General features: G+C 44.0%; 2 protein-coding genes, 1 non-coding gene and 1 pseudogene across 11 annotated transcripts; 3 read left to right on the forward strand and 1 right to left on the reverse strand.

The window, feature by feature from the left end:
• The first annotated feature begins 268 nt into the window (after positions 1 to 268).
• On the forward strand, positions 269 to 6507 carry LOC132657686 (T-box transcription factor T-like; annotated as a pseudogene).
• Positions 6508 to 12053: 5546 nt separating this feature from the next.
• On the forward strand, positions 12054 to 12486 carry LOC101112155 (cytochrome c oxidase subunit 7A2, mitochondrial-like). The gene has a single exon (XM_042231369.2). It carries the CDS (start codon positions 12071 to 12073, stop codon positions 12320 to 12322), a length of 252 nt encoding a protein of 83 aa, XP_042087303.1. The 5' UTR covers positions 12054 to 12070; the 3' UTR covers positions 12323 to 12486.
• A 10208-nt stretch (positions 12487 to 22694) lies between these two features.
• On the forward strand, positions 22695 to 103773 carry GARRE1 (granule associated Rac and RHOG effector 1). 9 transcript variants are annotated; one of them, XM_060398483.1, is made up of 16 exons: positions 22695 to 22751; positions 39309 to 39363; positions 51602 to 51755; positions 52201 to 53478; positions 76561 to 76770; positions 80742 to 80882; positions 81098 to 81193; positions 81296 to 81457; positions 83794 to 83952; positions 86639 to 86736; positions 90689 to 90814; positions 91941 to 92974; positions 97217 to 97382; positions 98099 to 98236; positions 100627 to 100705; positions 101197 to 103773. In XM_060398483.1, exons 4-16 carry the CDS (start codon positions 52984 to 52986, stop codon positions 101503 to 101505), a joined length of 3213 nt encoding a protein of 1070 aa, XP_060254466.1. In that variant the 5' UTR covers positions 22695 to 22751; positions 39309 to 39363; positions 51602 to 51755; positions 52201 to 52983; the 3' UTR covers positions 101506 to 103773. The 9 variants fall into 9 exon arrangements, with proteins under 9 accessions (XP_060254466.1, XP_042087891.1, XP_060254465.1 ...); XM_060398486.1 differs by lacking the exon at positions 22695 to 22751 and adding an exon at positions 29361 to 29406; XM_042231957.1 differs by lacking the exons at positions 39309 to 39363; positions 51602 to 51755 and adding an exon at positions 29108 to 29172.
• Positions 61715 to 61787, reverse strand: TRNAG-UCC (transfer RNA glycine (anticodon UCC)). Its single transcript has one exon. It is a non-coding gene; the product is annotated as a tRNA-Gly (tRNA).
• Positions 103774 to 107585: the final 3812 nt, after the last annotated feature.

Consider the following 107585-nt stretch of genomic DNA (forward strand, 5'->3'; position numbering starts at 1 on the left):
CAGAAAAGCCTCACCCTGGGAAAACCACCTTTGTGATCCTGCTAGCTAAGGTCACTTCTTTTTTGGCTGGAGGGTTGGGGGAGTGCTTATCTATATGGAGTTATTCCCATATTCACTTATCTAGCACAGATCTTTTCTAAGTCTGGATCTGACCCCCCCCCCCTTTTTTTTTTTTGGTTGGCTGTACCACTTGCAGAATCTTAGTTCCCCAACCAAGGATTGAACCCAGGGTCACCACAGTAAAAGTGCTGAGTCCTAACCACTGGACCACCAGGGACATCCCTGAGTCTCATTTCCTGATTTTGTTATTAAAGGTTTTATAGTAGCCTCTCATGGAGAAGGCAATGGCACCCCACTCCAGCACTCTTGCCTGGAAAATCCCATGGACGGAGGAGCCTAGAAGAAGGCTGCAGTCCATGGGGTCGCTGAGGGTCGGATACGACTGAGCGACTTCACTTTCACTTTTCACTTTCATGCATTGGAGAAGGAAATGGCAACCCACTCCAGTGTTCTTGCCTGGAGAATCCCAGGGACGGGGGAGCCTGGTGGGCTGCCGTCTATGGGGTCGCACAGAGTTGGACACGACTGAAGTGACTTAGTAGTAGTAGTAGCCTCTCGAATATAATGTTCCCCAAACTAAAGCGATGGATTTTTTTCCTTTTTTCCTTTTTGGCTGGCCACTCAGCTTTTGGGGTAGTAGTTCCCTGAGCCTTCAGCACTGACACCGCTGAGTCTTGACCACTGGACCACAGGAAATTCCCATCCCTCTACTTTTCTCCCAGAGTTCTTGGTCTAGTAGGCAGCAATACCATCTGCTAACCCGACTGTGCTGTGAATGTGAAAGTCACCTTCAACACTCCATTTCCTTCAGTTTCACACCAGCTTCCTGCCTGTTAGCAAGTTCTATCAATTCTACTTCTTAAATACATCTAATGTCTCTTATTTTTTAAATGTTTTATGTTGATAAGAGATATGTGTAGACATGTGTTTTAATTTAAATGCCTCAGAAGGCTTATAATGAAAGCCCTCAGTCATACTGTCATCCCTTCCCACCTAGTCTTTTGGTTTGTTTTACTGGTTTTCTGCGGAAAACAGAAAGCTATTCAACAAATCTTTACCAAGCCTTTATATGCAAGAGGTACAGTTCATTGGCAGGGTAAGCAACAGTGAACAAAATAAAATCAGCCCTTCTTGGAGCTTGTGTTCTGGGAGGAGACAGACAAATAATTAAATTTGTAGTCTGTTAAGAAGATGCTTAAGGGAAAGTTTCCTGGTGGTCTAGTGGTTAGGACTCAGCATGCTTTCACTTCGGGGGCCCAGCTTCAATCCTTGGCCAATGACCAGAATCCTGAAAACCACATGGCATGACCAAAAAGATGCTGGAACTCTATGGAGAAAAAAACCACGAAGGGAGGACAACATAGGGTGTATAGGTGTGAGGGGGGATTGCTGCTTCAATTTAAAATAGGTTAGGGAACCTGACATTTGATAAATGACTCAAGAAGCTGATTGGATGTTCAAGCAGAGGAGATGTTATCTACAAAGACCTTGAAGCAGGAGTGAACCTATTATGGCTGGAGTAGAGTGAGGGAGGGGCCTCCCTGGTAGCTCAGCTGGTAAAGAATCCTCCTGTATTGCAGGAGATCCCGGTTCAATTCCTGGGTCGGGAAGATCCCCTGGAGAAGGGATAGGTTATCCACTCCAGTATTCATGGGCTTCCCTGGTGACTCAGATGGTAAAGAATCCTCCTGCAATGCAGGAGGCCTGGGTTTGATCCCTGGGTTGGGAAGATCCCATGGAGGAGGGCATGGCAACCCACTCCAGTATTCTTGCCTGGAGAATCCCCATGGACAGAGGAGCCCGGCGGGCTACAGTCCATGGGGTGGAAAAGAGTTGGACAGGATTGAGTGACTACACACATCCCAGCACAGAGTAAGGGAGGAGAAGCTTTTGGGTTATGAGGTTAGAGTCAGTGGAGTCTTGATAGGGAAGGGATAGTGGAGTCCACTCTAATCATTGACGTTTGTTCCCAGATGGGAAGCAATTGTAGGGTTTTGAAGAGAAAGAAGAGTGACAATCTGACTTACATTTTAAAAGAATTGGGAAATTCCCTGGAGGTCCAATGGTTAGGAGTCAGCACTTTCGGTGCTGGGGGCCTGGGTTCCTTGGGCAACTAAGATCCCACAAGCCATGTGTTGTGGCCAAAAAAATAAAAAGCACTTCTACTACAATGGTCAGTGAATCTCGTCCATGTGTATGTCTTTGGATTTTAAATAAATAAATTAAAAAAAAATAAAAATATCTGACTGCTATGTTGAGAATAAATTAGTAGGAAGGCCAGTTAGGAAACCAGCACAGTAACCCAGAGTGGTTCTCCCTGCCCTCTGACAGTTGGAACATGTGGCCTAGATTTCCAGTGGCAGAGATCTGTAGTTTGGGGACCTGTTTGGTCTCCTCAATGGACTGTTCCTCTGGTGGAGGCTTCACAATATTGCTTCTATCTTTTTTTATATATTATGGATTTTTTTTTGTTATGGTTTTGTTATGGTTTTTTATGTGGCATCTTAGCTCCCCAACCAGGGATCAAACCCACACCCCCTGCATTGGAAGGCGAAGTCTTAACCCATGGACCACCAGGAAAGCCCCCGGCTGAGGCTTTAATGTATGCATTCAAACAGTTCAAAAATAACTTAAACAGAGTTCCAACTGCAATCTGCTTCCTTTTTCTCAGTGTCACCCAGATCTTCAAGTTGCCCTCTTCACTTGCAACCAGGTTGTTTCCAAGTTTTGCTAGTCCAAACAGTGTTGGAATGAGTCATTTAACAAATAGGTGAATGTATCTGTAAGATTAATAACTGAGCTTCTGGATAATGGGAAACATGACTTCATAATTCTAATATTCCCGTGTTCTTTTCGATAGAAATTATAGCAGTTTACATTCAGCTGGTTTTTCAGGATGTGTATTACCTTATATGGGCTTCCCTTGTGGCTCAGCTGGTAAAGAATCTGCCTGCAATGTGGGAGACCTGGGTTCAATCCCTGGGTTGGGAAGATTCCCTGGAGAAAGGCTACCCACTCCTGTATTCTGGCCTGGAGAATTCCATGGACTGTATAGTTCATGGGGTTGCAAAAAGTCGGACACGACTGAGTCACTTTCACTTTCACTTTGACCACACGGACCTTTGTCCCTAACCTTCTTCCCCACCCCTTCCCTTGCCACCGCCCCTCCTCCTCCCCGGATCTCTCTCCTCGCCATCCACCCAGGTCTGGGACCCGGGAGGCCCCTCTTGTTGAAAGAGCGGCCGCCTACTGAGGTGAAGGTGGCTCTCCTCTTGAGTAGCCAAGTCAGGGCTTGGGGGGCGGTGGGGAGGGGCCAGGTAAGAGGATGAGCTCCCCCACACCGAGAGCGGGGAAGAGCCTGCAGTACCCCGCGGACCGTCTGCTGAGCTGTAGAGAGCGAGTAGCAGGCAGGCAGCGAGAAGGCAGCCCCAGGGAGCACGAGCTGTGCCTGGGCCTAGAGGAGAGCTAGCTGGGGCTGCGCTTCAAGGACCTCACCAACGAGATGACGGTGACCACGAGCGGCAGCAGGATGTTCCCAGTACTGAAGGTGAACGTGTCCCGCCTGGACCCCAATGCCGTGTACTCCTTCCTGCTGGACTTCCAACCGCTTGAAGTACCTGAACCAAGAGTGGGTACCAGGGGGCAAGCCTGAGCCGCAGACGCCCAGCTGAGTCTACATCCACCCTGACTTGCCCAACTTCGGAGCACACCGGTTGAAGGTGCCTGTCTCCTTCAGCAAAGTCAAGCTCACCGACAAGCTCAATGGAGGGGACTAGACCGTGTTAAACACCGCTTCCCAGGAGACCCAGTTCATGGCAGTGAGCACTTACCAAAATGAGGAGCTAGCAGCTCTTAAAATTTAATACAGTCCATTTGCAAAAGCTTTCCTTGATACAAAGGAAAGACGCGATCACAAAGATACGATGGAAAAACCTGGAGCCAGCAGCCATCTGAATGCTGGCTGATTTCTGGAACCAGCACCCTGTGTCACCTGCCACCCCCACCCTTAGTTCAGCGCCCTCCTCTCACAGGCTTCCATGCACGGCTGTGAAAGGTACCTGGCCCTGAGGAACCACCATCCAGGAGACCCCTACCCCAGCCCTTATGCAGCAGAACAATTCTCGAACCCTTTCTGACAATTCATCTGCATGTCCATACTCCAACCCATGACAACTGTCCAGCCTTGGAATGCCTGCCCACACCAGCATGCTCCCCATGGGCCCCAAGGCTGGTCCTCCTATGGGCTCCAGCCAGTACGCCAGACTGTGGTCTGTGAACAACGGCATGGTCACCCTGGGCGCCCAGGTGGCAGGAGTACCCAGTGGCCCCGGCACCCTCCTCCTCGGGGTCCCCACGAAGGGGCTGCCACAGCCAAAGACATTGCCGACAGCCGGTAGGATCCCCCAGCCCGCCTCCTGGCCTTGTGGATGCCCGTGTTGCCTCCGTCGATGTGAACCAGAGCCTGTGTCTTAAAGGACGCAATGACTCTGCTGTGGCAGCAAGTGTTCATTTGGTTGGCAGTCTCACGGGGCGAGGGAAGGAAACGAGGCCTGTTAACCCTCCCTTTAAATAAGAGGAAGCGACATCTTCTGCTATTTACCTTACTTCATCCTCGGTGGCTGCAGTGCTGTCCTGGGTCCTTTACGTGCTGAGGTGAATTCTGGTGTGAAAGCGATGCAGGTGGCCTCACTCACCAGGATTCACAGTAGCAGTGACTTGCTAGCATCCAGAAACTCTGTTTTGCTTACAACACATAGATGACTCTGGCTTATCAAAATCTGTAAACTCCCCTGGTCATACTCCAATGAGATAAGAAAAACACACTTTTAATTCTCTTCCCTGTGGCTTTTGAGTAGTTTTCAGATTCCTTTTGTGGCAGGGATCATAGTCGGAGTTCAGCTGTGAGAGAATTAAATCATAGTTGGGGACAGCAGATTGTAGTTGAAATGACAGTGTCCAGCCCTGTCCACTAGAATGTGTTTAATTTGACCATATGTAGCTAATCTTTTGTATTGTTAAACCTACGACTGTTCGTATTTTGCTTTTGACAAACTAGCCAATCAGCAGAAAGCATCTTCTATAAAATAAAACCAATGCAAAAAAAAAAAAAAAAAGGTTAAATGGATTATCCTTTTTTCTGAATTTCCATCAGTTTCTTAGGATCATCTATATTATATTATTTTTAAATTGTGCTTAGTTTTATTTTCGGCTGTGCCAGGTCCTGCTTCCTATGCAGGCTTTTCTCTAGTTTCGGAGAGCAGGGGCTGGTCTTCATGGCGGTGCACGGGCTTCTCTTGTGCCAGGGCACAGGCTGCAGGCTGCACAGGCTTCAGTACTTGCAACGTGTAGGCTCGGTAGTGGAGAATTCCCAGTGGCTCAGTAGTTGTGGTGCGTGGACTAAGTTGCTCCGTGGGATGTGGGATCTTCCTGGATCAGGAATCACCCATGTCTTCTGCCTTGGCAGGCAGATTCTTTACCACTGAGCCACCAGGGAAGCCCAGACCATCTACAGTTTAATTTGCTTCATGCTTTTCAACTTTTAGATTGTTTTTCCTTTACCTTTTTCACATTTAATATATACAGAAGGATATGTGACCCACAATGTGAACAAATGAACCTGTCACTTAACCCCCAAATTAGAGCACTACCAACAACCTGCGTGTATATATTACCACTCCCCTACTCCATTTCTCTCTCTGTGTATGTCTGTGTGTGTGTTAGTCATTCACTCTAGTCTGAGTCTTTGCAACACATGGATTGTAGCCTGCCAAACTCCTCTGTCCATGGAATTCTCCAGTCAAGAGTACTGGAGTGGGCTGCCAATCCCTTCTCCAGGAGATCTTCCCAACCCAGGGATGGAACCTGGTCCCTACACTGAAGGAAGATTCTTTACCATCTGAAGCACCAGGAAAGCTCTTCCATTCACTTCTGCCTCATCCAAAAAGAAATTGCTATCCTGAAATTTGTATTTTATCGTAGTTTTGGTTTTGTTTACAGTATTTTTCCATATAATTTCTGATTGGCTCTTGCACATTTGGTGTATATTCTCTGTTACTTGGAATCTATTCCATTTTTTCTTGAGCTCACCAATTTTCTTTTTTTTTTTTTTTTGTCCTCATTTCTTTTATTTTTATTTTATTTTTTTTTTAGTTTTTTACTTTTTAAATTTTAATATCTTTAATTCTTACATGCGTTCCCAAACATGAACCCCCCTCCCACCTCCCTCCCCATAACATCTCTCTGGGTCATCCCCATGCACCAGCCCCAAGCATGCTGCATCCTGCGTCAGACATAGACTGGCGAAGCTCACCAATTTTCAAATCTCATTTAGACCATTGTTTCCTTGGATCATTATTTATCCTACAGTTTTTTTTCCTGGAGTTTCTGAATGCTCTATTTGGCTTATGTTTGTTGCCTTTATCACATAATAAAGTTTTCCCAAACCCTTAACCTTGAATTATCATTTGATTTAGCTTACGAAGGCTCCTTTTTTCCCTATAGCCCATCATCCTATAATCTTTTGCCATCCTGTTAAAATTCCAACATGTTGCTTTTTAGATCTTCAGGAAAGTTAGGATCCTAGGATTCCTCTTCATTGCTCTCCTGGGTTAAAGTCACAGATTCTAGGATGTCATGTTTTACATTTTCTTGTTTGCTAGAATTCCTACTTTAGGGAGCTTTCTTTAAAAGTATACAGGGCCAGATAGTAAGATCTCTGTCACAACTTCTTCTTTTTTTACTTAACAACCTTTTAAAATATAAAAATCATTCTCAGCTCAATTGCTGACTGTTCATCTAACATGCAGTGGTGCTAAGTCTGATGCCAATTTGATGTGTTTTTTCCATGATAGGTGATGTGTTTTTTCCTCTTTGGGGGTTGGGGAGGTGGTGCAGGGCACAGTTTGTGGGGGTACCCCAACCAGAGATTGAATCCAGGTCACAGCAGTGAAAGCACTGAATCCTAACCACTAGACCACCAGGGAATTCCCATGTAGACCCTTTTGACTTAAAGATTTGTATCTTTCCTTTAGCTCTTTCTCTTACTACTTCTTAGATAATATCTTTGATGCCACCCACTCTGTTCTTTCACTAAATCTCCTTCTTACTCAAAAGTAAAAACTGTCAAGTCAAACTTTTGTGTTTCTTAGGTATTTTTACCAGGATTGTTAATCTTGGTAGTACACTTCCTGTAGTAGACTTTATCCGAATATCTCAGAATTCTTTCTTACTTCTCACTGGAAGGAAGCAGAAGAGTTGCCTTGGAGCTCTGGGTGTCACCAGGATTTGTCATGTGACAAATACTCTAAGGTGTATCTTTATCGTGAAAGTTGGATCATAAAGAAGGCTGAGCACTGTAGAATTGATGCTTTCGAACTGTGGTGCTGGAGAAGACTCTTGAGAGTCCCTTGGACAGCAAGGACATTAAACCAGTCAGTCCTAAAGGAAATCAACCCTGAATATTCATTGGAAGGTCTGATGCTGAAGCTGAAGCTCCAATACTTTGGATGCGAAGAACCAACTCATTGGAAAAGGCCCTGATTCTGGAAAAGATTGAAGGCAGGAGAAGGGGCAATAGAGGATGAGATGGTTGGATGGCATCATTGATTCAATGGACATGAGTTTGAGCAAATTCCAGGGGACAGTGAAGGACAGGGAAGCCTGGCGTGCTGTAGTCCATGGAGTTCCAAAGAGTCGGACACAACTGAGCGGCTGAACAGCAATGAACAACAAAAAATATTCCTGGGTGCATCTTTATTGTTGAGGTCTCTGAATTCCCAAGGGCTTCATTCAGAGGTGCCAGTGTTTCCAGATCCACAAATACTCTGTATCTACAGAAAAGAATCTTCCTTTTATTGTTTGTCTTTCCTAGGAGTGTGTTGGCTAATTGTAGGTCACTTTAAAAGCATTAAGAAACAAAATTGTTCACTGCTTGTTGTACAGACACACCTTAGGTTAGTTTTCCTGTTTTCAAGCCCCCTTCTCATGCTTGCCCTCTGTCTTACCCGCTGCTTCAGAGTCTGAAGCATTTCAGAGTTTCAGGCAAGCAGCTCCTCCTGCACAGTAGCAACCCTGGGTATGGTGTCAGCAATCTTTTGTTCCTCCCTGGGTCACCGTACTTCTTCCATCTGCTCTAATCAGTCCAGAAATTTGTTGAAACATACCTCACAGATTTCTCCCTGCCCCACTGTATTTATATTCTAAATATCATTTTAGTCATTTACTGACTATTTAGTGTAGTCTTAAAGGTTGCTGTTGTTCAGTCGATAAGTCATATCCGACTCTCTGTGACCCCATGGACTACAACATGCCAGGCTTCCCTATCCTTCACCATCTCCTGGAGTCTGTTCAAACTCATGTCCATTGAGTTGGTAATGCCATCCAACTACCTCATCCTCTGTTGCCCGCTTCTTCTCTTGCCCTCAATCTTTCCCAGCATCAGTCTTTTCCAGTGAGTCAGTTCTTTGCAGCAGGTGGCCAAAGCTTCAGCATCAGTCTTTCCAATGAATATGCAGAGTTGGTTTCCTTTAGCATAGACTGGTTTGATGTCCTTGCTGTCAAAGGGACTCTCAAGAGTCTTCTCCAGCACCACAATTCAAAAGCATCAGTTGTAGTCTTAGAGGAAAGAGAAGGTAAACATTTGTAGTTGGTAACTCTGTTTGCCTTTACTTTAGTGTGAAACACTGTCAACTCTTGCCTGTACGACTTTAATAACCTCTTCACTGGCCACCCTCCAACCATACTGTACTCCTGCCATTCATTTTCTATGCAGTAAGCAGGATGAACTTTTGGGAATATAAGTCTGATTGCCAGATTATATCACATGTCTTAGAGAAGGCATCTAATATGGAGGCCTCAAGAGACTGTCCTACTGGAAATCGTATCACTGCAGCTGCGGTCTGTAATGGATGTGATCATGGTGTCAAACAGCCAGACCCATGCTACTCGCAAGAGCCAGCTCATGAGCAGGGCTTCTGTCTCCCCAAGGTCTCAGTCCTGGTCTAGACCTCTGAGTCACAGATCTAAAAATAAGTTTCGGGGCTGAGAGCTAGTAGGGCAGGAGCACACCTCTGGTTCTGTGGCTAGCTGGTGTTTGGCAGGAGTGAGTCCACGTCCAGCAGTGCTACAGCTCCAAACAGCCTGGAGATCTGGCTCAGCACTGGGAAGGACTAGGCGTTGGAGCTGCTCAAAACCTGGCCCTGGGTTTATCTGTAGCTGTGTATGATCAGAATCTCAGGGCTGTCCTCTGCAAGTATCTAAAGGGCTTCCTGACAGAGCAAGAAATGCCAACCTTGTCCAAATTTTCTATAACCACTCCTGGGTATATTCCTGGGTCAGATGCCTCTCAATGTCTGATTGCCAGGATTGTCTTTTTTTTGTTGGGTTTTTTTTTTTAATGTTTTTTTTTTTTTTTTTTTGCTGTATTGTGCAGTATGCAGATCTTAGTTCCCCATGCCTAAGGGGATCAAACCCTTGCCTCCTGCAGTGAAAGCATGGATTCTTAACCACTGGACCACCAGGAAAGTCCCATCCCAGACAGTCAATGGGTTTGCTCTGCAGCTTTCATCATCCCAGGCTGTGACTTAATCCTCAAAACATACCTCATGTCTGGGCCAGCTTACTTTTTCTTTCCAGCAGCTCCTTGGTTTAAATCTGGAAATCCTGGAGTCTTCAGACTTCCACTGAGCTGAGACAGACCACTGTCCTGGTGTCTATTCCTAGTACTGACCGAAGATAGCTGCTTTTTCTTTTCCCAGAAATAGAAAGGAGCTGTCAGACATGCTCATTTTTGCATTATTCCAATTAAAACTTACCTTGTTCACACTTAACTTAAGAGGCAAGGAAGTATAGAACCAAGTGTTAGTGAGTGCAAGTAATGTCTGTAACAGCCAGCTACAGATGACTTGGCAATGCTGAGCCCACAGAGATCATTGGTGGAAAGGCTGACAGTATCCCAAAATTGCTGGCATGAGTCCCTGTTTACCTAATGGAACAGGCTGACATCTTTTCACAAGTTATCCTCTCTATACCCCTGTGAACAAATGGGGTGTGCTCACAGTCTTCTGCTTTTCAAAATGGAAGAGGAAATTTTAAAAGCTCAAAATATTGGAAATAGTTGGGAACTTCTTAGTTTAATAAAAGATACAAAAAATGTACACCATCGGGGATTTCCTCGGTGGTCCAGTGGCTGAGACTCCAAGCTCCAAGTGCAGGGGCCCTGCATTCAATCCCTGGTCAGGAAACTAGATCCTGCATGCTGCAACAAGATTCCACACACCGCAATGGAGATCAAAGATCCTTCGTACTGCAACTCAGACTCAGAGCAACCAAATAAAATATAAATATATATTTTTTAATGTACACCAGCATTGCATATAATAGTGGAACAGTGAACACTCCTCCTGTGATTGGTATCCATTACCATCACTTATATTCAGCATTGCATTGGCTGTCCTAGCTAGAATGAAAAAAGAAAGGTATTCATATAAAGATTGGGGGAAAGAGAAGATAATTATTTTTAACACGACACAGTGAGATATGTATAAAATCCAAACCTATCTACAAACTGCTCCCATAAGTGAATTATCAGCATCTATAAAAATCACTTGTTTCTATGTAATTGGAAAATGAAAATTTAAAATATTATCATTTATAATAGTACTAAAAAGCCAAATGTCTAGCATTCTAATGAAAGATGTGCAATACCTCTACACAGGAAACTACAAAACATTTCTGAGAAAAAATAAGGGCATGTTTTCAGAACCTTGGAGTGGGCGAAGAGGACATAAAAAGTGATAACCACAAAAGAGAAACTGGACTTCATTAAGACTAAAAACTTGTTTTATCAAAAGATATCAAGAGAGTGAAAATGAAAGTCACAGCTCAGGAGAAGATACTTGCTTTATGTAATATTAGTCCATCTGCCAATGCAGGAGACACAGGTTCTATCCCTGGTCCAGGAAGACCCCAAGTGCTGTGGAGCAACTAAGCAGGTCAACCACAATTACTGAGCCTGTGCTCCAGAGCCCGAGGGCCGCAACTGCTGAAGCCCCAGTGCCCTAGAGTCTGTGCCCAGCCAGAGAAGCCACAACCAGAGAGCAGCCCCACCCACTACACCAAAAAGAAGAGCGAGCAGCGCTGAAGAGCCAGCATAGCCACAAAAATAAAATTTGGGAAAAAAAAAAACAACCCACAATGAGGGACTGGCCTGGTGGTCCAGTGGTTAGGACTCAGCGCTTTCACTGCTGGGGCCTGGGTTTAATCCCTGGTTGAGGAACTAAGATCTTGGAAGCTGTACAGCCCGCCAAAATAAAAATAAAAGCACAATGAGATGCCACTCAAACCACCACAAGAGTGACTTAAACATTTATATATATAAATAGATATATATGTATATTTAATTTATTTTTGGTTGTACTGGGTCTTCATTGCTGCTTCATTGCTGCTAGGGCTTTCTCGAGTTTCAGTGAGCTGGGGCTACCCTTTTGTTGCTTTTGTTGCAGTGCACAAGCTCACTGTGGTGGCTTCTCTTGTTGTGGAGCACAGGCTCTAGGCACGAGACCTCTGTAGTTGCGATTCAAGGGCTCAATAATTGTGGTGCACAGACTTAGTTGCTCTACAGCATATGGAACCTTCCCAGACCAGAGATTGAACCTGTGTCCCCTGCATTGGCAGGCAGATTCTTATCCACTCTATCACCAAGGAAGTCCGACATAAACTTTTTTTAAAAGATGTAATGTCAAGTGTTGGTGAGGACATGGAGAAACTGGGACTTTCACGCTTTAGCAGTAGAAGGGTAAATCAGTGCAACCATTTTGAAAAGCAAAGGAGCAAGATCTGTTAAAACTAAATATGAAAAAATTAAAAGCTAAATTTGTATATTGATGACCAGCAGTTTCACTGTTGGGTATATTCCCCATAGAAATGATTGGCTTGAGTTCTGGTTCCAGCTTGGGGCGTTCTGGTTGTTGGTGGTCAGTTGCTGCGGTTGGTGGGCAGTAACTGAGCCAAGATGCTGCGGAATCTTCTGGCTCTCCGTCAGATTGCTAAGAGGACCATAAGTACTGCTTCACGCAGGCAGTTTGAAAATAAGGTTCCAGAGAAACAAAAGCTGTTTCAAGAGGATAATGGAATTCCAGTGCATCTGAAGGGTGGGGTAGCTGATGCCCTCCTGTATAGAGCCACCATGATTCTTACAGTTGGTGGAACGGCATATGCCATGTATGAACTGGCTGTGGCTTCGTTTCCCAAGAAGCAGGATTGACTTCAGTTTATCCTCCCAGCAGTCAGTTGGTTCAATTCCATTCAGCTCTCTGTGGACCAGTAATCTGATACATAACTGAGTTCTTTGGGGATCAATATTTATTGACTTGTATTAGCTGCCACCAATAAAGCAGTCTTTACCATGAAAAAAAAAAGAAAAAGAAATGATTGGCTTATGTCCACCAAAAGACTTGTCAGAATGTCATAGTATAAGCCATAATAGCCAAAACCTGGAAATAAATGTCTAGCAACAGTAGAATGAACAAATAATGGTATATAATGGAATACAGTGAAAAAAATAAGAACTTGATTTATGCAACATAAATCTCACAGATGATTTGAGTGAAAGAAACCAAATACAGAAGAATATATACTGTACAGTTACATACATCTATATAAAGCTCATAAAAAAGCAAAACTAACTTATGATGATGGAGTTTAGCAGTTACTTTTGGAGGAGGTAGGGCTTGCTAATGTATTTATATCTTGGCTGGAGTGATGGGTACAGAACATAATTGAAAATTTGAACCGTGCTCTTAAGATTTGTATACTTTATATAAATTAAATATCATTATAAACACTAAACTTCCCTAGTGGTCCAGTGGCTAAGACTCTGCACTCCCAATGCAGGGTACCTGGGTTCAATCCCTGATCAGAGAACTAGATTCCACATGCCACAACTAAGACCCAGCACAGCCAAATAAATAATTTTTTTAAATGCTATATGGAAGGAGGCCTTAGATTCTTTCTATTGCTCTGCCCTCTGAGTGCCTTGCTGACTCCCTCTGCCTCTGCCCTCACCACCCCAGTGCTATGGAAACGCAAATTTTTACAACTCTCCAGTGACTTCTTGTTTCTCTTAAGAAAGTGTTCCATCCTTCCCAGGCTGTCTTTCATGATCTAGTCCCTGGAGAACTACCCTTAGCTTTCCCTTAGTGCCAGATTCCAAAATGAGCCAAATTCCAAAGGCCTTTGCAGTTCCTTTCACCTGGAGGTCTCTTTCCCAACTAATTGCGTCTCATTCTTCAAATGTCAGTTTGAATATTACATTTTCAGGGATGCCTTCCAGGTCCTTCCAGAATGTGTTAAGGTCTCCTTGACCACTTTTCTTCACCACAACGTGTCCTCACTGTGCTTGCAGATTTATTTTTATCTTCATCTTCATCATTTTTGCTTGTGGGGAAGGATCGCTTTTGTCTTATTCGCCACTCCATCCCCAGTACCTGGCACTGTGCCTGGCCTGTGGTAGGTGCTTAGAAACTTGTTGAATAAAGGAGCAAGTTACTTCACGAATGCCCGCCATTTGCTGTATGCAGTGCCAAGTGCTGCAGCTACAGTTGAATATGAGATGAATATCACCTAAGCTCACAGTTCAGGAGGGGCAAAACATAACTGCTTTGGGAGGTAAATACTATGACTGGGAAAACAGAGAGTTTTGGATTTCAGAGAAGGCTTCTTAGAGGCTTCCTTGAGGTCATGCTTTCAAACAGCTTAAAGAGCCCCACAACTAGCTGCCTGTTCTGGGAGGGGACCAAGCTTGGGACAGATTCTGGACACATGGTTGTCTTGGATCTGCCTATACCTAGGCTCCCCAGGTGGTGCTAGTGGTAAAGAAGCTGCCTGCCAATGCAGGTTAGTTGTAACAGATGTAGGTTCGATCCCTGGGTCAGAAAGACCCCCTGGAGGAGGGCATAGCAACCCACTCCACTATTCATACCTGGAAAATCCCATGGACAGAGGGGCCTGGTGGGCTAAGTCCGTGGTGTCACACAGAGCTGGACATGACTGATGCAACCTAGCAAGCATGCACGTGCCTGAGCAGAAGTGGAAACCTCTCAACTTTGCTCATTTGATGAGATCACAGAATTTTTGAGAAGTAATCCCATTTCTTCTTACCGATCTAATAGACTTTATGTGAGATAAAGTTTTACTTTCAGGGTTTCTCCATATGTGTTTAAAGCGAACTGGCTCCCTTTCAATAAGTCCAATCTCTTTTTCTGGATGGGTAGGAAGGCTGCACGGTTCAGTTTATGGAATCTAAGTTCCCCAACCAGAAATCAAACCCTGGCCCCAGCAGTGAAACAGCGAAGTCCCTAACCATCAGGGAATTCCCTCAATGATTCTTATAAGTAAGTCAAAGGTGGCTTTTAGTTTTATCAGCTTCTTCTGAGAGCCTCATTGTAATCTCAGAACTGGATAGAGCTGCCCAGACTCATATGTTGCAGTGTCGAGCGAGCAGAGTTCATTATTTTGCACTGTAATAGCAATGTTTCACAGTAGTAGTGAAATCACTGTAGGTTAAGAGCCAAATTTTAGCTTATAAACTCAGTCTTTTCTCAAATATTTCTAGTAACTTGGCTTCAAAACGGTATTTGGTTCTGCCCAGTTTTGCCCCTAAATGGAAAGCATGAATATTTGGCAGCTGTGTGGGTTAAGGTTAAGGTTAGGCACAACACTGCCGAGCAGTGAGAAAACCAAGAAAACTGGAGCTCGGGGCCCTCAGCCCATCTCCCTGTGGAGTGAGTAGGGGAAAAGCCCTTTGGCTGTTCAGTGCTCACACACGCTGCTCCCTGACCTAGCTGAATAGCTGTGCTCCACATCCCACACGGGAGGCATCCAGCTGTCTGATCATGGGAGTCTGGTGCTTACGGTCCTACCATCCAGCACCTACATCAAACTTGAGTCCATCTCTTGGGTGAGACCCAGTCTCTGTGACCAGTGCCCAAGGTTGCACAAGTCACCACTGACACCAGAAACTCAGCCAGTGGCAGCTTTACTGTCCCTGCTTGCTAGAAATTGAAGACCCAATTGACATGCCCTAAATGAACTGTAACTAGAGGGTGTGTGTGCTTGCTAAGCTGATTCAGCCATGTCCGACTCTTTGCGACCCCATGGACTATAGCCAGCCAGTCTCCTCTGTCCATGAGATTCTCCAGGCAGGAATACTGGAGTGGGTTGCCATGCCCTCCTCCAGGGGATCTTCTCGACTTAGGGATCGAACCTGCGTGTCTTATGTCTCCTGCATTGACAGGCGTGTTCTTTATCACTAACACCACCTGGGAAGCTGCAACTAGAGGGCAACCACATGTAAAAAACATCGGAATGGAGACCTAAACAAGTTCAGAGTTGTTGGGTTGGAAGACTTTGGCATTACATGTTGAAGAAATGAGGGGACTTCCCTGGTGGGCTAATGGCTAAGTCTCCACCCTCCCAACGTAGGGGCCTGGGTTTGATTCCTGGTCAAGGAACTAGATCCCATATGCCATGACTAAAAGTTGGCATGACTAAAGGTCCTGCGTGCTGCAACTAAGAGCCAGCAAAGCCAAACAGATAAATAAATAGAAATAAATACTGAAAAAAGAAAGAAAGAAATGCAGCAAACAACCTCCCTGAGCACCCTGAGGTGCTCCTTCCCATTGAGCCCGGAGGGAGCAGACAGCTTGCAGGGTGGGAGCCAGTAAGTTACTCCCAAGCATCAGGACCGTTGCCAAGGACAGCCATTCTAGTGGCCACAGTGCTCTTTTTGTTTTGATTAATAAATCCTCTCTTGTTTCAGTGACAATGAGTTGTGGTTATTACATCTTGATGAAAAGGAGAGTCCACCCGCACTCAGGACAGCGGACAGAGTTCTGGTTTCTTCAACCACAACTTCAACATCTGGGGGACTCAGGACCCTCAGTCTTGGCCCCCTTGTAGATTTACAAATTTGGCCCCCTTGTAGATTTACACGGAGAAGGCAATGCAACCCTGCTCCAGTACTCTTGCCTGGAAAATCCCATGGACGAAGCAGCCTGGTAGGCTGCAGTCCATGGGGTCGCTAAGAGTCGGATACGACTGAGCGACTTCACCTTCACTTCTCACTTTCATGCATTGGAGAAGGCAATGGCAACCCACTCCAGTGTTCTTGCCTGGAGAATCCCAGGGACGGGGGAGCCTGGTGGGCTACGGGGGGTCACACAGAGTCGGACACGACTGAAGCGACTTAGCAGCAGCAGCAGCAGCAGCAGTGGATTTACAAACCACATGTATGAGGGAATTCTCACACATATAATTGTTCGGAACTCCCAAATTTTCAACTTTGAACTCATCACAAGGCCACAGAATCAACTCTGCAAACGACCCTCCTGCGGTTCTTGAGAGCACATCTTTCCTTTTTTAATTATATTTGTTTATTGTTAATTGATTGATGATTGCTTTACAGTATTGGTTTAATTTTTGCCATACATCAACATGCATGAGCTATAGGTGTACATATGTGCCCTCCCACTTGAATCTCCCTCCCACCTCCTCTGGGTTGTTACAGATCCCCGGTTTGAGTTCCCTGAGCCTTACAGCAAATTCCTGCTGGCTGTCTGCTTTACATATGGTAGAGTATATGCTTCCATGCTGCTGAGAGCACATCTTTCTGGATCAAGACCACAGCGTGGATCTTCTGAGTTAGGGTGGTGCCCATCGGCAGGTCCACGTACCAGAACCTGAGGAGAGACAGACCTTGGCTGTCAGCATCGAATGGACTGGAGCTGCCCCCGGTTTTCAGGATAACCTGACCTCAAGGCTGTACAGACCTTCTGTCTCCACCAGCATCTTGCCTGGTTCCCTCTTTGGCACATCTTTTCTTCCTTTCCTTGTTCTAAGTCCTTGGACCCCTGGCAGTCTATGAGTTCTGGAAAATAGCCATTGCCATTGTGCAGACCTTCACAGCTGATGACTGTGGTGGGCACAGCCTCTAGGGTGGCCCCTAGGGCATTTAGCAGCTACCCCTCCCTCACCCCACACACATCCAGCCCCCGCGGCTTCACCAAGCCCAGGAGAGCCCTCAAGGAGTCCCCCAGCAGCTCCTCCTGCCTATGTAGTACCAGGCATCCTCTCCTGGCTGCAGGGGGAAGGGACTGGACTTCTGGGGTCCAGCCCCACCCATCAGGGATCTCCTAGGCTCCTGGCCAGCCCCAGACCCTCAGAATGATCAAAGGCAGCCTGGGATCTGAGAGTTGGGGGTGAGACAAGATGGCTAAACCTGGCAAGGGCCTCTTGGCCACAGCCCAGTCATTTCCAGCCAGCAGGGCTGGGGGGAGGGGGCAGGGGGGATGGAGAAAGAACAGCAGGATGTTCAAATGATTACAGGGGAAAGGGAGGGGTGTGGAGTGACTTCCTCAGGGAGACAATCTGGAGACTGGGGGAGAAGTTTCCCTTTTGGCACATGACCCATGAAGCCCTCAGCCCCTTTCCTGCCTGGTCCACACCACCCAACAGACTGGGGCTGGCCTCGCCCCAGCCACTCTCTCTGTGCCCAGCAGTCAGCCAGTTGCTCTGTGCCCAGAACGTCTGGCCAACCTTCTTCAGACTGGCTCCCAAATCCCATGGATTCTTGGATGCCAATACCATTCCTGGGGCTCACAGCCCATCTTGCAACTTTCACATTCTGCCCAAGGGAGACCAACAAGGTGAAGGAGGAAAATTACTCTCCAAACTCAAGCCCACAGCCCCTGCCCACTGTGCTCCCCTCCCCTACCCAACCATTGCCACCAAGAACACTTGGCCATGAAAACTCCTTCTCTGCAGGATCTTCTTTCAGACATGCCCACTAAAACCAACATGTAAGAGCCCAGCCTGGAAGCTCTGGCTTCGACTGCACAAACAGCACACAAACCAACAGTAATAACTTTGACTGCTTAAGAAAATCAGTTCTCTAATCCCTTCTGAGCCCCTTTCTGTGGGATGCTCCTATTCTGCAGCTCTTCTGATGTTAGGAATGTGGAACCCTCAGGGAAGCTAGACTGAGCAAATCAGCTTTGTTTTTCTCAACAAGAGGAGGCATCTCAGGTCAAGGCCAAGGTGCATCTCTGGCCCATCTCACTGACGCAGGGCTCTTCAGCCATTTGAGGGGCTCCTGACATCCTGTTCTGCTCTCTCCTCCCAGAGAACAACCTCTGAAGCTCTCTTCCCTTCCACGGGGTCTGGCTCCAACTCTACCTCTAAATCAATATACAGGAGGGCGAGTGGATTCAGGGAGAGGTCTTGTTTCCTGGCCTGGGCCTTTTGGACTTCCTGAGTGACAAACTCAGGTGTCTGTCTGGTGGTCTCTGAGGCACCCATCCCCCTGTGCATGCTGAAGCTCTAACCATAGACCTCTCTGCAGAGCTGGAGGATCACAGCTTTGGTCCCCGAGGATGTGGGGGCTCCAGGAGGGTCCAGCCTCCACCTCTAGACTTGTGGGCTCCATCCTCTTTTCTTGGCACTCTGCTGCAAGGGAGCTTGGAATAAAGAGGTGACATGAAGTGACTCTTGAGAGTCCCTTGGGTAGCAAGGAGATCAAACCTGTCAGTCCTCCAGGAAATTGACCCTGAATGTTCATTGGAAGGATGGATGCTGAAGCTGAAGCTCCGGTACTTTGGCCACCTGAAGCGAAAGCCGACTCGCTGGAAAAAACCTGGATGCTGGGAAAGGTTGAAGGCAAAACAAGAAGCGGGTGGCAGAGGATGAGATGGTTAGCATTATAGCATTACTGACTCAAGGCACATGAATATGAGCAAACTCCAGGAGACAGTGAAGGACAGAGGAGCCTGGCATGCTGCAGTCCACGAGGTCGCAAAAAGTGGGACCTAGTAACTGAACGATAACAACAATGAAGTGATAAATGTCTCAGACCTGTGTGGTGGGTCCATGGGTGTTTTTTCCCTTTCTCTCTATATCTGTGTGTGTTGGATGAATGAAAATAAGTGTCATACCCTCTAGGAGGTACGTATGATAGATAGGTGTGCTCACAAAGCAGACTTGATATTTCCACAATACAAAATGTCTTCAGGTAAGCCTGGGAGATCCAAGATAGCCTGATGCTCAGAGCACCCCAGAGGCCACCAAAGGATCCCCACGATTGGTAGTGTCCACACTAAATCCCAACAAGAAGTGCAGGCATGGCTGAATGGGTCTCTGGAAACTCCTGGCCCAGGACTGAAGTCTAGAGAAAGGCACAGATGGTGCCAGGCATGAGTGGTTTCCAGGATGTTACTCTGGGACTGCGAGTGAAGTGAGAAACAGTGGTTGGGTGTGTGGGTTAGAGCTTACTGGAGGAACCCCTTTAAAGCCCCATCCAGTGTTTACCAGGTGCCTTTAGGCATAACCACTGGAGGCTTTGGGGGTCTGTAATAGAAGTTAGGAGAAAATGGGAGCTAGGAGAACATTCAAACAAGAATTGGGCTTATCCTGAGACTGCAGGGGCCATATTTGGCTCACTCAGAAGCCAAGCACCACTGGGACTTCCCCGACGGTCCCCTGGTTCAGATCCCTCGCTTCCACTGCAGGCACCATCATCTCTGATTCCTTTTCCAGCCTACATAGGTGTGGTGACACCAGCACCCAGGGACACTTCCTCCAACTTCGCTGTCCTCTTCCACATCACATCCCCTCTCCTGTAGCTTGAGTTCCATAGCCCATTATGTCAGTAACACTGGCTCCTCTCTCTGTTATTCAAGACCCAGGTGAATCCTTGTTCGTCTTCTTCACTTTTACCTGAAAACTGCTGGGACAAGTCACTTAAATAGGAAAGAAGGTTCTGTCCACCTGAAATAGACCTTCAGTACAGTTTAGAAATTCTACCATATATTTCCTTTCTGCTTTCAGACCTTTGTCACTCTCCTCATACGTCTGTCCCTAGGCTCCCCTCACTCTTTACTGCAGACTGAGGTAAGCCCATGGGCAAGCATTTTAGAACCCTTCCAGCCTTTTCAGAACCTCACAAGATGAGTCACATCATCTTTCTACTGTATACTCAGCCTCTTTCTGTCAACCAGATTTTTCTCTCTGACACTGAAACATGCTTAAGTTTCTCCACCTTAAAAAAAACAAACCATGGATTTCCTTGGTGGTCCAGTGGTAAAGAATCCATCTGCCAGTGCAGGGGACACAGGTTTGATCCCTGGTCTGGGAAAATTCCACATGCCATGGGGCAGCTAGCCCGTGGTTCACAGCTACTAAAGCCCACGCATCCTAGAGCCTGCACTTTGCAAGAGAAGCCACCACAATGAGAAACCCATACATCACAACTAGAGTGGCCCCAGCTCACCACCACAAGAGAAAGCTACATGCAGTGATGAAGGCCCAGCACAGCCATAGATAAATATATTTTCTCAAACTACACTCACCTTTAGCTGCATTAGCCCCCTAAGCCCCACTGACATCTCCAGCTCTCACCTAAGCTCCAGAGTTCCACCTCAATTGCCTACTTGGTGTGTCCTCTTCCACATGAAATCATGTTCACAAGGGCACTCATGACCTTTTACCTCTCTTCCTCACTTTCAAATGTGGTCTTCAGGAGCTTCCCTGCACTGAGTGTCACCACTCCAGTGGCTTATCCCAGAGACCCAGAAGAGCTTTAGGATTCCCTCCTCTTTCTGATCCTCCATGTCTAGTTCACCACTGACTTTATTCCCCGTTGGCACTCCCATAGTATGTGAATGACTTTCAAAGTGAGAGTCATGCACTCACTAATGTAAGAAGGTGATCTATTGGAGTAAAGGAAGAAAATATTAGGACTTAAGACTTATCTTTCAAAACTTTTCATAACATAAGCAGCATATTAGTAGTGTATTACATCTATATAAGTTGTAAGTAAATAAACCTGCACGATATTCAAATGTTTTCAAGAACAAAAAAAATGTGCAGGTCCTGGTCTAAACGAGGATCACCTTTTGCAAACAAAAAAAAGGAAATAGACTCCTTACTGATCTCCACATCCATCCAACTGCTGCTGCTGCTAAGTCACTTCAGTTGTGTCCGACTCTGTGCGACCCCATAGACGGCAGCCCACCAGGCTCCCCCGTCCCTGGGATTCTCCAGACAAGAACACTGGAGTGGGTTCCCATTTCCTTCTCCAATGCATGAAAATGAAAAGTGAAAGTGAAGTTGCTCAGTCGTGTCAGACTCTTAGCGACCCCATGGACTGCAGCCTACCAGGCTCCTCCGTCCATGGGATTTTTCCAGGCAAGAGTACTGGAGTGGGGTGCCATTGCCTTCTCCGATCCATCCAACTAGCTTGGTAAAATATACATAAAACGCACCATTTTAATCACGTTTAAGTGGCTGCTTTGCGGCATTAAGTACATTCACACTGTTGTGCAATCACCATCACATCCATCTGCAGAACTTTCTCATCTTCCCAACCCACAATTCTGTATCTATTTATTTATTTATTGGCTGCACCATGCAGCATGTGGGATCTTGTTACCCAAATAGGGAATGAAACCGCACCCCCTGCATTGGAAGCATGGAGTCAACCCTAACTGGATCATTTAGGGAAGTCCCTCTCTGTACCCATTAATTACAAACTCTGAATGCTCGAATGCTCCCCTCCTCCCAGTCCCTGTCAACTACCATTCTAGTCTCTGTCTCTATGAACTTGACTATTCTAGGTACCTCATTTAATTGGAATTATAGAATACTTGTCTTTTTGTGATTGGCTTCTTTCACTTAGCATAATGTCTTCAGTTTATCCTTTTGTAGTATGTGTCAGAATTCCCTTCCTTTTTAAGGCTAAATAATAGTCCACTGAATGGATATACCTCATTTTGTTTATCCAGTTCATGCATTGATGGACACCGGGTTGCTTCCACCTTTTTGACTTTTATGAATAATGTTGCTATTAACATGGGCATACGAATCTATGTCCACTCTTGTCTCTCCTCTCTAGTCCTTCTCCACAATATAGCCCAAGCAATCCTTTTAAACCCACAAGTATGGTCAAATCAAGTAAAATTTTCTCATCACGTTAGTTTCTTGAACACAAAGCCACTGAAAACATCTGCCGTTACTTCTGCAATAATATCCTTTCCTCCCTGCTTCTTCAACCCTTCCCACCTTAGGACCTTAACTCCTGCTCTTATCCTGAGGGAAGAATCCTCAGGTCACTCTCCTTCACTAGGTCTGGGGATTCTCTCCCTCCCCCATCAACTTTCCCCTCCTAGCACTTGTCTCAGTTGGCACTGTATCATCAAGCGCATTTATAACAATTATTATGTTTCCATCGCTGGAGAATAAACGTATGAGGGAGAGGGCACTATCCAGTTCCTACAGCGCCTACCAAGACCAGGCAGCTAATACGCGCTCAATTTCTCAGTAATTAATTTTAACAATAAATCTGTGTGGACGCAGCTGACCCCTCCCGCCCGGAGGCCAAGTCACAGTAGAGAAACTGGGTGGCTCTGGCCGCCGGTCCTCCAGCGCACCCTGGCTCTCCCACTCGGAGGTCGGGACGGAGGTGCAGGGCCGCCCGCGTCCCCCGCTCGCGTAGCGCGTTGCGAGGCGGGGTCGGCTCCCAGCCGCTGGGTCCTCAGCCACCCGGCGTCAGCCCGGGGCGGGGGCGGGGCCGGCCCGGATACGTCACTTCCGGTGTACACAGCCGGTCCTGGCGGTGCGAAGGGGGCCGGGGCGCGTCGCAGGTGAGGAGCGGGCACGAGCAGCCGCTGCCTGGCTCTGGCTGGCGGGCGGGCGGGCTCACCCACCGCGGGGCGGGAGGGCGGTGGGCCGCTGCCGGGGCTGGCGACTGGACGAGCTCGCTGGGCGTCGCTCCCGCTCGGGGCCTCAGGGCTCAGGGCCGTCGGCTCCCGCCCCTTGCCTGTCCGCTGTGGAGGACGCCGGGCTCAGGGGGAGCTGGCCGGGCGGACGGAAGCCCGGAGAGGCCTCGCGGCTCGTGCTTGGGACTGGGTGCGCGGCAGGGACCCCGCGGATACGGGACATGAGGGGCCGGGGGCGCTCCCTTGGGCCACCGGGGCCGGGGAGGTCGAGCTGGCCCTGGGACCCGCTCCCGGAAACCCCTCGGAGGAGTCCGCGGAGGGACCTCGGCCTATGGGTCTCGGGGTCCGCGGGGACTGCCTAGGGACGCGGCCCTCACGCCGCCCCGCGGCTGCCGGTCGGCTGAGCTCACCTTCCCCGTCGGGGCCGGGCCGGGCCGGGCCCCGAGGAACACGATTTTCCGGCCCCGCTGAGCCCGTTGGCGCAGTCGGGCCCAGGGAGGTTGCGCGGGGACCCCGAGAGGGCCGGGGCTGAGGATGAAGGACCCAAGCCCGAGACGCGAGCGTAGGGTCAGGGGTGTGTCTTCCTCTTCTGCTCGGTGCGAGGAAAGAACCTTGCCTGGTTGGCATGATAAGAATTTTGTTTATTCTCCTCACAAATTTTGCCAGATGGAATACTTAGCTTTGGGGGGAGAGGCCCTAATTTGAAAATAGCTTGTTTCCGCCCCTCACTCCCATTATAAAAGCAGTTCATTCTCGTTTCTTCTCGCTCAAGACAACACAAAGTGTTGTGACAGTACTTTTTAAAGTGACAATCATCCTGCAATCTACCACTCAGTGATAGCCATTGCTAACATTTTGGTGATACCAATAAATACATGTATTATCACTTTTATGGACTTCATAATATACCTTCATATTATACCTTCATAATAAATAAATAAATAAATTGTATATCACACTTTAACCAAGTCCTACTAATGAACATGTAGGTTGCTTCCAGTTCGTCATGGGAGAGATGATTCTGCCACAGGGATTTGTCTGATGGTTCTTTTAGTATACATTAACAAATGAGGTCAAAGGTAACATTCATTTTAAAAATGCGTAGTATTATTTTTCTTTTGTTGACGCTTCCAAAATTATTCTTCATTCCAGTATTTATAACATACATCCATCTTTGCTTCTCTTTTCATAGTTTTTGTTTTTCTTTTAGCTATTTAATTTACTTAAAATAGAGTTTTGGTTTAAGATATGAAAAATTTTCCAAATACCTTCCCAATTTTATTGAATAAGCTATGATTGCCATTTTATCATGTTTTACACCGAAACTTCTAAGTATGTGTTTGTAAGAGACTCCTTACAGGTTTGATATTTAGATTTTGTGTATGCTTTTTCAAAATTCCATTCACAGTATCTTTTGTAAAAATTATTTTTCTTTACAAGTCCAGGGAGTATTTAATGTTTGAATTTTAAAAAAAAATTTTGTTTTTTGAGATAGAAAGTTTAGTTACTACAGTTTCATTTGCTTTCTTGCTGACAAGATAACAAACTCCATATGAAGAGTTCAGGTTTGTTGTGGCAACTTTTCCGTCTGGCATTTGAGATTCTAATCTTCCTCTATTTTTGCACACGAATACGTAGGTTAGCATTGGAGACCAAGATAGAAAAGTTCTCAGATTCCCTTGGCAAGCCTAGATTTTTCTATCTAAAATTATCCCTGGATTTTTGGAAGACAGCATGTTTTAAGCATCCTCTTTAAAAAATTTTAAACAAGTTGCACATGATTCAGCTGAAATTTTTGCTAAATGTTTATTCTGTTGCTGATCTGAAGCCTAATACACCAGGAGCTTTTTGTCACGCAAATCTAACAAGTCTATAGGAAAATTACTGTTTCTGAGAGTTAGTGGACTGGGACATCACATGAGTTGAGTGTCCACTCTCTTCTTTTCCCTCCTGTGACTTTCTGCTTAATGGAAAATGATGACCTTCCAAGGTGGACAGAGAATGTTGGTTTGAATAAGGAATTGCTTTTTTGGAGTTACAGAAAAAGTGAGATCCCATTTTCTCTTAGTATAAGTTCACTGAAAGCCTGGATGTGTCAGGGGTTGTGCTTCAAATGTCTTTATTCATACTGAATCCATCCTCATGATGGTCCCTTAATGGATAGACACAGTGGCTGCTGCTTTCTCATTTCCTTTGATCATAAGTATTTGGCATGGTGAGCCACGCTTTCTTGCTGTTGTGAACCTCCTCTTGGTTGGCCTTCTTGATGCCATCGTGGTCATTATCTTAACTTTGTGACTGTGCTTTCTCATTTGTCTTTGCTTCTCTTCTTCCCACATCTGCCTGGGAGCGTTTTGTATTTTTGTTGTTGTTCAGTCACTAAGTTGTGTGTCTGACTCTTTGCGACCCCGTGGACCGCAGCACACCAGGCTTCTCTGTCCTTCACGGTCTCCCAGGGTTTGCTCAAATTCTTGTCCATTGAGTCAGTGATGCTATTTAATCATCTCGTCCTCTACTGCCCCCTTCTCCTTTTGCCTTCAGTCTTTCCCAGCATCAGGGTCTAGGCATTTTCTAAGGCCTGGCTGAATATCTCTACCTCTGTCCCTCAGTGCATGCTCCTCACTCATCCAGTATGTGACTTCTAGGTAGAGACCCACTTCATCCCTTCACCCTGTTTCCACTTGGCGACCCCAACTCAGACTTTGCTGCAAGTAATTTCTTTCTTTCACTCTAACTGACCCCTGGACATGTTCCCAAGGCTATACTGTCTTCAGGTGAGGGAGCCCTTCACTGCTTCCCAAGGTGGCTTGTCCTTCGTGACTCTCAAGTTCTTACCAGTTGACTTATTACAACTCTTCTCCTTTCTTGATTTGGGTTGCATTTGCCATTTGCTTTCTATTTCTTACAGTTTGAGGTAAACTTGTACCTTTGCTCTCAGGGACTTCAGACATAATATGATCCTACTCTAAATTAGAAAAGCGAGACCCTGTGAATTTAGTCATGAATTTAGTTAGCTCATGTTTACGGAGTATTTACAGTGTAGGCCAGTTACTGTACTGCATGGCCTAGGTAAGAAAACCAGATAAGCAATTTCATCAAGTATCGCAAGTGCCTAGAAGCAGGAGACAGGTTTTAGAGATCTTGTCTTTCATGTTCACTGTTGCTATCTCCACAGCCTGAAGCACAGTGTTTCCGGAGGGATTATTTGTTGATTGAATCAATGATCATCTGAGAATGAAATCAGAATGAATGTTACATCAATTATCTATAGTAAAAATACAAGGCAAGAGAAGTTCTTAAATGTAGGTTTGAGAATTTCAGGGAAAACTTTCAAGTTCAACCAGAACGACCCAGCTATAACCCTCAGAAGGCATGATTGGAATGTGTTTGTGGCCAAATGCTTAAACTTAATGTTGTATCCTCAGAAGAAAGACTGGGACTCTGGAAGGAGAGGTTTCGGAAGATATCTTTGGAAATTGGGTTGGTGGGTCCAAGAGAAGAATTGACTTATGTGTTTGTAGTACCATCTGGGGACCCTGATTGGAGGAGCTGTGTGCAGTCCTCCACTGGGCCTTTGCACTTCCAAACAGATGCATGCATCTCTGTTGATACCTCTAATGGGCTCTAGTGGGAAGAATCTTTCCTTTGCTGCCATGATCCGAAAACCCTTTGATTAGAACATGACTTTACATGGAGATTGCCTGTTGAGAGTGTTCTTCATCCCGACTGATTGGTGAGATTCTGGTCTGTTTCCCCATCGGATAAAAAAATGGGGGTAATAATAACACCTTCCTCTTTGGCCCCCGGTAAGTGCTCAGTATTAGCTCTTGTCAGTATTTATAGAGTTTGTAACTGGCCTTCAGGGCTTCCCTGATAGCTCAGTTGGTAAAGAATCTGCCTGCAATGCAAGAGACCTGGGTTCGATTCTTGGGTTGGGAAGATCTACTGCAGACGGGATAGGCTACCCACTCTGGTATTCTTGGACTTCCCTTGTGGCTCAGTTTGTAAAGAATCCGCCTGCAATGCAGAAGACCTGGGTTCGATCCCTGGATTGGAAAGATCCCTGGAGAAGGGAAAGGCTACCCACTCCAGCATTCTGGCCTGGAGAATTCCATGGACTGTATAGTCTATGGGGTCACAAAGAATTGGACAAGACTGAGCAACTTTGACTTTCACTTCTCTGGTTAATACATCAGTCATCTTTGAGCTTAGATGGCCTGAATCAGTCCCCCTGAAACTACTTGTTCCTGAGTGTACTGACAAAGCTGGGAGCTAGAAGGTGGGAAGTCATGACAGATAGGCTCTTCCCAAACTGCTTATTCAAAGAATTCAGCCACAGTTGTCAAGGAAGACTTCCAGGGGAAGGCTGGTCTTGAGCTGAATACTGTGGGAAGTAGTGAGTTCATCTCTTCCAGAAGGGGAGCAAGGCTTTTAGGCACGGTCATGACAGCTACAGAGGTGTAGAGCTGAGCAACCTTGAGGTATGTGATTTGAAGGAGATTTAGGGTGAAGGGTGTATAGACATGAATAGGGGAGTAGAGGGAAATGAGACTGGAAAGTGGGGCCAGCTTTTGAAGATATACTTCAGAACAGTCTCTAGCTTTTGCATCAGGTGGTGTGTCTATCCCGCTGCAAAGAATTGGACACAGCTGAGTGACTGAGCATGCACGCACGCTTCCAGTGGAGGGGGCACAGATTCTGTCCTTGGTCCAAGGACTAAGATCCTACAGGCTGCATGGCACAGCCAAAAGAAAGAAAAAGGAATTAAAAGCTAAATGTCCATTGTACACAGCAGTCATTTAGAGAGGGAATGTGGCGTAGAGGTTAAGGGCAAGGACTGTATCCAGATTGCTTGAGTTTATATCCTGCCTCTACTACTTAATTAGTCACTAACTCCTAAGCCTCTCTTTGCCTCAATTTACCCTGTCTGAAAAAGGGGAAAGTAATGGTGCCTACCTCCTGGTGTTATAGTCATGCTTAAAGGAGTTGCAATTTGTGAAGTCCTTAGAACAGTTCCTGACAGGTGTGGTTTTTTGCTGGTGGTCGTCGTGGTGTGGCCCTGTGTTGTGCACCAAAGTGACTGTGAAGATGTGTCCAGTCTGTTTCTGTGTGTCCACAATTCATCTGCAAAGGCTCCATGGGAACTAAAGGGGCTGAAGAAACAGTGGATCTTAAATATTGGTAACTTCTAGAAAAAGTGAAAGGAGAGACAAGGACACAAAGTGGCTTGTTCTGGGGGTGATATGTGTCCGAGATGGACTGAGGCAGAGAAGTGAGGCAGGAAAGAGCTTTGAGGGAGCCTGAAACTGGGGTATATTAATGCCATGGCCAGTCACTCTTCTTAATATATATAAAATAATGATAGATTTATGATAATGACAGTTTGGGCTTGATGAAGTGTGGTAGCTCTACCTTGATCTTTCACATGATTGTGGGGTGTTCCTGTGTAATTTTTTTTAATGAACCCCTTAATGCAGTACATGTGGGTTACTTCCAGGTTGGTGCTTGTAGTCAGTGCTGCCAGTGGGCATCCTGGATACAGGCCTCTACGTTTCCTGAGTCTGTTTCTAGGATTCATTCCTAGATGGTGCTGGTTTTTTTTAAAAAAACTATTTTGATTATGTTCCTTGTGTCTAGGCCACCGTCAGATATGTGCTTTTTCAAATTGGTAGTTGCAAAGAATCATAATGTGAAAGATTGATTTTGAGTGTGCAATTAAAGCTAGGTATTACCTGAAAAAAATTCAAATTTTCTTAATTGAAAATGATATGGGGATTAGGTGCCAGTGAGATGGTCATTATGACTGGCGAACCTAGAAATACCTGAGTCTTCCACTACCCAACTCCCACATCCCAGAGGGGGATGTGTGTGCCTGAGGACAGGTAGAGGAAGCTGGCTTGGCTCCCAGACGTGAGAGCTGCAGTCTGGAACCTAGGCGGGGAGAGGGGAAAGTGGTTCCTCTCAGCAGGGACAAGGATCTGTCGTCTTTTTTTTTTTTTTTTTCATTTATTTATCTGTATTTTTGGCTGCACTGGGTCTTTGTTGCTGTGTGCAGCCTTCTCTAGCTGAGGCGAACCGGGGCTCCTCTTTGTTGAGGTGTGAGGGCTTCTTGTGGTGCCTTCTCCTGTTACGGAGCATGGGCTCGAGGCTCAGGGGCTCTGGTAGTTGTGGCTTGTGGGGCCGAGAGCACAGGTTCAGTAATTGGTGCGCAGGCTTCATTGTTCCACAGCATGTGGAATCTTCCTCGACTAGGAATTGAACCTGTGTCCCTACACTGACAGGCGAACTCCTATCCACTGCACCACCAGGGAAGTCTACGAGGACCTGTCTTGTTCTCCATCTCAAGGTAGGAGAGAAGGCACCTGTGCTTGAGTCGATTTGTAATGTACTTTGTAATGCAGGGTGATTCATTCCTTAGCACTGCCCCTGTTCTTTCTCTAGTTTGGGGCTGAAAGAGGAGGGAGTGGGCAGCAGGGAAGTGGGAGGAGCCTGGTTTCCTTCCCCTCTTGGAGAACGCAGGGCGGCACTACTTTCAGTTTCTTGCCAGGACTTTGGGAGTTGAGGCCAGAGCTGCAAGAAGGTAAAAAGTATTTTTGAAAGTTGTTATAACTATGTGGGGGTGGGGGTGACGGGGAATTTGTATTTTTAATGATAGTAGGCCAGAATGAAGAATTAAAAAAAAAGATAAAATGCTGCCCTCTGACTGGTCTGTGGCCTGTTTCAAAGCAGTAGCTTCCATTTATTGAGTGCTGTCCTTTATGGACTTAATCCTCACTGAAGTCCTGAAGAAACTGAGGCACAGGAGTTCAGTAATTTGCATAAGATCTTGGGTTAGTAAATACCATTCGGTCAGCTGATAGTTACCGAGAGCAGGATTTCATATCCAGGTCAATCTGTCTACCAAAGCCATAACTGTTTCCATGAAATCTCACAATGTTGGAGCATCTTAGCCCGCAAATTAAGAATATGAGCCACTGCAGTCCTCCTCCTAGGGGCTGTCTTGCCTGCTTCAGAAAGAAGTGGGGGTAGGAGGTTCCTTGAATGTCCTCACTGCTAAATATTTGACTTGCTGGAATGTTTGCGGAGAAGAATGAGCTCCTGAGCTATAACTCTGATTTACTCGAGTTTTTTGAGAGACGGGAAGGCTTGCTGGGTGTGAAATTTGGAGCTTTGTTCCCAGTCCAAAGGATGGAACTTCTATTATATTCATTGATAAAATTTTTCATGGGTACCTTAAATTTTCAGAAATTATCCTGAATCTGAAGTGTATTTATCTAAAATTTATATGGTTCCTCTCTGTATTAAGAGAAATAGTTTCCATATTACAGTTTGATTTACCCATTTGTACGTAAGCTTCTTGATAAATACTTGTTTTTCCCCAATAGAGGTTAATTTTGGATAGGTTCCACAGTGCAAGTTGTTAAGAATGAGTAGGGCTGTAGAACTTTAAAGTTTTCTTAAATGACTTTCTAATGGATACATAAATTTGGAAACTTTGGACTAGACTTAACCAGAGCTGAGTAGATGTAAGCCTTTTCATGCTCTAACACACTGAAACAAAAACTGAAGGTTTTTAATAGGTCTAGGTTAAAAAAATATATTTTTAAACAAATCGGATTTGAAAAATTACATCAGTGTTTTGTAACTTTTAATTTAATGGTTTACTTTAAAGTTATTGTCTCTCCTTGATTTATGCTCTAATTTCCATCAGCAGCATAGTTTGTTGTCATGAATGTCTTCATAGTGCTTGGGTGCATTTTGATGTACAAATTTTAAATGGTTCAAAACAATTTCAGTTTATAGATAAAAACTTTGTTTCCCTGAGTAAACTTTTTCAGATGTTTAGGAGCCAACTTTGTTCACCTTTTGGAGATACGGGGTAGTTGTTTACAGATAAATCCTCTTGGCAAGACTCTGACTTCCCCTTGCACCGCCCCCCCCCCCCACACCCCCCATTTCCTTTTCTTTTGGAGATTTCTGTTCAACAGAGATTTTTTTTTTGACTCAGAGCATTTCTCTAATACAATTCAAAAGTTCTCATATTGTTTTGTTTCTTTGGTCCTACCTCATGGCTTACAGGTACCCGCACCATTGGCAGTGAAAGCAGAGTCCTAACTGCTGGACCACCAGGGTCCTGGACTATTTTGTTTTTAACCTGTGTTATTCTGAAACTAAATTTAAACTCTGTTGCCTTTGAGGTTAGAATATTTCTTTTTTCTGCTGTAACTGAAATTATCAGTTATTCATAGATTACTGTATAAAAGCTTTTTGACAGTCTGCTAATGCTAACTTGCTTTGTTTTTATGGAGGAATGTCATATTTTGTGATGATAAATTGTGTGTTGTCAGCACAGGAGGCAGTCAGGTGTCACCCCGTGGAAGCAGTGTTACCCCATTAGACCAAAATCTCCTTGACACCAGCACTGTTAACCTTTGCATCCTAGGTGCCTAGAGCATTCAGGCGCAACTTACAGGGTTGAGCCATGCTAGAGGACACAGGTGTAGAAGTATCTTTAACTACGATAGATTCTAGCTATGATTAGAAATTTTTAGAATTCTGTGAATAGAATTGTTATTTAATTGAGTTTTTTCTGTCTGCTTGAGTTTTCATACCTCAATATGATTTTAATATTTTTTGTTTTGGCTGCATCAGGCTGCGTATTTAGTAGGGTTTTTTCCTGTCTACTAGCGTTTTCATACCTCAGTATAGGAAAGCTTGGACTGCAGATTTTGTCAACAAGTCGGTTATTTAGTAACTTTTTGTTTTGTTTTGGCTGCACAAAGCTGTATATTTAGTAGGGTTTTTTTCCTGTCTACTTGAGTTTTCATACAGGAAAGCATGGGCTTCAGATTTTTCAACCAGTCAGTTATTTAGTAACTTTTTGTTTTATTTTATTTGGGTTTCATCACTGGGCATGCAGTATCTTAGTGCCCCAACCAAGGATCTATAACCAGTGCCCCCTGCAGTGGAAGCACAGAGCCTTAACCACTGGGCCACCAAGGAAGTCCCTGTCTTAATAGCAGTTTTATTTTTTTATTTTTATTTTTTTAATAGCAGTTTTAGTAGCCACTTCTTGACCAGGAAAAATATAGTTTAATCTTGGCATCCTTAAATTTTTTTCATTGACTTTTTTTTAAAACTCTGATGTAACTTTAATGTTTCAGGAGTTGTCGCACGATTCTTTAAACTAACATGGGTTATATTCCTTGGAAACTTTCTGTAAATAGAGCCCAGTTTTGCATGTATTTTTCTTTGGGAGCAGTCTCCTGGGCACAGAAGTAGTCTGGGCTTGGTGGACCCCTAAGCGTCACTTCCTTTCCCCTGGTGTTGGCTCTCCATGCCTCCCTTTCTGTTTCCATGTTTTAATGATACCCTCCCTGCTCAGTGATTTGTGTTCAGGAAGCTAGGCAGTGATTACTTTTGTTTCTGCTTTGTGAATTTCCTCCCCCACTTCCTATTTTTACTGAGCAACTACAGGAAGTGAGGCGTCTCCTGGCTGGCAGCTGCTAAGTCCTGATTTTAGGTGGCAGAGAGCAAGGCTTTAGGGCTCTTTTTTTTTAAATTTAGTTAATTTATTTATATTTATTTATGCTTATTCTTTGACCATACCACACGGCATGTGGAACTTCCCTGACCAGGAGTTGAAACTGTGCTCCCTGCAGTGGAAGCACGGGATCTTAACCCCTGGACCATCAGGGAAATCCAAGGCTTTAGGGCTTTTGGGTGGATTATTGTTTGTCTTTAGGTGGACAGGGGGCTGTCCTGTGCATTGCAGGATGTTTAGCAGCATTCCTGGCCTTACCCACTATCACTCTCTCAGTTGTAACAACCAAAAAATGTTTCCAGCCGTTGCAGAGTGTCCCCTGGGTGGATGTCTGTGTTTGTGAGTGAGTGAGAGTGTGCTTGTATGTTTGTATGTATAGCCTTGTCTTCACTTGTTGAGAGCCACTATGTTAAAGATTGAGTGCTGACTTACTAATTTTGTGAAATGGGATAAAATAGAATGTTTGGTCCCTTGGGATTGGAGCTATTTGGTAGTTTTATTCCAGTATCTGATATTCTCATGCATTTTTAGCTTGCTACTTAGATTTTGCTATTGTCTATTATGCTTTCATTGAAAGGTCTTGAGGCCTGAGCATCTGGAGGCTTGGCTTCTAGTCCTCATAGAAGATACTCTTTCTTGGCCTTACATGCTTGCTCCTGAAGGCTAGTTCTTTGGAAGCTGAACAGTGTAAGGGAGAGAGCAAGAGGCATTTAGGATGTAACGGTAACAATAGCCAACATTTATGCAGTGTTTATGCAGACCAGGTGACTAGGATTGAACTGTGAACTGTGGTGAACACAATTGGCCAGGAGTGAATGTTGTAAGAGACTGTAAGGAAAGGGAACAGGATAGGGACCACCTGGGCTAACACATTTAGGGTTGATATCAAGGCAGTAAATATACAGGAGGGAGACCAAGGGATGGAAGGATGACTAGCATGTCTTATGAGTCTAGTCCCAGGAGAGTTGAATTTGGGTCCTCAGCAATAGACATGGGTATGATCTAAAGAGAAACAACTTTTCTCTTTTTTCATCTCTCCAGCTCAACTTCCTGCCAATTCCTGTCAAGAATCCTATAGCATGAAACCATCTCCTAAGGATAATAAATAGAATGTCTCAGTCTAGATAATTGGCAGAGGTAGAGTAATGTAGTGATGGAGAGCTCTGCTGCTAGTGGCAGGCCCCCCAAGTGCAAACCAGCTCTTTTGGGGACTATTTACCTCACCAGTGTAGCAGGAACCTAAAGAACTCACTCAGCTTCTTATATTACCTCACAGGGTCATTAGGTAACAAATGTGAAGTGTGTAGCACAGTGCCTGCCACTTAGTATCTATTCAGTTAATGTCAGTTGTTTTTCTGTTACAGTTCTAGTGAATATTAAATGAAATTATGTATCTGAAGCTCTGGGTGTAATGCTTGACACATAGTAGTCACTTAATGATCAGTTTTATTGAGGAGAACTTGGGTGAACATGCCATTTTGTCAGCTTTTTTTTTCTTTTTCTTATCTAGCACTTAGCTTACTGCGTCTGTGGCTAGCAAGGCTGAACATATGAATGCTGTATAGAAATAGCCATTAAATAAATACTGAGGATGAACTAATTATTCAGCGAATAGCTGTTGAATGTTTACAAGGTGCTTAGCACCCTTGAATATCTTAAATGAGCTTCTTGATCTTTGCTGGAGGTGGCAGAGAAACACAGGGGAAGCTGGCAGTTGTGATGCAGTACATTACGGTGCAGCGGAGATGAGGCTAAGACAGGGCTAAAGACAGGATGCTATGGTTGCGCACGCAGGTGCTCCTACCGCAGGCTCTGTCAAGGTCTCTTCCCAAAGGAAGTGACGGGTCAGACATCCAGGAGGAGGGAAAGTAAGCCAGGAGAGCTTTCCATGCAGAAGGAGCTCAGTGGGTAGATGGTGAGAGGAAAAATGGCACAGGCACGAACTAGGCAGAAATGGGGTGGGGGAGGTGGGAGAAAGATGGGAAGGTAATGGAGAGCTGTAATCGGCTTTAAGCAGGAGAGTGGCATGATTAATCACACAGCAACCAGAGAGGAGCAGTCCAGGCATTTGGAAGATCACTCACGAGGCTCCTCTATAATTCAGGCAGGAGATAAAGATAGTTAGAACTTTGGATTGGCAGTGAAAATAGAAAAGACTTGTAAAATGTTAAGGAGACAGAACGAACATGACTAAATGATTAATTGAATATAACTCCAGGTTTCTGGCTTATTCGTGTAGGTTAATAGTGATGCCATTCACCAAGACAGGGAAGGAATATGGAAAGACTGGGGAAAGTTGGTTCTAGACATTTGATTCAAAGACCTGTGTACTGGGCCGTTGAATATTTGGAATATGGAGCACAAGAGAAAGATTGGGGCTAGAGAGATGGATTTGGGGATCCTCCCAGTGAGAATTTGTTGATCTTAGAAACAGGGCGCAACATAGAGCTCTGAGGAACCGCAGCATTTCAGCTCTGTCAGTGACTCAGAGAGGTGACTGAGAATGGCCAGAGGGGCAGGAGGAGAGCAAGGAGAACTAGCATCTTTGTCTATCGCTCTTTTTAATGTGACAGCAGAAGGGGAGCCAAAAGAAGAGTCCTAAGGAGAGAGCGAGAGAGACCGAAGAACTGGGTCTTCCGGACATTTTCTCTTGTCTGAATAGATACTTTAAATTTGTGAATGTTGGGAATAAAATTCTTCAAAGCATTTTTCTGGAATGCGTTTCTAAATATGGCTTGTGTCATTCTGACTGTCCCCCCCAAACAAAAAAATCACCATGGAAATGGTTGGACTTTGAAGTTCATGGACAATAGCTTCACTTACCTCCCTAATTTCCTGTGAGTGTCCCCACATTGTCAAGAGTGGGTATTTAGATTTACATTGCTGTGGACTGGAGAGGACAGAGATTTTTCTGTTTTCTCTGAAGGAGTTTTTGGAGTCGTCATCTTTATTTTAAATAACAGCTTTATTAAAATGTAAGTTACACACCATCAGTTCACTCACTTAAAGTGTATCATTCAATGATTTTTAGTGTATTCATAGTTATTACAACTACCGCCACAATTTCAGAACGTTTTCATCACTCCAAAAAGAAACGCTGGGGAAAAAAAAAAAAAAGAAACCCTGTGCTCATTAGCAGTCATTCTTTGTTTTTCTCAGTCACCCTAGCCCTAGGCAACCGTTAATCAAACTTTCTGTTTCAATGGATTGGCCTATTCTGGACACTGCATATTAATGGGATCATGCAATTTGTGAACTTTGTTTCTGGCTTCTTTCACTTAGTGTAATGTTTTTAAGACTCATCTATGCTGTTTTACGTATCAGTACTTCATTTCTGGTTTTGTTTTTTTTTTTTTTTGGCTACTTGGCATGGCTGGTGGAATCTTAGTTTCCCAACCAGGGGTTGAAAACCAGGCCCCAGCAGTGAAAGCACCAAAATCCTAACTACTGGACCACCAGAGAATTCTCATGCTTCATTCCTTTCATGCCTGAAGAATATTATTCCGTTGTATGGCTATCTGCCACTAAGTTGTTACACATTTGGGTTATTTCTGCTCTTTTACTATTATGAATAATATTGCTCTGGACCTTCATGTACAGGTTTTTGTGTAGACATATGTCTTTCATTTTTCTTGGGTATATACATAGTTGTGGAATTATTTGGTCTTATGATAATTCTGTTTAACCTTTTGAGGTACTGCCAGACTGTTTTCCAAAGTGTCTGCACAATTTTATATTTCCATAGATTCCAGTTTCTTCACATCCTTGCTAACACTTGTTTTGACTGTATTTTTATCATAGTCATCCTAGTTGTAAAGTGGTATCTCATGACTTTGATTTGCATTTCCCCAATAGCTAGGGATGTTAACCATCTTTCCATTGCTTGTTGGCAATTTGTATATTTTCTTCAAAGGGTTCATCTATTTTTGATCATCACTTTGGACAAGGTAGATGAAGTTGTAAAACCTGATACTGTAAAAGAACAGATGAACATACAGAGAAATGAGGGAAAAGCATGCGTGTGTATGTGTGTGGTAAAAGATGCTATAAACAGAGAAAGACGAAGGACGGGCTCCCCAGAGAAATAACTAGCACTCTTTACCCATCTCAGGCATGAGCTTGAGAAACAGGGTGCTTGATGATCCTGTTATTTAGCTGGGACTTTTCTTCCAAAGTAAAGCCTCTACCATGGTCTCTCTCTTCCGCACATCACTTTGTCTTAAGACTACAGGTATTGCAACCACTGCCAAGTTTCTGTAGATCTGTGGTCTGACAAGTAGAGAGGTCAGTTGCCACATGGATTAATAGTTTCATCTATATTGAAATGTGTATCAGAATATCCTTCCTTCTTAAGTTGAATAATATTCCATTATATGATTATATCACACTTTGTTTTTCCATTCATCCATTGATGGACATTTGGCTTGTTTCAGCCTTTTTGCTATTATGCACAATTCTGCTATGAACATTGGTGTACAAATATCTGTTTGAGTCCCTGCTTTCGGTTTTTTTCTGTATATACCCAGGAGTAGAATTGCTGGATCATATGGTAATTAGTTATTAATGTATGTTTAATTTTTTGAGGAACTGCCATCCCGTTTTCCAAAGTGACTATACCATTTTACATTTCTACCAGCAATGAACAGGGCTTCAGTTTCTATATCCTTGCCAACATGTTGTTTTCTGTGTTATTTTTTCTTTTTATAATATTGTTTCTAATGCATATGAAGTGGTATCTCATTTTGGTTTTGTTTTGCATTTCCCTAATGATTGGTGATGTTGAGTATTCTTTCACGTGCTTATTGATCATTTGTTTATTTCTTTGACAAATGTCTATTCACGTCCTTTGCCCATTTGACAATTGTTTTGTTTACATATATATTTTTGAGTTGTATGAGTTCTTTTTATATTCTGGATATTAATTCCTTTTCAGATAAATGATTTACAAATATTTTCTCCCATTCTTTGGGTTATCTTTTTACCCAAAGTTATCTCTGCCAGTTGTGTCCTTTGATGTATAGAAGTTTTAATTTTGATGAAGTAAAATTAGTCTAGTTTTTCTTTTGTTGCCTGTGCTTTTGATGTCATATGCAAGAAATCATTGCCAAGTCCAAACTCATTGATTTTTATATATTTAGGGAATTTCACTCCAAAAGAGTTTTTCTTTTGATTCTTAGATTCTACCACTTTTGGCCATTAATAGAGCTTAATTTTCAGGTTGACTCTGAGTCCTAGGACACAGGCTGGGTAGTGTTAAATGGGTTCCCTAATTTCTGACTGGATGAGAATTCCTGGGCTTATCTTTTAGTTTTTGAGCCTAGATCTACAATCAGCGATTCCTTTCTTTTTTTAAAAAATTATTTATTACTTATCTCTGGTTGCATTAGGTCTTCATTGCTGTGCTCTGGCTTTTCTCTAGTTGCGGGCCAGTGGGGGCTACTCTTCACTGGAGTGCAGGGGCTTCTCATACAATGGCTTCTCTTGTGGAGCACAGGCCGTAGGCACATGGCCTTCAGTAGTTGCAGCCCACAGGCCTGGTTGCTCCATGGCATGTGAAATCTTCCCAGACCAGGGATCCAACCTGTGTCCCTGCATTGGCATCCACTGTATCACCAGGGAGGTCCCAAGAATCAGCCATTTCTATAAGGAGTTCTCATTCTAGTTGGTGGGAGGAAATCATATTGAGGGAGATAATTGCAACTGAGATATGAATTTAGGTTTTTTCAGTAAAGTAAATGTGTGCTTTTTAGAAAGAAAAAGATAAATCATGATTCAAATTTAATAGAAGGATTAAAAGACTTTTATTTCTTTGATTTTATATTTGTCTCCCTTTTCTTTTGTTGACCAGAGAGATATAGTCAAGATCCTGTTTTAATTTGAAATAACCCTTCTCTGTACCACTAATAGGAGTTGGCTGATTCAGTGGCCAGGAGTGAGAAATATGGAGGAGACCAAGTAGATGAACCTGTTTCCCACTCCTGACTGTACCTGCTGATTCAAAGCTGGACATTTATCCAGCTCTTCCTGGAGGAGGGCTGTACTTCTCCACTTGTCTGGCTTCATGCGTTCTGTGAAATGTCTAGCTCTGTTCTGGTTTATCGTGTCGTACAATTTCCTCTGCTTCCTCTCTGTCTTCTAGAAAGTGACCAGCACTTAAATAGACTGTATCCCTCATCTGTTCTTATTACTGTTACGTTGATTCCCTTGTGAATATCTTTACTGTTATGTCTTTGGGATTTGAGCAACGTGGGCAGGTAAGTACATGTGCTGTTTTATTTAGCCTGTCATCTTGAAATGAAGCTACTTTGTGCCATACCGTTTCTGACAACGCGTGCTGAGTGCTGCGTGCGTGCGGAGTCACTTCAGTGGTGTCTGACTGTGTGACCCTGTGGACTGTAGCCCACCAGGCTTCTCTGTCCGTGAGATTCTCCAGGCAAGAATACTGGAGTGGAATGCCATGCCCTCCTCCGGGGGATCTTTCCAACCCAGGGATCGAACCTGAGTCCCTTATGTCTCCCGCATTGGCAGGAGGGTTCTTTATCACAAGTGCCACCTGTGAAGCCCCATTTCTGACAGTAGGACTGTTTTTCACTCCTTTTTCTCTATTGGCTTAATGACTGAAATGGATTTTAAATTGTTCTCTGTGTTCACAGATAATAGCTATCACATCATTGAAACGTGATGCCAGCCACCCTAGAATACAGAGGTTTCTACTCAGTTAAGGGATTGGGTGACTTTATAAGACCTTTCTTGTCAGTAACTTTTTCTCAGACAAGCAGAATAATAAGGCCTACTTATTTTCACTTATTGGAATGATGATAATAGGATCATCAAACATTTAGTAGTTAATATGTGCCAGACATTATTCTACATGCTTTCTATGTATAAACTCATTTAACTCAATAACAGTAGTTACGGTTATTATCCCTATTTTACAGACGATGAAACTGAGGCACAGAGAGGTTAAGGAGCTTGCCCAAGGTCACATAGCTGGTAAGTGGCAGAGCCAGGATCCCACCCAGTTAGTCTGCCCCAAGGCCACTGTTTTCCACTACATTCTCTGAAAGGAAGCCCTTCAAGTTTTTTCAGGATGACCACTTTTTTTTAATGTTATCAGTTATGGGTATAAGAAAGCCCTTTTTAAAAAATTTGTTTATTTTTAATTGGAAGATTATTGCTATACAATATTGTGTTGGTTTCTGCCATAAGGAAAACCCTTTTATACTTAGCTTTTGCCTAGTTTCAAGCCTGTTCTTTGTTATTGGTTGAATTACAAATTGCTGCTGACTTTGATTATAGAAAGGAATGTTTTAAAAGATATAGTTAGGTCTGAGTTCAATTTTAATTTATTGAGAGTTTTTGCAAATTATTGTAGTGTTGAAAAGATGTGACATCTCCTAAAATGTCCTTTTCTACTATGTGTTTGAGAGTCTTAGGCAGCATTAAAACTTATGAATACAACACAAATCTTACAAGTCTTGGCTACAGCTAATTTCTGAGGTCTTTCACAATGCATATTTATTTCCATGTAGCATGAATAGTGGATTCATAAATGGTGAATATTTTCCCAGTGAAAATTCTTTTCAAGAAAATACAGAGCAGAAATGTCCTTAAATGGATTGAACATATTTTAGCCCTTCAGGGAGATAAATAGGGGGGGAAGGCTTTCAAAAAACAGCAAGACAAGCACTGAGAATACTTTAAAAAAGGAAGGGATGTATCCCCATGCTTACATACATGTTTGTGAGCATTTTAAACTTTTTTTGGCTTTACTAGGTCTTTGTTGCTGCACAGGGGCTTTCTCTAGTTGTGATGTAGAGGGGCTGCTCTTTGATACTGTACATGGGTTTTTCATTGCAGTGGCTTCTCTTGTTGTGGAGCACAGGCTCTAGGTGCTCGGGCTTCAGTAGTTGTGGCACATGAGCTTAGTTTCTCCATGGCATGTGAAGTCTTCCTGGACCGAGATCGAACCTACGTCCGCTGCATTGGCAGTTGGATTCTTATTCACTGTGTCACCAGGGAAGTCCTTTTTAAAACTTTTTATTTACAGAAATGTTTGATCATGTGCAACAGTAGAACAGATAAAACAATGAACCTCGTGCGTGCCTGTCGCTGAGCTTCCAGCAACATTTTGTGAAGGGCTGTTATGATGACTGCCATGATGATGACTCCTTAGATGCGTGTCACCACCTTCTTTGCATATTGTTTCTGGCAAAGTCCCATTTGAAAATGATAGGACTTTAATGGTATTTCAGTTCCATGGTACTTCCTTGAATTCAACACTGTCTAGTTTTGATTACAGCAAAGATCAGCACAGGAACACCAGATCTATTAAGAATAAGTAGAAACCAATTTTTATTTTCTTAAGGGTCTTGTTTGTTCTGTCTGGTGAAGAACCGCAACCTTAACTGTGACTAAAATGGTTTTGTTAGAAGCAATTATGGTATAAGCAGAAGTTTTCATTGAATTGTCCAGCCAGCCCCTTGATTCTAAGATACAGAATCATTTATCACATGGAGGTGGAAGTCCCTTTCTGGATTTTTTAATGAATCGAAATGTTGATGAAATACACGAGTTGCCATAAGTAGTGTTTATATAGTCTGCATCTTCACATGTCCTCATCCTTGTGACTTTCAGCAGGTTTCCAGCTGACCAATTTTGTTCTCAAATTATAGTATGTGTCTAGAACCACTTGAGAATCTTGTAAAAAATGCATGTTTTTTTCTGCTCCTAATCCCAAAGATAGATTCTTTAGATTTGGAGTGTACCCCAGGAATCAGCATTTTAACAGTCATTTCATTAAGAGGGATATTCTAATTCTAATGTCAGAGAAGGAAGTTCTTAAGCTTTGGTTGGCTTTTTCCTTTCAACCTAGTCCAACAAGGTTAATGTTAATATGGGATCTTATCAAAAATTGCTTAAAATTTTCCGTCTTTTGTTTTCACCATTCTTAATAACATGTTCAGTGGGCATTATAACCACTCCTTGAACACTGATGTGACAGACAGACAGCCTTATCCTAATACAGATGCATCTTTGGTCTTTTTTTTTTTCTCTTGGCTGGGCTAGGGCTTTGTTGCTACACATGGGCTTTCTCTAGTTGTGGTGTGCAGGCTTCTCGTTGCGGTGGCTTCTCTTGTTGGGGAGCAGGGGCTCTAGGGCGCATGGCTTCAGTAGTTTCGGGGCATGGGCTTAGTTGCTCCTTGGCATGTGGGATCTTCCTGAACCAGGGATTGAACCCGTGTCCCCTGCCTTGGTATGTGGAGTCTTAACTTCTGGACTACTAGGGAAGTCCTGCGTCTTTGGTCTTTAACAATTCAATTATGATGCTCATGACCTGAGGACCACACCTCAAGAATATAGGTGCACAGGCCATGATGTGGATTCAGAGGGTCCAATATGGAGATTCCCTGGTACTCCAGTGATTAGGGACCCCATGCTTCCCCATAGGGGGCACAGGTTCAATCCTTGGTCGGGGAACTAAGATCCCACAAGCCAGACGGCATGGCCAGTGAACAATCAGCAAACAAAAAGTAAGCAAAAATAAAAAATCACTAAGGGTCCAGTATGTATTTCTCTTTGGTTTCCTGGAATGTGTTAAGTTGAGCCTTTGTCCTCCCCTGTTTGGTTATCTGCTGGACCAACCCTAAATGCAGTTTTGATGATGTCACCTGCTGCCTCCAGCTCTATGTAGCCTTCTTCTGTAGGGAAGAGAAGGGAAGGGAAGCACGGAGAGTGTGAGCAGCAGGTGGTTCTTCACCTGGGACTCCAAATCCAAAACTGGTGTTTTGGATACATGTTTGACTATCAGTGTTTTGTCATCAGTTTCTAAAAGGAATCTGTGACCTTTCCCTCCCCACCTCCTTCCACTCCCCCACTCTGCATACATACAACACAACAGAGAGCCGTGTCCTAGAGCAGCCTATGTGAGAATCACCTGGCCTCTAGACAGCAGTTGTAGGGACACCAAATTACAAAACAGTCTCTACTCTGTGGAATCAGAATTGCCCTTCGTCATCTGGTAAAAACTGCAAGCCACAGCTGGGCTGGGTGGCCAACTGTGGCCAACTGTACTGCTTAACTAATATTCCATGTGTCCCCTACATTTCCGAGTATATCTTGCAGTTACATTGGCACATGTGACTAATACTGACCAAAGGGAAGTGACGTGTGCCACTTATGTTGGGAAGTGATGTGTGTCACTTATATTGGGAGGCAGTGAAGAATGGATATGGGTTTCTTTTCTTGTGCTAAGGTGACTGTGGAAAGTACAAGTTCCAGTGATGTCCCTACAAGCTGAAGGGCTGCCAGACCCTCATTGAATGTTATGTGAGCAAGAAATAAATCATCTTAGGTTAGGCCACTCCTTTCAGGATTTGTTCCTATAGCATAGCTTAACAAGGATAGTGCTGAATAGAACACTTCCATATGCATTTAGAGTTCTGGGAGTAAAGATGTGTGGTCTAGTGCAGACATTTAGTACCTTGAGATCTTTTTCCTTCATCTGAATTGAAAGGTATCCCTGGAAAACTTTTTTTTTTTTTTTTGGTGGCATGCAGGATCTTAGTTCCCCGACCTGGGATCGAACCTATGCCCTCTGCATTGGGAGCTTGGAATCTTTTTTTTTTTAACATGTAGATTTTGTCACTTTAAAAAATTATTTGGTTATTTATTTTTGGTTGTACTGAGACTTCGCTGCTGCGCGGGCTTTTTCTAGTTGTGGAGAGTGGGAGCTGCTCTCCAGCTGTGATACACAGGCGTCTCATGACACTGGCTTTTCTTGTTGAGGAGCACAGGCTCTAGGGGACATGGGCTTAGCAGCTGTGGCTCCTGGGCTCTAGAGCACAGGCTCAGTAGTTGTGGTGCAGAGGCTTTGTTGCTCCAAGGCGTGTGGGATCTTCCTGAATCAGGGATCAAACCCACACCTCCTGCATTGGCTTGTGGATTCTTTATCACTGAGCCACCAGGAAGTCCTGAGCTTGGAGTCTAATCACTAGACTGCAAGGCAAGTCCCCCAAACTTATTTTTTATTACGTACCTTTTGCTGTTAAATGAGAAGTTACATAGGGAAAATAACAGTCTTGTTGAGATATAATTCACATACCATATGTGTTATAGTATATTCAGAGTTGTTCAACGGTCACACTATCTAACTTCAAAGCCTTGTTATTACCCTGAAAAGAAACCCTGTACTCAATTAGCAGTGACTCTCCGTTTCATAATCTACTTGTTTCTATGGATCTTCCTATTCTGGGCATTACGTATCAGTCAGGGTATATAATATATAGCTTCTTGTGTCTGGCTTCTCTTGCACTTAGTACAGTGTTTTCAAAATTTGTCCATGTTTTATAATAGCATGTATCAGTACTTCACTCCTTTATATGTGCATAATATATATTTAATGTTCCATTGTATATCTATGCCGCATTTTGTTTATTCATGCATCAGTTGATAAGAGATTTGTGTTCCTTTTTTTTTTTGGTTATTTTGAATAATGCTGCTGTGAACATCGATGTGTAGGTTTTTGTGTGAATTTATATTTTTCTTCTCTTGAATATATACATTGGAGTGGAATTGCTGGGTCATGTGGTAACACTGTACTTATTTTGAGGAGTTGCCAAACAGTTTCCCAAAGTGCTATACTTTTTACAGTCCTACCAGCAATGTAGGAGGGTTCCAGTTTCTCTACATTCTCACCAACACTTGTTATTGTTTGTCTTTTTGATTGAAGTAATCATCTTTGATGAAGCAGCTACATGCAAACCAGTCAGTGAGATATTAACGTATATTTTAACTTGTTAAGTTGTTCTTTAAGCAGTTGTAATATACACTGGCATTTTTATAAAAATATTCACCATAAGCGTAGCACTAAAATAAAAAGTGTAATGAATAATAACAATTCTTCTGCTTGTTTAGTGTTTACAAATTTTCTTTTTAAAATAATGGATTCTAGAAGGGAGAAAAAGGGAGTAGGTGATTCTCCAAATGTAATTGTTGTCTCTCTTTTTAAAAAATTAATTTATTTCTTGGCTGTGCTAGGTCTTCTTGGATTTTCTCTATTTGCGGCAAGGCAGGATCTCTCGAGTTGTGATGCTCGGGCTTCTCATTGTGGTGGCTTCTCTTGTTGCGGAGCACAGGCTCTGGGCACATGGGCTTAAGCAGTTGTGGCACACAGACTCAGTAGTTGCAGCTCATGGGCCCTAGAGCATGGATTCAGTATTTGTGGTGCATGGGCTTAGTTGCTCTGCAGCATGGAGATTTTCCTGGACCAGGGATCAAACTTGTGTCCCCTGCACTGGCAAATGGATTCTTACCCACTGCACCATCAGGCAAGTCTATACTTGTTCTCTTTAAGCATAAATTTGTCTCTATAAATTATGTACTTCTAATTTGTCAGATGGATTATACCTTAAATATATAAGCTTGAGCCTTTTAAAATCACAATGAAATCCTGAAAGGTTGTACATAATGAAGTAGTTGAATTGTTACATTAAATATATCCTGGGGTTCACTACTTAAAGGAGTTTCTATGTATCTTTTAAGATGGTCAGTAACCCTCTGATTATTTGTTTTGTAGATTGATGTTTTTGTTTATTTTTAAGAAGAGGAGTACCCCATTATGTTGGGAATACAAGTGTTTGAAGTAGTATTATGTATATAGTTGATCCTCACATAGATGCTCACAAATCTCAGATCCTGTGTTTGCAGATTAGCTTAGTGGCTAAAATTTATTTGCAACATAAAATAAATACTTGCAGACCTCTTGTGGTCAGTGGTAGACATGTGCAAAGTGGCAAAAAATTTGAATTGCCCAACATGCACACCCCCAGCTGGGGTTGAACAGGGTGACTGTCTGCCTTCTCATTTCAGCTCTCAGACTATAAACAAGTATTCTTTTCATAGTCTCTTTAGTGCCACGTTTTTTGCATTTTTATACTTTTTGTTGGCAGTTTCACTGTTTAAAATGGCCCCTAAGTATATTGCTGAAGTGCTCTCTAGTGTTCCTAAATCCAGGAAGTCTGTGATGTACCTAACAGAGAAAATCCATGTTTAATGAGTTTGATTAGATATGAGTTATAGTGCTATTGCCTGCGAGTTCACTGTTAATGACTCAACAATATATGTTAACTAAGGTATCTTTAAATAAAAACATAAAACAAGGTTATATGTTAATTGGTTGGTAAAAATGTTTTGACCAGACATTTACAGGATCTTAACTTTGCATGTCTTCTAAGAGTACTGATTTAGTATTTGCTAATTCAGTGTTCATAGCAACTTTACATAACTATAGAGTCAACTGTATGTTGAGTTGTTTTTCTCTTGTTGCTTTCAAGAGTCTCTCTTTGGCTTTCGGCATTGGATTATAATGTATCTAGACTGAATTTTTTTTTCAGTTTATCCTACTTGGAGTTTGTTGAACTTCATAAATGTATAGATTCATGTGCTTTCCATCAAATTTGAGAAATTTGGGAACTTTATTTCTTCAAATTCAGACTTAAATTGAAGAAAGTAGGGAAAACCATTAGACCATTCAGGTATGATCTAAAGTTCCTTATGATTATACAGTGGGAGTGACAAATAGATTCAAGGGATTAGATCTGATAGACAGAGTGCCTGAAGAACTATGGACATAGATTTGTGGCATTGTACAGGAGGCAGTGATCAAGACCATCCCCAAGAAAAATAAATGCAAAACAGTTGTCTGAGGAGGCCTTACAAATAGCTGAAAAAAGAAGAGAAGCTAAAGGTAAAGGAGAAAAGGAAAGATACACCCCTTTGAATGCAGAGTTCCAAAGAATAGCAAGGAGATAAGAAAGCCTTCCTCAGTGATCAATGCAAAGAAATAGAGGAAAACAATAGAATGGGAAAGACGAGATCTCTTCAAGAAAATTAGAGATACCAAGGGAACATTTCATGCAAAAATGGGCACAATAAAGATCAGAAATGGTGTGGACCTAACAGAAGCAGAAGATAATAAGAAGAGGTGGCAAGAATACACAGAAGTATACAAAAAAGATCTTCATGACCCAGATAACCACAGTGGTGTGATCACCCACCTAGAACCAGACATTCTGGAATGCAAAGTCAAGTGGGCCTTAGGAAGCATCACTACAAAGAAAGCCAGTGGAGGTGATGGAATTCCAGTTGAGGTACTTCAAATCCTAAAAGATGATGCTGTGAAAGTGCTGCAGTCAATGTGTCAGCAAATTTGGGAAACTCAGCAGTAGCCACAGGACTGGAAAAGGTCAGTTTTCATTCCAATCCCAAAGAAAGGCAATGCCAAAGAATGCTTAAATTACTGCACAATTGTACTCATCTCACACGCTAGCAAAGTAATGCTCAAAATTCTCCAAGCCAAGCTTCAACAGTACGTGAACTGTGAATTTCCAGATGTTCAAGCCGGATTTAGAGAAGGCAGAGGAACCAGAGATCAAATTGCCAACATCCGTTAGATTATCGAAAAAGCAAGAGAGTTCCAACAAAACATCTGCTTTATTGACTACACCAAAGCCTTTGACTGTGTGGATCACAACAAACTGTGGAAAATTCTGAAAGAGATGGGAATACCTGACCACCTTAACCTCCTTCCTGAGAAATCGGTGTATGCAGGTCAAGAAGTAACAGAACTAACTGGACATGGAACAATGGACTGGTTCCATACTGGGAAAGGAGTACATCAAGGCTATATATTGTCACCCTGCTTATTTAACTTATGTGCAGAGTACATCATGAGAAACACTGGGCTGGATGAAGCACAAGCTGGAATCAAGATTGCCAGGAGAAATATCAGTAACCTCATATATGCAGATGACACCACCCTTATGGCGGAAATTGAAGAACTAAAGAGCCTTTTGATGAAAGTGAAAGAGGAGAGTGAAAAAGCTGGCTTAAAACTCAACATTCAGAAAACTAAGATCATGGCATCCGCTCCCATCACTTCGTGGCAAATAGATGGGGAAACCATGGAAACAGTGAGAGAGTTTATTTTGGGGGCTCCAAAATCACTTCAGACAGTGACTGCAGCCATGAAATGAAAAGATGCTTGCTCCTTGGAAGAAAAGCTATGACCAACCTAGACAGCATATTGAAAAGCAGAGCCATTACTTTGCCAACAAAGGTCTGTCTAGTCAAAACTATGGTTTTTCCAGTAGTCCTGTCTGGATGTGAGAGTTGGACTATAAAGACATCTGAGCACCAAAGAATTGATGCTTTTGAACTGTGATGTTGGAGAAGACTCTTGAGAGTCCCTTGGACTGTAAGGAGATCAAGCCACTCAATCCTAAAGGAAATCAGTCCTGAATATTCATTGGAAGGACTGATGCTGAAGCTGAAACTCCAATATTTTGGCCACCTGATGCGAAGAACTTCTTGGAAAAGACCCTGATGCTGGAAAAGATTGAAGCCAGGAGGAGAAGGGGATGACAGAGGATGAGATGGTTGGATGGCATCACCGACTTGGTAGACATGAGTTTGAGCAAGCTCTGGGAGTTGGTGATGGACAGGGAAGTCTGCAGTCCACGGGATCACAAAGAGTTGGACACGACTGAGCACCTGAACTGAACTGATTTCTTCAAATACTTTTTTTGTGCCTTTCTCCCTCTCTTCTCCTTCTGTGATGCTGGTATGCTTGGTGGTGTCCCACAGTCTCTGAGACATTTTTCTTCTTGTTTCTCAGTCTAGATAATCTCAATTGGTTAATATGTAATTTCACTGATTCCTGTTTACACCTGCTCTTGAGCCCTTAATTTTTTTTATATCAGTTATTATATTTTTCAACTCCAGAATTTGTTTGGTCCTGTTTTTTTTTTCTTAGTATCTCTTTTATTAGTATTCTGAATTTGCTAAGACATCATTCTCATATTTTTCTTTAATTCTTTTTTCCTTTTTAATGACTTTTTTAAACTTGAAGTATAGTTGTGCAACCATCACCACCATCTAATTCTAGAATGTCTTTATTATCTCAAAAAAGCTGTATTAATTGATAACCACTCCCCATTTCCTTCCTCTCCTTAGGTCCTGGCAACTACTGATCTACTTTTTTCTGTCTCTTTGCGTTTGATTTATATGAATGTTTCATGTCAGTGGAATCTCACATTTTATCTGGCCTTCTATTTCTGGCTTCTTTCTCTTACCATAGTGTCTTCAAGGTTCAGTCACACGGTAGCGTTTATCAGTGTGCTCAGTCACTCAGTTGTAGCCAACTCTTTGTGACCCTATGAACTGTGTAGCCTGCTAGGGTCCTCTGTCCATAGAATTTTCCAGGCAAGAATACTGGAGTGGGTTGCCATTTCCTTCTCCAAGCATTTATCAATGTTTCATTTATTTTTTATGGTTGAATAATATACCATTGTGTGGCTATACCACATTTTGTTTATTCATTCTTCAGTTGATACACTTGAGTTGTTTCACTTTTGGGCTGTTATGAATAATGATGCTATGGACATTCATGTGTAATTTTTTTTTTTTAATGAACTGATGTTTTTCAATTTTCTTGGGTATATGCTTAAGAGTAGAATTGCCTGGTCTCAATGGCAACTCTCTGTTTAATGTTTTGAGGCACTGCCAAACTGTTTTTCACAGTTGCAGCATCATTTCACATTCTCACCAGCAACTTAGGAGGGTTCCGGTTTCTCCACATTCTCACCCACACTTATTTTCTGTTTTGTTTTTTGCTTGTTTTTACTGTAGTCATGCTAGCATGTGTGAAGTGATATCTTACTGTGATTTGTTTTTCCTTAGTGACTATCCATGTTGGGGATCATTTCATTTGGTTATTGGCTAGTTGTATGTCTTTCAAGAAACATCTGTTCATATAATTTGTCCATATTTTACTAGGTTATTTGTCTTAAAAAAATTTTTTTTAAAGTTCTTTTTATATTCTGGATACTAGACCTTTAACAGATACATGATTTTCCATTATTTTTGCCCATGCTGTGGGTTGTCTTTTCACCTTGGTAGTAACCTTTGATGCACAAATGTTTTTAGTTTTGATGAAGTCCAGCTTATCTATTTTTTCTTTTATTGTTTGTGTTTTAAGATGTCATGTCCAAGAAACCATTGCCTAATCTAAGATCACAAAAATTTGCACCTATATTTTCTTTTAAGAGCTTTAAAAGTTTTAGTTCTAACATTGAGGTCTTTGATCCATTTTGAGTTACCTTTTGTTTATAATATAAGAGAGGGGTTCTTATTCATATGTATTTTTTTCCATGAGGATATCTAGTTGTCCCATCATTTATTGAAAAGACTGTTCTTTCTCAACTGAATGGTTTTGCACCCTTGTCTAAAATTAGCTGACCATAGGTGTCTAGGTTTATTCCACACTCTCAGTCGCATTCCATTTACATATATGTCTTTCCTTATGCTAGTGCTCTGCTGTCTTTGTTACTGTAGCTTCACACCTAGGTTTTCAAATTAGGAAGTGTGAGTCCTCTGACGTCTTGTTTTCAGTACTTGGTAGGTTATCTTGGGTCTCTTGCACTTCCATATGCATTTTAGGATCAGCTTGCCTATTTCTGTGGAAAAGGTTCAAATTTTGATAGAGACTGCATTGAATTTGCAGATGAATTTGGTGAAGTAGTATATTTTTAAGCATTACCAGTTTCATTTACATAAACTTTGGACTGTGAAGAAGGCTGAGCGCCGAAGAATTGATGCTTCTGAACTGTGGTGTTGGAGAAGACTCTTGAGAGTCCCTTGGACTGCAGGGAGATCCAACCAGTCCATTCTGAAGGAGATCAGCCTGGGATTTCTTTGGAAGGAATGATGCTAAAGCTGAAACTCCAGTACTTTCGCCATCTCATGCGAAGAGTTGACTCATTGGAAAAGACTCTGATGCTGGGAGGGCTTGGGGGCAGGAGGAGAAGGGGACGACAGAGGATGAGATGGCTGGATGGCATCACTGACTCAATGGACGTGAATCTAAGTGAGCCCTGGGAGTTGGTGATGGACAGGGAGGCCTGGCATGCTGTGATTCATGGGGTTGCAAAGAGTCAGACACGACTGAGCAACTGAACTGAACTGAACTGAACTGAAAGTGGAAAAAAGTTTAATGTTTACGATGTTTATTAAAAAATTGAGTGAGTGTGTGGGCCTTACTTGACCTTCTTGAATCATTGGCAGAGGAATGGGGGTGGACTCTCAGAGCCAGGAGCACCAGTGTGCAACACACAACAAAGAAGGGTGTAAGACACTCACTGTGGCCAGTTCAAGGTGATAGTTGTCCTTCACAGAACACACCGTTTCCATGTGAGCAGTCTTCTATCCTTCAACACTCCTGCTGAGTGTTTCTCTTGCCCTTCTGAATTTGTACAGCCACATTGGTAACAGTGGAACACTTGAGTAGGGATGGATATGATTGCCTTATTATATGTAATTAATTTGAAAAATGAACATTTGGGAACATATTTCTTACATATAGCTGTTTGATATATCATTTCTTGAAAAGTTTATGAGAGTTTTTAAGAGTCAAAATTCTCTTGAACACAGAGCTACAAATGGTGCCAGTTTAATTGGATTTATATGCTAGCCAGGTTAGGGTTGTACTTTTAGAGTATGTGTTTGTATTCATAACGCTTTTCTCATCTCTTGCTCTTATAACCTGTCTACCTTCCTGGGTTCCTAATGGAATTGTAGAATCATAAAGAAGGCATGGTAATTGGCTATAATGAGTGAAAAGGTGGTTGTTGTTTAGTCACTCAATTATGTCTGACTCTGTGACCCCATGAACTGCAGCACGCCAGGCTTCCATGTCCTCCACTGTCTCCTGAAATTTGCTCAAACTCATGTGCATTGAATTGGTGATGTCACGGTATGACGTATTTATTTTTATCTACCAAAAAAGCAAAGTAGAAAGAAAAGCTAGTTCTCAATAAGTAGATCAAACTATATTCAGACATCATGTAGACTACATATGTCATTCAATAAAGTGTATTTGAACTATTGTTATGTTTGAGAGAGCAGGTTGTTAAGGCAAGTGTAAACCTAATTAGCTGTGGAGGGAGAATCACACTGCTTCACTATTGTAGGTTCAGAAATGACAACCAGGGATATTTAGACCTTGCTTTTTACACCTATCCAGAGCCAGGGCTTGTGTAGAAGCCTCCCGAGGGTGTAGGAACTGGCACAGCCTCTTAGACTTTGCTTTGATCATCTAGAGGGGAAATTGGTACTGGATGAGGATGAGAAGCAAACCTGCCAGCCACTCACCTCTCCAGCCTCTGTCTTTCAGATGCTGCACTTCGGCCAACCTGGGTATCCTGAACAGACCTAAAGTCATCTTGCTTCAGAGTCTTTGCTGTGGTAGTTCTTTCATCTGATGAGCCCTGGCCATCACTCTTGTGCTTATCAAAACCTGGTGTATAATCATGGCCTACCTCCTTAGGGTAGAGTAACATTTCCTTCATAACAACCTTGATTTCTCAGTCTTTTGCTCATCGCTGCACTTCCCAATCCCCCTTAAGGTTTTGTGAGTGCTGTATTTGTCAACAGTCCTAATCGGGTACTCTTCTAATTGGATTTGTGAGCTCTTTGAGGAAAAAACAAGGGAATGTCAAGCACAAACATTAGTCCAGGCCCCGCGTGATGTGTCACTTGTCAGCCTGAACTTTGAAGCGGTTTGTGTGGAATCAAACTTTTTTGTTGTGTTATTTTTGTACTACAACTTGAAGAATTTTCTAACCATCATTATATCATAGTTCTACTCTTTTATAATGTTTCTTATTCATTTGGAGCCCACCTTTGTGGATGATAGCATTTCAGGAGTTAATGTTCCAGAATTACTCACTGTCCTATAACTCTCCTAATTCTGTCTATTTCCCCCCCTCACAGGAAATGACTTAGAAGCCTTACATCTGTGCATTTTTGCTTCAGACTTTACAATTGAGGGCCAACCCAGTCTGGAAGCACCTCTTATTAATGTTACAAGGAAACCGCTACCTCAGCAAACAAAAGGAAAGAAGACGACTTATAATAACAAATGCCATTTTTTTGAAGAAAAAAAAACTTGTTTTCAGAAAATATTAAAGGAAATTTGGAAATTTTTCACATTTAGAAAAAGCTTTACAGGTAAATGGATTTGGCAGGCAGGCTCTGTCAAAATTCTGAGATTTGATCTTCCTAAGGACTTAGTGTGAAGTGATTCTGTACTGCTTTTTAAATTGCTGTTGATCAGCTTGTGGGTTTTTGGGTTCTAACTTTTCTGGTATATTGAAGATACATTATATTACATTTTTTAAAGTTAAGTTATTTTTCTGCCATTGTAAATACAAGTATCAAAATATTCTTGCAAAGCAGTTCTCAGTAAACATTTTCCTCAGCAACCATATCTTTTTATTAAGAGGACGGAATGCTAACAGTTCTTATATAGCATTTTGGACACACTTATTTTTTGTCAGAAGTCCTGCCTCCACTGAAAATATTAACTATATAAACTTCTTGTCCTTTTCACGTCGACATTGGATCACATGGTCACCTGCCTCATGGAAATGCCTTTTTTAAAACTTAGATTTGCAGAACTCCACTATTTTTATACCTAGCCACGGTTTTAGGAAGAAAAAAAAAGGAATCAGAACCCTGACCCTCTCCCGGTCACTGGGACAGTGCCCTTCCCGCATGTATTGCTGCAGTGCCCAGGACAGTAAAATGGACTACAAGCGGCGCTTCCTGCTTGGCGGGTCCAAGCAGAAGGTGCAGCAGCACCAGCAGTACCCAGTGCCCGAGCTGGGCCGAGCACTGAGTGCTCCCCTGGCATCTGCGGCCACCACCACGCCCCTGGGCAGCCTGACCGCTGCAGGCAGCTGCCACCACGCCATGCCCCACTCCACTCCCATTGCCGACATCCAGCAGGGCATCTCCAAGTACCTGGATGCCCTCAACGTCTTCTGCCGTGCCAGTACTTTCCTCACAGATCTCTTCAGCACTGTGTTCAGGAACTCTCACTACTCCAAGGCAGCCATGCAGCTCAAAGATGTTCAGGAGCACGTCATGGAAGCAGCCAGTCGGCTGACTTCAGCCATCAAGCCCGAGATTGCCAAGATGCTGATGGAGCTTAGTGCTGGGGCTGCGAACTTGACGGATCAGAAGGAATTCAGTCTCCAGGACATTGAGGTAGAGTATCTTCTCTGTCATACTTGGGTTGGAAAGTGTATTCCAGAGGTAAGTGAGAATGTTGTTTTAGTTTTTTCTCAAATCACTGAAATGATGGTCTTTGTCCTCTTTCCACTGATACTCTGTTCTTATGAAAAAAAATTTTTTTTGCATGCCACGTTTTGAATTGCTTTCATTTAAAATTAAGTAGGATAGAAGATTATTAAACAAATTAATTAGCCTAGATTTTCTTTAAATTTTCAACTTGGAAGTTAATTTCCAAATAACATGCTGTTAAAGTACACAGTGATGTGATGTGATAGTCACTCAGTTATGTCCGACTCTTGCGACCCCATGGATTGTAGACCGCCAGGCTCCTCTGTCCGTGGGATCTCCCAGGCAAGAATACTGGAGTGGGTTGCCATTCCCTTCTCCAGGGGATAAAGTACACAGTAGGGACTGAGAATTCTAAATGTGATTATAAAGATTTATTTGTGAATTGTCATTATATAGACCTGTTGGTTTAATGTAGCAAGTTCTACACATGTTTACAGGATAAAGGTATTTTTCCAGTTCTGAATTTATAGTTGTTCATATTAGGATACATTTGATTCTTATTCAGGACATTTCTTAGGTCTTTGGTAGTCAAAATGAAATGTTCTCCCTTTTTCAGGGCTTTATAAAATTGGAATATGAATTTCATTCAGAATAAAGGTGATGTTTTTCCTTCCTTCATTTAGAAAATAATTGTTGAACTGTCATCTCGTAAATTCACTCCACTGCTAGATTTTTAAAATTATTTTTAGTTGCTCAGAGAGTTCGTCTGAGTTTGATTTTTCCATGTGTCCTTGTACATTTTAGCAGCACATCAGAGGTTAGATTTCTGGATGCTAGGAAGGAGAATGTTTTTCCAGCATCCCGGGGTTGTATTTGATTTTTGGAAATCACCAGTCTTCTGAACCAAATCTCATGATTGCAGTGGCTGAATAAGCTAACTTATACTCTTGTGGGTTTGGGGGGAACAAAAGCTAAGCTATTAAGTATTATGACTCACTTTCAGTGTGTTTAAAAGGCATATTGTGATTTGGAAAGCATTTCCAAAAGGAATTTTTTTGTTTTATTTTCGGCTGTGCTGGGTCTTCCCTGCTGCACAGGTTTTCTCCAGTTGTGGTGAGAGGGGGCTACTCTAGTTGCAGCGCGCCGACTTCTCATTGCAGTGTCTTCTCTTGTTGTGGAGCATGGGCTCCAGGCGTGGGGGCTCAGTAGTTGTGGCACATGGACTTAGTTACTCCACGGCATGTGAGATCTTTTAGGACCTAGGGATTGAACGCATGTCTCCTGCATTGTGGATTCTTAACCACTGAACTACTGGGAAAGTCTTCCAAGAGGAATTTAAAATTATTTTCGAAAAGACATAATAGTCTTGGTTTAAATCAGGCATTAGGCATCTTCAGATTTTTTCTGTAGAGGGCAAATAGTAAATTTTAGGCTGCGTGGGCCACATTTGTCTCTTTCACAAATTCTTTGTTTTTTGGGTTTTTAAAAAAATAACCCTTTAAAAATCTGATAACCAGTTTTCCCTTGTAGACTCGTCTGTTGGACTGGATTTGGCCTATTGCTGAATCTGCTGGTATAAATGTATACATGTGTAATATCTTCCTTGGGTCATTCTGTTTTGAACCTATCCAAATATATTTTTATTTTCTGATTTTTTTCCTATAGTCATGGCATATAGTCAGAGAAAGCATGATTTTGCAGTGTTTTTAAAAGTGGCTTGGCATAGTTTAAAGTATTTTTTAATATTATACATGTAAATCATATATAAAGCATATTTTTAAAAAAAAAATTGTACTTCTCAAAAGAAACTCAAGCAGTAAAATTTAACAGTACTGCTCGACTCTCCCATCTCATTCCTTTTCCCAGAAGAGACCACTGTTGACTGGGTTGGTGTGTGCCATTCCAGACTACTGTGTCTACATGCATAGATACACAGCTGTGACTTTTGTTTGCTTTATGTGAAAAACCAAGTGCAGCTCCCTGTGTGCTTGATTGCTGCTGGGCAGAGATGTGACAAGAGAGCACTTAGAGACTCTGCGTTCTCTGAAACAGTTGAACAGTATTAGGCCCAGACTGTTACAGCTATCATCCTATAATGGCACAACCATCATTAGCTTTATTTAGAATTTCAGTCAAGAGTGGTTTGAAAAATGAGGCCAAAGCCTCTTATTTTAACATGAACATTACTGAACTCTTCTTCAGGCCATGCCTCCAAGTGCTGAAGGAGACAGCTAGGCCTCCAGGGCCACTTCCCCTCTGACCCAGTGGGCAAGTGCCCTTGTTCCCCAGGACAGGACAACTAGAGAAGGATGCACTAACCCTGAGGACTTGGAGTGAAGTAACCCACTGGGTGCAGTAGCACTTAGCCGGTCCCTTCTGCTTTTCTGGGACTAGTGTGGACCATTTGAGCTGAGAAAGGGAAGTATTTCTTGTTGTGTTTTGGCTTGACTTTCCCCATTGAAATGTGATTAGGATAGCTGGAACACTACCATGTTTTTGTGTATAATGGGCTAAACAGGCTTTCAGAGTCTAAACTGGAAACTAAGTGCTGTTGATGGGTTTTAGAATCTATGCTTGTATTCTGGGTTTCAAACTGCTGACTTACAAGTAAATCCTAAAATGTGATTGCCAAATGTAGGCCTGCAGACTTAACATTTTGCTATTTCCACAGAACAGTATTTGTTGTTTCTGAAATTTATGTACCGCCGTGGTCCCTCTCTCTCAGGATATTCACCAATTCAGATGGAATAGTTAGGCATTTTTTCCCCTGTGTTGGCTTTTAAAGATTTTATCGGCAAGGCCCAGAGATGCTCTTTAGCATTCATCCTTGGGGAAACAATCTGTGGTCTAACATGGATGAACTTGACTGACTAGGCAAGGACCTGTGCTTGGCAGCTGAGCCTAGCACTGTGGTTGAAGAAAGCCCTGAATTCAGTGTTCAAATGCTTGACCATTTTAAACCTGAGATAGAGTACTAGTTCCACTGTCCCACCCCTTGAGGGGGCGAAAACATGCTTCTGATGCTCCCTGAGTTAAAGTCAGGTTTGGGATATGCTCACTGATTGACAGACCCTGCCGCCTGTGTCTAGGAACTGCAGTTGCTGACTGTGTGCTCTGGGGCAGGCAGGGTGTACATGAGTCCTGTCCTGTCTGTATTCATTAGTGACTCTGCCCCTTACTTCAAGTGGTTCACCTTCGTAATCCCACTGTTAGAGAAGTAAGTTGTGAGGATTAACTAGTGCTGTGACACTGCTTATTATGGGGCATGGAATCAGAAAATGTGGGTTTAGAAGATGACTCTGCTTCTTATTGTCTGTGTGATGTTGAGCAAATCTTCTAACGTCTGTAAGCCTCAGTTTGCCCATCTGTAAAATGGAATTACCACCCACCTTCACAAGAGTTCTTGTGAAGATCAGAAGCAATTAGTGAGTGAAATACTTTACCCAGTTAGTTGTCATCCCATGTTATTATTGCTTCCAGCATGGCCTGAAAGGTGCTATTAGCCCTTCTCTGAAGTACAGAGCACAATTATGTACAGAGTCAGCATCAGAGAGGAATGTACAGCAGGTCATTCTTCTCCCCAGAACGCTTTTAGGTGGAAAAAGTTGCCAGTCTTAGGACATTTGCTCTACTCATTTATTTCCTGGTTCTTTAGGCAGGCCACCTCCCTTTCCCTTCTGTGTTATTGTCTCTTTGGGTGTTATAAGATGGCAATAGTATTACCTTGCTTGATGTAAAAACTGTCAGGATCTTTTCAGCATAAAAGCCCTTAGGGACCTCTTCTACCAGTAGTCACTGCTCTATTACCTTGTAACTAGGATTCCCAGGTGGTGTAGTGGTGAAGAACCCACTTTGCCAGTGCAGGAGATGCAAGAGATGCAGATTCGATCCCTGGGTCGGGAAGATCCCCTGGGGTAGGAAAGGGCTAGCCACTCCAGTATTCTTGCCTGGAAAATTCCATGGACAGAGGAGCCTGTTGGGCTACAGTCCATGGGGTTGCAAAAGAGTCAGACATGACTGAGCAACTGAGCATGCATAGAATGGGGATGCTCAGGGAAGGGAATGGAGAGGGATGTGGGACACTTGCAGTAGCTAGGATTTTTTGAACAAGCCAGTTGACAGTTCAGATGGGATTTTCCCCCCTCTGGATTTATAGAAAATGTAGAGTTTACTTTGTATATGAACTGGAATGTTGTCTAAAATTAGAAGTATGATCTTAATCAAGTGCTCCATGGGGATTCCTTTGTGTAAGTCTCTATCAGTCCAGCCAAAATGAATTCAGGAAAAATATGGTTTCCCATGTTGAATTTGTTCATCATATAAAGCTTTGACATCCCACAGCATTTTTTGCAGGTAGACCACATGAGACCTGCTGTCTTTATCTTTTAGAGTCTAGAGGCATCTTCATTGGTATGTTAATTCCAATGTTCCTGTTAAAGGCCAGGCTACATGAGTTGAGTGGCTGTGAGTTCTCTTTGGTTTTGTCTACCTCAGTTTTATTTGTCCTAAAAATCTGGTATCCTAACTGATACTGAGCCTTAGACTCATTTGCAAGCAAAACATGTAGTTCATATTAAAGAAGTATAGGCAGTCCCCTAACTAGGTTTTTATTTATTAGAAAGTCACAAATGTTAACTTCTTTTTACAAACATCTGTCACTCTTTTTAAATGAAATTACTTTTTCAGTGCAAATATGTAAGTGAAAGAATGAAACTGACTTGTAGTTCATGTGTTCATTAAACAGATACATGTTGCACACTTTCTGTGTGCCAGGCACAGAGGAAGCAGCGGCGAACAAGACAGAAGTGCCTCCTTTCATGAAGATAGATGAGGACTGTGATCTTAGACACTTGGTTAGAAAAGGCATCAGTGAGAATGTGATATTTGAGAAAGAAACGGGGGGAGATGAAGAAGCAGGCCTTGATGATAGCCAGGAAAAGAGGGCTCTGAGGAGAGGGAACAAAGCTCTTGAGGCAGGAGCAAACCTGAGTGTGTGAAGAGCAGTGAGGGTCTGTCATGGCTGAAACGATGAGTGAAACGGACACGAGGGGTGAGGTCAGACAGGTAAAGAGGTCATTCTCTGCAGGGAGGATGAGAGGAGGACAGCAAGACGAAGTGATGACACCTCTCGCCTTGCTTTCTTCACCACTTCGGAGCTCTGGGGCTCTGGTTTCACGTTGGGACCTCAGTATTGATACGGGGTTCCCAAGAGTTGTATGCCTTTAAAGGGATGTATTTTATATCTTCCAGCATTTTTAGTGACTTTCCAAGTACAGTGTCCCTCAACATCTGCAGGGGATTGGCTCTAGAACCCCCTGTACTGAAATCTGAAGATTCTCAAGTCCCTTATATGAAATGTCATAATATTTATATAGAACCTACATACATTCCCATGTATAATTTAAATAATCTCTAGATTATTTATAAAATTTAATACAGTTTAAATGCAGTGTTAATAGTTATTAAATTCAGTATAAATGCTATCTAATAGTTGCCTATGGCAGATTCAAGTTTTGATTTTTGGAACTTTCTAGAGTATTTTCCCCTGAATATTTTTGACCTGTAGTTGGTTGAATCTGCACAAGTGGAAATTGTAAATCAGAGGACCCCCTGTGTCACCATATTATAAATAGACTTTAAATCAAGTCTTTATGTAATTACACCTTGACTTTCAGTTCTCTGCATTGACAGATATCTTTTCTATACTGTGTACCTATGAATATGTTTGAAATAATTATTTGTGAGCACTGACTGACTCTTAAGGACCTTAATTCAGGCATTTTAACATTTATTTTGGATAGATGTATGCCAGAAATGCTGCAGAGCAACAGTAATGGAAAATATTAGAAGCTGGTTTCAAAATGTGATTTTCATTAACCCTAATGGAATTAAATTTGCATAGTGTTTTTTTTTCTTTTCTTTTTTTGCCTAAAGGTAAAATTCAGTGTTACTTCTTTCTTGTTTTGTCTAGTTGACCTTCCATAACAGATTATGGAGTAAATGTTTCCTAACTATATATGCCAAATGAAAATTCAAATTGCTGGTATTAATCAGAAACTCAAATTCATTTTATAAAAAAATATGTAAATCCAGTTTTCAGGCTGTTAATTTCTGTCACTCTTCTTGGCTGTTCTTTTAACCAACTGAATCTGTTATCTAAATTGTCTTCAGATTTTAGCTATTAGAAGAAGTTGTAATTAATTAGGCAGTTGAAATTTGGGTGATTGTGCAAAATTTCACTGTGAACAACAAATAAGATTTACTGCCTTCCCAGCCCATCTTTATGGGTAGACGCTCCTGGGGCCAGAGGGTATCAGTCACTCTGGAGGGACTAGACCCTTTGATTTGTTAAGAAGTGCTGTGCACAAAAGAGATACAGATGTAAAGAACAGACTTTTGGACTCTGTGGGAGAAGGTGAGAGTGGGATGATTTGAGAGAATAGCATTGAAACATGTATATTATCATATGTGAAACAGATTGCCAGTCCAGGTTCGATGCATAAGCTGAGGTGCTCAGGGCTAGTGGCACTGGGATGACCCTGAGGGATGGGATGAGGAGGGAGGTGGGAGGAGGGTTCAGGATGGGGAACACATATACACCCATGGTGGATTCATGTGAATGTATAGCAAAAACCACCACAATACTGTAAAGTAATTACCCTCCAATTGAAAAAAAAGAAAAGAAAACTCTGTGCCAACAAGAATAAATAAAAGGATGGAAAAAGATGAAAAAAAAAAGTGCTGTGCAGCCCACTCATTGTTCTGAAAATTGTTAATTAAAAGGAGAAAAATGAGGAGTTAAGCAAATTTCCTGCTTTTCCACTACAGACATTTTTCAGGGTAACCAAATATAGCCCTAGTGGATGAGGGAAGTTTTCTTCTATTTAGAAGACTCTGAGTACTCTCCTGTGTAGAAAAGATGATATGATTAGAAAACTCACCATTTTGTATACCATAATGAATTAATTGACTCAGGTGGTGGTCAACAATGGGGGATAAAATCATTTGATGAAAGGCTGCTGGAGAGGAATCGGGCGTTTCTCAGCCAAATCCATTGGTCAACCTCAGCATCACTGAATCCGAGACAACCTTGTGATTGTGTCTCCTGATAAGAACTATACAGCACTCCCATAATGCAGTCTTGTACTTATCCATCTTTCTGCCATATCCTGGCATGGGAAGGACCCTGAAATAATCTAGTCAAGCCTCTAGAAGGAATAACCACTCTACAGGAAATTTGGGTGTGGTGGCACAAGTTATATAACACCACAAGGGAGCAATCACACAAATCCAGAAAGTGGCATATTCTATAGGCAGTTGACTTGATTTGTTCAGCAAGTCTAGTAGCATGAAGAAAAATTGAGTAGAGAGTTAAGAGATACAAATTAAAAGAGAATTGAGATAAAACAACCAAATAAAATGAGGTTTTTGGAGTTGAAATTCAAGTCAAAAAAATAAAGACTTTTTTTGGCTACACCACATAGCTGATGGGATTTTAGTTCCTTGACCCTGGGTCCTCAGCAGTGAAAGCGTGGAGTCCTAAGGACTGGACCACCAGGGAATTCCCCCCAAAAAGACATTTTTAAAGATAAGTTGGGAACTTTGAACATGTATTGGGTCCCGGTTGATTGGGATTTGCTCCAAAACATTCCGGCAGAATAAGGTAGAGTTAGGGAGAAGGATGAAAAAAACATAGCAAAATGGTTTTACTTGTTGAAGGTTTTTGATGGGTACATGGGGTGAGGGGTTGTTATACTCAGTTTTTGTGTATGGTTAGACATTTTCCAAGTTTAAAAAAAAGGGAGAGAGAAACTTATGACCACATGACAGGAGTAATGTATCATAAACACCCAATAAATAATTCCATTTCATGGAGTGATTTGTTCATACGAAGTGGTCTTTTAACAGAAACAGAAGTATTTAGGAAAAGTCCTGTGTTCTGTCTCACAGAATACTCCTCTGGCACTCTGGTCCTAAGTTTGTTGTTGGGGGGTTTTCCTATACAAAGCAATTTGGGATCAGTTCTAATACGTTTATATATATATATGTATATATATATATGTGTGTATCTATTTCTTTCTTTGTTCATTTGGCTGCACTGGGTCTTAGTTGCTGCACTTGGAATCTTCGTCACTGCAGCATGTGGAATCTTTTTTAATTGCAGCGTGCAAACTCTTAGTTGCGGGCATGTGGGATCTAGTTCCCTGACCAGGGATCGAACCTGGGACCTTTGCATTGGAAGCACAAAGTTTTAGCCACCAAACCACCAGGGAAGCCCCAGTTCTAACACTTTTTCCTGGAGTTAGCATCAGATCCCACAGTTAATGGCTCAGTCCCACAAGATTCCCCCTAACGCCTCACTTAGATACCAGTTACAAGTCCAGGGTGTTACCTATGTTTCTTAACAACTGGCTATAAATCAAAAGAATCCCATGACCCCTTCCGCAGATTTGATTAATTTGTTAGAACAGCTCACAGAGCTCAGAAAAAAACATTTCTGAGAAATGTTTCTTCATCTCAGAAAAAAACTCAATTATAAAAGGATGTTACTTAGGAACAGCCAGATGAAAGATATGCATAAGGCAAAGTTCGTGGTAAGTGGTGTGAGCTTCCATGCCCTTTTCAGGCCTGCTACCCTCCCAGCACCTGCACCTGGTCTTTATCCCAGAATCTTTCTGAACCCCATCCTTTGGGCGTTTCTGGACCTTCATTTCACAAGTGTGGTTGCTTCAGCTTTGGTTGTTGGTGATTGATTCTCTCTCCAGCCTCTTCCCTTCTCCAGAGGGGTTGGGCTGAAAGTTTCAAACTTGGTTCCCCTGGCAACCAGCCCCTATCCCTAGGGACTTTCCAAAAGGCACCTTGTTAACACAAACTCAGGTATGGTTGAAAGATGCTTGTTATGAATAACAAAAGATACTTTCTCTCTCTTATCACTTAGAAAATTCCAAGGGTTTTAGGAGCTGTGTGCCAGGAACCATGGGAAAAGACCAAAATACGTATTTATTATTAATCACAATATCACAGAGAGTATTATTGAATAAGGTATAGTGATGAGAAAAAAGGCAAGTGCTTTTCAGAAAAAAATGAAGGAAATAAAAGTGAATCAAGGAAGAAAATGATGAGAATAGAGGAAAGATACCTCTGAAGGCAGGACCCCAGCAGCAAAGAGGAGTCGAGGAAAGAATGCTGTGCTTGCAATTTTGGTGACTAAAATGGCAGTGTTGCTTTCTTTTAGGAGACTATAATTTAATGTTTCATAGTTATTAAAAAGTCATAGTTACTAAAAAGACAAGAAGGCAGAGGAATAGGGAGGGGAGACCACTTTCTCCCCCACAAATTCATCAAAAGATCATTTGAACGCTGAGCAACTTCTACAAAACAACTTCTGAAACTGGTGGAGGACACCACGCATCCAGAAAGGCAGCCCATTCTCTTTGAAAGGAGGTAGGACAAAATATAAAAGACAAAAAGAGAGACAAAAGAGTTAGGGACGAAGCCCTGTCCTGGGGAGGGAATGGTAAAGGAGTTGAAGTTTCCACACAGTAGGAAACCCTCTCACAGGCGGGTCTGTGGGGAGTTTTGGAATCTCAGGAGGCAACGTAATTGGGAGAAAAAAAAAAGAAACCCATAAAATACAAGTCTAACCACTACTGCGGAAAAAAGAACTTTGCCGGAAAGGCTCTAACCTAACAACCTAACCTGGCCTGGCCTGCTCACAGAACAAAGGATTAAACGAATACCAAAGGAGAGCTAGCTGTGTACTGGCCCCTCCCCGTCCAGAGGCAGAGAGGCAGGCTTGGGACAGCCAGAGCCGGAAAGCAAGGGGCTGCTACAGGCTCAACCCCAGAGACACATCTTCTACCAGGAGGGTTGCAGCCTGAGATCAGCTCTCTAGAGGAGACATGCGGTGCACCCAGGAAACCAAGTGGCCGGGACCGGGGAGGTAATTAAGACGCACGGCTCACCTGGGACAGTATGCTTGACAAGCACCTGGTCGCCTGAGCTGCTTAGATCTGGGAAGGGCGCAAAACACACACCCAGCCCACAGAGACTGAGCCAGAACTGGGTCTGAGTGTCTCCTGTGGAGGTACAGGTACCTTTTGAAGGTCATCATTATCTTCATTACCTCCACCATAGTTTGGCCTCAGGTCAAGCAACAGGGAGGGAACACAGCCCCTTCCTGCTGCTCTCCCATCAGGAAGAGCAGTGGCCTGCCACAGGGGCTCTGGGTGCAGCAGACCTGGGTAATGGCATAAGTCCTCTTGGAGGAGGGCGCCATTAACCCCACCATAGAACCACCAGAACTTCCACAGGACTGGGGAAACAGACTCTTAGAGGGCACACACAAAACCTTGTGCACACCAGGATCCAGGAGAAAGGAGCAGTGACCCCACAAGAAACTGACCCAGACATGCAGTGAGTGTCCAGGAATCTCCGGTGGAAGCATGGGTTGGTGGTGGCCTGCTGCAGGGTCGGAGGCGCTGAGTGTAGCAGGGCATGCATGGGACCTTTGAAGGTCATGATCATCTTCATTACCTCCACCATAGTTTGGGCTCAGGTCAAGCAACAGGGAGGGAACACAGCCCTGCCCATCAACAGAAAATTGGATTAAAGATTTACTGAACATGGCCCCTCCATGAAATCAGATTGATTATATTCTTTGCAGCCAAAAATGGAGAAGCTGTATACAGTCAGTAAAAACAAGACCGGGAGCTGACTGTGGCTCAGATCATGAACTCCTTATTGCCAAATTCAGACTTAAATTGAAGAGAGTAGGGAAAACCACTAGACCATTCAGGTATGACCTAAATCAAATCCCTTATGATTATACAGCAGAAGTGAGAAATAGATTTAAGGGACTAGATCTGATAGAGTGCCTGATGAATTATGGACTGAGGTTCATGACATTGTACAGGAGACAGAGATCAAGACCATCCCTATGGAAAATAAATGCAGCTGGGGAGGCCTTACAAATAGCTGTGAAAAGAAGAGAAGTGAAAAGCAAAGGAGAAAAGGAAAGATATAAGCATCTGAATGCAGAGTTCCAAAGAATAACAAGGAGAGATAAGAAAGCCTTCCTCAGCAATCAATGCAAAGAAATAGAGGAAAACAACAGAATGGGAAAGACTAGAGATCTCTTCAAGAAAATTAGAGACACCAAGGGAACATTTCATGCAAAGATGGGCACAATAAAGGACAGAAATGGTATGGACCTAACAGAAGCAAAAGATAATAAGAAGAGGTGGCAAGAATACACAGAAGAAGTATACAAAAAAGACCTTCATGACCCAGATAACCACAACAGTGTGATCACCCCCCTAGAGCCAGACATCCTGGAATGCGAAGTCAAGTGCGCCTTAGGAAGCATCACTACAAAGAAAGCCAGTGGAGGTGATGGAATTCCAGTTGAGCTATTTCAAATCCTAAATGATGATGTTGTGAAAGGGCTGCACTCAATATGCCAGCAAATTTGGAAAACTCAGCAGTAGCCACAGGACTGGACAAGGTCAGTTTTCATTGCAATCCCAAAGAAAGGCAATGCCAAAGAATGTTCAAACTACCGCACAATTGCACTCATCTCACGCTAGTAAAGTAATGCTCAAAATTCTCCAAGCCAGCCTTCAACAGTACGTGAACTGTGAACTTCCAGATGTTCAAGCTGGATTTAGAAGAGGTAGAGGAACCAGAGATCAGATTGCCAACATCCATTGGATCATCGAAAAAGCAAGAGAGTTCCAGAAAAACATCTACTTCTGCTTTATTGACTATGCCAAAGCCTTTGACTGTGTGGATCACAACAAACTGTGGAAAATTCTTTAAGAGATGGCAATACTAGACCACCTGACCTGCCTTTTGAGAAATCTGTATGCAGGTCAGGAACCAATGGTTAGAGGTGGACATGGAACAATAGACTTGTTCCAAATCAGGAAAGGAGTACATCAAGGCTGTATATTGTCATATTATTTAACTTCTATGCAGAGTACATCATGAGAAACTCTGGGCTGGATGAGGCACAAGCTGGAATCAAGATTGCCGAGAGAAATATCAGTAACCTCAGACATGCAGATGACACCGCTGTTATTGTAGAAAGAGAAGAACTAAAGAGCCTCTTGATGAAAGTGAAAGAGGAGAGTGAAAAAGTTCGGTTAAAACTCAACATTCAGAAAACTAGGATCATGGCATCTGATCCTATCACTTCATGGCAAATAGAAGGGGGAACAACGGAAACAGTGACAGACTTTATTTTGGGGGGCTCCATAATCACTGCAGATGGTGACTGCAGCCATGAAATTAAAAGATGCTGGCTCTTTGGAAGAAATGCTTTGACCAACCTAGACAGCATATTAAAAAGCAGAGACGTTACTTTGCCAACAAAGGCCATCTAGTCAAAGCTATGTTTTTTTCCAGTAGTCATATATGGGTGTGAGAGTTGGACTATAAAGAAAGCTGAGCACCAAAGAATTGATGCTTTTGAACTGTGGTGTTGGAGAAGACTCTCGAGAGTCCCTTGGACTGCAAGGAGATCCAACCAGTCCATCCTAAAGGAAATCAGTCCTAAATATTCATTGGAAGGACTGATAATGAAGCTGAAACTCCAATACCTTGGACACCTGATGCCAAGAACTGACTCATTTGGAAAGTCTGTGATGCTGGGGAAAGATTGAAGGAAGAAGGAGAAGGAGATGACAGAGGATGAGATGATTGGATGGTATCACCGACTCGATGGACATGAGTTTGAGTAAATTCTGGGAGTTTGTGATGGACAGGGAGGCCTGGTTTGAACTGAGGTAAGCGTTTGAACTGAACTGAAGTTAGTACTATTCATGTTCCCATTTTTTGATGAGATGGGTATGGAGTGGTTAAACAACTTTTTAAAAGTTTCATGGCAGATCCAGATTTTAGACACAGACAGTCTGATTCTGTAGAGTACAAATTCTTGACAGTAGCTCTGTACTGCCTCTCAGCAAAACAAGGGATTGACCCCATGAACTGAAGAAAGTTAGCTCTCTCTCTCTGGTCATGACTGGATACAGGGGCTCACACAGTGCTGAACAGATCCAGACTGTCTCCATGTCAGAGTTACCAACACCTCTGTTCTCTCCCAGGTTCTGACAAAAGTTCTGGAACTCAGTCTGATTGGCTTGACTTGGGTTACTTGCCTGTCCTTGGGCCTGGTTGGCAAAAAGGTTAAACTAATGCACTGACTCGTCAGGCCTGACTATGTGTCTGCTTTTGGTGCTGGGGTGCCTCCAGGCTGAGGGCGCAGGGGGAGCAGTTCCCTGATGGCTGCTTCCAAAGCCACGGGACTAGGTGTTGGAGAGGCCACACTGCAGGTTCCAGGTGGAGCATGTCAGAGGATGTGATGGGGAACATATTTATGACCCTGGAAACACCTGTTGAATTGTTTTGCTTTCAGGATTTTAGCAGTTTATTATGTCCTCTATGAAGCTTTCAGTTATGTCTCTTGGTAAAATTTCATAATTTCCGTTCTAGTGGCTGTGTATATTTTTAACATTCTTAACTAATCTTTATTTTAGTTGCTACCGTGAATGAAGTTTTATCTATGTATTTTTTGGCTTTGCTGGGTCTGTGTTAGTGTGCAGGCTTTTCTCCAGTTGTGAGTGGGGGCTACTCTCTAGTTGTGGTGTGTGGGCTTCTCGTTGCAGTGGTTTCTCTTGTCGGGGAGTATGGGCTCTAGGGTTCTCGAGCTCAGTAGTTGGGGTGCTTGGGCTCGATTGTAGTGGTGCTTGGGCATGTGGCATCTTCCTGGACCCAGGGATTGAACCAGTGTCTTCTGCACTGGCAGGCAGATTCTTTACCACTGAGCCACCAGGGAAGCCCAGGATGAAATTTTATTTGAAAGTTTTTTTCTGTAACATACGAACACTCTTGACTTTTTATATTTTTGTCTTATCTCCTGGTGGCTGGACTCAATAATTCTGATGTTTCATTTGGTTTATTTGGTTTTTTTTGGTATATGTGATCATGTCATCTATATATATCTTCTCCCTTCCAGTAGTTATATATCTTGTTGCATTGAACATAGATTTTACTTTTACTTTTTGGCCATGCCACATGGCTTGTGGAATCTTCTCTGACCAGGGACTGAACCCAGTCCATGGCAGTGAAAGCCCAGAAATCCTAACCATCAGACCACCAGGGAACTCTCTGACTATCAGCATAGATTTTAATATATAAAACAATGAGCTTTAAGAATGAGCATCTTTTTTTTTTTTTTTTAAAGAATGAGCATCTTTGTTTTGGTCCTCATTTTAATGAGAATGCTTTGGATGTATTACTATTGATTATTAATTTTAATAAATTAGTTTTATTGTGTATGTGATGCATACTTATGGTAAAAAATACAAACATTCTGAATGCCATAAGTTCACTTCTCCAGAGGTCATGCTTCTCTCTTCCAGCTCCATCTCAGTCCCAGGTGGAACCACTGTTAACTGTGTATCTGGGCAGAAAACCACAAGTAGATACACATACACAAACATACAGGAAAAATACACCTTTCTAGGCCCTATATACACCCTTAATTCCCTCAGTAGCATACTTGTTAATTGCAATATTGGTTCTCGGTTTGAAAGAATAAGCCTGCATTTCCAAGGCGTGACATGTTATACCCGATTCTTCATTCTGGGCAAGTGTGTCACTCACAGGAAAGCCTTGCATGGTTTCCAGCCTTTTTTTCTCCAGAAGAGTCATTATCTCCCCCTTGCCTGTTGGGGATATTATCCTCAAAGTAAGCTCGAGGTTGCAGCTGGTGTCCATGGGTTGGCTGCAGAAGAGCTGTCCAGGGAAAGAAAGCAGGAAGAGTTCAGGGCTAATAACATTTGCACATGGATGCTGCCACGATGTCTTGCTCTCAGCTCTTCAGTCAACATGCTGCTCTTGGGCTAGATTGGTGCTTTTATGTGGAGAGTAGCAACTGCTTTTTTTCTTCTTTCAACAAATATGTACAGAAAGATTGTCCGCTGTGTGCCAGGCACTGAGAATGTGACTGGGAGCAAAACAAAAGACCCTGTCCACATTCCGCTTAACTCCTAGGTAGTGAAACAAACGAAAAATAAATGGCCCATACAAACATAGTGTCAGGTAATGAGAGGCACTATGAAGAAAAAGAATGAAGAAGAAAGACCTCTCTGAGGATGGAACATTGAGCAATGTCTGTCTGAGAGATAGAAGGATGCTCCAGGTAGGATAGTGGTTCATTTGCAAATAGGGTCAGTGTGGGCCTCCTTCAAAGGACACTAGGCATTGTCTAAAAGTCCAGTGGTTAGTACTTGGCACTTTCGCTGCTGGGCCCTGGGTTTGATCCCTGGTTGGGGAATTAAGGTTCCACAATGTGGCATTTTGCATGGTACAGCCAAAAAAATAACCAACTCTGGAGGGTTTTTTGTTTCTTTTTTCTTTTTTTAGAAATATCGTTCTTGAAAATAGGACTATACTTCCCAACCTCCCTTACAGCTAGGAGCGGTCACTTGAGTAAGTTCTGATTCATGAAGATGTAACTGGAGGTTTTGGATGAGACTATAAGGAAGTTTCCTTAGAGGGAAAAAGGGTGCTCCCTTTTCCTCGCTCCCCCGTTTTTTACTGTCTAGAATGCTGGCAAAATGGCTGAAGGTCATTTAATTACTTAGAACTGAGAGGTTATTTAAGTATGTAAGTCTTGTGTGAGGATGAAGAGCAGAAAGATGGGAACTGAGCTCCCTGTGATACCCAGGAGCTCTCATCCTAGCTCTGGACTGCCAAACCCTAGATTTATTTTCACCTTTGTTATTCACATTGCTAAGTTGTGTTGGACACTCTGCAGCCCAGTGGAGTGCAGCACACCAGGCTTCTCTGTCCTCCACTATCTCCGGGAGTTTGCTCATGTCCATTGAGTCGGTGATGCTATCTAACCATCTCATCCTCTTTCACCCCCTTTTCCCCCTGCCCTCAGGCTTCCCCAGCATCAGGGTCTTTTCCAGTGAGTTTGCTCTTTGCATCCGGTGGTCAAAGTATTGGAGCTTTGGCTTCAGCAACAGTCCTTCCAATGAATATTCAGGGCTGATTTCCTTTACGATTGCCTGGTTTGATCTCCTTGCTGAGTTTCACCATAGACAGAAGTAAACATTGATCTTATGTAAGCCACTGCATTTGTTGTTGTTGTTATGTGTAGATAAAACGAATCCTAATTGAAAGGAAGCAGGAAGATCGGTTAAGAGGCTTTTAAAGTAATCCAAGCAAGAGATGACTGTAGCTTGGAATAGAATGGTAGCAGAGGGGGTGACTAGAAGCACTTCTACTCTTTTTCAGTGTGGTAAACTATACATAGCATAAATGTTGCCATCTTAACAGTTTTGAAGCATACAGTGGCATTAAGTACATTAATATTTTTTGCAGCCATCAACCACTATCCACCTCCAAAACTTCATCTTCTTCCCAAACTGAGTCTCTGCCTTCTGAACAATAACTGCCCCTCCTCCTCCGTCTACCGTAATTGACGTGGACTTAGTTCTTGTCACTGGCCTTGCACTGTCTGATGTCCTGGATGATAGTTTATAATTATACTTATTAGTTATGTAAAGATGTGTAGTAATGTAGCTAAAATATAAAACTTCCTATGTGTGTTGCATGGTAATAAATTTTTGATATATTTTATTTTGGAAAGCAGACTAAAACAACATATGAAAGTGAAAGTTGCTCAGTTGTGTCCGACCCTTTGCGACCCCGTGGACTATATAGTCCGTGGAATTCTCCAGGTCAGAATACTGGAGTGGGTAGCCTTTCCCTTCTCTGGGGATCTTCCCAACCCAAGGATCGAACCCAGGTCTCCTGCATTGCAGTTGGATTCTTTACCAGCTCAGCCACCGGGAAAGCCCAAGAATACTGGAATGGGTAGCCTATCCCTTCTCCAGCAGATGTTCCCAATGCCAGGAATTGAACTGGGGTTTCCTGCATTGCAGGCAGATTCTTTACCAACTGAGCTATCAAGGAAACCCCAAAACAACATATAAAATATCTAATTTTGGAAAAAAAAGAAAGAAGTTTCAGATGTAGGCATGTTTTGCAATCATGTAATCAGTGGTTATATCTATTCAGTAATATCTGACACTGTTTCTTTATTGAGCCGATCTTTTCCTCTTAATTTATTTGCAGTGAATATGTATTACTGGTATAAAAGTTTCTGTGAATCACAGTGCTTGGCCTATGAAGCAGTTTAGAAACTGTGTCTGATGATATTGTTACCAGCAGTAAAGCAGCGTGTCAGGGGCAGAATGTAATCTTGTCTGAATGTGTAACGTTTGCTGTTGGCTCATCCATCCTTGGGCATGTGTTAGCTTTCTCTCGTCCCTAGTTCTTTCTCCTGTACATAGCATGGCAGCTTCTTTGTGCTCTGGGTTGATACCAACTGCAAAGAGATTATTGTTTTGTTAATTGCTTTAAAAAACAAAAAGTTTAAATACTCACTGTTAATCAGTTTTTAGGTCAGACTATACATCTTAGTTTCAGTGAGCTTGGTTTTTACATTTTCATACTGTAATTTAATCTCTATAAAGTACTTTCCATAGTCCAGGCGTGGTCTGCTGCATTCTCTATTTCTCTGGAGACACATTTAGGTTCTTATATCACATTCCGGTCTGTTGGTTAGGTCATTATGTAATAACTGTGGAATTATCATAAGGACAAAAGATTGAGAACATTTGGAACCAACTGTAATGTTTAAGGTAGAAGTAAGTTTTGAAGAGGAAAAAATCGTTGAATGACCTTGGAATTTCTAATAAAAGCCGCCAATCCGGATTGACTTCATTTCATTCATTCTTGACTTTTAAACTGATCAGAAATAAATACCAGGACCCAAATGTTTGACACTATGGCATATGTAACATTTCTGCTTGTGCTTCACTTTGCAGGGATATGAGAAAGACGATTTATTCAGTGAGTTTGAGTAGAAAATGAATTTAGACATTGTGTATATCGATGTGAAAATCACAAGGTGTGTCACAGATGGGGTGGACTTGGGCAGTCTGTAATTTCAACACGTGGGGATATAGTAAGGGCTGAGTAAGGCCGTGGCCCTGGAAGAGGAGTAACTAAAAATTTGAAAATATTCTAGGAAGGTAGAATTGACTATGTTGGTGTAGAAAGCATGGTCTTTTGGGGCTCAAAACAGGATGACCTTAAACTAAAATCTGTTTTAATTAATAAAATAGAAAAATCACTGAAAATAAAAGGTTTCCTGGTTATATCCATAAAGATAACCCCCTATATAGGTCCACTTATAGAGCCATGGGAAAGTGAACACGTACCCTTTTCCTCCGCCATCAGCAATTCCCAGAAAACAAGGTTTATTTCAGTAGATGCTCGATGGCTGTTTACAATCCAGAATGCTCCATGGATGTTTAGAAGCACTAGTGGCAGGGTCACTTAGTGTTTGTATTCAGGAGTTGGGCTTTTATGAGGAATTTAAGTCATACCAAAATATTTCTCTCTCTCTTTTTTTCCTTCTTTTTTTAAAGCTGTGCCGCTGCATGGTATGTGGCATCATAGTTCCCCAACCAGGGATCAAACCCACACTTCCTGCAGTGGAAGTATAGAGTCCCAACCACTGGACTGCCAGGGAAGTCCCCAAGATGTTTCTCTTAGTGCAGCTCTGATAGTGGCCTCATATTGCCCCCAATTCCATCCAGTTTGGATGCCTTGAGATGAATGTGTGTGTGTGTTTTTTTTTTAATTCAGATGCCAAGGGTAAGATTAAGTCTGATTGCTTTCTTCATAATTCTTGAATGAGACTGATGGGCTGAAGGCCCAAACAGATGTTTTGGGGCTTGGAATTCCTTAAGAGGTAAGAGAAGTTGTTCCTTTTCCCAAGCTCCATGTGCCCTCTCCCATTTTATCATTGCTGTTTGCAGCCAGTCTTAACTGTTGTCTGCTATGCAAATCATGAACTTCAAGACTCATGCCACCCCAAAGTGCCACAGGCGCTTGTGAAATTTGTTGCAGTCCCTTTCCCACTATCAGAGAAGACTGAGCCGTGCCTCCCAGTCTTTGTTCATCAGCGTTCCTGCACAGCGGTCCCCTCCCCTTCTTGATATCCTTAGCCGCTGTTGTGACTACCTCCTGGATCTTGTCGTGTGAAAACAGCACAGTCTGGTGGTTAGAACAGTTTTTGGAGTTAGACTCAGTGTCAGATCTCTACTGTACCACTTATTACCTGCTTGACGTTGGAGCTAGGTTCTTTCTCTCTCTAAGCCTCAGTGTTGTTATCTGTAAAATGGATGAATTGCTCTCACCCCACAGCTTCACTTCACTGCATGTAAAGTACTTGGTATGGGTTAAACACTCAGTAAATGGTAGCTCTTGATTGACATGGACTTCTGTAGCTCCAGTGACATTTTAATCTCACTGACCACTCATTTGTCCTTTAGCTTGCTATACATGTTCTGCATCTTCATGGGATCCCATAATCCAGGAAATGGTCTCCTTGTGGAAGAGAAAGTTGAGACCCCCCTGGTCCGGTGGTTAAGACTCTGCACTTCAAATGCAGGGGCCATGGGTTCAGTTCCAGGTCAGGGAACTAAATTCCCACATGCTGCTCTGCCAATATATAAGTAAATAGATGCAACTTTAAAAATAAAATTAAAGAGAAAATAACTGTCCTAGGCCCTTGGGTCACATGCGTTCAGATCCATAACTTTAGAGTCTCTGTTGGTTTCCAGGTTTCTCAGGAAGACCCCAAGGACTGGCACGTCCCTGGGTCAGGGAGGATGGAGCCTGTGACAGGAAGGAAATTGGGCTAAGACAGGAGATATTGTAGAGAAAAGGTGGGCAGAGACAGGCTGGAGGTTGAGCTCAGTCCTCTTCTGTTACTTAGGTACACTTGTAGAACATTCTTTAGATAGCTTTTCCAGGATCCAGGGTAACCATAGTTTTGATTGGCTTTTTAGTGAATTGTTTACAACACAAATATTTTATTGCAACCATAATTTGTGCTCCATACCTCATAAGTAGGGAGAGGGAGATGCTGAGGTCTTGTTTTTGCCACTTGAAAATCCCATGGACGGAGGAGCCTGGTAGGCTGCAGTCCATGGGGTCGCTAAGAGTCGGACACGACTGAGCGACTTCACTTTGACTTTTCACTTTCACGCATTGGAGAAGGAAATGGCAACCCACTCCAGTGTTCTTGCCTGGAGGATCCCAGGGACAGGGGAGCCTGTTGGGCTGCAGTCTATGGGGCCACACAGAGTCGAACACGACTGAAGTGACATAGCAATACATGGAATTAGTGTAGTGCCAGCTGTACAGGTGGGGAGGAGGTGTCAGTAGCTTTAGGCCCTGGCTGGTTGCTGGGATCTCAGAAGGGACGGATGGGGTATTCCCATTGTTCCTGGGCTCTTGTCCTCAGAGAGCCTTTACCTTCCCACCTCGCCCCTCAGTGTTCCTTCTCCAATAGCCCCTGCCTTTGCACATCTACTTACTGTCCCTCACCGTTAGAAGGTAACCCTCAGGACAGTGACTTGTTCACTGTATTTCTTGTAGTATCCTCTAGCTTTTTTTGTGCTTTGTACATACCACACACTCACGTATTACACATTTGTTGAAAGAATGAGTGACTCAGTTGTATCTGTCAGAAGCTGAAAGAATGTGAGCCCAGAGCGAATGGCACATGGCACGTCACTGCTCTCTCCTAGCAGCCAAGGAAGAAGGAGGAGGAAGAGTTTGTGTGCCTGAGGACTCACACTTCTAAATAAAAAGGCCCTTTTAAGAACCAACAGGCAAAGGCCCTCTGGAGACTCTGGAGGCTTCAGGCCTCCTCCTGGGTTTGCTCTGTGTGGAGCTTCAGAACACCACGTCATTCTGGCCTGAGCCAGTTAAGGGTGAGCGTCTGTCATGGGTCTGGTTTCAGTGTTGTGAGCACACAGCTGTCTCCAGGCGTGTAGATCTTGTTGAGGGCAAGGTGCACGCTGGCTAAGGGCATAGACACTTGAGTCAAGTGAGCCCTTTGCCAAATTCAGTTTGTGTCCCCTTGACAAAGTTTCATAACCTTTCTGTGCTTTAGGCTTACTGTTTGTGAAATGGGAATGACCTCACATGGTTGTTCCTAGGATTGAATGAGAGAATCCATGTGAAATCTTTAGCGCAAGTGAGGTGCATGCTGAGTGTTCAAGCTGGCTGGTACTGTGTACAGTGCTAATTAAATCCTGTTTTTTCTGTTTGTGTCACAAGTTCCAGGTTGCTAGGTCTGTTTACTCTGTGTGGCTCACTCTGCCCATCTCTGATGGGAAAGAGCTTTGAGGGAGTAAGTGGAAACCCAGGGGGTTTGGGTGGGAATTCAGCCTGTTTTTCTGATTGTTCCCTGCAGAGGGAGGATGCTATGATGTGAAATTTCTGTGTTTGTTTTAGTTTTGTCCTGGTGATTTCCACAGGGGAAAATAATTCAGAGGGAGTAAGTGTCCCCACTGGGAACTTGCCTGACTTTATTTCTCCAGGAGGAAGAACTCTGCCTAGTGCGGGTAGGAAGGGGCAGCATCTGAACCGTGTGCTGGGAGGTGAGAGGTCCAAGGAGGGGTCTCATTTCTACCTGCTTCGCAGGATAGTACCAGGCCAAAGAGGGCACTGGGGTTGAACTGTAGCTGCTTGTAACAGCAGTGGGAACCGTCACCGTGCCCCCGGGCAGTGCACTGATGCTGGTAACTGGTGGGCCCTCTTTGCTGTCCTCCAGTGGGATAAATTACAAACTTAGTAAGTAATTTTTTCTTAACAAACCACTCTATAGGCCAGTGAAATATGAAATACTTTCCATTAAAAATGTTTTGAGGGATTTCCCTGGCAGCCTTGTGGTTTAATACTCTGCTTCCAATGCAGGGGTTATGGGTTCAATCCCTGGTTGGGAAATTAAGATACCACATGCTACATGGCATGGCCAATATATATATATATGTATATATATAGTCTTTTTTGAATGTTATGAGGCATGTAAAAAAGTTACAATAAAGTTTTGTTGTTGTTGTCAAATTTGGTATGGATAAAACAACTGTAAAAGATTAGGGAAAATGTCAGTAATCTGAAAAGTGTCTGTTCAAGTTGCTTTGCAAGTAGCAAATTCTTATCTCCTTTAAAGAAAAAGGAAATAGGAAATTGTAGAGAATACCTTGTAGCTGGAGTTAACACAAGAAAGCAGAGAACAACAGTGTCAGAGAATAGCTCTTGCCAGTGCCAGAGGTTGGCAAATAAAGGCACGTTTGTATCTTTTGTTGGTGGTATGTTGTACGTTTTTAGTACATGTATTTTTATAATTATATATTAATAGTATACATTGACATAGCATTATGTACTTAGTAGTTTCTAAAGTAAATTTTCTGCTTTAATGGACTATTGTATCAATCAGTCAGCTATACTAGTATGTATTAGGCAAGTGGTTTTCTCCTGATCTGACACATGGATGTACCAGTATGTTTTGTTAACTCTGAGAAGACAGGTCTGTCAGCTTTGTTTCATAAGACTGGAAATATGATATACAGCTATGTTAATAACTATGTAATTACTATGTTAATAACACTGTTACTAAAATAACCTGTATCTTTGGATTCCATTTCCAGTGGAATATGTTTATAGTCAAACTGACCTTTCAGGTTTCTAATCATCTGGCTTTTTTTCTGCCTTCTGAATACTGTGTGGAGAGAACTGGAATTGTGGCTTGCTGTGATTCCACTGGAGCTCACAGACAGGGTTGGTGTGAACAAGAATCCAGATGAGGAGAGTGGACAACGGGAGTGAGGGGAGGCTAGGTGGGAAGTGGGGAGGTCCATTCAAACCTTGAGGCTGGCAACTTGGTTATAATGTTTTGAGTTCTAGGCACCAGGCCACCCAGGTCCAAATGTGAGAACAAAGGCAGATCCTTTGTGAACAAAGGCATGGTGACTTTGTAACTTCCATGTGATTTCAGAATTCCAGTTAATTGTTACCTCTACTCAAATTGATAGTTGAGAATTGATTGCAGTCATGCAGTATCAACCCACAACCTGAAAGTCTCTGGCTCTCTTGTCTTCACAGGTGCTGGGACGATGCTTCTTGACAGTGGTGCAGGTCCATTTCCAGTTTTTGACCCAGGCGTTACAGAAGGTGCAGCCCGTGGCTCACTCTTGCTTTGCTGAAGTTGTTGTGCCAGAAAAAAAGAACAGCAGCAGTGGCGGCAGTTTGTCTGGCATGGGCCACACATCGGAACTGGAGGAAGCTGTGCGATCCTGGCGAGGGGCTGCTGAGGTAACCCTGACTCTGGGGAGATGAGTGCCCTTTGTTCAGATAGGAGAGGCTCCAGAGGGCCTTTGCCTGTTGGTTCTTAAAAGGGCCTTTTTATTTAGAAGTGCAAGTTTTCAGCTGCTATCGTTAGATTGTTGATTCATTTAACAGTGAATGCCTTTGTAAATGCTCACTTCACACCAGGCATGCACCAGGTACTGGGAAGACAGCCTCTACTCACAGCCTCCTAGGAGAAAGGGCTTTACAAAAACAGGGTTGAGGAGAGGCCTTTGACAAGAAGTGCAGCAAAGTTTTTAGAAAGAGGGACCAGGGCAAAGAGGCTGGAGGGTACGTGGAGTAAGCAGTCAGCTAGGGAGCTAGGTGGGGATGCAGTCAGCAATGACACTCTTTTTGTTGGTATTTTAATACTCCTTTGTTTCTGAGGCTGGAAAAAAAGCCTTGCAAGTCAACACTTTAACTAGGATTTACTGTTCCATTTCACAGAGTAAAAGAGAATTTATATTATAATATTTAGTTTGACTCATAACCTCAATTAAATTGGCAAACTATTTGATTTCATTTTATAAATCTCCTCTAATCAAATTTGTAAACATCTTTCAGCATTTTAACATTATATGTTCTGTTGTTTGCTTAGTTCAGGTTTATGATGTTCTGTTGCATGTTATTTCTTCTCAATTTCTTTTCGCTGTGTTGGTCTCTTTCATCTTAAAGATTCTCCTCTGCTTTCTTGGTGTTTATGGGAGCAGCCATGCAGTGCTAATTGGGGGCTGAGTGCAGGAGTGATACCTGCTGACTTCATTGCAAGTGGCTGGGCAGTGGGGTCCACACCTTTATCTTCTCACCTCACAGCCCTCTGTGCCCTCCTGACTGCAGTCCTGCCTTCCTTACTTTGCTTTCAGCCAGTGACCCTGCCCCCTACACACTGAGAAAACAGAATGTACCTAGCAGCAGCCCCTCTTCTCCATTTCCACCCAGATGACACACCTCTCCCATTCAGACCCTCTCCTGTTCCTTCCTCTTCGTTACAGCAGAGGAGGCGCCCTCCACTCCTGTGCAGAGTCTGCCTCTCTCCACCCTGCCCCCACCCTCAGGGCCTCTGTGCTGGGACCCTAGGTTTTGTCTCCCACCTCCTCAGCATGTTCCCGCCAATACACAAATAGACTTACAAATAAAAATCCTCCATGCTCTGCCCTGTTTCTCTGCTCTTTTCATAGTCAGCTTCTTGGAAGAATTGTTTGCCTCACCTTTGATTCACCCTAAAAAAAGATTACTATTATCAGATATTTCAAGCATATAGGAAATGTCACATACATAACCATCTATCTTCCTTTTAGCTTTGTCAAGTGAATCTTCACTTTTTGCCACATTTGCTTCATACCTTTTGACAGAAAAATATTGTTACAAATGCAGTTGAATTCCCTTTATATTTCTCCACTGTCTTATTCATGTTCCTTTCTCTCTAGAGATAACCTCTTTTGATTTTGGAGTGTGACTCCTGTGCATATTTTTATAGTTTTATTCTATATGTGTGTATCCATATGTGTATTGTTTTGCACAATATGAAGCTTTATATATAACGGGCATCATTCAGCTCACTAAAATCTGGCTTCCAGTCCTCCACCAGAACACGCCTTATCTTGTCAAGGTCACTGGTGCCTTCCATGTTGCCAGAAACATTGGCAGAAATCCAGGGATCCCATTGACTCCATTTAGCAGCTCACAGCGACTTGGGCCCTGGAAATCCTCTCTCCTTATGAAGAACCAAGTGCTCTTAGTTACCCTCTTACCTCCTAGGCTAGCCTCTCCAACCACTTTGCTATCTTCTCTTCCACATAACTTATGAATGTGAGTTCCTCAAGGCCCAGTTCTACGTGTCCTTTTCTCGGAGGGCCTCCATCTAGTCTTGGAACTTTGAAAACCTCTTGTGTGCTGGGGCTGTGGCATGTGTGTGCCCAGTTCCCTTCTCCTGTGGCCTCAGGCCCCCGTGTTCAGACCTCCTCAGGTCTTCAGATGGCTCAGCCCTTAATGTTCCCACATACCCCTGTTCCTCTTCAAACCGTCCCTGCGCTAGCAAGTAGTGCCCTCTCACACTGGGTCCCTTATGCAAGAAACCTGACGTTTACCCTCCAGTTTTTCTGTCACAACTGCATCCAGTCCATACAAAAGCCCCGCAGACCCTGCCTCCAGAAGACTATTGTAGATCTGTCCCTTCATTCTGTGTCCACCGTCACGGACTTATTTCAGGGGATCCTTACTCTCCCCTGATGTCTTCAGAGGCTGGGCCTGCTTCTCCCTTTCCTGTCTTGCTGCTCCTCATCTCTCCCTCTTTCCTTAGGGTAAGGGGTAGACCTGTCCCTTGACCTGCCTAGTCCCGCATAGTCTGGCTCCTGCCTCTCCACCAGCCGCCTCTGGCCCCTCTCCCCGCTCCCTGGGTTCTAGTTCCTGCGCCTACATCTCTGCCTGTCCATCCCCTCCCCGACCCTGCACTTCTGTTGACTGCCTCCTCCTCTTTAAATGCAGCCTCAATGATGATTTCTCAGTTTCTTGGGTGCTCCCTGTCACAGTTCTTTATTTCCCTTGGGATGTGTTTTTCCATTTTATATTTTTCGAATGTTTTATTTGCTTGCCTTTTCAACCTACGAAGCCGTTAGCTCCAAGATTATAGGGACCAGGACTGGTGCTCCACTGTCTATCCAGTGACTCCTCTAACGTAAGACCTCCTTGTGAGCTACATATTTCGACTAAATGAAGAGTTCTAGAAAGAGAGTCAAATGGTTTTAAAATGTGAGACTATTAGGGTGCAGGGAGTGATTGGTCTTCATATAGAATTTGTGAAGCTTTGGAAATCTATGACATTATAGCTGCTTAATTTCCTTCAGTCTTACAGTGTAGGTAAATGTTATAACTCCATTAACCTAGAAGAACAAAAATTCACTGTTTCAAAATGTTATTTGTTGCACAAGTATTATTGCAATAAAAATAGATGTTGAAAAAATTGAAAGACAGTTCATCCTGAATCCTTCCTTACATCTAATAAATCGAATATATATTTTTCTATATTCTCTAGTCCTGATCCATATGTATAGATAACTAGCATTTCATCACAAGACACAGACTAGTCTTCTGTTTTTCTGTCTTATGTCCTTATGTCTTTTTCTGTCTTATGTATTCATTGTTGTTGTTTCATTGCTAAGTCATGTCCAGCCCTTTGTGACTCCATGACTGTAGCCCACCAGACTTGTCTGTCCATGGAGTTTCCCAGTCAAGAATACTGCAGTGGATTGCCGTTTCCTTCTCTAGGGTATCTTCCCAACCCAGGAACTGAACCTGTGTCTCCTGCTTAGTAGGCAAATTCTTTACCACTGAGCCACCTGGGAAGTTCAGTGTACTCTTCATAAGCATATATTTAATGACTAAACAATAAGTATTTCATTTTTCTATGAGGATTTCAAAAGTTTGGTTTCTCCTTTAATGTTACAATATAGTTTTTTCCCTGTTGGTGAGGGTTTTTTACTTTGGTGTAAAGGACCACTCAACCAAATAGATACATTTTTTAATTTGGAAACTTCAAGGGCCATATATACATATATATATATGTAACAGGTAGGTAAGTCTTTTTGCAGGGTCTTTTTGACTGTGCCATGAGGCTTGTGGGATCTCAGTTCCCAGATTAGGGATTGAACCCAGACCCTCAGCAGTGACAGTGTCAAACCCTAACCACTGGACCACCAGGGAATCCCCAGGGGGTTTCTTAAATAAGGTAGTGCTATGTTGGGTTTGTTTTCTCATCAGTGCTTGGTTTAGTCTTTCAGAAGTTCTGGCTGCTCTCTTCATAATAGAGATAATCCGGAATGACTAATGCTTAGATAGTTTCTTGCTTTATTTTCATTGTTTTTTTTTTTTTTTTTTTTTTTTTAATTTTGCTAGTATCTGTAGTGTCTTCTTTTACCTACCAGTCATTATTTCTGTTGCAGGCAACGTCTAGACTGAGAGAAAGAGGCTGTGATGGCCGCCTGGCGGGAATTGAAGTTCAGCAGCTCTTCTGTTCTCAAAGTGCAGCAATTCCCGAGCACCAGCTAAAAGAACTGAACATAAAAATTGATAGTGCTCTGCAAGTATGTTTTTCAAAACTAGCACATTATTATCTGAGGAATGAAAACAAGGGGAGGAGTTAAAGTTTTGATGTTGAACCAACTGGAAAAGTAATAGGATAGTAGTTGGCTTCATGTCTTTTAATAACTATAGAAATTTACGATTTCTATTTTCATTGGACCGTGTCAGTTTAAAATCTACTATGTAATCTTGATTCTTAAAAACAATTTCTTTGCAGGCATATAAAATAGCTCTGGAAAGCTTAGGTCACTGTGAATACGCAATGAAAGCTGGTTTCCACCTGAATCCAAAGGCAATAGAAGCCAGTTTGCAGGTACGTTATTCCATCTGGTGGCTCCGGTGAGCTGTGGTGTGCCAGTCGTCTTGAGAGCTGAGCCGCGGGTCACCTCTCTTGTCCTCTCCACCCATTTTCCAGGGCTGCTGCAGCGAGGCAGAGGCCCAGCAGACGGGGCGGAGGCAGACCCCGCCACAGCCCATGCAGTGTGAGCTTCCCACTGTGCCCGTGCAGATAGGATCAAGCTTCCTGAAGGGGGTCTCCTTCAACGAGTCAGCCGCCGACAACCTGAAACTCAAGACGGTAGCTTCCCATGGGGTTCCTCCAACCCGGTTGTGAACGTGAAAATAGAGTTCTTAAGGACACCTGGCGGCTTGTAAACAATCTGGGTTAAAAAGCAAAACTGAAGCCAGGAGGCACTGACCTTCCTCAGTAAACTGTTGTCTAGAAGCAGACCAGAGTGACGTTCCCCCCCGCACACACACATTTGATAGGTCTTTACTGAGCAACCATTAGTACCAGGCTAGGAGGTTTGACAGCCCCCTAGGTTGTGATAGTAACACAGGACGAGGGGGCCTCAGCTAGAGGATTAAGGGATGTGACCCTTGAGAAGAGGACTTAACGCAGAGAAAGACCTGAAGAATAAGTGTTGGGGTGAGGCTGGGGCTGTGAGACAGCCAGGAAGTGAGAGCCTGTCCCAAGAGCTGAAGGCCTTCCTTACAGCTGAAGCAGGGTGTCCTCTGGCTATCCAGTACAGTCCCTGGTAGGATTTGGATTTAATTGTCCTGAAATGAGGGCTGGGCTCTTCTAGTTTGTAAAAGTTGTCCAGGTGATTCTAACGTGTAATCAGACCTGAGAGTCGAGAACAAGGGGAGACATGGCACTGCCCAAGGCTGGAGAAGCAGCCCAGGGAGATGGAAAGCCCCCAGTTCAGGCTGGTGCCGCACCATGGCAGGTCACGTGATTAGACTGGCATTTCTGAAAGATCCCCCTGGCTTCAGGATAGACTTTTGGCTGGAAGGAGAGCAGCACTGAAGGCTTTTGGCCATGGACCCATCTGGTGATAATGGGAGGCAAGTGGAAGGACTCAGGAGCAACCTAGAGGTTGTAATAAGCAGGACTCCAGGATTAACTGGCTATGAGAGGGAGGGGAAGGGAGATGAGGCCCACGTTTCTGGCTTGGACAGCAGTTTTGGTGCTGCTTATTAAGGCTTGGCGATAGTCGTCAAAAATACGTTTTTGTACATGATTTTAAGATTGCTTTTGAGATGTCCAAGTGGAGCCATCCAGCAGGCAATTGGATGTATGGATCTAGAGCTCTGAAGTGGGATCAGGGCCTGGGTCCTCACAGACAGGTGGTCTCTGGAGTCAGAAGAGAGGCTGGGGGAGTCCAGGAAGAGTGTGAAAGGGGTTCAAGGAAACTTTGGCATTTAAGAGAATGGCCGTGACTATTTTATAGTCACAGGGCCATACATGAACTTCTTCAGGCCTGTGCTGTATCTGCCATGGTGTACTCTCCGAAAGGTACTTTGATCGGAGTACACTGTTGCTGTGAAGTCCATCTTGTTGGGAGAGTTCTGGATCACTGGTTTGTTGTGAGAGAATGTAACTCAGGAATAGCCAGATGGAAGAGATGCCTGGGGAAGGAGCTTGGCAGTTCCGTGTTCTCTCCAGGCAGCACAGTCCCAGCATCTGCCTATGTTCTCCAGCCCAGAAGCTCCTAGGGTAACTTTTGTAAAGAGACTTTCGCCAAGTTAATTTCATTTATGATTTTGTTCAAAGTGTATAAAATAAAAGGTTTTGAAAGTACATTATAAAAGTGTTGTTTATGGTTATGCTCTTGGGATGGGCTCTCACTTCCTGGCTGTCTCACAGCCCTAGCCTCACCCCCACACTTATTCATCAGGTCTTTCACTACTTTAAGTCCTCTTCTCAAGGGTCACATCCCTTAATCCTCTAGCTGAGGCCCCTTTGTCCTGTGTTTCTATCAGAACCTAGGAGGCTCTTTATGGTTAATGTTTCAGTGAAGTAAATAAGAGGAGAAATCTTACCCTAGTACTGAAGTAATTAGGACCATTTGTGGAGCGTCCTGTGTGCCAGGCATGTGTCAAATGTTCCCCATGTATTGTCTCAGTTAATGCTCACCCATGAGGTGGGCACAGCCCTTTTCCCCACTTGACAGATAGAGGAACTAGAGCCCAAGGCCGCACAGCTAGAAAGTTGCAGACTGGAATTGGAGCTTATGTTGACCACTTTTTCATCCAGAATAAGGATGAAGTTTTCTGGTATTTGCTTGTATCAGATAATTTTCTTCCCTTATTCAGAGGGATTCAGAACTTCAAAATTCCTTAGCCAATTTGCATCAGTAGATTGTTAAATAATGCTGTGTTTTGTGCTAGAATAGAAATCACATATGTGTATTAATGCACATGTGTCCATATCTAGCCAGTCACAGGTTTGAGAAAATCTTTGAAGGTAATTGATGAGAATTGCTTAAGAAATCAAAATTAAGTGACTTGGGAGAACATAAAATTCTCTTCTCTTGAGGGCTATTTTGTACCTATAAATGCATTTCTGTAAATTTTGGAACCTTGTGTGGCTTTATTTTGAGGTGTGAACTTTCTTTTATCAATCTGTAGCATACGATGTTGCAGCTGATCAAGGAGGCAGGCTGCTATAATGGAATTACGCCCAGGGACGACTTTCCTGTGACTGAAGTCCTGAACCAGGTGTGCCCATCCACGTGGCGGGGTGCCTGCAAGACTGCCGTGCAGTTGCTGTTTGGCCAGGCTGGGCTGGTGAGTGAACACTTGTGAAGGACCGGGGAGAGTAGATGAAGACATTTTAAGCACGTGAGCATGTGGTGTGGGCTCATGTGTGAAAACATTGGATAATATAAACAGCCCTTTGGTTACTGCAGAGTTTAGACAAGATGGGAAAGGAAGAGTATCATTAAAAGGTCTTTTTTTGGTCCTTTACTAGATTGATGTTATGTATTTGCAGGGGACCTAGTTGCAAAACGGTGTCTCAGGCTTTCCAGATTTTAAGGAAACCATTACATTAGTGATGATTTGGTAGGCCCTTTCACCTGGCCTGACTCTCCAGGGCTATAGTGGGTGTCTTTCTGTTGCTCAAACACAGCAGCCTTCTTCCTGTCTCAGGTGTTGCCCTTGATGTTCCTTTTCCCTGAGAATACTCCTCTCAGATCTTTGTATGACTCACTGTTTCTCATTTTCCATATGTCAGCTCAAACATCACCTCCTCCGATGGTATAAGTAGTGCCCCATCCAGTCACTTTGTACCCCAGCTCTCTGTTTATCTCCTTTTATACAATAAAAATAACAACAGCAACTCCAAAGTTTGATCTCTTCACCTTCGGTGAGAAGAATAACTTTTGCCAAATTTGGGTGGGGTTAGGAAATCAACATCTAGATGTCTTTAATTTTTTTTTTTTTTCACTATTTATTTGGTTGCACCGGGTCTTTTGTGACACTCAGGATCTTTAGTTGCTGCATGTGGGATCTAGTTCCCTGACCAGAGCTCAGACCTGGGCCCCCTGTATTGGGATTGTGGAGTCTTAGCCACTGGACCACCAGGGACATAACAACATCTAGGTTTTTGTCAGGCACCTTTGATCTATGCACCTTATGTATTTATCCTATGTTCTAGCATGAAAGATTGCTTTTTGAAGTGTTATAGGTCCTCCTCCAGGAGGTTCTCCTCCATGAGAATCCCATGGACAGAGGAGCCTGGCGGGCTACAGCCCAGCAGGTCACACAGAGTCTGACACGAGTAAAGCAATGCAGCACACATGCATAGCATTTCAGAGATTAAAGGAAGCTAATTAGAGATCAAGGTAGTTAAAGAACTGTTTATACTCTGCTTCCTGCTTTATTCATTAAAGGAGCTGTTGGGCGGATGCAGTCCTTCTGTTTGGTGTGGGTGAGCGCTCCAGTGGCCCAGCTCAGGGTAGTACTTGCTTTGTAGAGGGCCAAGTGGGTCCTGTCCACAGTGCTGAGTTACATTTCCCTTAAAATCTGTTCCTTAGTGTAGGAACCCCTGAGAAAAAGAATAAATTGGAGACCCCTGGAGTCCACTGCCTTGAGTAGATTGATCCATATTCCCAAAGACCATTTTAAGCAGCAGCAGCAGCAGCAGCAGGGGAACCATGTCAGTAAGTTCTCTAGAAAGGAGTGTGTAAAATAAGGCAGGAAGACCCAAAGGCAGTTTTGAGAAAACAGCAGTTAAAAAAAATGTTCCATGTTATTCAGAGAGCAAAAACTTCTTCCTAGTTCTCTGCTCCTTGATCCCAGGGCGCCTTTGTGTGTGACTGATGAAGAAACTTTAGATTACTGTTCTGGGGATGGGAGGAGAGAGGAAACACCTGCTTGTTCCAACAATGGCTGTTACTTGGACAGGAAGTCTTTTCTAAAGGACGCTGCAGACTGGCTGTGGGAGCTCTCTTTACAGCTATGGAAATCGGCTCCATTAGGTGCTGAATCTGGACTCCTAATAAGCAACTCTGCACAGCTTCGCCCTTCCTGAAATAGTACAGATTTGTTTTTAAAGTGTTTTATGATTATTTTCTTAAATTTCTTTTAGTTATTTGAAAATATATTCATCACTTTGTCACACCCTTTGAATTACAAAGGATACTATACCATCTGTGTAATGTTGAAGACTCTCCTCAGGACTTCCCTGGTAGTCCAGTGGTTGAGACTCTGCACTTCCAATCCAGGGGCCATGGGTTCAATACCTGGTCAGGGAACTAAGATCCCACATGCTGCATGGCACAGCCAAAAAAACACAAAAAACAAAAAGCTGAAGAAAGAAACAACTCTCTTCCAGGAAGTTCCCTGGTGGTCTAGTGGTTAATACTCCATGCTTTCATAGCTGTGGCCCAGATTCAGTCCCTGGTTGGGGAACTGAGGTCCCACAAGTGCACAGTGTGACCAGAAATAAAACAAGAGAAAATCACTGAGAAAGGATTGGTTCTGCATTTTTCCTGAAGTAATTCTGTTCTTATTGATGGTTGAGGATAAAGTGGCCTTAACAAAAAGCCTCACCACCTTCTGGCTCATATTTGGTCATGACACGTAGGCTGCTCTAAAAGCATTGGTTTGATTTTTAATGACATTTTTACTTCTTTCAAGTGCATCAAGTAAAAAAATACTTAGATGAAGGAAACAAAGTAATTCCTAATTAACATATTTATAGCTTGGAAGAAGTACTAAAAATGATTGCAAAGTTCAGTACATCCTGCACCTAGAATGCAGTTTCTGTTTTTTTGTATTACTGCTTTCAGTCGTCTTTATTACTTGCTGCTGTCTCCGTGGGATTCCTGACTGGCCTGTGTGTTTCTGTGTTGCCAGATAGTTTGCTGTCTTACCAGAGTCACTCAGCATTGATAGGCTCATGCATTTGATTTGTTTATGATCCACTTTTCTCTCTGAAGGCTGATTGTTGTTTTTGTTTCTCTCTTAGGTGGTAGTTGACACAGCACAGATCGAAAATAAAGAAGCCTATGCCCCCCAGATCAGTTTAGAAGGCTCCAGAATTGTGGTTCAAGTCCCATCCACATGGTAACATGACTCTTATGCTAACGCAGGCCTAAGCTTTGGTTGATGTTTGCACATCTTTGGAAAGATTGCATTGCTTGTGACAAATTTGTTACTGAGTCCACAGCTTTTGAACAGAGTATATCATTTTCTTTAAGTCACCCAGCATTTCTCTGAAGCTGAGTATAAAACATAGAATTTCTTCTCCTTTGTTCCAGCAACAACCCTGCTGACCTAGAGGTCATGTCATCACACGCCCAGTGTCACTGAAAATCTGGAGGCAGACTGAGCTATTTCATTTTTAATTATTTGCTTACATTTATAAACTAATGAAGTATTCTTAATTTATTCAAACAAAAGCCCCTACAAATCAGTAAGAAATGGGCAAAGCATGTAGACAGGTAAATCAGAGGCGACATGGTCAACGAAGAGATGAAGAACATGTATAACCTCACCTAACAAAGAAAGGAAGGCAAAGCAGAAAACACAATGTCATTTTGCCCATCATGTTATTAAATTGTTTTAGAATAACAGTATTAGGTTTGGTCCAGACTGTACAAAAACTGGCACAGATGTTGTTGAATAAATCACACAGCCTTTCTGGAGGGCAGTTTCATTTGTCAGAAGCCTAAAATAAGGGCTGTGACCTCAGCAGTTCCACGTCTAGGGATTTATCCTTGTGATGTGCCTACAGATTCAGCACAGTTTCATTAGTAAATAGGAAAAATTAAACATATATTGGAAGAATTTTGCTATTAAAATCATGGGCAGAATGAATATTTAACTATATAGAAAATATTTGAAGTAATTAGGTAGGAAGAGATAGTAAGGAATATTGACACTATTTGGGCCCGTGTGGACTAACGTGGTACTTGGGTAATGCATTTGAATTGTATTTAAACCATTTCTTCTTGAAATGCGAAGGGGGTCCAGTGGAGATTCTGCTTGAAGTTTTAGAATTTGTTAATATATCAAGTGTGAAAGCAAAAGTGTTAAGTCACTCAGTCATTTCCGACTGTGACCCCATGGACTGTAGCCCAGCAGGCTCCTCTGTCCATAGAATTTTTCAGGCAAGAATATTGGAGTGGGTTGCCATTCCCTTCTCCAGGGGCTCTTCCTGACCCAGGGATTGAACCCGGTTTCCTGCATTGCAGACAGATGCTTTACCATCTGAAGGGTTGGTGATTCACGTCATGTCCCAGAATCTCCCTTCTGTGAGTTTCTCCATAAATTTCTAAATTTGATTATTAGTTAATTTATATTCATGTCTTCATTCCTATCAAACAGTAGATTTTTTTTTATGGACTCAGCTTGCAGGATCGTAGTTCCCTAATCAGGGATTGAACTAGGGCCTGCAGTAGTGAGAGTGTGGAGTCCTAACCACTGAACTGGCAAGGAATTCCCCAAGCAGTAAATTAAAAGCTCACGTTTTTGTAAGAGTTTTGTGTTCCTGAAATTGTTTTCTAATTCAGGTTCTTACTGAAAAATACTAAACTTAACTAGGATTCTCATTTTAAAGAAAACATTTCCAACTCTTGGATAATTGGGTAAATATAAACAGCTAGTACTAAAATGGTTAACAATGCAGTTTACTTCCAGAACTCTCCCTTTTTGATTGATTTCCTTTGTAATTCATTGCCCATCCTTGAAAGACGTCACAGACTACAGAGGCTCCCTCTGCTGGCTACTTTTGGTAAAAATGGCACAGTTTTCATGTTTTTGTGTCAATTTACAGAATATGTGCTTGTTAAGAAGAACTCAAAAAGAAGTAATTGCTTTACTCCAACTTAGAGAAAGTGAAATTATTAGCAAAACTAGTCAAGAATTTATTATTTACTTTGCTTTTAGCATAATGAAATATCTAAATTCTTTTTTTCCCCCCGAAAGTAGTATCTTACTTAGATTTTTAAACTGTCATATTTAAGCTGTTACCCATTCTTTCTTTCATCAAATATTTACTGAGTACCTAATATGTGACAGACACTGTTTGGGCTCTGGGAATTGAATCAGAAGCAAGACAGACAGGGTCCCTGCCCTTAACAGAGCTGGCCTTGTAATGGCGTGGGGGTTGGGGAGGGGACTGCTAATAAGCATAGGAGTTAAGTTCAGGCACTGGCAAGCGTATGAGGGGAATAAGAGTAGAGTGACATCATCTGTTAGAGAATAACAGGTAGAGATGGCAAGAGAAAGCTATTTTGGATGAGGAGGTCAGTCATGAAGGGTCTCTTTAAGGATGTGACATTTGAGAGGAGCCTGCCACGCAGAGAGCAGATGGGGAAAGCATCGCAGGCAGAAGGAACAGCAAATGCAGAGACCTGAGGAGTGTGCTGGTGTGACTGGAGGTATGCTGGGTGGCGGTGAAGACAGGAGTGGAAGCCAGGACTTGCAGGGTCCCTGGGGGACTAGAGTTTTATCTAAGAACAGGTAGAAGGTTTTAAGCCAATCAGGGTAGTTTGTCAAAAAGAATAGGTTTAGTTTCTTCAGGGGATTTTACTGATCAGTTCTCAAGACTGATGAATAACATAAAAATACCATTCTGTTGATTTTTAGAAAGAAATAATTAGTATTACCAGAAACCGTAGTACTTTCTGCATGACCAGAAAATGCTCACTTAGTGGGCGGACATGTGACCAGCCAGATCACAAGCAGAAGTTGGCTTGAGAACATAGAGCAAGTATGTCTTGGAGATCAGTGATTCCAGGCTGAGAGAATCAGGTGCATGGACCTCAGCCAGATCCACTGGCCAGGATTCTCTCCTAGGAGCCCAGGGCCTCGTCGGGTGCTGGCAGAGCTTGCCTTGTTGCTTGCTTTCTCTGGGGTTTCTGAGACTGGCCAGCTCACACCCTCACATATATTTCTTCTCAAGCCAAAGTCACACTGGGGGATGCTGCCACCTCCTTAGGGTGGCTTCGGCAAGTGTGATTTGCATCATTTAGCTCCCATAGCACTCAGTAACAGATGGCATCTTCCTGGTTCTCCCTCTCAGAAAAGGCCTGTTGATGGAGGTGTCCCAGGTGGGCAGTGGGGACCTGAATGCCAGCGGGAAAGCAGCTCTCAAAGGGGAGCAGCTCAGGCAAAGGCAACAGCATCAGAGATCCTGAGATGTGAGCAGATCCAACATATTCAGGGCGTATGAGAAGCCTAGTGGTTGGGACACCATAAAGAGGTGACAGTGAAGAGGATTGTGTCCAGAGAGGCAGGAGGTCCGGGTCACAGAGTCTTGAGCGCTGTGGTGAGGGGTTTGAATTTTATTTCAGCCACAATAGGATGCCACTGGAGGGTTTTGCACAGGGGAGTGGTGTGTTCTGATTTGTGCTAGAGGAGGCTCACTCTCTTGCTGTGTGGAGGAAAGTCAGGGCTGAAGCTGGTGTAGGACAGTGAAGGGGCGTTAGGACACCTGGAAGGCAGCCCCTGCACCGAACTCTTCTCTTCCTACTAAACAGATTCTAGACAGTTAGAAATCTGTGGAGACGCCAAGGCCCTGTTGTACTGCTTCCCCTTCCTATTGTGGAGCAGCAAGCCCCAGTGTTAGCCCTGTCAACCTCTAAATATTCTTATGATTACTAAATATTTCTTTGGTGCCAAAAGTTGTGGCCTTTTGTATAAGGCCTGCTTGAAAATTGGAACCCTGTTGTGGAGAAGAGCAGCCTAGACTCACGCAACTTGATTGGTGCCTGCTGCTGCTGCTGCTGCTGCTGCTGCTAAGTCGCTTCAGTCGTGTCCGTCTCTGTGCGACCCCATAGACGGCAGCCCATCAGGCTCTCCCGTCCCTGGGATTCTCCAGGCAAGAATACTGGAGTGGGTTACCATTTCCTTCTCCAATGCGTGAAAGTGAAAAGTGAAAGTGAAGCTGCTCAGTCCTGTCCGACTCCTAGCGACCCCATGGACTGCAGCCTTCCAGGCTCCTCCGTCCATGGGATTTTCCAGGCAAGAGTACTGGAGTGGGGTGCCATTGCCTTTTCCGATTGGTGCCTAGGTGCCTGAAAGAAGACCCGGCTACCATGTCCCTGCTGCAGAGAAGCCTAGATCCCGAGAAGACGCTGGGCCTGGTGGATGTGCTCTACACTGCGGTGCTGGACCTCACCCGCTGGAGGGCAGGGAGGTGGGTGTCCCTGCCGAGGAGCAGTGTGACCACTTACAGGGTCATGTGAGCTCATGTCACTCATAGTATGTGAGTAAATAAGGCAAGAAGGGGAACTTTGGGTCAACTTGTTATTTGGGAATAATTTCAAGCTTACAGAAAAGTTGCAGGAATAGAACAGAGAATCGCCCTTTATTTACCCAGACTCCCCAGTTTGTGAACACTTTTGCCTTCATTTGTTGTATCATTTCAGAGTTAAGTCCATCAAAAGGATTTTAACCAAGCTCACATTCTCCCTATGAACTCAGAGCAGAAAGGTGTTTAGAAAATTTACTTATATCTTGCATTAAATTTATTTATATCTGAAAGTGCTGACAGTTGCAAGATTATCTATTTGTGAATAAACTTTAGAACTGGTAGAGACCTTGAACATTTAGCCACAGGCCCTCTGCATGTCTTCATTCCTGAGCACACAGAGGCCCAGAACAGCAAGGTGACCTAACCAGGGTCACTGCAGCCATCACCTGCCCAGCTCCCCACCCCATGCCCTTTCCATCTCTAGGACTTTCTTTCAGTACTGGAAAAAAATGTGCAGAAAACTTTGGAAGTAACAGCCCTCTGTTCTTGGCACTGTCTGTGAATTACCTTCAAAGACAAGCCGGGCTGCCTTGTGTCCCTGGGTCCTGCCCACTCACCCCTCTCTGCTGTGTGGATTAGTCTGTTGACCCTCTGCTGGATCTGCCAGGCTCCCCTGTCATCCAGGGACACAGCCGACCTCTGCCAAATGCATCTCCCATGCTAGACTAGGCGTGCTTTGATCTCCTGCGTTGCAGTCAGAGGGTTTCACTCAAAAATCCTCATGCCAGAATCCTACTGTAGTTTTCATGGCCCTGTGTTAGACACGGTGAAAGTGAAAGTGTTAGTTGTTCAGTTGGCTATGGTAGATGTTTTATAATAAATGTAGATAGTAAGAGCTTAAATTATGTACTCTTAAAACTTTGGGATGTTTATGAAATAAATGAACCCAGTTCCAAACAAAGAGGTCTTTTCATTCTTAAAGTCTTTCTTGAACACCAAAGCAATCCCATTTTATTGTCCAGTTTGTATATTTGTCTTTTTTTAAAAAAATACATTTCCCTTTCAATAGGGAACAAGCTTTACCCTGCATACAGATCCAGCTTCAGAGGGAGATCTGTGATTTTGGAAATCAGGCTGACTTGCCTTCTGGGAATGGGAACAAGTCTTCAGGTGGCCTGCAAAAGACATTCTCCAAGCTGACCTCCCGGTTCACCAAGAAAGCCTCATGTCCCAGCTCGAGCAGCAACACGAGTTATTCCATTCCAAATACCCCTTCCAAAAACATCTTCATAGCCGGGTGTTCGGAAGAGAAGGCCAAAATGCCCACTAATATGGATTCAAGGCTACAAAGCATTTTGAACATTGGTAATTTCCCTAGGACTGCAGACCCTTCACAGTCAGCTCAGAATTCCAGTAATCACATGGCCAATGGTTTTCTCCTGGAGAGGCGTGACAACTTCCTGCAAGGGGATGATGGCAAGGATGAGAAGGGTATGAATTTGCCAACCGATCAGGAAATGCAGGAGGTGATCGATTTTCTCTCGGGCTTTAACATGGGCCAGTCACACCAGGGCTCCCCGCTGGTGACACGGCGTAACTCTGCTGCCACAGCCATGGGGACTGAGCAGAAGGCAGGAGCCATGCAGCCACAGCAGCCATCACTGCCAGTGCCCCCACCACCGCGGCCACCCCAGGCCGGGGCGCACACACCTCTGACACCCCAGCCGGGCCTGGCACCTCAGCAGCAGTCCCCAAAGCAACCGCAGCCCCAGGTCCAGTACTACCAACACCTGCTGCAACCTGTTGGACCTCAGCAGCCCCCGCCCCAGCCCCGGGCCCCTGGGAAATGGGTACCTGGCTCATCCCAGCAGCCAGCGCAACCCGTCGGAGCTGGTCTGTCTCCCCTTGGCCAGTGGCCTGGCATATCTGATCTCAGTTCTGACTTGTACAGCTTGGGTCTGGTGAGCAGCTGTTTGGATGATGTGATGTCGGAGGTTTTGGGACAAAAGGCACAGGGACCTAGAAATAACACCTGGCCAAACCGTGACCAAAGCGATGGAGTCTTCGGGATGTTGGGAGAGATTCTGCCTTTTGACCCTGCAGGTATGTGAGCCCCCTCCCCACCTTGGAGTTTTAGCTTAAATAGTATCACCAAGGACTTTATAGGGCCTGTCTGCCATGGCCTTCCTCGTGGGAGGCAGTGACTTAATCCCCTTTAAAGACCCTTTCTCACCGTCTGATGGCAAGTATGGGGCGGCTCCAGCAAAGGGAGGAAGGAGTAGTTAGAATGAGTCTGAGAAGGTAAGTGGAACTATTTTCTTACTTTGTAGACGACAGAACTGAGGCTGAGAGAAGCTGAATGACTCAAAGTCCCATTAGTCAAGAGGGCTCGAATCTGAGCCCTCCCATTCATGGCAGCCAAAATGACTGGCCCTTCGTGGGCTTCTTTTTCCCTGATTACAGAACCTGTTCTGCGATTCTCTTTTGCTTGAAGTCTAGAACCCCTGAAAGGTGGTAAAGCACCCTCCTATCTTCATAGAATTTGGCTTTTCCTGGCCTACATTGTGAAAGTTCCCCAGAGTTATCTTAGGAAATTAGAAAAAGAATTTAGAAACAAAACAAAAGTAAACTAGGAGGAGGAGTTAAGGATAAAAGTTGTTCTACACCTGAAACTAAAATGATATTGTAAATTAGCTATACTTCAATTCCAAAAAAGGATAAAAGCCAAAGCTAAATAAATTTGAAAGAAAAATATAGTAAACATTATAAACAAATCTAAAAGAAGGGTCTTTAGAAAACCGGTAAAATAGAGAAGCCAATTTATTATAATCCTGATTAAGACAGAGCAAAGAAAAACAAGATTAGGAAAGAGAAGGATAGCTACAGATATAGGAGAGATTCAGAGAAGGCAGTAGCACCCCACTCCAGTACTCTTGCCTGGAAAATCCCATGGATGGAGGAGCCTGGTGGGCTGCAGTCCGTGGGGTCGCCGAGAGTCGGGCACGACAGAACGACTTCACTTTCACTTTTCACTTTCATGCACTGGAGAAGGAAATAGCAGCCCACTCCAGTGTTCTTGCCTGGAGAATCCCAGGGATGGGGGAGCCTGGTGGGCTGCCGTCCATGGGGTTGCACAGAGTCGGACACGACTGAAGCGACTTAGCAGCAGCAGAGGAGAGATGAAAAGAACTTTAAGGGTTTCCCTGGTGGTTCAGTGGTAAAGAATCCACCTGCCAGCGCAGGCAACACAGGTTCAATCCCTGATCTGGGAAAATCCCATGTGCCCCAGAGCAACTAAGCCTGTGTGCCACACGACTGAGCCTGTGCACTGTAGAACCTGTGCTCTGCATCAAGAGAAGCCACCGCAATGAGAAATCATGCACCACAGCTAGAGGGTAGCCCTTGTCGCAACTAAAGAAAAACATGCATGGCAACAAAGACCAAATAAACTATTTAAAAAAAACTAATTTAAGACATTATCACATATGATGGGATGACACCATACTAGAAAACTGAATGGAAAATAGAATCTTTTCTCACAAAACATATATGATCAGAATTGCACCGAGTAGTGGAAAACCTACCCAGTCTATTCCAGGAAAAGAGATTGGAAAGGGAGTTATGAAGCCAACATGATTTTACTGTAAAAACGTAACTTTTTATGAATGTAGATAGATGCAAGAATATGTAGCAATATATCAAAGGAGTTACATCTGGTTCACTTTAGTAGTATAAGATAGTTCAGTCTAAGGAACTCAGCTCCTGTACAGTAATCTGTTATTTCACCCAGTAAATGAGAAAAATTCAGCAGAAGATGCCATCAAGACATTTGGTAAAAGACACCAGCAGTTCTTAAGTAAACTCAAAACATGAATAGAAGGAAATGTCTTGAATATGAAAAAGATTATCTACCAGTAGCAAGTAGTACTTTGTACAGTGAAATAAACTCATTCCAGTTAAATCAAGACCCAAACAGTGTGGCAAATGATACTACCAATACCATGTGACTTTGTCTTGAACTTTCTGGCAAATGTAGCAAGACAAAAACAAAGGAAATAAGTGGTATAATATGCGTTAGAAAAGAGATTAAAAAAGCACGTCTCTGGGACTTCTTCCCTGGTGACCAGTGGCTAAGACCCCGAGCTCCCAATGCAAGGGGTGCAGGTTTCATCCCTGGTCAGGGAACTAGACCCCCATGCTGCATGCAAGGTACAAGATAAATAGATACAAATTGATCACTTTTTACTCTCATTTAGCAAATGTTATATGGAAGTGAAAAATAATGACCAGAAGAGATTTCCGACCAAGTGTACCCAGCATTATCTAAAATTAAAGGAAAGGAATTTTTCCTTATGTCTTCTCAGAATTCCTCATACTGCTGGCATGTGCTCTTTTGTTCTTGCTCCCCTTGTGTGGGTGGATGTGGGGCCCCTACGTTGGGGAAGGTCTTATGGTTCCACGCTGCTATGGAAGAGCAAGCTCCTCTAGCCACCACCAGTGGGGGCTGGTGTGGTACATTTTTCAATCGCTGAGAAACAGTGTGTACATTTTTTGACAGTCCTATAATTAAATCCAGAGTATTAATGGTGTTTGGCAGAACTTTATCATCTTTAATCTCTTCTGGGGCCCGAACAGCCTGTATGTCATTAACCTAGGACTCCTACTAGCTTTTCCTTCTGGATATCCCTTTCTTACCTTCAAGTCCTTCATGTAGCTTCCTGCAGATGTCACCCCATCAGCATAAGGTCTATGTGGCTCTTAAATAGATGGGGAAACAGTGGAAACAGTGTCAGACTTTATTTTTTTGGGCTCCAGAATCACTGCAGATGGTGACTGCAGCCATGAAATTAAAAGACGCTTACTCCTTGGAAGAAAAGTTATGACCAACCTAGATAGCATATTCAAAAGCAGAGACGTTACTTTGCCAACAAAGGTCCGTCTAGGCAAGGCTATGGTTTTTCCAGTGGTCGTGTATGGATGTGAGAGTTGGACTGTGAAGAAAGCTGAGCACCAAAGAATTGATGCTTTTGAACTGTGGTGTTGGAGAAGACTCTCGAGAGTCCCTTGGACTGCAAGGATATCCAACCAGTCCATTCTGAAGGAGATCAGCCCTGGGATTTCTTTGGAGGGGATGATGCTAAAGCTGAAAGTCCAGTACTTTGGCCACCTGATGCAAAGAGTTGACTCATTGGAAAAGACTCTGATGCTGGGAGGGATTAGGGGCAGGAGGAGAAGGGGACGACAGAGGAGATGGCTGGATGGCATCACTGACTCGATGGAAGCGAGTCTGAGTGAACTCCGGGGGTTGGTGATAGACAGGGAGGCCTGGCGTGCTGCGATTCATGGGGTCGCAAAGAGTCGGACACGACTGAGCGACTGAACTGAACTGAACTGAACTGAACTGAAGGGCATTCTGGAAGGATGAATTCCAGAAGGTGCCCTTTCAGGCAGGGGCAGCTAGAACCGAGTGCGGCCTCTGCACAGGCGCACGCAGCCCCTGCGCGCCCTCTTGTGGCCATCTTCGTGCAGTGCACACATGGCAGCTCCCAGAGAGAGCAGTCTAAGGATTGAGCCCTGGTATCTTTCCCACCTTGAAGCTAGAAAGTATTCACTCATGAGTCACATTCAGTTTGTGACCTACAGACATTTTTATACTGTGTCTTTTTGTTTGACTTTCTCTAAATGGCTTCTTTGCTGTTTTTCTTCCACTGGTACTGGCCTGCACATCCTTGCTCAGTTCTGTCCAGTATGTTTCCATCCACCTCTTCATACTTTCATAAATTTCACCCTACTCACTATCACTCTTATGATCTTCAGGCTGAATTAGCAGGTCTGCCTTCAGTATCCAGGAGAATATTGGATCAGACTTGAGCCCAAGGGGGAAGACCAGGTATTCTCTATCTGGCTGACCCTAATGCTTTGATAACTTTCAGGTTATCTCTTAGTTGAAGTCATCATCTGCTCCTCTTAGTTGTTAAGTATGTAGCTCCAGACATTGGAAATGTTTAAAGTAACTAGTGTTTGTCTTTCAAATTTAGCCTTGGCTACAGCAGACCTTTTTATTCTCTGTCTTTGTGCACATTCAGCTTGCCCTGCCCTAGGCAAACCCCTTCTCACAGTCCCTGTGCACACACCATTCCCCATCTTCAGACCTGTGTGCTAAAAGCCCCACCTCAACCACAGTAGGCTTCTGAGCAAATTCTACAGCCCACTCTAGGCCGCATGCCTGGCAGCCCCTCACCACTCGTCACTGTGTTTGTCAACAGGACACCCTCAGAAGGTAGGGAAGGAAACAAAGAGGCCAGTTTGGCCCCCAACCCTGTTTATTACTCTGTCTTAACACAGTGGGTTCAGATCCCGAGTTTGTGCGCTATGTGGCAGGAGTGAGCCAAGCAATGCAGCAGAAACGGCAAGTCCAACATGGTCGCCGCCCAGGCAACCCTCGGGGCCACTGGTCACCCATGGATGATGCCCATCGGACCTGGCCGTTCCCAGAGTTCTTTGCAGAAGGGTGAGTGCTGGGTGTGTGGGCGGGAAGCTGAGTTTGGCATCTGGGCGTTCTGCAGGGGACCTTGGTGTATACTCTTATCAGGCCATTCATTTCTAGGCCCCCTTGTGAGAGAATGGCACATGGTCAGATCTTAGGAGTCAGAGTTTCGTGACTGACTAGAATGCCACGTGGCATGTGGTGTCCCTGTACATACACCATTGGTATGAATTGATGATTTCTGAGACAGGCTCTTCTGCCCTGAACAAAGATCTTATTTGGTCGTGTTTAGGACATAATTGCCTATTCAACACAGCCTTTAGCTGAAATGAGCACGGTGATGAAACCTGTGTCATTTATGGAATGTGATCCTTATAGCCTACAAAAAAAAAAGGTAAAGGTGTACAGTTTATGGATTTTCATCATGAAGACCTTTGGGGGAGTGATTTTTTTTTAACACCTCTTATTGCTCCCTGACTAATAACTCCGCACAGCTAAAGACCATCTCAGCTTTTTGTTTGCTCAGACATGAATTGCATATATACACCACAGCTTCTGAGGCATTTTTAGAGGAAGGAGAGAGACAAGGGACCACTATTGGGTTGTGAGATAAGAGCAAGGAAAGGACTGTTCCCTGAGGGCTGGGGTGGGGGTGGAGGTGGGCCTGGCCTCGGGCTGTCTAGCTGGGGTCCAGGCTTGCTGCCTGAGGCCTGGCACCAGCTTCTCTCTTTGGCTTTCAGGGATGGCCTGCACAGCGGCTGGGCGGGGGCTCAGGGAGACTCAGCCAGCTCGAGTGATGAGACATCCTCTGCCAACGGAGATAGCTTGTTCTCCATGTTTTCAGGGCCTGACCTCGTTGCTGCTGTCAAGCAGAGAAGGTATGAAGAAATCTTTAAACCAAAGAACAGAGGGTGCATGAATGTGATCCACAGCTTAGTCTTCTACAAAGCTCAGTAGCCCCATTGTTTCCAGGTACCCATGTTGAGAGAGGGAGAGGACCTCTTCCAGTACTGTCTTGCTGAAGCTTGGGTGGTGATGTAAAGTTGGGCTGAGTTTTTACTGGGAGAACAGTCTCATGCTCATGGTAGCCCAAAACACCCGTATGACAGGCTAAGAAGTATTACAGAGAGCAGGGTCTGCTGAGGCTGGTCTGCACCTTGTAGGGGACAGGGCTTTCTGTGGGAGGAGCAGGGCCAGGACAGCCAAGTTCTGATCAACTCACCAACAGGCTTTGCAACCCCAGACATGGGCCTGGCCCCCTCTTACCCTCAGTTTCTTCATCAAAGGTGGAACTGGATAAAAATAACCTCTGAATGGTATTTCAAAGTTGGAAAAAGCAGTTACAGAGTATATTTGGAGCTAAAGTTTTCAAGTATAAGTGTTAGTTGCCCAATTGTGTCTAATTCTTTGCAACCCCCATGGACGGAAGCTCTTTAGGCTCCTCTGTCCATGGAATTCTCCAGGCAAGAATACTGGAGTGGGTTGCCATTCCCTTCTCCAGGGGATCTTCCTGCCCCAGGGATCAAACCCAGTTCTCCTGCATTGCAGGCAGATTCTCTACCATCTGAGCCACCAAAGGCATTATAAGTTTTCAAAAGTAGTCACAAAAATGAAAACGGACCCTGAAATAAGAGAAGAATTTGTTTAGAAAGAAATGGAGAGACTGTTGTGGGTGTGAGGAAGCAGAGGCCTGCCAGGTAAAAAGGACATGAGCAGGAATAGAAAGCACATGGGGTCGCCTGGGCGTCAGAAGTCATGGCCTCGTGTGATAGGACCAGGGTCCGTCGGATAAGAGTGGGGAGCAGGTAGATGAAGATGGAAGGGTACCTGAGTCACGCAGACTCGGATGTACAGAGGAGTCACTGTGGTGTTGGCAGTGATTGCTGACCCAGGCTGGGGTGCATTCTCATGCCTGGCCCTGGGCTTGGCATTCACATGCGTTTCCTCACTTAATTATCGCAAACACTGTGTGTGTTTACTAGGGCTATCATATCAAAGAACAACAGACTAGGGAAGTTTTTAACAGCAAGGATTTTTCTCCTAGTTCTGGAGGCCAGAGCCTGAGATCAAGGTGTCAGCAAGGTTGCTCTCTTCTGAGGCCTGTCTCCTTGCCTTGCAGCTGGCCCTCTTTCCCCTGTGTCTTACGTGGTCTTCTCTCTGTGCACCTCTGTCCGGATCTTCTTTTCTTATAAGGACAGCAGTCATGTTGGATTGGAACCCACCCTAATGACTTCATTTTAACTTAGTTGTTTAAACAACGTATCTCTAAATGCAGTCACACCCTGAGGTACTGGGAGTTGGGGCTTTCACGTATGAATTTGGGGGGGGAGGGACACCTTCATTTATTCTGTAGCTCCTGTTATGTACCAGGCTCTGGTGATAGAGCAGCAAATAAATCAAAGTCCCCTTCTTCGTGAAACTGATATTCTACTGAAGGAAGGCCGATAAAAAAATCCAGTATGTTGGTTTGGATTAGGTTCTATAAAGAAAAATAAAGCGGGGTCTGAGGGCAGAGAATGCAGGGGACAGGTGGATTTCCTGTGTTCCAAATGAGAGTCAGGGAGGCTTCTGATGAGCAGAAAGCTGAACAAAATGATGGAGGAAGTGGCAGTGGGGTATGTGGGAGAGAGAAGAATCAAGGGTGAGATGCAGGGTTTTGGCCTGAGCCTCTGTGTGAAAGGGGGGTGTCATGGACCCTGATGTGGAGGCTGTGGGAGGAGTGGGAGCCTTGAGGAGAAGTGCAGACTGGAAATCAGAGAGGCTGGCTAGAGGTCCAGCTAGTCACCACTTCAGCAAAGGCTGCTGCTGTGCACCGGAGCGCTGATAGACTGATTTACCTGGCTGGCTGCTGCTGCGTCTGCTTTTTTCCTTCCACTTAATAACACATTTTTTCATGTTAGTGGTAAAACTAACAGCTGTTTTTTTTTTTTTTTTTTTTTTTTTTTAAGTCATCTGTCTCCAGTGCATGGTAGTCAGTCAGTCTGTATCTATTGACTACCTTAACAAAAGGCTGGAGCTGGCAGACTCAGCAGCTGAAGCGGCTGGTGCCAGTCCTCATGCCCGCCACCCCCCACCCCCAGCCCAGCCCTGTCCCGGCCTCCAGAAGGGTACCACACCATGGAGACCCACCTTTGCCCCCTGCACACAGTGGGCCCAGGGCCTCCCCACCCAGAACCAGGGCCTAGAGACACCCACAGCAAGCAGCTAGGTGTGCCCTGGAGGGGGCCGGGTGGCAGGCAGCTGCGGCCTGAGCTCTGGGCTCTTTCAGGAAGCACAGCAGTGGTGACCAGGAGACCAGCACGCCGCCCTCAGCGCCTCTTCTCACCGCAGCGGAGGACGTGAACCAGGTATGTGGGCCCTGCTCTGGCCACACAGGGCTGGCTTCATGGGTACGGACCACGGGCAAGGTTCCAAACCCTTAAGTTTTAAGAGTTGTGTGGGGTTCTTTGTGGTGAACAACTCTTCCTATGGTTTTTGTCTAAATGATCAGCCATCTCAGCAGACTCAAGAGCCACGTGCAGAGGAAGTTCTGGGGCTGTGCTGTCCAGAATGATGGCCATTAGCCCATGTGGCTACTTAAGTTGAAATGACCTAAGTGTAAAGATTGAGTTCCTGAGTTGCGCCAGCCACATGTGGTGAGCAGCTGCTGTACTGGGTGGCATGGATGGAGCGCACCTGAGGTTGCGCGCTCTGCTGGGCGGCGCTGCTCCAGGACTTTGGGAAGGGCTGGGTCTTACACCCTGTTTCCTTGGTGGGAATAAGGACCGGAGACCGGGGGAGGTGGGGAAGGAGGATCAGTTGCCAGAAATGCCACTAAGAATCGTCTTCTGTCTCTCAGGATAACAAAACCAAAACGTGGCCGCCCAAAGCCCCCTGGCAGCACCCTTCCCCGCTGCCCAGCACCCTGCCTGGCCCAAGCGCACCACTCTATGCAGTCGCCAGCCCCGGCAGCCAGTGGAGCGACCCCATGCAGATGCTGCAGTCCCCGGTGTGGGCCGCCACCAGTGACTGCAGTGCCGCCTCCTTCGCCTACGTGCAGCCCCCGCCGCAGCCCCCGCCCCCACCAGCACACAAGGCAGCCCCCAAGGGCTTCAAGGCCTTCCCTGGGAAGGCTGAGCGCAGACCGGCCTACTTGCCCCAGTACTGACCCCGGGCCTGCCTGCCTGCCCGCCCAGAGCTTTTGGGGCCAGGGGCCCCAGCCCAGGGCTGACTGGCTGGCAACAGCCCCCCAGAGGACCAGTGTACCCCTGTCCCAGGCAGGGATCCTTGGGGATGGAGGTGGTTGGCAGCTCCAAGCCTTTAAGGCCTGGCTTCTCAAAACTCTGGAGGCATCAGACACCTGGAGGGCCAGATGAAGATGGAGTTTTCTGACTCTCCTCAGGGAGATGCCAGGGGATGTTTGAGTTTAATAAGCACCTCTGGTGATTCTGATGCAGGTGGGCCACTGGCCACACTTTGAGAAACACAGCTCTCAAGTTTGTAGACCCCACTGTGTGTTGGGAAGGCGTTGGGGCTGAAGGCTGAGAGCAAAACTGACCATTCTTCTGAAACCTTCCCTTTCCCTCCTTAACACGTTGAGTGATGACCACACCAATCACTGTATTTTATAGCTATTTTTCATATAGGTTTTTAGTTAAAATATCTCCTGCCTAAAATGCATTGAATATTTTAAGATAACAAATAGAGTGGCTGGAGGTTTTTCAACACTATATTTAAGCTTCTATGAACTGGGCAAAGGATAGCATATTTGTGATGAGAAGCAATCACCTGGGTTTTCTGTAGATGGACAGCCCCTCGCCACCCCCAGCAGCACCCAAGGGGTGTGAGCTTTACGGGATTTACAGAAGCAGGATCATAGCACTGATGGTGCGTGGAGATGAGCCTGCTGGCTGCTGCCCGTGTGCGGGATAAAGCTCCACCTTCTGCCCTCACATCTTTCCACACACGGCCAGAGGCTTCGACACGGTTTCCTAGCGTGGGGGTGTGGTCAGGGGGCTGCAAAGAGACACTTGAAATTGCAGTAACATTGTGAGCTGGCTCAAGACAAACCAATTAAGATGTAGATAGGAATTAATTTAAAAGTTTTTCTTTAAAGAAAAAAATAAACCACCTCATTTTCAGTTAACATGTGCTGTTAAATAGATAACATCCTGTGGATTTAGGGATATTTTTCCAGCCAGAATGGATCCAGAAGAATTGAATGGTGCTTAAATTGAGAAATAATAAATATATATAGACTAGACATATCCCACTGTATATTAATTGAGGTTACAGAAGTTCTTTATATAAAACTTATTTAAATTTTTCATATTTCATCTTTGAAAAAGTCTAATTGAGAAAAATCCATAATATTTTCTGGTATGAAAGTTTGACAGTATTAATATTTTTTTTTATATTTTCTTAAATCATTAAACCATTTTAATATATGTTAACTACTAATAAATGGTTTATTCTTTCTAACTCCATATAAGCTTTTCCAGCAAAGATTGTAATAACACAGTTATGTTCTCATTTTTCTATGAATATAAGTAAATTTATATTTAAAAATACCAAAAAGAATATATATATATATGATGTATGTAGACACACTAATTATAGAGGACCCTTAGGGTGTCTGAGCCCAGCCATCTGAATCTTTAGTACTGTGGTGCCAGGCTGTCTCCAGGCCTCGGGTGTTGTCTTTTGTGCTGAGTGGGGATGTCAGTGCTGCCTGTAGTCATGATCCTTTCACCGTGGGTTCTGAACATTCACCTCACCATGTTTACAGAGAACTATTTTGTACATAGACTTTTCAGGCACGTGCTCTGCACCGACCCTGCGTGGCTCTTGTCCGTGTTAGCTGTCACTGTGTGTGCGCTAACGTCTGTTGAAGTTATCTGTGGCTGTTTCCTTGTGAGATAGTTTTCTCCTCTCCTTCAGTAATGTGTCTCCAGTACCCCGTGTTTCGAGTTCTATTGTCCTGAAGTACCCTTGTTTTAATAGTGCCTCCCCAGAGACCTCGCCCTGGACAGAGGTCAGTCCTGTGTGCTCCAGCGCAGGTGACATCCACATTGCTAACTGCCACTTTCCAGTCTCTTTTTCTCAATTAAGGAAGACATTTTGTAATTGCGTCTCCATGGGCTGTGAGACTGTGTGAAGCTGTTTGTGTAGTCTCCTTGTGGGTGCTGTGTTCTCAGCACCGCCTTGCTTTGAACACTGGTAATTCCAGGTGCTGCGCTCGGCAGAGGGGTCTCGCCAAAGCGCATGTGTGTGCGTGTGTGAGTGTGTGTGTCCTTTGTGTGGCCAGGCGTGGCTGCCTTGCTCGTGTGACTAGTTACAACGCTTCCAAACTGGAACTCTACATTTTGTATCTTACTTTTAAAGCTCCTATAAGTAAAATAACTATTGGCTTTATTAAAATATACCTTTAATAATTTTTGGATCTCTGTCTAAAATGAACTGCAGCAGATAATCATGCCAGAAGCCCTGTCTGATTCATTACTTTGAAAAGCTGCACACGAATAGGTTTTCAGGTCAGCCTGTCCTCTGATTCTGAGCCCTTGCAAGGGCTTGTAATACCTTGTAATACCTCTGGGGGTATTAGGATAAGCCGGGGCAGGGGGGTGCTGGCATACAGAAAGTGGGACAACCTACCACATCTCTCCTGTTGGCTTCCCTGAGGCCAAGCTGAAAGGGCCTCTGTGTGGTCAGAGCCACTGTTGTGGTGAAGAATGCAGACTCTCCTTGGGTTGTGGTCTGCCAACACACACATTCCACCAAGTGTGGGCACTTGTGAGCTGCCCAGCCAGCCTTTCCAAGAGGCAGACCCAGGCAGGAGGTCTCCCCTAACTCCGCCAGACACCCGCCATGTGGCAGACCCTCCCTCACAGGGACAAGAAGGACTCGTTGCACTGGGTGGAGCCATCCTGCTGCGGAGAAGGGAAGGCTGTACAGTGGGAACCACCGAAGGAGCGGGGGCTACAGGGGAGCCTCAGCTCATCGTCACAGCAAGACAGCATTTGGTTGGAACTTCTCCATGAACTTAAGAAAACGGGGTAAATGAGTATGAATATATAACCTACAGTACAAGTACCACTCTGGCTTCTTTCTGCGGAAACTCCCAGAAGCTGAGCACGGGCACATTAAATACACCTCAGGACAAGGTTACTTAGTAGCAGCCATGCTGTATGAGTATTGCTAAGGAAGACACTGAAAGTTCATATTAAAATGCTAGCCAGAACATTTTATAAATGGTAAACATAACATTTATAAATGTAAATGGTTATAAATGTAACCATTTATAAATTGCATAAAATGTGAACACATTTTATTCGTATGTGTTCCTATTTAACATTAATACCCAGTGCTGTTCTCCAGGCAAGAATACTGGATGGGGTTGCTGTGCCCTCCTCCAGGGGATCTTCCTGACCCAGGAATTGAATCTGAGTCTCTTACATCTCCTGCATTGGCAGGTGGATTCTTACCACTAGCACCACCTGGGAAGCCCATATTCTTGCCTGGAGAATCCCATAGACAGAGAAGCCTGGAGGTCTGCAGAGAGTCGCAGAGTCAGACACAACTGAAGTGACTTAGCACACACGCACTCACACACATGGTCCTGTTCACTGAGTTCTAATTGACAACAGTGGTGGAGACAGGAGTCCTGTAAACCCAGCTCCGTCCTGAATGGGTGGGGACGGAAGCAGACAGATGTTCACCAGAGCCTCAAGATGGTCCCTGGGGGCTTTGGCTCAGCTGAGAAATGGAGGACACACAGGCAGGTCCTTATGAGGCTGGTGACCCTCCTTTTCCATCTGGGGTTCCTGGGAGAGTGGGCATCCAGCTCTGGGGGTGTAGCTGAAACTCTGCATCCCAGCCATGGTTCTGGGAAAGGACAGCCCACTCTGTGACCCTTCTCGTGATCTGCTTCCTGATGTGGATTCAAGAATAAACCCTGCCAAAGGTCAGCTCCTTGATTCCCAAAAAGATGTATGTGGACAAGTGACTGTCAGGGTCTCAACCACATGTGCCCAGGAGTCTGAGGAACCTCTGGGGCCAGGCTCTTGGAAGTAACACAAACAGATGGCCTTAGGATTCACAGGGGTTGGCTGGCTGGGCCCAGGCCTCTGCTTGTCTGTGAGGGGTCTTGTATGTGGGCCTAGGTGAGGAGGAAGGATTGTTTCCCAAGTGTCACGTTCATTTCAACATTTACTATTGTCACGCTCCTTGCTAGGATAGGAGCCAGGCTGCATAGAAAATGAAGTCTCTGCCCATAAACTCCAGAGAAGGCAATGGCACCCCACTCCAGTACTCTTGCCTGGAAAATCCCACGGACAGAGGAACCTGGTAGGCTGCAGTCCATGGGGTTGGCAAGAGTCAGACACAACTGAGCGACTTCACTTTCACTTTTCACTTTCATGCATTGGAGAAGGAAATGGGAACTCACTCCAGTGTTCTTGCCTGGAGAATCCCAGGGACGGGGGAGCCTGGTGGACTGCCATCTATGGGGTTGCACAGAGTCGGACACGACTGAAGCGACTTAGCAGCAGCAGCAGCAGCCAGTGTTCTTGCCTGGAGAATCCCAGGGACGGGGGATCCTGGTGGGCTGCTGTCTCTGGGGTCGCACAGAGTCGGACACAACTGAAGTGACTTAGCAGCAGCAACAGCCCATAAACTCAGTCTTTTAGGGAAGACAACTCCCTCTTTCCCATTCTTGGTAAGAGATACATATTCAAGCACTCTGCTCAGGCAGAAATCCTAGAAGACATTTTTGATCTTTTCTACTCTCCTCTTTCACTTAATTAGCAAGTCCTACAAGCGCTACTGTGGTCTTCCCTGGTAGTTCAGCCCGTAAAGAGTTCGCCTGCAATGAAGGAGACTCCAGTTCGATTCCTGGGTCGGGAAATTCCCCTGGAAAGGGAAATGCTATCCACTCCAGTATTCTCCACTCCAGTATTCTCGGGCTTCCCTGGTGGCTTAGACAGTAAAGAAACCGCCTGCAATGCAGGAGACCCCGGTTCAATTCCTGGATAGGGCAGATTCCCCTGGAGTAGGGCATGGCAACCCACTCCAGTATTCTTGCCTGGAGAATCCCATGGACAGAAGAGCCTGGAGGGCTACAGTCTATAGGGTCACAGAGTCGGACACGACTGAGTGACTAAGCACAGCACAGCACAGCACAAGTGCTTCTGCAAGCATATTTCAAATCCACCAAGTTCTTACATCTCCACTGCCATCAACCTGGTCCTCCCCATCTCCTGCCTTTCCTTCTCAGGCCTAACGTCTCCTGGACACCCCTGCTACCTCAAGGAAGCCTACCTACGGTGCCCACGTGCCTGGGCCTTTCCATCAGTTCTGTCCGGCCAGAGCTCAGCCTCTGCCCGGCCTTGTTTAGGACTCCGCCATAATGTGTGTTTGCACACGTCCCTCTCGCCAGAATCAAAGCCTCAGTAGAGCAAGGAGTCAGTCTTGTTCATGGCCACAAGTGCAGGGCGCAGAATACCGCGAAGCAACTCCAGATGATACAAACGAAATGAGGTGCCGCAAAGGCCAGAGGCAAATTCTAATACAAAACCAAAACACAGAACTAGACTTGAATCGGTTTTCACATCGGGCTAAAAGAATACACAATGACCAGGGTTTGTACTAGAGCCGCAAGGAAGGGCTGTTTAGCTCTTTACCAAGTACAGAGTTTTCTCTTACAGTGAAAACCTACGCCCATGTGCGGAGAGGAAATATTTTTTAAAGACGTAACTGGATTCACCAGGAAAATCTGGCGACATCCCAAAGCGACAGAACTCAGCTCAGCAGGCAAGCACCACGAGCACGGAACACGAGCTCCGAGCCTCCTGGGGGCGCTGACTCAGCCATCCGGGTTTCTCTTAGCCTGCGCACGCGCAGTCTGCCCCGACCCGGAGTCTGCGCACTTTCGCGCACATGTCCATCCCAGACGTGCGGGTAGAGGCGTCTGCAAGTTCGCCGGTCAGGAGCCGGCGGCTGTCTGAGCGCAGGGACATGCGCACACGTGCACCCCCGGACGTGCGAGCCCACACGCAGACGCGTGCGCACCCCCGCCCGCTCGCTACCTGCGCTGGTCCCGCCTTCCCTGTGCTTAGACGCGTGCGCACCGCCCCTCTGGAGAGCGTGGAGGGTGCCAGGGGATTCGCGGAGTTCCGGAGAACCGCGACTCCTCACCCTTTCCAGGTCACCGTGACTCAGCATCCTCGGTGGGTGCGCCGCCTCGGAGCA

This window comes from Ovis aries, chromosome 14 (genome assembly GCF_016772045.2).
Source record: "Ovis aries strain OAR_USU_Benz2616 breed Rambouillet chromosome 14, ARS-UI_Ramb_v3.0, whole genome shotgun sequence".
In the NCBI taxonomy this organism is placed as follows: domain Eukaryota; kingdom Metazoa; phylum Chordata; class Mammalia; order Artiodactyla; family Bovidae; genus Ovis; species Ovis aries.

What these genes read in the sequence shown, in the direction of transcription:
- LOC101112155 (XM_042231369.2), top strand. Translation starts at nt 12,071, where the DNA reads ATGCTGCGGAATCTTCTGGCTCTCCGTCAGATTGCTAAGAGGACCATA.
- GARRE1 (XM_042231957.1), top strand. Translation starts at nt 52,984, where the DNA reads ATGTATTGCTGCAGTGCCCAGGACAGTAAAATGGACTACAAGCGGCGC. An exon ending in ACAACCTGAAACTCAAGACG is followed by an intron (nt 81,458 to 83,793) that starts GTAGCTTCCCAT and finishes ATCAATCTGTAG; the next exon opens with CATACGATGTTGCAGCTGAT. An exon ending in CAGCGGAGGACGTGAACCAG is followed by an intron (nt 100,706 to 101,196) that starts GTATGTGGGCCC and finishes TCTGTCTCTCAG; the next exon opens with GATAACAAAACCAAAACGTG.